The 144,179-nt window shown below is 41.7% G+C and overlaps 1 protein-coding gene and 1 non-coding gene across 3 annotated transcripts; one reads left to right on the forward strand and one right to left on the reverse strand.

Moving 5' to 3' along the window:
- The first annotated feature begins 12,752 nt into the window (after positions 1–12,752).
- On the forward strand, positions 12,753–12,886 carry LOC115838497. Its single transcript, XR_004033516.1, has one exon. It is a non-coding gene; the product is annotated as a small nucleolar RNA U109 (small nucleolar RNA).
- A 2,769-nt stretch (positions 12,887–15,655) lies between these two features.
- On the reverse strand, positions 15,656–90,453 carry EVA1A (eva-1 homolog A, regulator of programmed cell death). Of its 2 annotated transcripts, none has more exons than XM_003268717.4 (4): positions 81,105–81,364; positions 44,488–44,610; positions 40,142–40,294; positions 15,656–16,795 (listed from the first exon to the last, which is right to left on the reverse strand). In XM_003268717.4, the coding sequence occupies exons 3-4, from the start codon at positions 40,224–40,226 to the stop codon at positions 16,422–16,424; spliced, it is 459 nt and encodes a 152-aa protein (XP_003268765.1). In that variant the 5' UTR covers positions 40,227–40,294; positions 44,488–44,610; positions 81,105–81,364; the 3' UTR covers positions 15,656–16,421. The 2 variants fall into 2 exon arrangements, with proteins under 2 accessions (XP_003268765.1, XP_004090474.1); XM_004090426.2 differs by lacking the exon at positions 81,105–81,364 and adding an exon at positions 90,207–90,453 and having other exon boundaries at positions 15,678–16,795.
- Between the last annotated feature and the right edge of the window lie 53,726 nt (positions 90,454–144,179).

The raw sequence follows: 144,179 nt of genomic DNA on the forward strand, positions 1-144,179 counted from the left end.
CTTCCCCAGTCCCCAGCTCTGTGGGTGGTCCTGCGATTTAGTTCCAAATATAGCCTCTGAGAAAGGGAAAGCATGCTTGTTTGTCTGCTCTTAAAACTTAATTTTCAGTGGAAGTCAGTACTGGTAAAAGATAGTTTAAAATTTTTGAGGGGAGTACAGCTGTTTGTGTTCCACACTATCTGAGTTCTACAGATTTGGCTCTGTGTCCCCACCCAAATCTCACCTTGAATTATAATCCTCATAATCCCCGCATGTCAAGGGAGGGACGTGTGGAAGGTGATTGTGTTATGGGGGCTGTTTCCTCCATGCTGTTCTTGTAACAGTGAGTGAGTTATCACAAGATCTGATGGTTTTATATGGGTTTGACTGTTCCTCCTTCTCTCTTTCTCTCTCTCCCTCTCTCAATCTCTCTCTCCTCTCTCTCTCTCTTTATCAAAGAGTTAGAAGATGCTTGCTACCCCCTCACATTTCATTATGATTGTAAGTTACCTGAGTCTTCCCCAGCCATACAGAACTGTGAGTCAATTAAACCTCTTTCCTTTATAAATCACCCAGTCTTTATTAGCAGTGGGAAAATGGGCTAATACACATAGTCTTAAAGATGAACTTTAGCTTTGCCCAATTTGGCTAATACAGAGGATGAATATCATTCATTCATTCAACAAATGTTGGGCAGGCTGTGACATGCTTTGGCTGCATCCCCACCCAAATCTCATCTTGAATTCCCACCCAGTGGGAGCTAATTGAATCATGGGGGTGAGTCTTTCTCACGCTGTTCTGGTGATAGTAAGTCTCAAGAGATGTGATAGATTTAAAACAGGGAGTTTCCCTGCACAAGCTCTCTCTTTGCCTGCTGCCATTCATGTAAGACGTGACTTGCTCCTCCTTGCCTTCCACCATGATTGTGAGACCTCCCCAGCCACGTGGAACTGTAAGTCCTTTAAACCCCTTTTCCTGTATAAATTACCCAGTCTTGGGTATGTCTTTATCAGCAGCATGAATACAGACTAATATAGGCTCTGTTTTAGGAGCTGGGGATACAGCAGTGAACTTTTGGTGGAGCTTGTATTCCAGTGAAGAGAAGACAGACATCAAAGCATACATAAGTGATGTAATATTGGATTATGTTAAGTGTTATGAATAAAAACAATTTGGGGTAAAATGACCAGGAAAGGCCCCTTTGATGAGGTGTTATTTGGGCAGAGACCTAAATGAAATGAGAGATCCTTTCCACTTCCCTTGACCATGGCAGACATCAGTAATCAACCAGAGCCATCATTTCTTTTTCATGGAGCTGTACAATCCTCCACTCAGTACTCCAGGCCATCACAGCCATTTGGTTGGTATTGACATGCATGACTGGACCTATTTTCCATTCTATTCCAAAAAATGCATTTCTTTTCTAAAATAAGGAGGAAAATTTAAAATAGAGAATGGATCTAGAGACAAGATTTTACCCATCATTATTTAAGAGCTTAATGATGTAGGATTGTCTCCTGTATGAGTCTGTTTTCACACTGCTGATGACATACCCAAGACTGCATAATTTATAAAGAAAAAGGTTTCATGGACTCACACTTCCATGTGGCTGGGGAGGCCTCGTAATCATGGTGAAAGGTGAAAGGCACTTCTTACATGGTGGCAGCAAGAGAGAATGAGAGCCAGGTGAAAGGAGAAAGCCCTTATAAAATTATCAGATCTCGTGATACTTATTCACTACCATGAGAACAGTATGCGGGGGAAACTGCCCCCATGATTCGATTATCTCCCACCGGGTCCCTCCCACAACATGTGGGAATTATGGGAGCTAGAATTCCAGATGAGATTTGGGTGGGGAGACAGCCAAACCATATCATCTCCTCTTCGCTTGTCAAAAAGAAGGTGTTTTTGTCCTTTTGTGATGATTACTTTGTATGTCTGAGTATATAACTCACCTCTTTAGTGGTTTGTGGCCCTCTCACAGTCATGGGGCTGTGCAGCTACCTAGCTTTATTAGTCCTAACTACCAGCTTTAAATTGTGGATGCTGTCATGCCATAGGCATATTCTTAGATTTCAACCTGAAGCGTGCTGTAAGTAGCATGTTTTCCTTAACAAAATCCATTTTCATAAATAAAAACACTCTACACATACATCTCCCAATTTTCTTTTTATCCTTTCATTTATTGAGTACCTGTTGGGTGTCAGACACAGAGTATTAAAGATGACTAAGACATAGTGTCTTAGTCTTGTATAAATGCTAATGGAGAATAAAATAAAATATTATATACAGGGGAAACTCTTATCCTCTTATAATTATTTTTAAGATGCCTGACTCTACAAATCACAACCTCAGTGATTACCAATGACCTACAGTTGCCAATCCAGTGGCAATCTTTATTCTACTTGATTTCTACTTAGCCCTGAGGACCATTTCCTGCTTTCCTGCAGTTGCCTTTCTCAGTTCCTGTTGTTATGTATTATCTTGCTCTTCATTCTCTTCCGTCTTTCTCTGCATTCTTTCTCTTGTGGATCTTAGTCACTCTCAGATATGTAATATTACTTTCATGCAGTTGAGTCTCAAATATGTATTCCTGCTTACAACTTCTCTTCTGAGTTATAGTCCACTGGAATATTATTCTGGGACCTGAAATTCTATATGTTCAAGTCAAACATATGATCACTGTATTTACTAGCGTCCTTCTGATTGCAAATGATGGAAATGCAACTTAAACTGGCTTATATGGGAAAAAAGAGGAATAAATTTTCCTGTGCAGCCAAAAGACTCCTGAGCTACATCCAGGAACTCAAACAGTATTATCAGAAATTAAGTCTGCTCTCCTCACCTCTTCTCTCACTCCCTCCCACCATCCTCTCTCTTTCTCTCTCACGTGTGTGTGTGTGTGTGTGTGTGTGTGCTCACTGACTTTCTAGGTCAGGGTCTCCATGTTATAGCTCCCATAAGCACCAGGCTTTCCTTCACTGGCTTAGTAAACCTACAGAAAGGGAGAACTTGTCTTCCCCAATAGTTTCATCAAAAATCCTACAGTTGAATTTCACTGGGCTAACCCAGGACACTGGCCATCCTGTAACCAAATGACTCAAATGTGGAAATATGCTATATTAAAGTATAAGATTTGGGGAGTTATCGATAAGCTTCAATCACATAAACTCAGAGCAGGAAGGCTTAGTTATCTATAGAAAAAAAATGAGTAAAAGGGAAAAGTATGCTAAGTAGGCAAAAGCAACAGATGTCAACTATAACCCACTGCCCCCCAAAAAACCCCATCAACTCAATTATTTCTATTAAACAAGATAATGCATGTAAAACATTATGTAAATGTAACAGTATTCCTCATATGTTATTAATTCTACTGGTATAATTTTTTTTTTCACTCTTATTGCCCTGGCTGGAGTGCAATGGTGCGATCTCAGCTCACTGCAACCTCTGCTCCCAGGTTCAAGCGTTTCTCCTGCCTCAGCCTCCTGAGTGGCTGGGATTACAGGTGCCTGCCACCACGCCCAGCTAATTTTTTTGTATTTTTAGTAGAGACAGGGTTTCACCATGTTGGCCAGGCTGGGCTTCAACTCCTGACCTCAGGTGACCCACCTACCTTGGCCTCCCAAAGTTCTGGGATTACAGGCATGAGCCACCATGCCTGGCCTCTACTGGTATGATTTTAATAATATTGAAAGTTTAAATAATGCAGGCGTGAACTCTTGGAGCCATCTTTGGCTGCACCCTCCTCTCTCATCGACATTTAATCAGTTGTCAGAGCTTCTTGATTCTGCAACCAAACTATTTCAGTATTGGTAAATCCCTTATGACCAGACTCTACCCTCTCCAATCCAGATGAACTGTTTTTGAAGCACAGTGCTGATCATATTTTGGCTCATAAACCTTCCATACTCTCCATTGCCTAAGGACAAATAGCCAATCACATCAGCCAGTTAGTTCTCAAAGTCCAGGAACTAGATCCAACTTAGCTTGCCAGATGTAATCTCCACCATTCCCCTTAACATGCCCTCTGCCTGTAGCCAACAGGAACTACTCACTGTCTGTAAATTACTCCATCTCTGAAACTTTCTCTGGCTGTTTCCTAGAGATGAAATGCATCAGTCCCCACTTTTCTGTCAGCGTTCTTATCACATTTTGGGCCCACCTTTAGGATCCCTGTGGATATTTCAGAAAGGTATGGTGACATAGTAATTTAAGATGATTTCAAATGGACCAAAATCCTGGATCAGACAGACATTTTCTGTTAATCTAGGATGGTAGATTCTGGTCTTGGAAGATTCTTATATACATGAGAATATGTTATTTACCCACAAAGGGCTTTGGTAAACAATAAATAATCTAGTGCGCTGGTAACTCGACTGTATTGATAAGGCCGCCTTTCCGAGAAAAGAAGGCAAATACGGTGAGTACCTGCTCTTCGCCATCTGCTGTTTGCCAACTGACACAGGAAGTATGTGTTCAGCTTTGAGGAAAGATGGCTAATGGATACATGTTTACTTTTAATGTGTATTTATTTGGCTTTCTTTGTGTGCTGAGTCTTCATTCTCACTAAAACTGAATACTTCAGGGAAATGGAGGCAGCTCCATGGCTGTGTTCTCCAGCTGCCAGTTTTGTCTTTATTCTCGGAAGTCCTAACACTTCGTATCTTTCAGTCTCATTCGTACCACATTATGCTTTGCTGAATAGCCATTATGCACTTTTTTATCTTCTCTGGCTGACTGAGGCAGGGGACATAATCCTTTTGATGTTCTGAACATAGTAATTATTCAGTAAACACTTCTTGAAGTGCCAGTAGAAACTCCAGAATCTACATCAAGGGATCTTGGTGGATTAAAAAAAAAAAAGTGTGCTTTACAAACATTCTACCCTTTCACAAATTTTTTTCATATTAAATAATAGAAATTTTCAGACATAACCAAGAGTTAATTGTATTTATTTGTTCATTTTTCACCAAAAGAAGGCATTTTATTCTCTTTTGGCAACTTCAATTAGCTTTGCAGAAAAGAACTCAAAATAATACAATTAGTATTACCACCTTGTACAGCAATTGCAACAACACCTAAATTTCCTCTGCATTTCAAAAAAAGCTTTTGGATGTGAAAACTTAACATTCCTTCATTCATGTAGCACGTTTACTGAGCACATGCTAAGATATGGCATTGTGCTAGGAATATCAAGACAAAATTTATTGACCTCATAAAACTTAGAATCTAGTTGTGACGACAGACTAATAAGAAATTACCTGACTAAATATCCTTTAAGTATTGGGTCCATTAACAGCAGTGAAATTCAATTAATAAACTGCCTGCCTCTTTCATTTGCAGGCTATCAAGATTGATTCAGGTTGATTCCCAGGATTCTGTTTTATTTCCACCCAGGAAACACCAGCATTCTTGAATCCTTTCAGCGTTAGGCAAAGGAGCATATGTGGGCATTCTGCATGTCAAGGAGGTCTTTAGCAGCATCTGCTGCCTTGCTGGTCCCTAAAGAAATCTTGTCTGTGGTCCCCATCACCTAAAGGGAGCTGGTGATTGTGGTTGAAGACATCCTGGGTAAAGGAACATTGTGGATCATTGCACATACATGTAAGTTGGTTCAGAAAGTTCAGAAACTACTCAGGGATTTGGAGAGAACTTCCAAAGCTAGCTTTGGATTTTCACATTTTTATGTTCATATTGTTCACAAATAATTTTTAACTGTGAGCACTGTACCATTATGGACTCAAATTTCTGAGAAAGCCTCAGGAATTCTATGTACTGGTGTCTCTTTTAAGGCTAGGAACACAAGCAGAAACTCACTCCAAATTTGAATTTTAATATGTGCTCTGCACTCAATTTAAATGCCTTAAGGAGGCACTTCCTGAAGTTTACTCTATAGCTCCTTAGTTCCAAGGGGTGGTCACTGGTGAACATAATTTGAGAAATGTCTTAAGAGATACTGGTTTGTTTAATGAATCGTTTCTGGAAAAAGGACATAATTTTGAACTCTAAATGTTGTATCTGCCATAAATAACTGGTTGCCAAGAATGCCACTGTGTGTAAATTACAGAAATTATAATAAGCAGATGGATTCTTGGTTCGGGGGAGGAAAATTCTTCTGAATTTGAGAGGTAAGTGGAGCTAAGGATTCTAATTGGACAGAAAGTCACATGGTTTATATGGCTGACATAAAAACACACCCTGATAACTTTTAGGGCTCTCTTCTTTCTGCTTTTCTGCCAATGTGGATATCATTTAGTTTCAGCTAGACACCTGGGCAGAGGCCACACAGAACCTGAGGCTAGCTAATGCAACCATATCTGATCTCCCACATCTTGCAATCATCTTCGTCCCCTTGACTTTTAGCCATATTCTACTTTGCAGTTCTTCTCTTTACAACTGACCTTACAACTGAGCTCTTCCTTTTCAAAGTGCTCTCTAAAACTAGAATTCTATGATTGTCTGCATGTTCTACACTCTGAACTTCCTCTTACAACTGTACCTCTCCTCTTACCCAGCTGGCCTATGGGAATTCATTATACATCGTGAGACTCTATGGTGAACCCTGTGATTCTTCTACAACCCTGGGAGTGTAGGGCTGAAAAAGTTGTTTATTATCTATTGCTGCTGCAACAAATTACCATAAATTTAGTGGCCCAAACAACATCAACGTGTTATCTTACAGTTCTAGAGGCCGGGGTTTGAAATGAATCTTATGGGGCTTAAAGAAAGATGTCCTCAGGGCTGTGTTACGTCTGGAAACACTATGGGAGAATCCTATTTCTTGCCTTTTTCAGAGGCTGCTTGTATTCCTTGGCTCATGGCTGCATTACTCCAACCTCCACTTCTGCCGTCACACCTCCTTTTCTGACTGTGACCCTGACCCTCCCAACTCTTATAAGGACTCTTGTGATTATATCAGGCCTAACCAGATAACTCAGGATCATCTTCGCATCTCAAGATACTTAACTCAATTATATTTGTAAAGTCCTTTTTCCCATATAAGGTAACACATTCACAAGCTCCAGAGGTTAGGATGTGGACAGATGTGGGGGGATTATTCAGCCGACTCTACCACAGTTGGGGAGGAGGAGATTAGGTTCTGCGTTGGTCTTTTTCCCTATTGATATCTCCAGATCATTTCTCTACAATAGGCATCAGCGAACTTTTTCCATAAAGGGTCATATGGTAAATAATTTTAGGCTTTGCGGTCCAAGAGACAAATTCTAGGGTATAATATAGGTGCTTACATAACTATTTAAAATGTAACTATTTAAAAATAGAAAAGCCATTCTTGGCTTGCAAGTGGTACACAAATATGTGGTGGTGGGATTTGGCCCATGGCTATAGTTTGCCAAGTTCTGCTCTGCAATCTTTTGTAAACTACTTCCTTAGAAGCTCATGCCATTCAGTTAAATCTCTTATGTTTTATCTTGCCTTTGTCACTTATGTATATCCTGGTCCCCCTTCAATACACATTAAGGATGAATTACCTACTGGAAAACGTATCCAAGAAGGTAGAAACAGTCTCTTGAATTCCAGATATGCAAAAGTCTAACCCTACAGAGTAACAGTAACATCATAAAGAGAAAATGTATTTTGTTTATGTATCACCTTTCTATAAAAAATTCCTGATTCAGAAATACACTTTTCTCATTTGAGAAATTCACTTGGAAATACCCAGATATTGCCCTAAATGGCCACAGTTTTTCTATTCCAAAGTTTCTGCCAGATTTAGTGTTGTAACAGAGTATAAGGCATCAGAAACTTTCCACAAAAAGACTAGAGACTGACTAAAAACAAATTTTCAGGGCTACAGAGGAAAATTTTTAGTTAATCATCTCGTCTTTTTTGATGATGTGGAGCTAGTTGCATGATTCTGGTTCTGAATGGAGTCCCTAATATGGGCCCTGGACTCAGGCCCAGGTAAACCTCTCTTCTGAGAGCCTCAGATGTTCCTTGTGTTCCTCAAATGACAGTTGGAAGTGAAGGTTATTTTTATTTTCACTGTCACCACCAGTAGGCTCATCTCTACCTACCAATGAAAGAAAGAAAACGAAAAGGTAATAAGTGGCTAGGAAAAGAGACTTTACTTTTTTTCTTCTTTTATTTTATTTTTTAAATTAAATTAAATTTTTTTTTTTTTTGAGACAGCATCTTGCTCTGTTGCATACGCTGGAGTACAGTGGTGTGATCATAACTTACTGCAGCCTCAAACTCCTGGGCTCAAGTAATCCTCCCACCTCAGCCTCCTGAGCCGCTAGGACTACAAGCATGTGTCACAACACCTGGCAAATTTTATGACTTTTTTTGTAGAGACAGGGTCTTGCTATGTTTCCCAGACTCATCTCCTGGCCGCAAGTGAGTCTCCCTAAGTGCTGAGTAACAAGCATGAGCCACCTTAGCCAAGACATTTGGTATATTAGTCCCTATCTCAGTAACTAAATGATGGTTTTTCCTATAGACAGGAGATAAATTGTGTCTGAGGGTCAAGTGTCTAGACCATATGAGTGAGACTGAGATGGTCTTGAAAGCAGAAATAATGGAATATATGATGTGACTATTTTGCAGACACAAGAGGCATACTTCCCATGTTTAAGTTTTAGAAGTTTATCTTTATTTGTTCAACCCTTGAGGGACTGAGAACCTGTATTTTGTGAAGTTAAGAACAGCCACTGCAGTTCGGGAACAAACGCCCATGCCTTCAAAACCTGTAAGAATTTTGTAACATTCTGAGTGCTAAATCGAACTTGAAAAAATGCACTGCAAGCTCTATCACACAGCCACATCTAAGTTAATGTAGGAGAGATGGGAGAGACTCTAAAATTGAAAGAGACAAGGAAATGATTAATGGTAGAGGAAAGAATAAATGAAATCAGATAAAAGAGACCTTCACACACTTAAGAAAATTATCTTCATCACAAACAATCAATGCCTTAGGGATCTGTGAAACAGCATGCTTCAACGGGCTGTATTTCAAATTCTCTGAGACTTTATGCATTACTTTGTTAACTCAAAAAACATTTGAGGAGACACTACTATGAAACAGGTCCTGCATGCACACTGAGAAATCAGAGGTGAGTAAGATACAGTATAGCTGTCAGGGGCTCAGAGATTAGGGGACAAAGACAGGTACAGAAAAATCACATACAGTGTGAGTGTGCAAGGAGCAGTGGGGACACAAAGGAAGAATTGACTCTATCTGGAAAAAAAAAGAAGGATATTCTTATTCCAGGGTGAAAAAGAAATTCATATCTTTAAAATTTACAAAAAAGCCATGAATTTTCAAATTTGCTGTTGAGATGGGAAGACTATCACTTTGAAGATTGATACTTTTGGTGCTATTTTTAATGTTAAATTTAATATTTATGACGAGGAATGTATCCTGATATATACTGATTTGGGCTGTGATATGGTATGGCTCTGTGTCCCCACTCAAATCTCATCTTGAATTGTAATCCCTACCTGTCAAGGGAGGGACCTGTAATCCCCATGTGTCGAGGGAGAGAAGTGATTAGATTATGGGGGCAGTTCCCCACATGCTGTTCTCAAGATAGTGAGCTAATTCTCACCAGATCTGATGGCTTTATAAATGGTAGTTTTTCCTGTGCTGACACATGCTGTCTCTCATCTGCCACCGTCTAAGACGTGCCTGCTTCCCCTTCTGCCATGATTGTAAGTTTCCTCCCCAGCCATACAGAACTATGAGACAATTAAGCCTGTTTCCTTCATAAATTACCCAATCTTGGGTATCTCTTTATAGCAGTGTGAAAGTGGACTAATACAGTAAATTGGTACTGGGAGTGGGGCACTGCTATAAAGATACTCAAAAATATGGAAGTGTCTTTGGAACTGGGTAATGGGCAGAGGTTGGAAGAGTTTGGAGAGCTCAGAAGAATATAGGAAGATGTAGGAAAGTTTGGCCCTTCCTAAAGATTTGTTGAATGGTTTTGGCCAAAATGCTGATAGTCATGTGGATAATGAAATCCAGGCTGAGATGGGCTCCCATGGAGATGAGGAATTTATTGCAAACTGCAGCAAAGGTCACAATCACTCTCTCACCTGCTGTCATGTAAGATGTGCCTGCTTCCCCTTCTACCATGATTGTAAGTTTTCTGAAGCTTCTCCAGCCATGTGGAACTATAAGTCACTTAAACCTCTTTCCTGCTGGGTGCGGTGGCTCACGCTTGTAATCCCAGCACTTTGGGAGGCCGAGGTGGGTGGATCACAAGATCAGGAGATCGAGACCACGGTGAAACCCCGTCTCTACTAAAAATACAAAAAATTAGCTGGGCATGGTGGCGGGCGCCTGTAGTCCCAGCTACTCGGAGAGGCTGAGGCAGGAGAATGGCATGAACCCGGGAGGCTGAGCTTGCAGTGAGCCGAGATTGCACCACTGCACCCCAGCCTGGGCGACAGAGCGAGACTCCGTCTCAAAAAAAAAAACAAAAACATAAAAATAAATAAACCTCTTTCCTTTATAAATTATCCAATCTCGGGTATTTCTTTTTAGGAGTGTGAAAACAGAATAATACAGGTTGTCAAGCAATTAAAAGATTGACACCACATATCTGATCACAATTTTTCAGATGATTTCATTTTGCAATTTGTGCAATCTCAACATTGGTCGAGAAGATAAGGAAAGACATGGGAAATGAGGCTAATTTTGCTCTGCTCAAAGCTGATTAGAATAATGAGTTTAGCTGCCTTTATGAGAACTGTCACTGATAAGCATGATATTGAAGCTTTTTGTGACAGTTATGATAATAGGTGGAAGGTATTGCCTGACTGAGTTTACTTCAACCAAGTAGAATATATGTATATATGTAAATAAAATATTAGAATAAAAGGGGAGAAGTACCATGAAAAGCATATCAATAAATTAGAAACTATTCAGCACAAGGAGCAAAAAGGCAAGAAACATGTTAACTTTGAATATTCATTATTGTGAATTATTATAAGGGGAGATGAATGAATATCCTTTCTGAACATAAGGTAACTCCAATTGAAGCATAAGAAGTTAAAAGTAGTAAAGGGAAATGGTTACCTAAAGAGGGTTACTCTGCTCTATAAAATTCCCTTTGAAGTTTTAGGATCAATTTTACTCATGAAGAATGAGTTAGGAATAAGCCTATCTGAAGACAGAGTTGGAAGCAGAGACTTCAAGAGCCCTTCCAGCCCTCAATTCAGGGTTGTATTTCATCAGCCTCTCTCTCCTAACACAAAATACAATGTGGATGTTCCTGGACAGTGAGTGGCCCAGGCTTCTTCCATTTTGTGGCTCCACCATCCCCTACAGCCTCAGAATTCTTTGCTGAATCTTCTGCATCCAGCCAGCAGAGAGGATAGAAGATCATATAAGCCAACCAACATTGAAATGGCAAATGTCAATTAGGTAGGCCTACCATCTTCCATTGGCAAAACTCTGTCACACAGCCACATTTACCCAAAATAGTGTCTTGGAAATATAGTCCATCTATGTGTCCAGAAGGCAGAGATAACAGGGTTTGGCGAATACAATATAGTCTTTACCACAGTTCAACAAATAGTTGCTGAAAGCATGTGATGTGTGCATCCTGCTGGGACCCAATAACAAGGCAGACTCCCTGCCTTTGAGGCACAAGTGAACAATTTCACAACAGTATGGTAGGAACAAGGGGCATAACAAGCACAGGATATGTGGAAACTTAGAGGACAATACTTAGCCGAGTCTGGAGAAGCCTTGGAAGGCTTCCTGGTAGAGGAAACACTTGTGCTGAGTCTTGAGGATAGGTAGAAAAGTGGGAGAAAAAGGAAAAGGTATTTTAGACAGAAGCAACAATTGGGATAAAAAGTGTAGAAGAGAACTATAAGCAATTCGATATTATCAGAATGTAAAGGAATGAGCAAGGAGGGGCAGGTGATGGAGCTGCAGGAGCCTTCTATGGAGAGCCCAGTATGTCATCTAGAAGTATTTGGATATTTTAAATAGGCAATGGGGAAAAAATGGGAGATTTAAAAGAGAGACTGGTATATGAGCAGCCATGCCTTTAATAGAGGTCACCTTGGTAGCTGTACTCAGTATGGCTTTGATGGTGGCAAGACTTAGATATTTGGAGGCTTTTCCAATTGTTTAGGCAGGAGATGATAAGGGCTTAAACTAAGCTGTAAAGGAAGAATCAATGCAAGAAATATTAATGACTTAAAATTGGGAAGATTGTTAATTGTTATATGTGAAGCTTCAAGGAAAAGAAGGAAACTGGAATGGTCCTAGGCTTCTGATTTGGGTAACCTTGTAACTTGCCTTGTCATTAACTATATTAGTCCATTCTCACATTGCTATGAGAACTACCTGAGACTGGGTAATTTATAAAGAAAAGAGGAATAATTGGCTCATCATCCCACAGGCTATATAGGAAGCATGGTTGGGAGGCCTCTGGAAACATACAATGATAGCAGAAGGCAAAGGAGAAGCAGGCACATCCTACATGGTGGGAGCAGGAGGAAGAGAGAGAAGAGGTGGGTGCTACAGACTTTTAAACAGCAAGATCTCATAAGAACTCACTCACTATCATAAGAACAGAAAGAGGGAAACCTGCTTCCATGATACAATCACCTCCCACCAGGCCCGTCCTCCAACGTTAGAGATTACAATTCGACATGAGATTTGGGCAGGGACACAGATCCAAACTGTATCATTAACTGACAGAAAATATAGGTAGAGACATAGGTCTGGGGGGAAGGTGAGTACAGTTTTGGGAAGTTGTCCAGCTATCTATTGTAAACTTAGGGTCATACTGCATGTAGAAATGTTTGTTCCTCTATCCTTGGGAACAGTAATACATTCATAACAAGCTACATGTAAAAAGGACTCCCCAGGGCAGCCAATCTTATGGTAGAGGTTGTATGGTAATATATTTCTCCTTCATAAAAGTGGGAAAATAAACTTAGAGGCATAAAAATACCATCAATTTACTGTGTTCATGGATTCTCTGAACTAAGAAGTTGGACAGGGCTCAACAGGGGTGATTTATCTCTATTTGTCAATGTCTAAGGCTTTGGTTGGAAAGAGTCATATGCCTGGGGGCTGGAATAACTTGGAGATTTCTTCACTCACTGCTGGGGCGTTGGTGGAGAGGACTGAAAGGCTGGCTTTGGCACTATCAAGTGTCTAGCAGCATTCCTAGCCTCTAGCCACTGGATACAAATAGCATCCCACCCACCCAGCAGTAACAACCAAAATGTCTCCCTGACACTGCCAAATTTATCCTGTGGGACAACTGTCTCCTGTGGTTGAGGTCAGTGGGCTATACATGTCTGAAACTTCGTCAGGACTGGAAAGAGATTTTTCAAGTCATCAATGTGTAGGTGATCTTTAGAGTCACTGCAATATATAAGATATCACAGGATGTAGGGTGAGAAGATCAGCTCTTCAAGGTTAAAAGGATGGACCCATATTGAAGGGGTTAAGGAAAAGAAGATAAAGCATTAAGAAAATGAAAAAAGAAAAACCGAGAGAGAGAGTAGGAAAACCAAGAAAGACAGAAAAGAGTGGTGCAGTGGCTACTGCGAGTGCCTGGCTAGCATCTTATCTCCACTTTCTTCTTAGAGAAGCTCAGTCTCTTGCCCACAATGACTGGTGATTTCATCCATGGACCTACACAAGCCAGACCACAGAGTCCTTCCTGTGATTTTATATTTTAAGCCACAGAGCAAGGTGTTTCTTTTTCTCTTCTGTCCTTATTTGAAACTACGTAAATCCCGAAGTCCCTTTGGTGTGCTCCCTGCCACATGGCAAAGGTTCAGCTGAGTGCGTTTAGAGATGCCATGAATTGAAAATGACCACCTGTCCCTTGCAGCTCAGGAAGAGGCTCTTAAGGGAAGTTGGTGGGAGCACTAATGCCTGAAGAGGATTTCTTGGGCTCCTAAGTCATCTTTACTTCATAAAGTTATCTCAGAATTTTGTCAGCTAGTGCTTCTCTGTGAAACTTCCAAAGACCAGAAAACCTGCACCAAAAGCTTCCATTCCATGTTGTGTCTTGCTTCTGACTTCTGAGCTAAACAAGCCATGAACCTGTGCCAAATATGCACATACAGTCTGTGAGCTGTGTGGGGGCTTGATCAGAAGCAAGCACCCCAACACACTATATTGTACAAGTTTGTTACAGTTTCATCTGCAGTAGAAGACAATGAAACCAGCAGCAGAAGGAAGCAAAGTGGAGAGCTGAGAAAGACCAACTTTTTGGTAGCATTTAAGATCCTGGATCCAGTCATCTCTGAATCCTCAGATCCAGCCATGACCTTCCAGTTGTGTGAATCAATAAATGCTCTTAAGTGGAATATCTTTCTGTTGCAAATGCAAATGTTCTAATACAGAAACTAAAACCAGGTGTGAAGTGATAAACCTAAAATGTGGAATTGGTTGAATCAAGATAGGGAAGGTTGAAAAGCTGTATTCCTTGTTATATGAAAGTGAAGCAGCTGCTACCTAGTGTATTTTATGCCTCAGGCAATGTCCCCACCACCATAATTACAAGAACATTATGGACTTGGTCAAAAGGATATGGGAGCGAAAACTGAGACAGGCATCTGCCCCGGAGCCCTCCCAAACACCTCTGCTACTGCAGTCCCTGCCCAGTAAGGCTCATAATCCCACCCCATAATCAGCTTTGATGCTCCCTGGTGATGGAAATCAGCTCCCAATTGTTTCATTTTTCTAAGAGGTGGAAACAAGGATAGATGACGTTAATCTAAAGCCCAGGGGAATCAGATGATTCCTGCAATTGTTGCTAAGGGACTGAAACCACAAGGGCAAGGATCTAGATTCAGCAATGCTGACTCAGCAAGATTTTTGGCACTTGTAACTAGCCAGCCAATGTTGCTAGCCACCCAAAATTATATAATCAGGCCAGCGACTGAGTGTTGCAAGTGAACTTTATTGCCCCCTTGGCAAGCAAAGATTATGATAATGATTGTTCAGTTCTTAAGAGAGCCCTCCAAGAGTCCTTACAACAAAAAGTGGGTTGCTAAAGCAGTAGAGACCTCACCAATCCTGACCAATCCTCTTAAGCACAATTCCTGACCATCCTCTTAAGCATGGGGACAAAGTTAATGAACAGGGGAGATCCTCCCAGCAGGAAGGCCCTGGAGCACCCAGATAGACTGAGTAGGAATCTACTCCATGGCAAGAGAAGGGAGTCAACAGAGAGACAGGTCTCACTCTTCCTGTTTACCAGCTTAGGGGATGTTTTGTCCTCTGTAACCTATTTCTAAATTGGCAGAGGCTGGCTTCTCCTCCTTCCCTACCAACTTCTTTTCATATAAGGGCTACCATCTTATTTCTAGCTTTAGGTAAGTCTTCTATTCCTCTATCTGCTTAACAACTCAACTATAGCAATCATACATATAACCTACAGAAAGTGAAAAGCCCATTATCACACAGGAACCATCTCCCCACTCTAATCCTTGAGGGGCCTGGCAAAAGCCCATACCCACGTATATAAAAGGGTTGTCATTTAAGGTAAGGGTAACCACAGAGACAGACAGGCAACCAAAAAGATTTTATGTAATGTTTATTTTTTTTATTCCCATCCTAACTTTGGCTTTAATCCTTACCTCTCATTTCCATTCTTTTCTTTGAAATCCAAATTTTTTTTTAAAAAAGTGTTTAAAATCACAATTATCTAGAGTCATAATAAAATTTTCTTGTCTCCAAAGAGGGGGAAGACACACCACTTTTATTTTTATGCAGCATTTTCAAATATGCATGTCAATATATATTTTATAAACTATGTAAAATAAAAACCCTTCATCCTTTGAGGTTATTGACATTTTCTAGTTCACTGACACATCTCCCATAATACAATAGTTCTATTCATTTTCATGAATGAGGTGGGAACTACACTAAAAAATAGGATTTTAATCCCTGAGGTGCCAGTTAAAATGGACGAGGTTGCCCTTGCAACACAAGATTTTAAAAATCAGCCTTAAATAATAAGCATGGATCATGCTATTTGAATCAGAATCACCTCCATAGCATGAAGTCATTTAGGAAATTGCATTTATTGGGTTAAGTTCACCCTGCTATTCCCAGCCCTCATGCTATAGTGATCTTTCCTTTTGCAAAGGAATAACACAGAGCAAGGAAGTCTGCTGAAACTTCTGAGATCCTCAGAAATCAAGAGAAACCACAGTCGCGTTTCTCCAATCTCCATCCACAGTGTTGGAGAGGGTTTTTCAGCACCATTCCAAGACCAGGAAAGGTTGATGAACTGCTTTGATTTTTCTACTTCTCCATACATTTGGCCAAAAAGGAGCAATCCTCCTGGCTAGAAAAGGGGCATGTCCTGCTTTTTCTCTGAAATCACAATATTAGCAGAGCTGGGTTCAGTTCCTTGTGCCCATTGTCCCTGCAGATGCTCTCCTTTCCAGGCGGCCTCCAGTGGTTTCCGGGGTCCTGCTGCTCCCTAATAGTAGCGGTTCAGGCTCCTGTTCCCGGGCACCTCAGGCTGGCCATTCATCCAGATCTCCCTGATGATGCGCTCGCGCTCCTCCAGCCGCTGGGCGCGCTCCAGCTCCTCCGCGGAGGTGAACACGTTCTTGTTCAAAGTCCTCTCAAAGCGGCGGTGTCTCCGCACGGAGAGATCGGACGCGGTGTCCTCACTGCCGTCCTCGCTGTCGCTGCTGTCGCTGCTGCTCTCTCTGTCTTGCAGGAACTTCTTCCCGGGACGCCGCCTGCAGTCTGTGTGGCAAGAGATCCTTATCACCAAAGCAGCCAGGGTCAGCACCAGCCCAATGCACACGCCAGAAACAAAGTACAGAGCTGCTCGCTCAGGATTTTCTGGAGGAACAAGAGGAAGAAGCAAGCATTTGAGAGATGACAACTCCATATGCAGAGATCCGATATGGCTCCAGCCTACACCTCTCACCAGGCCCCAAAGTTTTGATGGTTACAAATATTGTCCTCCCATGTGACATATTTTATAATGTATTCAAAATATAATTATTGACAAACGGTGAATCTGTAAAAGGTATATGAAATTCTTTCACTCTTCTTGCAACTTTAACTTAGAGATTATTCCCAAATGAAAAGGTAAAAGAAAGAAAAACAGTAATTATTTGCACCTACTGTATGCAAGCAGCTGTGCTTAGGTGTCATTTGTTTAAGAGATATATCTATCTAAAACCTCTTTTCACCTAGACCAAAACATCTTTACTTGTGAATTTGCTCATGCACCCCCACTGAATTACCCTTTCATCACAGTGGTAGACAGCTTCTGAGATGAACCCCATCTCCTAGTATTCACATCCTTGTGCAATCCTCTCCCCTCAAGTGGTGGACCTAGTGACTTACTTCTAAGAAATACAATTGACCCTTGAACAACATGGGTTTGAACAGCACAGGACACCTATACATGGATTTTTTTCAAACAAAAGTGTAGATTGAAAATACATTATTTGCGAGATGAGAAATCCACATATAAGGAGTGTCAGCTTTTCAAATATGTGGCTTCTGCAGGGTCAACTGCAGAACTGAAGTATGCATGCACGGATTGGGGTAAACACAGGGATGCTGGAACCAATCCCCTGTGTATACCGAGGGACAACTGCAATGGGTGATTCTAAGATTAGGTTACATAAGACTGATTTTGTCTCGTTCTCTTACTCTCTCCCTCTCTGGGGCTCTTCTTACTTGCTGGTTCTGATGAAGCCAGCTGCCATGTGTGAGCTGCCTTATGGGGAAGTCCAAGTGGCAAGGAACTAAGGGTGGCCTCTGGCCAACACCCTTTAAGGAACTGAATGGTGCCAACAGCCATGTGAATGAGCTTGGTTGTGACTCAATCCTCCATCTAGTCTTGAGGGGACCACAGTCCTGGCCTTGCAGCAGCCTGTGAGAAACCTTGAACCAAGGAACCCAGCTAAGCCACACCCAGATTTTTGACCTGTAGAAACTGGGAGATAATAAATGTGTGTTTTCAGCCACTAAGTTTTGGGGTAGTTTTGTAAAAAGCAATAGTTGCAATCAGTCACACATTGAAAGCCAGTATAGGTATTTAGGAGTGCCCTCAGCAGGTTAACTGAAAGGGGAGGAGAAATTTGAGCTCTTTCCTTGGTGAGAGAAGATAACAGTAATTCTGTTAATGATCAGTATGTTTAGTGGGCCTAGTTGTGACCCCTGTAAGATGTGCTTAACAGAATGGGAGTCTTTGAGTGAACAGTTTTCATTCTAGGTACCTACGAGAACAAAGGAACAGGCCTAGCCTTGAGTACACTGTACCCAATGTGTAGTCTTTCATCCCTCACCCCCCTCCCACCAATTTCCCCTGAGTCACCACAGTCTATTATATCATTCTTATGCCTTTGCCTATATTTGGACAATTTTTGTAGGTTCTGGAAATTCAAAGACTTAAATAAGATGCAGTTCTTGCTCTCGGAATGCACCTAGTCTACTGGGGAGACAGATGAAAGCAATGGACAGAAAATAAAACAATGGGCTGTTAATGATGGGAGCACATTGTGGGGGCAACCAGCCCTAGGAGACAGGGAGTTATGGGGCATTTTGTGAGCATGAGGATGAGATGGAGACACTTGGACCAAATGCTAGGACGATTAGGTAAATTCAAGCCTACTGAAGACCACTGTGTTCCCCCTTATATGGCAAGTCAACACTAACCTACATGCTGGTCTAGTGGCTTGTTCCAGGTCACGCTCACAAAGGTAATGGCATTAAGTTGTGTTTTCTATTTCTGTGTGCTACTTATTAGGATTCTTTTCAATTCAAATACAAAAACTTCATTTTGTTTCACCCTGGTTCCGGATTGTTAAAATTTTTTATAATCTTGATGTTGTCATCCAAATTAATCTCTCTGACTACACGTTGGGTAAAGTGTACACTGCTCTGGTGATGGGTGCACTAAAATATCAGAAATCACCACTGAAGAACTTATCCATGTAACCACAAACCACCTGTACCCCCAAAACTATTGAAATAAAAAGAAAAGAAAAAAATATTGTCCAAATATGTTCCTAAAATTTCATGAACTCCATTACATCATCAGCCTCAATCTTTAAAATAGCCCACTTATTTCCTTTTCTTCTACTCCTTTCCTCCTTTGTTGGTTGTCTTTTACGAAATAAAAGGCAGAAGCAAAAAGAGGTACTGTTACATCCCTAGGCCACACGACAAGGTAGAAAGGCCCAAGCAAACAAACACAAGTCTATCCAGTTTCAAAGCCTATTCCCTTCTCATCATTTCCTGGTGCTTCTATGGCATCAGTGTCAATGCTGAGGTGCCATATATTTCACAAGACAGTTGGGAGGATCAGTGCAGATAATGCATGTGAAAGTGCTTGGTAAACGTTCCTTTCTGGGTAAATAAAGGTGGTCTTGTAAGATCTAGCTAGAGCAATTAGGCAAGAGAAAAAAAATAAAAGGCATCCAGATAGCAAGAGAGGAAGTCAAACTATCACTCCTTGCAGACAATATGATTCTATACCCAGAAAACCCTAAAGACTCTGCCAAAAGGCTCCTCAAACAGATAATTGACTTCAGTAAAGTTTCAGGATGCAAAATCAATACAAAAATCAGTAGCATTTCTATGCACCAACAATGTCCAAGCTGAGAGCCAAATCAAAAGGTAATTTCATTTACAATTGCCACAAAAATAATAAAATACCTAAAAAACAGCTACCCAAGGAGGTGAAGGATCTCTACAACAAGAATTACAAAACACTGCTGAAAGAAATTAGAAATGTCACAAACAAATAGAAAAATACTCCATGCTCATGGATTGGAAGAATCAACATTGTTAAAATGGCCATACTGCCCAAAGCAATTTACAGATTCAGTGCTATTCCTATCAAAGTACCAACATCATTTTTCACAGAATTAGAAAAAGATTCTAAAATTCACATGGAACCAAAAGAGGGTTCAAATAGCCAAAGCAATCCTAAGGGGGGAAAAAAAGAAAAGCCAGAGGCATCACATTACTCAACTTCAAGCTATATTATAAGGCTACAGTAAGCAAACAGTATGGTAGTGGTACAAAAACCAACACATAGACCAATGGAACAGGATGAAGAACCCAGAAATAAAGCTGCACGCCTACAGCCATCTGATCGTTGACAAAGTCAACAATAACAGCAAAGGGGAAAAGATTCTCTATTTAATAAATGGTTCTAGGATAACTGGCTAGCTATATGCAGAAGATTGAACCTGGACTCCTTCTTTTTACCATATACAAAAATTAACTCAAGAGGGATTAAAGACTTTAGTGTAAGACCTAAAACTATAAAATCTCTAGAAGAAAACCTAGGAAATACCATTCTGGACACTGGCTTTGGCAAAGAATTTGTGACCAAGTCTCCAAATGCAATTGTGACAAAAAGAAAAATGGACATGGAGGATCTAATTAAACTAAAGAGCCTCTTCACAGCAAAATAAACTATCAACAGAGTAAACAGACAACCTACAGAATGGGAGAAAATATTCCTAAACTAGGCATCTGACAAAGTCCTAATATCTAGAATCTATTTAAAAAAAATTGAGTAAGCAAAAAATAACTCCATTACAAATGAGCACAGGACATGAAAAGACACTTTGCAAAGAAGACATACATTCAGCCAACAAATATGTGAAAAAATGCTCAATATCACTAATCATCAGAGAAATCATGATCAAAATCAAAACCACAACAAGATACCATCTCGTACCAGTCAGAATGGCTATTATTAAAAGTAAAAAAATACCATGTTGACAAAGTTGTGCATAAAAGGAACACTAGGCTGGGCATGGTAGCTCACACCTATAATCTCAACACTTTGGGAGGCTGAGGCAGGCAGATCACTTGAGTTCAGGGAGCTTCAGACCAGCCTGGGCAACATGGTGGAAAACCCATTATTACAAAAAACACAAAAATTAGCCAGGTGTGCTGGTGCACACCTGTAGTCTCAGCTGCTTCTGGGGCTGAGGCAGGAGGATCACTTGAGCCAGGGAAGTAGAGGCTGCAGTGAGCCGAGATTGTACCACTGTACTCCAGTCTGGGTGACAAAGTGAGATCCTGTCTCAAAAAAAAAAAAAAGTAGGAATATAAATTAGTTCAGCCCCTGTGGGAAGCAGCATGGAGATTTCTCAAAGAACTTAAAACAGAACTATGATTTCACCCAGCAATCCCACTACTGGGTGTATATCTAAAGGAAAAATAAATCTTTCTACAAAAAAGATACCTGCACTTGTATGTTTATTGCAGCACTAGCACTATTCACAATAGCAAAAACATGGAATCAATCTAGATGCCCATCAACAGAGGATTGGATAAAGGAAATGTGGTACATATACACCATGGAATACTAAGCAGCCATAAAAGGAATAAAATCATGTCTTTTGCAGCAACATGGATGCAGCTGAAGGCCATTATCTTAAGCAAATTAACACAGGAATAGAAAATCAAATACTGCATGTTGTCACTTATAAGTGGGAGCTAAAAGCTGGGTAAACATGGACAGAAAGAAGGGAACAATAGACATTAGGGACTATTAGAGGGGGAGGGTGGGGTGGGGAAATGGGTTGGAAAACTACCTATCAGGTACTATGCTCACCACCTAAGTGATGGGATCATTCGTACACCAAACCTCAGCGACATGCAATATACCCATGTAACAAAACTGCACAGTTACCCCCAAACCTAAAATAAAAGTTAAAAAAAAGCCAAAAACAGAAACAAAAAAACTAATAAGGAAGGGATATGAGAACCTTCTGTACTACCTCTTCAATTTTTATGTTGATTCAAAACAGCTGTATATAATGTGTATCTTTTTTAAATCTAGCAACACTGTTTCAGGAAAAGATCTGTTTTAGATATTATTTAACAATTAGCTTAATGTCTCACCATTAGCTTGAGATGCTGTTTACTTTTAAAAGTGAACCAAATGTTAAGTTGTCAATGTATCTGTACATCTCTAGTTGTAGCACTACTGAGTGACTTAATAAATTTAAATTTGCACCACACACACTTTGTTTTTTTTTTTAAAGATGGTCTTCTCAGAACTCATTTGCTTACAAATAGCATATTCCTATGCCAGGTGCTATGGGATCACATCAAAGGCCCCACCTTTATCTTTAGATTTATATTTTCCTGGAGGAAATAATGACCAGAACAGCCCATGAACTCCACACCAATCTGCATTTATTTGTGATCTGCTGATTATAATTAACATGCACAATGTGTATAAAAACATGCTATCTGATGACAGGCTGGAACGGGCTTGAGTCTTATCCAGATTCTAAGAGCAACTTAGAAAATTCTTAAGCCCTCAGATAGACAGAACATGTCTTGGGGCAAATAAAAGCCCTGGACTTGGCCTCCCTGGATTGGGTTAAATCCAATAATTTGCCTTTCTTTTGTAAAGTGGGAGGAAGGCACTCTCATTTATTAGTTAAATGACCTTGAGCCAGTCACAACCTCACTGGACCTTCAAGCCTGATAAGAGAAAAGGACATGCAATAAACATAATTGGAATTGAGCACAACTGAGTGAAATAATGGAAGTGGGCAGGAGGCACCATTGGGGCAATCTCAGAGAATGCAGAATTGGAGAAAAGTCAGTGGGCACAGGAAATGGAAAACCAAAAAGCCATAAAGGGTCAGTCCAGAGTGGTCTTCACAAAACCTAGTTCTAATGATAATAAAAAAGTCAAAATCACTGGGATAAAGCAAAACGAAGCCCATTTGCTGGACAAATGGGTTCTGCTGTTTATCAAGATAAAATATCTCCCAAGGGTCAGGTCTGAACTTTGTCCAGAGTTCCCTAGGAGTCCTTTTCCTCTGAAAGAGCCTTGACTCTGCCTCAGAAATCTGCTCCTAATTGCTAACAGAATTGATTTTCTGCCACTAGTTGCATCAGGAAGGAATAAGGTCATTCTACTCAGGGTGACGACTGGTCAGGGAGCCCAGATTGCTGCCTCGGCCCACAAACTCATCAGGCCACTGACTACACCTAAGTCCCTGTTGGTCTAAAAGGGCCTGAGTTTCATCTCACTGCTCGGCCTTAGTCGAGATAAGCAGTCTTCACAGTGGGAACATGTGCCTAAGAGGTGAACAGGCATAGCTTGTTTTAAGGAAATCTATTTCTAGACCTTACACAGCCATTTTCTTTGTTCTTTCCTGTATTGGATCTGCCTGAGAAGATGCCTGTGGTGGAAGGCACAGGCTTACCTGTTCTACACCACCCACTGCTTCCCCCATTTCGCTAAAGTCAGACCCTTCCCCCACCCCACATCCCATCTTACTATAGTGCACTGCCCAGAGTGCAAAAATGGCCACCAAGCAAAATAACAGTTCCAAATATTGAAATATTGATGTCAATGACAGGAGGCAAAAGCCCCTAATAACTGGTAACACATTCTTTTCCAAATCAGTTTCCAATTCTTGGTTTTCAACAATACTGAAGGAAGGCCTAATCAGGTTGTCAGCTGATAAATCAAAATAACTTTTGATGACAGATCACTCTGATTTTTGGCATACGATGAAAACTTAATTCAAAGACTGGAGTGACTTAATTATAACAAAACTTCTTTTGTTTTTGTCTACATGTTTATGTGAACAAAGTTTCTTAACACCCATAGCTATACAAATAAAAATCAGAAATAGAACTGTCACTGAATCATGCTTCCTTCTGGCAAAAGTGATATTTATTAATGAATACATAAATACATAAACAAATTGAGGGGAAAGGAGGAAATTCATCCATCTCTTTAAGAGATACATTTCCTGTAAATTTTAATTTTTATGTTTAAAAACTCCCATGTACCTTCCAATTTCATACAGAATGTACCTCACATTGGTGTCATCCTCTTTTATCTCAAACAGCAAGTTCTCTCTCTTACCTCTCTCTCTATCCCTTTCTTTCCCTCTCTCCCTTCCTCCCTCCCTCCCCTTTTCAACCTTCCCCTTTTTGCCTGAGGTTCTCTTCAGTCATTGTGCCCAATGCCCAGAGTCATTTTTTGACCACTCTTTGGCTTCTAGACATAAATTAATTAATATCAGCCATTCTCATGTCTCTTCCATCTCTTTCCTACTCACTGCCATTTCCCCACACCTGCAGCTTTCTAACTCTGGATTCCACTTCCTTCCACCTTGAATTCATTTTGCACATGGCTGTCAAAGCAACATTTTAAAATCTGACTTCTATTATTTGCCTTATTACTTTTACAAAAAAAAAAAAGAGGGTACTCAAGGCTGTCAAAAATCTGGTTCCAATCTCCCTTTCAATCATATCCCCCCAGACTCTTCCACAGGAGCCTCTAGTCCAGACAGCCAAAGACTTCATTGTCCACTCTTGACCCACAAACACACCCTCCTCTTCATGTTCATCTTCTGCTGGAATGCCAGAGTGTGGGCCCCTTAGTGAATTTTTTCCAATAGATAATTAACCTTCAATAAAACTGAGTCTTTCTTACATTGATGTAGTGCTCAAGTGACATGCTTTGAACTTCACAAACGTTTAATTCCTTCTTTTGTTAGTATGAAACATTCTAAAGGAGTTTTCTTAGAGTTCTATTAAAGATCACTTTATTATGAGTGTGAAATAAAAATTCTACGTAAGGTTATTGTGAAAATTCTCCCCTTAGGAAAAGAAGAATTTAAAGTAATCCTTCATATACTTTGGTTTAGGAGGTATGGCTTTGAGTATATAAATTAGAAATGGGTTTATACTGCTTAGTATGCCCTGGCAACAAAAAAGGTTTTGATTTCTAGCCTTACTTTGGCTTTGCCTCCTTAATCAAGCGAAAGAAATTGAGCCAATTATAGTTACGCCACAGCTTTTCTGAGCTAGAATGAAATGAGCCAAAGAGAGGGACTGGCCCACTTCTGCTATAATGCCCTTGAAGGAGCCACATAATGGGAAGCTGGCTCTACTCTCATGGGTAGAGGAAGGGACCCTGTAGGCAGAGTAAGTGGGAATCAGCAGCCGAGCTCCTGTCATTGGCACTGTACATCCATTTTCTGTGGATGATCTTTCAGACCAAAGTCTTGTCCTCTGTCTCCTACACCATGAAGCCTTGAAGAGAACCTGCCTAGGTAAGCCATGCTTCAGAAGGAGATACCAATACTGCATCTTCCCTCAGTCCCCTCAACCCAAGGAAGACAATTCCCCAACCAAGAGAAAACCTGCCTGGATCCCAGAGTGAGAGAAAGAGGACATGACAGAGAAAGAGTACATCAGTTACACTTGCTTTATTGCCCAACTCATGCAATAACTCAACCTCTCTTGTGTTAGTATAAGTGTGCAGCATTAAAAGAACTTAATTTAACCAATCCATGTTGGTAGGTTACAAATAAATTTGGGATAGGCTGTCTTTTAAAGCCTCTAGATAGCTCATGTATCCTTCCACTAAGGCAGCAAACATAACCCTGTCCTCCCTGGAGTATGAATCTGGAGCTCCATAAATCTATCTCCATTTCTTGAGTCTCCTATATTCCCTACAAGGGTTTTCAGACCATGAAGGTATCTAACATAATAACAATGGCCACATAATCCAGTGAAATAAAAGTCAAAACCTATAAATGCTGAACAGACATAGCAGAGCTTGAGCTATACTCCTTCTACTTCCCAGGCCCTCCACAAGTGGCATCTCTGCATGCACCCTTTTACCTATTCTGGAATCTAAGAATGCTTAAAAATATTAGGGTATATGCAGATATACATATTGCATACACGCATGCACAAAGAGACATAGATATGCACTCATGGGGAAGAAAGGGAGGGATGAGAACAGGAAGGAAGGCAAGAAGGAAAAGAGGGAAAGAAGGAGAAAGACATTAGATAGATGATACATACATACATACATACATACATAGAGTGAGTGAAAGAGCTGTCATTCACTGAATGCTTCTCTTTGCCAAGACCTGGAATAATTCCTTTATGCTGATCATCTGTAATACCTTCAGCCATTACCACTGTTCAGCAGAGTAAGTAGTGCTACTCTTGTTTAAAAGTGGAGGCCAAGATGAGGGTGTCAAATGTAATTCTGCCTGATACTCAAAAGTTCATGCTTTGACCAAAATAGAAAATGATATTAAAGGCAGAAAAACAAGTCATTTTAGCTTTCACATACTGCCTTCACCCCACCTATTACATAGGCCTAACTTCAAAGATAGTTTCTGAACTCCATCTTGGAAACCACTGTTCTCCCTCTGTAGCTTAATGAGTCCACCTTGTCCTGCCTCCCAGATCAGAAAACATCCCCTTTTGTCTCTAGCATCCAGATGTGGATTCCTGGACAAATCCAGTAAGAGCAACCAGACTGGGTAATGGAATTCACTGGATCCCAAGCTGGTGACTCAGGCCTGATTTTCACAGCTGATACAATTTATGTCATGCTTCTTCATCCTTTTCCCACAAAATTCAAAACTGGAGCTCCAAGGTGATTGTTTTTTCTCTCCTCTAATACTTTCTGCTCCAGGTCACTTCCTCTTGGCCAATGATCCACCCTGGTCTTGACCAGATCCAGACAGCTGTTAACTACCCAGGAAGCAGAGTGGGGAGGGCCATTGTCAGTTGTTTTCCCTTAATAAATAAAAATAACTGTATTGCTGTATCTTGTTTCCTGCAGGGTCATTGTTTTCGCGGGCAGGAAGAGGCCCTATGTAGAGGTCCTGAAGCTAATTTCATTTGCACCCTCAGAGGTCAGATCATGCCCAACAGACTCCTTGTAGGAGAGGGTAGCAGCAGCCAGCCCAGACCAGGCCAGCTGGTCTCCATGCAAGTGCAACCTTCTCTCTGCCTGGGCTTTCTTCTTGGCTCTGAAGCTTCCAATTCCTTTAGTGAAAAGGAAAAGGCTTTTAAAAATTGGTTTTGACAAATATTGCATGTTTTCACTTAAATGTGAGAGTTAAAAAATTTGATCATATGCAGATAGAAAGTGGAAAGACAGACAGCAGGCTGGGAAAGGTGAGTGGAGGGTAGGAGGGAGGATGAAGAGAAGTGGGTTACATGGTACAAATGTACAGTTAGATAGAAGGAATAAATTCAATGTTTGATAACAGAGCAGGGTGACTACAGTTAATAAAAATGTATTGTACTTGGGCAATAGACACCCTAAATGCCCTGACTAGATCACACTATATACATGTAAGAAAATTTCTCATGTGCCCCATAAATTTGTACTAATAAAAAACAATCTTAACCTCCCAAAATAATAAAATAAAAAAGTGGGCATTAAAGAGAATCATGAGGTTTGTGTGTAGTCAGGGAGTGCTCAGCAAAATCTCTTCTCCAAACTCTTTAGGCGCTGTAAGAACATCTCTTGCCGGGCGCGGTGGCTCACACCTGTAAATCCAAGCACTTTGGGAGGTCGAGGCGGGCAGATCATGAGGTCAGGAGTTCGAGACCAGCCTGGCCAACATGGTGAAACCCCGTCTCTACTAAAAATATAAAAATTAGCTAGGCCTGGTGGCAGGTGCCTGTAATCCCAGCTACTTGGGAGGCTGAGGCAGGAGAATCGTTTGAACCCAGGAGGCAGAGGTTGCAGTGAGCCAAGATCATGCCATTATACTCCAGTCTGGGCAACCAGGTGAGACTCTGCCAAAAGAAAAAAAAAAAAAAAAAGAACATCTCTTTATGGCATTCTGCCCCACCCCATAGCAAAGGGAAGACCTCCACTAACACTATTGCCCTCTCTAAAATGCTGGAGGAAGCTTCCTTCCTTTTCCTTTCGTCTCTGACTTGTTCTTCCCCAGGAAGGAGTATTGAGAAATCTCTGTTCCTACCTGGCTGGCTCTGACGTGTGCTCCTTTAAATTCACTCATTTCAGTTCATGTCCTTTGCAGGGACATAGATGAAGCTGGAAGCCATCATTCTCAGCAAACTAACACAGGAACAGAAAACCAAACACCACATGTTCTCACTCATAAGTGGGAGTGGAACAATGAGAACACATGGACACAGGGAGGGGAACATCACACAGGGCCTGTCAGGGGGTAGGGGGCAAGGGGAGGAAGAGCATTAGGACAAATACCTAATGCATGAGGGACGTGAAACCTAGATGACAGGTCGCTAGGTGCAGCAAATCGCCATGGCACATGTATACCTATGTAACAAACCTGCACGTTCTGCACACGTATCCCAGAACTTAGAGTAAAATAAAGAAAAAATTCACTCATTTCATCCCCTTGCACAGGCAATAGGCACCCCACAAGGAAGCATCCATTGCCCTGCCCCTCCTCCCAATCCACTGGCTCACTTTTCTTCCCCTGCAAGGGAAAGACCTACAATCCCATAGCTGCCCTAGAACTCAACGGACTAGGTAGAAGGCCCTGACACATTATTCCATCCAGCATTACCACTGCTGAAATTGACACTGATGAGGTCAACTTCAAAATTCGAATGCTTTTTCTGGGTCCTTGAGTTTGGAAGAAGGGTGTGATTAATTAGCCCCTCCAGTCTAGGCAGCACTTTATGTGGTTGCGCTATAATTAGTTATATAACCATTATCTTTCCCACATGACAGTGAGGAATCTGAAGGCAGAATCCATATGATTGATTCACTTTCGATTCTCTGGGCATTCAGCACAGTGTGTTGCTCATGGTGCATATCTCACAATATTCATTGAACTAAATTATGAAGACACCATTTCCAAAAGTTCAGCTAATAAATTTGTTATATGTAGATATATATGTATGCGTATGTATGTGGGCATGTGTATAAATATGTGCCAGTATAACATTAAAAGAGTAGGGAAATTTGGGGAGGCTGAGGCAGGCAGACCACGAGGTCAGGAGTTCAATACCAGCCTGGCCAACATGGTGAAACCCCATCTCTACTAAAAATATGAAAAAAATTAGCTGGGCATGGTGGCACGCATCTGTAATCCCAGCTATTCGGGAGGCTGAGGCAGGAGAATCACTTCAACCTGGAAGGCAGAGGTTGCAGTGAGTCGAGATTGCACCACTGCACTCCAGCCTGGGCGACAGAGTGAGACCGTCTCAAAAAAAAAAAGAGGAGGGAATTTTTTAAATTATAAAATCACCATAATTTCACAACCTGAATATAACTATACAGTGTGTAGTACAGTAAATTTTCCTTTGCTCTTTCTCTATCATATAAACATGCACATATTTATTCACATTTACCTGCTTATAGTCAGAGTATATATATAGACATGTATATATAATTCATATCTTTTCCTCTGCATATACTGTACATGTATACTTCACATGTACACAGCATATAACACTGTTCAATATTGCTTCATGGTCTCCCTCCATCATGCCTAATAATGGCTCCATAGTATTCTTCCCAGTGCAAGTGCCACAGTTTACAAAAACTGCCTCCTGCCTTGGATATTTAGGTCGTTATGAGGAAATATTTTTGAAAAATAGTATTAGAAGAAATATTTTTGTGCTTAATGCTACTTCCTTTTTTGCTTGTTGTTTATTGCCTTGACTCAGGAAAGGAATCTCTGTGTCAAACAGGATACATATTATTATAGCTCTTGATACACACTGCCAAGTGGGTTTTGAAAAGTGGTACACTAATTTATGTTGCCATCATCTGTGTTCAAAAGTACTACTTTCACCAAACCCTCTCTAGTGGAGGATATCCCAACTGTTAAAAAATGTTACAAATTGTGAGCCTCTCCTTAGGGGTGGTACTGGAGGCCTGGGGTCCTGGCATTTCTCAGCCCATGCAGGAATCTCCCTGATGAGTGTCTGAAACCTTTTTCAGATTAACTTTAAGTACTCCAATGCATGCTTCTGAAACCAGAGTAGGCACAGCCTCAATTCTATGCAGGGAGGATGCACAAAAGCAGAATATCCATGATACATCTTTCTGGAGCAGCAATTTTACTGTGAGATTTGGAAAAAACAAATTTAATTCATTTCCAAGAGAATGTGTAAGAACTATCAAGTCTTAGGACACATGGCCAGGACCAAAAGGTGCCCAGTGAAGTGCTGGGGTGGGGCCCTGTCCCACAACCCTTGGGCCAAATAAGAGGAAAAGTAGAACCTGGGACTGAGGAAGCCCCAGCAACTCCAGACTCCATAGCCGTTTACCAAGACTCACAGGAAGAATGAACGCAAAGGCAAGGGAAGAACTGCAGAGGAAGAACCTACCACAGAAGTTTCCTAGGAGACTTCAAGTGAAGCATCAGCAAAACTGAAAGGCTAATGCCTGTCCACACATCCAAAAGTAGGTCTGTCCTGGATCTGTTTTCAACAAGTCAGCCAGCTGTCAAGAAACCTGAGATGTGATTCTTCCACCTGGCAGAGCCTCCCATCAAGACATAAACTGGGCTCTCTCTTACCTTATGGACAGCTGATGTGTGGAGGTGGATCTATGGATTGGCCTCATGCTGCATTCAAAAACTTTGCCTAGGACCCAACAATCATTGCCAAGATGAAAGTCAACAGGCCTGAAGCTCGCTTTCACGGTGTTCTCCAGCCTGTAACCAAGACACTAGTCCTGGCCACTTCTTCAAACCCGACACAAGGTTGTGCTGATATAAATGCAAACCCAGCTCTATGCCTACCAACCATCTATGTGACTAGGACTGCAAATTGAGTATTCAGGCACCAGGCAAGAGGTCTTCCCAGGTTTCCAACTAGACTTTCTAGAATTTCCAAAGATAATTACTTTGCCCCTTTCAGTGCCCATCCTCCAAAGATATTCAGAGGGGGCCTCTGGAAGCCATTTAGACTCTCCAGCCTCCTCCCTAGTGAAAATGGACTTGGATACAAAGAGGCAACCTACTGACCTCAAAGGCACCAGCCCAGATACTGAGTATAGGGGCCCCCTATGACACACCTCATCTGAGCCACATCAAAGCCCAAACTGTTCCTCAACCTCCACCATCCAGACAGCCCAAAACAGCCCTTCAGAATTGTCTTGAGATGGGACAAGAGACAGTAGAGCTGCAGGTTCAGAATGGCTGACTCATCCCTCCCTCCTGAAAAGTCTATACCTGCTAATCAGAGCCTCACACCTTAGGGGGCTCAGCCCTCCCAGTAAGTGTCCCCTAAGAGTACCTTCTGGTCCTTTCCTCCTCTGAGGGGAGGAATGATACCCTCTGTGCCAAAAAATATATAACCTCTACTCTCGCATGACTTGATTGACTGATGAACTGATGCCCTGAGAAGGAAAGAGATGCAGAGGACAGCCTGTGTCTTGTGTCTTGTGAATTCCTGTTTCCCTAGCTGTGATGCCTGTGCAAATGGAGGAACCTCAAATAATACTGGGTGGTGGACACACAGACACTGCCTAATAAAATTCAGTAAATTTAAATTGAATTTAAGGGGAACTTATCATATGTCATATAAAAATTTAAGTTGGGGAATTTTATAAGAAAACTGAGTTAAAATGTATAAGGGTATTAAAATATAATTTTAATAGGAAGCTACGAAAATTATCTGCACTTGCTGTGTAAATGATTGAATTTTGGGTAACTATGTAAGATCATTGATGGGCTTGAAAAGATACCCGCTACTTAATTTTATCAGACATTTACTTTCAAATATTTGCTGTTAACCAGTTAACCAGTTAACCAATACCCTCTGATGTTACTAAAATTTGTTTATTCTGAGGGAGCACTTCTATGAAAACAATAGTAAGATTGTTGCTAATTTTGGTTATTAAAATAATAAAATTGTTTGGTTAGTTTATGTTATTGTTAACCAAATGCTCCTACACATAGCATATTGTACAGACATTTTGATCCATGCTTTCACCCTAGGTCAAATTTCCTTAATTTTATTCATCAAATTGTATTTACTGTAGATAAAGGAAACATTGTAGTTATCATGTGCTCTGCAGATCTGTACTTTGTTAGAAATACAAATTCTCAGTCAAAACTCTGGATTTTAAATAATACTTTGAGGTAATTTCTATGCACATTAATGATTGTTAAGGGGGGTAATTTGATTCTTAAAAGAGGGGAAGTTTACGTGGGTATACTGATTTGTCAAAAAGGTACAATTAAGATTGTACCTTTCAATGTGTATGCATTTTATCTAAAAAATAATCAAAAACCTAATGAAGTGGGGGGTGGGAAATGGTTTGAAGTATAGATTAAACAAAAACAACATATGACTAGTAGATGTTAAAGCTGGGTGACAGGTCTATTATACTTTTTGGTATTTTGTATATGTTTTTAGTGTTCTGTAATAAAACACATGAAATGACAGAGTTGATCTATACTTAGTTCTTAAGATCTTGGTTACCTTTGGAAGGAGAAGGAGAATGTGATTATCAGGGGCATGAGCAAGTGTGATTCTATTTCTTGGTTACACAAGTGTATTTATTTTGTAGTAATTCATCAAGCTTTCCATAAATGTTTTGTGCATATGTTTCTGTATGCATGTTATATATCAATAAAAAGTTAAATATTAAAAAATTTACAAATTATATATATTAATACGTGGTTACTTATATTCATTCTATAAACATTTACTGCAAGTCTCCAATGCCTTGGGCATAGCTTAAAGGCTAAGGACACAAAGGCCATCGGCCCTCACAGGATTCACAGTATAAAGGGGAATGAGAAAACCCAGAACTACAGTATCTTCTCAAATGCCCAAATTTGTGACTATCATCAATTAAGTTGTGGGGGGTGAGGCTCCCTCACTGCTGAGAGACTGCCTCCCTCATACCAATGTCATGGGAAATGTGATTCGAATTCTGGTTAAATACTAAACAGCATAACTGTACTTGCAGTTACATATTCAACGAATATTGGTTAAACAGGGAAAAATAATCACCCAAAACTTCTGCTCTGAAAAATATTACTACAAGCAAAGTCAAAAGACAAGTGACAAATTAGGAAAAATATCTGTAATATGTAACAGACACAAAGGGCTAATATAGGAAAAGTGCCTAGAAAGAGTATTAAGAAAAAGATCAATAAAAATGAACAAGAGATATGGACAGTTCACAGAAAAAGAAATACAAATGGCTCTTCAACATATGAAAAATGGGGACAGGCACACTACGGCTCACAAGCCAAGTCTGCCCAGCCATACGTTTTTGTAAATAAAATTTTATTGAACACAATTTTGCCCGTTCATTTGTGCATTGTCTATGTCTGCTTTCATGCTACAATGCAAAGTTGAGTTGTTACAGCAGAGAATGGCTCACAAAGCTGAAAATATTTACTGTCTCACCCTTTAAAGAAAAAGCTTCCTGACCTCTGATCTAGAGAAGCAGAAATTAAATAGCACTTAGATATCATTCTTCATCTATCAGATTGTCAAAGTTCAAAAGTTTGAAAACACTGCTGCAGGGGCTTCTCATATGTCTTTTAAGAGTAAATTGGTAAAATTATTTAAATGATAATTTATTAATATTTTTCTCAGTTGATAATTTACCCATACTTTGTTCCCACAGTTCTTCTTTGGGGCACTTATTCTACAAGAGCACTTGAACATACATGTCATAGTTATTTATTGCAGCTCTGTTTGTTGCTCAGTTTGGAAAGATTTAAACCATTTTCACTGGACATAAGTAGAGAACTGGTTAAACTATGGATGTCTATCTATATAATGGAATAATATGTAGTTGTCTAAAAGAATGAGAAAGGTCTCCACATGCTGATCTAAAATATCTCCATAATATATTATTCAGTGAAAAATGTGAAGGGCAAAACAGCATGCATGGTGTGCTACTTGTGCATGGAATGGAGGAGGAGAAACTATATCCTTGTATTTTCTTAATATCTGCATAAAGAACCCTGGAAGGATGCATAAGAGCCTGATGATGGGTCAAGCTTGGGAACTGGATGGAGGAAGCAGCTCTTGGGTAAGACTCCTTGCTACATGTCTTTTTATAATTATTTGGTTATTGAGTCATATTCATTCACTGATTAACTGAGCATCTGATGGGTGCCAGGCACTATTCTACATGCACAGGATATAGTAGTCAACAAAAGAAACAAAAATCTCTCTTCTCCTAGGAGTTCCAGCAGGGGAGATGATACTAAACAAATAAATAAAATATATAGTATGGTGGATGATGGTAAGGTGATAAGAAGGAAAAAATGGGAAAAATAGGAAGAAGGATATGAAGTGCTGAATGTGTGTTTTGGGGAGAAGTGGATAGTGATGAGCAAAATTTACTGAGAAGGTGATTTATTTATTTGTTTATTTTAAAATTTTATGGGTACAAAGCAGCTATACATATTTATGGGGTACCAAAAGGTGACTTTTGAGAAAAAAAAAAACTTAAAGGAAATAGAATGGTGAGCCAGGCAAATATACTAAATATTCAAATCATTAAATTAAAATGAGTAATCATTCCATTTACTCTTTCTAACAACCTTGTTATGAGTTATTAATGAGTTCAGTACTATTAATGAGATTATCTTCATTATCAACTATCATATTCTGGTCCCAATGAGTTCCTTACAAACAATTAAAAAAGAAATGTTAAGTCCTCCAATCCAAGTGCTAATATAGAGGGAAATAAAACATGTGTGGGAGAGTGTGGGTGGGTGCCTAAGCCCATTGATTTGAGGTGGGGTAGGTTGAGGAGAGATGACCCTAAGAGAGTTCTGCAGACTGGGAGGGAGTCAGCCAGTCCAGGACTAAAAGGGAGAATTCTTGGTAAAGGAAAAGACTGTGCAAAAGCAATGAGGTAAGAAAACACCTGGCAAGTGGTTTAGAATAACTGGAGCAGAGGTCTTGGTCAGGGAGGGTAGTGACTAAATAAAAGCATGCAGTAGTAAAGGTCAGACATTAAAAGCTCTGGTAAGCCACAGAAGGACCTTCAGAGTAGGATGCCTCAAACCATCATCAAGTCCTTTCTTCCTTGCCTGCCTCTGCTCTAGGGCATGCTTTCTCAACTTCAGAACTATTGATGTCTTGGCCCCAATAATTCTTTGTTGCAGGAGATTGTCCTGTGCATTGTAGGATGTTTATCCACCCATTAGATGCCAGTAGCAGCCTGCACTTCTAAGCTGTAACACCCCAAAATACCTCCAGACATTGCCAGAAGTCCCCTTGCAGAGCAAAATCACACCTGATATGAACCACTGATCTAAAGATTGAAAAAGCTAAAATTCTCATTTTTCCAGCTTCCCTTGCAGCTAGAAATGACCATGTGACACAGTCCTGGCCAATGAAATCTGAGAGGAGATCTACTGGAATCTCCTTCCATTTTCTGCCTTTTTTGATCTTGAATCAGCCTGAACAACAGCAGCCATTTGGCAGCCATGAGATGACAAACATAGAAAAACGGCTTTGAGAATCACAGAGATATTGGCCCCTACATTTTTTCTTGTATATATTTAAGGTGTACAACCTGATGTTTTTCTACACATACACTTTGTTAAATGATTACTCCAGTCAAGTGAACAAACATATTCATCACCTTCTTTTTATTTTTGTGTGTGGTAAAAGCACCTAAAATCTACTCTCTTGGCAAATTTTCAGTATACAATAAAATATTTTTAACTGTCATCCTCATGCTATACATTAGAACTCTAGACTTATTCATCCCACAAAACTGCAAGTTTCTATCTTTGGACATAACTTCTCATATCCTCCTCTTTGCCCCTGATAACTACTATTCTACTGTCTGTTTCTATGTATTCAACATTTTTTTTTAGGTTTTATGTGTAAGTGAGATCATACAGTATTTTTATTTCTGTCTCTGACTGGGTATATACCCAAAGGAAGTGAAATCAGCATCTTTAAAGATATCTGCACTCCCATACTCATTGTAGCTCTATTCACAATAGTCAAGATATGCAGACAACCAAAGTGTCCATCAATGGATGAATAGATTTTAAAAACTGTGGCATATTTACAAAATGAAATATTATTTAGCCTTAACAAAGAAGGAGATACTGCCACTTGTGACAACATGGATAAAGCTGGAATATATTACACTGAGTAAAATAAGCCAGACAGAGAGAGAAAAACACAGGCCTCTACATGTTTGTGCTAATGAGCCAATGTTAGCAACCACCTACCTCCAGACTTCTTATTATGTGGGTAAGATAACGTCTATGTGTTTAGGCCACCAAGTTGAGGTTTTCATTTTTTGCAGTTGAAAACAATCCTGACTCTTAAATCACACAAAATTGTTTGGATTTTATCCCAGAGATAATGAGAATCCACTGAGGGATGCTAAAAAATAAAAAGAATTGCATCATCACATCTGAATTTTGGAAACATCATTTTGCTACAAAATACAGACTGTGAAACAAGATTGTGGAGGCAAGACCACGGCAAATACCATTATGATAAGGCAGGCAAAAACATGATGGGGCTTGGAGCCAGTCAATCAATGATGGTGGAACTAAAGTGGATGCCATACATTTTAAGAGGCAAAATCAATCGACCCAAACCAGTTGGATATGGGCAGTGAAGAAGATGCATCAAAGGTTAAAAATCCTATTTCTGGATTAGGTGATGCCCTAGATGGATATATAAAAGAAAGAGCATATTTAAAGAGAAGGACAATATTCTATTCTAGGCTGGAGTGAATTTGAAATGCTTGTAGCATAACCAAATAGTTATTTTCAGGACACTTAGATAAGAAGCTCAGGAAGTTAGAAAAGACAGAGGCATGATAATTGTCTAATATATGTATGGTATAATTCAAAATTTAATATTTTAATAAAATAACATTTCTTACTATGAAGTAATATCAATGAATTGTTATTAAAAATACAGCTAAGCAAAAGAAAATTAAAAATACATATACCTTCACCCACAAAAATGTGGTTACCTATACATATGAATATACATACATAAATGGGATTATAATGTATATGATGTGTGGCAACAGGCTTTATTTACCTAGTAGAATGTCATAAACATCTTTCTGTTTCAATTAATACTCACAAATTTTCCCTAATATTTTTGCTACATGTATTATAAATAATTCTGTGATGAATCATCCTCATAGTAAAATTTCTGCCTGTATCCCTAATTCTTTCCTTAGGAGACATTTCCAGAAGTGGGATTTCTGGCTAGCATATGTGTTTTTAAGGGCTTTGATGGATATTGTCAAATTATTTTTTAGAGAGGTTGTAGCAATTCACAATTCCATCAGCACGATGTGTAAGTACTCATCTCCCCAGACTTTCTCCAAGACTAAAATTATGTACTTAATCAGTCAAGTCTTTGAGAAATGTATAAAATAAAAATGTTAATCTCATTGCAGTTTCCATTTTGCATTTTTCTGCCAGAATTTGAGCTGTTTATGTTTTATTGATAATTTGTATTTCTTCTTTTGCAAACTGTTGATTCTTGTTTTTTGTCCACTTTCCTTTTGGGACACTTTTATTGATTTGTAAGAGCTCTTTATTTGTTACAGACTTTAACTCTTCTTCATTAATGTTTCATTTTCCCCTAGTTTGACACTTGTCATTTACTTGTAGGGCCCATTATGGCAAGCAGATATTTACAATTATTGGAATGGTCAAGGTTTGAAATGTTTGTTGTGAAGAATGGGCACAAGATGTGTCCAGAAATAAATAGGGAGATTAAAGTATGATGTGAAAAGCTCAGCTGAGATTGGAGACTATGAATTTCTAGTAGCTTCAAATGGCAAATTATACTGGTGTTTGATAATTTGTACAGAGTGAGAAAGGGTCACTTTTCTTAAGTCATCTAATATGAACCCTGGCTAGATTAGAACTGGAAAGTAAAACCAGTCCTTGCCCAAAGAGAAATCCAATCAGAACCTCAGTCCCCTTCTTTTTACATAAAATCCGGAGACCATCAGGCAAAACAAAAACAAAATATCAAATATTTTAAAACTCAACCAGCAGGGGAGCAGTTTGGTCATTCAAGCCATTGAGCATTTTCATGTAACTTTAAATGGCTCCTTTTATATAAACCGTATCTGTTTCCAATAAATGATCTTGAGGAGAAAGTCAGCCATCTTCCTAAAGAGTACAACTTTGAACCAAAAAAGGGGTGAATATAAGACTCTCCCAACTCACATGCCTTCTTCTGTCTCCATCTCTCCCACAAGGTTACCAAGCACCTTAGACACCCCCCTAACAAAGAACACACACACACACACACAAGAAAGTGAGCAGGATTTACTCAGAGTTGGGGTTTCACCTACTGGTTTACTCAGAAGCTACACAAAAGAATAAGGCAGTTATGTGTATTAGCAAATGTGTTGCTGAAATAAGGGACCCCGTGGATAGGAGAGGAGGCAACAGATGCACTGGGAGAAAATACGAGGGGCCAGGGGCCCTGCGGGGTTGAAGATCTGATAGAGCAGAATGAGGACATGAGACAGCTATAAGATTAGGACATTTTCCACAATTTTTTTCCATCATACTTTTCATCATTGCTTCCAATCCATTTATTTGATTTTCTTCACTAAAAACAATGGTTATTTGTATCTTGAATATTCAAATACATATTTGAAATTTTCTTTATTAATTTCACTTATAATCAGGGAGTGTTCCCCATTTCAGAATAGATTTTCAGTCATTGAGTCTACACACTGGATCCAAATTTTATTTTAGCCACACTGCTTTTCCATTTCCTTGCGTTTTCGTTTTATCTCACCCATACTTACTTAAAGAAGCATTGTCTTCCTGCATCCCAAGTAGTGTTTAATTCAAGAGTATAGGGCAGGAAGGAGAAAGTTTGGAGGTGAGAGAAAAACAGGGCCATGTACTTTTCAGCCTTGACAAGATCACAAGACACATGGTAAACACAGGACTATTCAATGAGTTACCACTTTCAGTGGTCACAATTCAGGGTCATGTTGACTGAAACGGAAAATTGCCAGGTACCTTCTGTGCTGAGCAGAGGTCCAAAGTGCAGTGCTCTGTCTGCTCTCATGTGAGACATATTTTTGCGACAGCTGATTCACAGGTATCCTTTGGGTCTTTGGAAACTACAGACCCTCTCTGCCAGCCCCACTTCATTTGAGGGATAGCTTCACTACAGAGCTAAGGAAATTATGCTTCAATTGCTTGTGAAAACAATGTCTGGATTTCAAACCTCTCTTCCAGCTCTTGTGTCCCTTCTCTCCAATGTTGCCTTGAAGCAAGAGCAAAGATGAGATTCCTCTAATGGGTGAGTGCCTGGAGAAGGAGGCCCTGGACTTCCTTAAGGGGAAAGAGGAGCTGACTGGTGACCTAGGCCTTCACTGATCTAAGAAGGCAGAGCCCTGGACCTGAGGCACAAGCAGACTACATGCTGCAGCTCGCCCAGCACAAGGCCCTGAGCAGTCCTTTTTTTCTGAAATCAGGTTGCGCGTCATCCAAGATCCTCTCACAAAGAGAAGCCATGAACTTCCTTGGCTCATGGAACTCTCCACTTGGCTGAGAATTGCCACTGTAAATCATAATGTCAGGTTTGCATTTCAACTCTTAGACCACCATGTGGCAACCCTGCCTAGAGAATTAGAAAGTAAAACCAGTCCTCGCCCAAAGGAAATCCAATTGAAACCCTAGTTCCTTCCTTTTTATACAATATATCCAGAGACATCAGGCAAAACAAAACAAAACAAAAACAAAAGCAAAGTATCAAGAAATTAAAAACTCATTCAAGCAACAGAGGAACAGTTTAGTCATTTAAACCAGTGAGCATTTTCATGTATTTTTAAATGACTCCTTTTATATGAGCAACATCTGTTTTCAAGAAATGATCCTGAGGAGAAAATCAGCCATCTTACTGAAGAGTACAACTTTGAACCAACGAAGGGACAAATATCAGACTCTTCCATACTCCACATGCCTTCTGTCTTCATCTCTTCTACAGCTTCATCAAATACCTCAGAAAGGCCCCAAACACAGAACATATAAACATATACTGTCTCTCCCATACACACAGTCTCACACACAGGCAGCCTGTGTGAGGTTAACTGCATAGAATAACCAGGCTGAGGTACTCCATCAGCCCCCTCCTTCGTCAGAGTTAATGCATAGTGACAGAAGCCAACAGTAGCCCCGGGCCACTTCAATCACTCACTTGAGCAGCTAAACATTTTCTGCAAGACAAAGCTCTTAGAACCCTTCATTTTTCAAATTAGAGAATGACAAGCTTAACTCCCAACCTGGAGACCTTTCATCTCAAAGCTCAGCATGGCAGAGCAGTAGCTATGATTATGTAGCATGTCCTTACTGAGAATAAGGCCAGAGATGGCCACTCAGGAGACAACCTTGGACCCAGCCCCAGACCTCAGTCCCGGCACAGTGAAAACCAGGCACCTACCTGAGACAAAGGAATAGGCCGCTAGGATGTTGCTGAGCAAAGCCATCTCCACGTGCTCTGGGCTGTGGCTGAGGGGCAGCCTCATAGGACATCCAGAGGGGACCTCCTGGAGGTGCTTGGCTGAATCAACGTGGCCACTCTCCTTCTTCTCTTCTATTTGGGAACACAAAGTGAGTGATAAGGCACATTCTGCTGTCCTGAGGCCATGTTCCAGGTAGCCTGGACTCCTAAAGACATACTTTTGCAACAGCTGATTTGCAGGTGTCCCTTGGGGCTTTGGAAACTACAGACCCTCTCTGGCCAGCCCCACTTTATTCTGGGGGATAGCTTCACTGTAGAGCTAAGGAAATTATCCTTCAATTGCTTGTGAAAACTATGCTTGCAAAAACTAGCCAGGCTCCTAAAGAAAGACCAGCGAGCTCTCCCAGCCAGGGTGGCCACAAAGATTTGGGGTCTTGTGCTCTTTGTTCAAGTGAGCTTCCTGGCTTTCAAGGAAGTAGAAACTCCTTACATCCCTGATTTTCCTGACCTTTCTCCTTTCTCTTCCCCGTATCTTCCTAATTCCCACTAAACAATTCCCTCTTACCTCTTCTGGAACTCTTTACTTGATTCTCCCTGGTTCATCTTTGAGGCACAGCCCATCAGGTTCAAATCATCATGACATTCATCACTGCATTTGAACTACAAGCCACAGCCCTCTCCTCTCCTGCTGTGCTTTCCCAGGAGCCTGCACTGATGATACTTGTGTACCTTGATCAGTTTGCCTCATCCCTCAGGTCACTAAATGTGTGCCTTTGGCAGTGGTTCAGAGCTGGCTCTCCCAGAACTGCCAAAGCGGTTCCCATTCTAAAATATCTACAGGAATTTGAGAGCTCGAGCTGCTCCCTGCCTCTAGCTCCATGACTCCACCTGTGACTGTGATGGGCCAGTAGAACACACACATGGCCCAGACTGCCCATCCATAGAACCAACCCTCCAGGGATCAGAACAGAGACTTGGGATCTCAGCGCTCCAGTCTCTGGCTGGAAGAGCACATCCTCTCCCCAGCTGCTGCAGCGCAAGCCTGGCATTAGCATTACCCAGTTACTCAGCAAAGGCTTTACAGAGAGCTCCTGAGCACGAAGTGGGAGAGAGGTGGCAAAGACCCAATTCGATGCTGCTATGAACTGCTCATGAACAGCTCATTCGATGCTGCTATGAACTGCTCATGAACAGCTCATTCGATGCTGCTATGAACTGAAGGCAGGCAATTGAGTCACAGAGTGTAGAGGGGTGTCAAAGCTTGGAGAATGAACCTGGGCTCTCAGTGGGTCACAGATATGAGTAACATGGGCCACAATTAGAAGGCCTGGAGAGTGGCAGTTCCATGAGGTAAACAGAATGGGCTACAACAGAACACTCTCAGGCTGGTAGATTTCAGCAGGCTTCAGGAAAGACCAAAACAAGAAAACACCAACCAACTCACAGGCACAAAGAAATAACCATAAAATCCTTGGAGCAGCCGGAGGCTCTGAGAGTGACAGGAGAAGGAGTGGGAGCTCCAGGGGCTTTGAAAAGAGACTGGCTGTTGTTAAGAGACCCTTGAGCTGCTGAGCCAGAACACAGCGCCTCTTTCAACCGTCATTTGTGTTCCTAAAAGGTGGCAACTGGATGATACAGGTGAATGGTTAGAACCATCACACTGAGTTCAGAGGCTGTTCTACAGATCTGAGGACTTCAAGACCCAGGAAAAGAGTGAAGCTACTGGAATATGTCTGAGTGTGTAGTGAGCCATGTCTATTTTAAAACCATTCCCTCCTTCCTGTCTCCACTAATGTTACCAGAGTGCAAGTCTTATCATTTTATTTCTGGGAGTTTTGCAACAATCTCCTACCTGGTCTTTCTGCTGATACCTCCTTCCTTCTCAATATCGCACCCATTCTTATTAACAGGGTCATTTTTCTGTAGTACAAATATGATCACATCACTCCACAACCCAACTCTAATGAATTTCCATTGACCTCTTAACACAATACACATCCACTTTCACAATATCTGACCTCTGCCTTACCTCCTAATGTATCTCCTATCCAAGCTGACAGTCACACACATATATACACACAGATAATAAGCATGTTTAGAGCTTCAACAATACTAGATTACTTTTAGTTCCCCCAAGTAGAGCAAGCTCTTTCACCTCTTCATGCTTTTGGTCACACTCTTCCTTTTGCCTAAATGCCCCCCTTCTCTTCATCTGTCTGGCAAATGTTTCCTATAAGAAAGAATTCAGAAGTTTTATGGCAGTCCCAAAATCTCAATGACGTTTTTTGCAGAAATAAAAAAATCCATACTGAAATTCATATGGAATCTCAGGGGACCCCAAATAGTCGAAACAATCTTGAAAATTAACAAAGTTAGACATCTCACTCTTCCTGATTTCAAAACTTATTATAAATCTATAGTAATCAAAACAGTGTAGGCCTAGCATATAAAAACAGACATGTAGCTTAATGGAATAGAATAGAACATCCAAAAATAAACCCTTACATATATGTTCAAATTATTTTTGCAAGGGTGCCAAGACCATTCAATGGGAAAAGACTGCCTTTTCAGCAAACAGTGTTGGAAAAACTGGATGTCCATGTGCAAAAGGATGAAGTTGGACCCTTACCTTATACTATATAAAAAATTAACTCAAAATGTGTCAAAGACCTAAATATAACAGCTAAAAATTTTAGAAGATTGTTAGAAGAAAACATAGGGGTAAACATTCATGACACTGGATTTGACAATGATTTCTTGGATATGACACCAAAAGCACAGGCAACAAAAGTAAAAAAAGGACTCTATTAAAATTAAAAACTTCTGTGCATCACAGGGTACAACAGAGTAAAAAGGCAACCCACAAAATGGGAGAAAATATTTGCAAATAATGTATCTGATAAAGGGTTAATATCCAGACTGCTACGTATCCTAATTCCTAATATCAGAACTCCTACAACTCAACAACTAAAAACAAAGAGCTCAATTTAAAAATGGGCAACAGACTTAGAGCAATATTTCTCCAAAGATACACAAGTAGTCAACAGGCACATGAAAAGATGCTCCACATAACCAAGCATTAATGAAATCAAAATCAAAACCACAATGAAATATCATCTCATACCTGTTAGGATGACTACTATCAAAAATCAGAAAATAAGTATTGGAACCCTTGTGCACTGTTGTTGGGAAGGTAAAATTGTGCAGCCACTATGGAAAATGGGATGACTATTCCTTAAAAAATATTTAAATGGAATTATCCTATGACCCAGCAATTCCACCTCTGGGTATATACTCAAAGGATTTTAAAGCAGAGACTTGGAACAGAATTTGTACACCAATGTTCAGAGCTGCATTATTCACAATAGCCAAAAGGTGGAAGTAACCCAAATGTCCATCCACAGATGGATGAATAAATAAAATGTTGTCTACAAATACAATGCAATATTACACACAGCCTTAAAAAGGAAGGCATAAACATGGATTAAACTTGAGGACATTAGCCTAAGTGAAATAAGCCAGTCAAAAAGGACAGGTATTATATGATTCCACATGTATGAAGCACCAACAGTGGTCATATTCATAGAGACAGAAAGTAGAGTAGTGGTTGTCAGGAGCAGGGGCAGGGAAAAGATAATTATTGAACAGGGTACAGGGTACAAAGTTTCTGTTTTGCAAGATGAAAAGAGTTCTGGGGAAGGATGATGGTGATGGTTGCACAATAATGTAAATATACTTAATGCCACTCAACTATACACTTAAAAGTAATTTAAGATGATGAATTTTGTTATATGTATTTTACCACAATTTAAAAACTGTGTTGGTGAGGTAAAACAGTGAATTTTGAAGGTTACTTTATTTAAAGAATCTTGCAATCAAATTTTGGTTTTAAGTTAACAAGGATGATGGCAGAGTTATCTTTTAGCAGTATTAAATTTGAAGTCAATAAAATTCGAATTCATATCACATTATGAATATGGCTTAATTTTAAGTAAGAGATGTTATTGCACTTGTTTTTAAAAATTGGATTGTAAATAAGTGTAATCTATCATATTTATAGATTAACAGGAAAAAGATAGTATGAATAGATGAAAAAATGTATTTGTGTAAAATTTAATAAAAAATTCATGATTTAAGCAAAGGAAAGACCTATTGCGGTGAAGCCCCGTGTGAGTCTTCCAAATGCCTTTCTTTGGCTATCAAAGTGTCCAAATATTCTTCTAATATTGTGCCTATGATATTGCAATTGGAACTGAGTGTCCCCTGGTATGTCAACCCCATACATAGTGTTCAGGGGGTGATAATCTCATTATCCCTTTAGCTACCTGGGGAGAGGTGTGCTGTCAGGAGCAGAGAAGTTTCTGGTAAGAACAATTCATCTCTGATGATGTTGGCATCAGCCAGTAGAGGTTCTAAAACTTGCTTGGCCCCAGTTGGCTTCTCAGACTCTGAAAGAAAAAAGCAGCACAAAAACCATCACATACCCAGGAGATCACCTCATACCTTAGACCTGGTATGGGTGTGAACATAGCAGAGAAGCTTTGGTGGCTAGTGTCTGGATCCTTGGAAGGATGAATGACATCCCCAGAGAGGAGAAAGCCCATTGACAGAGTGTAATCTGGAATTTGAACTAGACAGCCAGATAAACCAATCTCCCAAGGTCATACCAGAAAGGATACAAGAGGTAAAAGATCAAAGAAACATGCTTCCTCTCCGCTCCTGTCAGCCAAAATCCACAAAACAGCTAGTGTGGGATGTCCCAATCTGGCCCCTCATCAGTGAAGCTTGCAGGCCAGCCTCTCTGTAACAGGAAGGGAGGGAATTCTGTTTCCTTCTAGCAATGCCCAGATGGGCCATGAAATGAAGTCTCACACAGCTCTGTAGGAACTAGAATCCTGGAAATGCTGATATGTAGATTCCTACACCCTGTGCCTTCCATGCTGAAGCGTCAAGGCCTCTGCTCAGCCCAGCTAGGAAATCTCTTCTCTGTGTCTAGCTTCACTTAGAAGCTTACAGGAAGAAAGAAATCAGTCACGGAGCTCTGAGCATTGAGCTGTCCCCACTTCACGTGTGCACACTCATTCATTCGTCATCATCACACCCTGCCAACTACTGTGGCTTCCAACTTCTGCTTATTGATTACTTTACAGAGACACGTCTCATCTGCTTCTTCCCCAAAATGGACTGGTGGTGCCATCCTATGTTAATTTTACAGGTCAAGAAAATAAGGGCAAGAAAGAAAAGGAAACTGGAAGCACGGGATGGGTAACTGTCTACAGACTCATGTACCAAAGTGCAGAAGTAGGTCTTTGAGGCCCATTGACCTTCCACTCTAAACTGGTGAAAACCATCAGACACTGACCCTAGGACGGTCACATGGAGTCTGAAGAGCAAAAGCTCAAATGGAAAAACAGTCCTTATATCACTGGCTGGGGAGAGGATACACATGGCCCCGGAGAAATAACTGAGCCGAGAGAAACCCCAATTTTCTCTGTAGCGCTGATAAGCACCTGGGGATGATACATCTAACATGCCAGCCTGCCAGCCACTTGGCTTCCACTGCCCCATCAACCTTCCCCTCCCAACCATCACAGCGAATCATTTCCAGAGATGAATCCTGGACCTTGTCATCACCTGGAAAGGTTTCACCTCTGCATACTGGGCTGTGAACTCCTTAAGGGCAGGGACCATGCCTTAATTCTTATCTTTGTTCTCAGAGTTTCCCACAATAAGTGCACAGAGCTAATGCTCAGGGACTGTTTGCTGGATGAATGACTCACACTGAGAAATCTCACTCTCCAATCAGAACCTCTATCCTACCTCTCTGATATGGTTTGGCTGTGTCCCCACTGAAATCTCATCTTGTAATATAGTTCCTACAATCCCCAAGTGTTGTAGGAGGGACCCAGTTGGGGGGTAATTGAATCATGGGGCAGTTACCCCCATGCTTCTGTTCTCCTAATAGTGAGTGAGTTCTCATGAGATCTGATGGTTTTATAAGGGGCATTTCCCCCTTTTGCTCAGTACTTCTCCTTGATGCTGCCATGTGAAGAAGGACATGTTTGCTTCCCCTTCCACCATGATCCTAAGGCCTCCCCAGCCATACAGAACTGTGAGTCAATTAAACTTCTTTCCTTTATAAATTACTCAGTCACGGGTATATCTTTATTAGCAGTGTGAGAATACTGCTATGCACTCTCCATACCTGAATCAAAGTAAATGTGCTCCCCAAGCTCTCTGAGGCTTCTATCTTCTCATCCCCTCCCTGCTCACTCCGTTTATCACTGTCATCCTAGAGTCATCTTTTCTCTGCACAGCCTGGCTACTACAACTATACTACATGCTTCTCTCACCAGGACCCTTCTGCTGCCCTCTCCTCAACCTCAGGCCTAACTCCCAAAGCACTCCAACCCTCACCTGCCTGCTCTCCTCCCTACAGGCTAGTGGTTCTGAAAAAGTATAATCATTCATAAAGACTTCATAGAGAGGTAACATTCAAATTGAATGTTGAGCAACTGCATATTAATTTAACTGCTGAGTATTAATTTAATAATGAATTATACTAATAGCCCACATTTATTGAGACCTTTCTCTTCAACCAGATAATTTGCTAAGTGCTATTTAAGTTTCATAAAAGTCCCATGAGGTAGATTCTGTTATCCTTGCTCTTCAGATGGGAAAACTGAGCTATGGAGAGGTAAAATTGCCCAAGATCACCTAGCTAGAAAATGATAAAGTTGGAATTTAAACTGAGTCAGTCCAACTCCAGTGCTCTTAACTTTGAAACTATACTTTGCTAGGGTAAAGGAAAGCACTGGAGACAGAAGGAAGAGCAGGAGCTAAAGTACATGGCACATCTTTAGCACAGGAGCAAAGGGATAGGCAGAGAAACTGAACAGAAGTCAAAGCTGCAAAGGCAAAGTTGGAACTGCATTTTGGTGGATCTGCAGTGCCTCACAGAGGTTGAGCTTTATTTTATGGACAGTAAATAATATTAACAGGAGAGTGACATGGTCAGTTCTGCTTTGTAGGAAGAAAACACTGGCAGAAGTGTGGAGGATGTGTTGGAGAAGCCAGAGATGGTCTGAAAGACTTATTGGGGGTTCAACTCAGTAGTCCAGGTAAAGGATAATGCACACCAAGAACCAAGGAGATGAGGTAGCTGAAGAAGCCAGCAATCCAGAAACCCAACACAACTGGTGCAGACAAACAGACTCCCAACAAATGCCTGCTCTCTCTAGCCAGAGGACCAGGAAAGGAGTGTTCTAGCAAGACAGAAAACTCTTAGACAATAGACACTCTACTTCAGCCAAACATCATTTTAAAAAACAAAAATCCCATGGCCTCATCCACACCCACACCCACACCCACACCCACACCGGCAAAGCCTGAGTAGATAGCCTAGACTTTCACCCTTAAGAGACTATAGCAAGAAACTCCAACACCCTTGCCAGAGTGATGTCAGAGAAGGCCCAAGGGGAGAGATGAGACTTTCATCTGAGATTGCTAGTAATGAGCTACCTTCCGTGGCAATATCAGTAAGGACTACATGGGAAGCCTGGACATCCACCCCCTCCTAGAAATAACTAGATACTCCTCCCACTCCCCCTCTCCACTGGGGTATCAGAGGCAGCCTAGTCAGGACTCTCATCACTACCAGTGGTTACAAGCCCCACATCAGTGGAGACCACATGGGATCCAGAACTCCCGTCCCCATCCAGCAGTAATGAGGAGTCAATCAATTGATGTGAACACTAAGATGATAGGGATAATAGAATTACCTGGCAAAGATTTTTAAACACCATGATTTTAAAAATACTTCAACAAGCAATTATGCACATGCTCAAAACAAATAAAGAAATTAAAAGCCTCAGCAGAGAAATAAAAAGTCTCTGCAAATAAAGAGAAGACATAAGGAAAAAATAGAATTTTATGATTAAAAAAATACAATAATGAGCAGCGTTTGGAAACTCACATTGTGAACTTTTGCTCCAAGAACCACCACAGGAACATACCAGGGCAACTGAAAGAATTCACCGACCCTTTGAAAGAAGTGGCTTGCCACTGCAAACTCCATGAAACAGCCAAACACACAGTCAGTGCCCGAAGTGTGAGGGGAGGAAAGTCTGCCTCTGAACATACATCCTCACTGGGGAACCTGGAAATCTAGATCATGGAAGAAGGATTTAACTTTACCTAGAGCTGAAATGAAATTTAGAGAGCTGAGCAAAATATAAAAGTAGAAGAAGCAGTGGGAAGTGCCCTGTAGGCACTCCTGATCCCCAGGGAAGCCCAGCAAAGCCATTTCTCACTTTATCTCACAGGGTTCCTAGGGGAAGGCAGCCAGTGGAATTGGGGAAGGGCCACAGGGAGGAGACTTCCAGCTGAACTTTGTAATAATTTTGATCAAGTATGAATTTTCCTAGGCAGAATCTGATGGGTGGGGGCGAATAGGAAGTGCAGATATGAGCACAGAAGCTGCAGCAGTCAGGGAGGGGTGAGGCCTGAAAGCCCTGCTTGCTTTCTCAGCAGGGAGGCTTGTAGCCTGGGGCAACATCTCAGCCCTGTGCACCAGAGGCCTGTAAATAAATTCGGCTCTGTTGGCTGTTGGCAGGAGTGAGACTGGCCTTCCTGGCTGTGTGGGAGCTGGGTGAGGTCTGTCACTGCGGGCTTTCCCCGACTTCCCTGGCAATCTGTACGAAGCATCGGAAGCAGCTATAATCCCCTTTGGAACATAACTCCATTGGCCTGAGAACCACTGCCCCGTCCTCCCAAGTGGTCTCCGCAGGCACCACCCAAGAAGAGTCTGAACTCAGACACACCTAGCCCTACTCCCACCTGATGGTCTTTTTCTACCCACTTGGGTAGCCGAAGACAAAAGACATAAACTTGCAGGAGCTCTATAGCACCCCCCATTGCCTGAGAAACCCGAAGTTATTCAGGTGACCTTAGGGCAAGCTTGCATCCCCCAATATAACCACAGCTGATGTCTCTTGAAAGCATCACCTCCTGGCTGGAGGGCAACCAACTCAAGCCATTACAGCAACTCATGACAGAACAACCCTGCTCCAAGAAAGGAGAAAACAACAGCTAATTTCACTATCTGTAACATCCTGGCTAACCAGAGGTACTGAATCTGTCTATGTGACAACTTCCCTATAAGCATAACCAGCATTTAAGAAAACCAATGCACTAAACAAAACTACAACCAAGGACTCTCACAGAATCCACTTCACTCTCCTGCTACCTCCACCAGAACAGGTGCTGGTATCCATGGCTGAGAGATCTGAAGATAGATCGCATCAAAGGACTATCTGCAGACACTCCCCAGTACCAGCCTGGAGCACGGTAGTTCAGCAAACCCTAACCCTAACACTAACCTTGAATATATATGCACCTAACACTGGAGATCCCAAATTTATAAGATAATTACCACTTGACCTAAGAAATGAGGTAGACAGCAACACAATAATATTGGGGAATTTTAATACCCCACAGACAGCACTAGACAGGTCATCAAGACAGAATGTCAACAAAGAAACAATGGGCTTAAACTATACCCTAGAACAAAGGAACTTAACAGATATTTACAGAATATTCTGCCCAACAACAGCAGAATATACATTCTATTCATCAGCACACAGAACATTATTCAAGATAGACCATATGATAGACCACAAAACAAGTCTCAATTAATTTAAGAAAATCAAAATTATATTGACTACTCTCTCAGAACACAGTGGAATAAAATTGGAAATCAACTCCAAAAGGAACCTCAAAACCATGCAAATATATGGAAATTAAGTAATCAGCTCCTGAATGATCTTTGGGTCAACGATGAAATAAAGATGGAAATTTAAAAATCATCTGAACGGAATAATAATGAAACAATCTATCACGACCCCTGGGATACAGCAAAAGTGGTGCTAAGAGGAAATTTCACAGCATTAAATGCCTAAATCAAAAAATCTGAAAGAGCTCAAATAGACAATCTAAGGTCACACCTTAAGGAACTAGAGAAACAAGAACAAACCAAACCCAAAACATAGGAGATGAAAAAAAATAACAAGAATCGCAACAGAACTAAATGAAATTGAAATAAACAAAAAACAATACAAAAGAAATGAAACAAAAAGCTGGTTATTTGAAAAGATAAACAAAATTGTTAGACCATTCATGAGATTAACCAAGAAGAGAGACGATCCAAATAAATTCAACTGGAAAAGAAACAGGAGATATTACAACTGATACAATAGAAATACAAAGGATGATTCAAGGCTACTATGAACACCTTTATGCACACAGACTAGAAAATCTAGAGGGGATGAATAAATTCCTAGAAATACACAGCCTTCCTGGATTAAACCAGGAAGAAATAGGAACTCTGAATAGATCAATAACAAGTAGCAAGATCGAAACAGTAACAAAAAATTGCCAATAAAAAAAAAAATCCAGGACCAGATGGATTGGCAGCTGAATTCTATCAGGCATTCAAAGAAGAATTGGTACCAATATTGCTAAAACTATTCCAAAAGATAGAGAAAGAGAGAATCCTTCTGAAATCATTCTATGAAGCCAGTATCAGCCTAATACCAAAACCAGGAAAAGGCATAACAAAATAGAAAACTACAGACCAATATGCCTGATGAACATAGATGCAAAAACCCTCAACAAAATACTAGCTAACTGAATCCAACAGTATATCAAAAAAAAATAGTCCACCATGATCAAGTGGGTTTTATACCAGGGATACAGGGATGGTTTAACACACGCAAGTCAATAAATGTGATACACCACATAAACAGAATTAAAAACAGAAATTATATGATCATCTCAATAGACGCAGAAAAAAAATTTGACAAAATCTAGCATCTCTTTATGATTAAAACCCTTAGCAAAATCAGCATGGTAGGGACATACCTTAAGGTAATAAAAGCCATCTATGACAAACTCACAGCCAACATTATACTGAATGTGGAAAAGTTGAAAGCATTCCCCCTGAGAACTGAAACAAGACAAAAATGCCCACTTTCACCACTTCAATTAAACATAGTACTGGAAGTCCCAGCCAGAGCAATCAGAAAGAGAAAGAAATAAAAGCCATTCAAATTGGTAAAGAGGAAGTCAAATGGTCACTGTTTGATGATGATGTTATCATATATCTGGAAAACCCTCAAGACTCATCCAAAAAGCTCCTAGAACTGATAAATGAATTCAGTAAGGGTTCAGGATACAAAATCAATGTATACAAATCAATAGCACTGCTATACACCAACAGTGACTAAGCTGAGAATCAAATCAAGAACTCAGTCACCTTTACAATAGCTGCAAAAACAAAAATATTTAGGAATATACCTAACCAAGGAGTACTCACCTTACTCCTGCAAGAATAGCCATAATTTAAAAATCAAAAACTAATAGATGTTGGCATGGATGTGGTGAAAAGAGAATATTTTTACACTGCTGGTGGGAATGTAAACCAGTACAACCACTATACGACAGTACAGAGCTTCCTTAAAGAATGAAAAGCAGATCTGCCATTTGATCCAGCAACCTCACTACTGAGTGTCTACCCAGAGGAAAATAAGTCATTAAATGGAAAAGACGCTTGCACATGAATGTTTGTAGCAGCACAATTAGTAACTGCAAAAATATGGAACCAGCCCAAATGCCCATCAATCAATGAGTGGATAAAGAATATGTGGTAATATATATATATTATATTCTATATGTGATGGAATACTACTCAGCCATAAAAAGGAAAGAAATAATGGCATTCTTAGCAACCTGGATGGAGTTGGAGACCATTATTCTAAGTGAAGTAACTCAGGAATAGAAAACCATACATTGTATGTTCTCACCTTTAAATGGGAGCTAAGCTATGAGGACGAAAAGGCATAAGAATAATACAATGCAGTTTGGGGACTTCGGGGAAGGCTGGGAGGAGGGTAAGGGGTAAAAGACTATACATTGGGTACAGTGTACACTGCTTGGGTGATACTTGCACCAAAATCTCAGAAATCACCATTAAAGAACTTATCCATGTAATGGCCAAGCACAGTGGCTCACGCCTGTTATCCCAGCACTTTGGGAGGCCAAGGCGGGTGGATCATGAGGTCACAAGATCGCGACCATCCTGGCTAACACGGTGAAACCCCGCCTCTACTAAAAATACAAAAAAATTAGCCGGGTGTGGTGGCGGGTGCCTGTAGTCCCAGCTACTCAGGAGGCTGAGGCAGGAGAATGGCGTGAACCCAGGAGGCGGAGCTTGCAGTGGGCCGAGATCAGGCCCCTGCTCTCCAGCCTGGGCGAGAGAGTGAGACTCCGTCTCAAAAAAAAAAAAAAAGCTTATTCATGTAATTAAACAGCACCTGTTCCCCAAAAACTATTGAAATAAAAAAAATTTTTAAATAAAGAAAGGACAGGACACTTGCCATATGAAAAGAACTAAAGGAATAAAGGAATTGAATAAGGAAATACTTGTAACACAGCCAGTGTTTATGTCAGTGAAACTTGGTATTGTAGGTCTGGTAATTAAAAGAAAAGGTTATGTTTATTTTTATTAACAACAATAACAAAAGCCAACATTTATTAAGTACATTCCACACAGTAAAAAAATACAATAACCAAAATAAAAAGCTCAAAATAAATAGATGGGCTCAATGGTAAATGGAGGAGGCAGAGGAAACAATGAGTGATCTGAAAGACAGAATGATAGAAATTACTTAGTTGAGCTATAGAGAGAAAATAGGCTGGAAAAAAAATGAACAGAGTCTTAGGGACCTGTGAGATTATTACAAAAGACCTAACATTTCTGTCACTGGAGCTCCAGAATGAAAGAAGGAAGAAGAGGAATGGAGAAAGTAATCAAAGAAATAATGGCTTTAAAAAATCCAAATTTGTCAAGAAACATAAACTTATAGATTCAAGAAGCTGAGCAAATCTTAAATGGAATAAATCCAAAGAAATCCATGTGAAGACACACTGTAATTAAACTTTTGAAAACTAAAGACTAAATAGGCTGGGTGTGGTGGCTCATGCCTGTAATCCCAGCACTTTGGGAAGCCGAGGTGGGCAGGTTACTTGAGCTCAGGTGTTTGAGACCAGCCTAGGTAATATGGCAAAATCCCATCTTTACTAAAAATACAAAAATTAGCTGGGTATGGTGGCATGCACCTGTGGGTCCCAGCTACTCAGGAGGCTGAGGTGGGAGGATCACTTCAGCCTAGGAGGTGGAGACTGCAGTGAACCGAGATTGCCCCACTGCGCTGCACTCCAGCCTGAGTGACAGAGTGAGACCCTGTCTTTAAAAAAAGAAAAAAAACCAAAGATAAAAAAATTGAAAGCTGCCTGAGAAAAACGGCGTCTTAGCTATAGGGAAAAAACAATTCAGAACACAGAAGCTTTCTCATTGGAAACCATGGAAGTCAAAAGGCAGTAAGTAGCACAATGTATATTTCAGGGGCTGAAAGAAATGAACTGTGAATCCAGAATCCATATCCAGCAAAACTGCCCTTCAAGATGTAGGGGAAAGCAGACATTCTCCACTGAAGGAAAACTAAGAGAAATTGTCACCAGCATACCTACCCAAAAAGAATTACTAAAGTCCTCTAAACAGAAAGAAAAGAATTTTAAAAAGATATCATGAAATATCAAGAAAGAAGAAAGCACAAATATAGGTAAATACAATAGGCTTTCCTTTTCCTCATGAGTTTTCGTATCTAACAGTTGAAGCAAAAATGTTAACACTTTCTGATGTGGTTCTGAATGTATATAAAGGAGATCAGGCGCAGTTGCTCACACCTGTAATCCCAGCGATTTGGGAGGTGGAGGCAGGAGGGTCACTTGAAACCAGGAGTTTTGACCAGCCTGGGCAACATGGTGAGACGCCAATCTCTAAAAAATAATAATTATTATTTTATTTTATATTTATTTATTTTTGAGACCGGAGTCTCGCTCTGTCGCCCAGGCTGGAGTGCAGTGGCGCGATCTCGGCTCACTGCAAGCTCCACCTCCCAGGTTCACGCCATTCTCCTGCCTCAGCCTCCAGAGTAGCTGGGACTACAGACGCCCGCCACCACGCCCGGCTAATTTTCTTGTATTTTTAGTAGAGACAGGGTTTCACCGTGTTAGCCAGAATGGTCTCCATCTCCTGATCTCCTGATCCGTCCGCCTCGGCCTCCCAATAATTTAAAAAAACACTTAGCAGGGCATGGTGACAATTGCCTACAGTCTCAGCTACTCAGGATGCTGAGGCAGTAAGATTGCTTAAGTCCAGGAATTCGAGCCTGCAGTGAGCTATGATTGTGCCACTGCACTCCAGCTTGGGCAACAGAGAGAGACCTTGTCTCAAAAGTAAAATGAAATTAAGTTAAAATGAAAAATTAATGTATGTAAAGGAAATATTTAAGACACACTTTGGAGTAGGGCAAAGGGAAGCAAAGCATGGTAAGGTTTTTATATTTCACTCAAACTGGTGAAATGGCACCAGCAGACGGTAAATAGCTATATATATATATACACACACACACACACACACACACACACACACACATATCTGCAGTAATACCTGGAGCAACCACTAGAAAAACTATATGAAGAAATACACTTAAAAACACTACAAACAAATCAAAATGGAATTCTATAATAATGTTCAAGTAACTAAAAAAAAAAAAACAGAGAAACAAACAAAAAACAGAAGACAAAAGACAAAATGGCAAACGTCAGCCCTAACATCTCAATAATGACATTAAGTGTAAATAATCTAAATACACCAATTAAAGATAGCTATTGGCAAAGTGGATTTTAAAAATGACCTGTTGTTGGATGCATAGTTTGCAAATATTTTCTCTCATTCTGTAGGTTGTTACTCTGTTAATATTTCTTTTGCTCTGCAGAAGCCTTTTAGTTTAATTGGGTCCCATTTCTTTCTTTTGTTTCTGTTGCATCTGCTTTTGGGGTATTAGTCACAAATTCTTTGCCTCGGTCAATGTCTAAAAGAGTTTTTCTAGGTTTTCTTCTAGAATTCTTATGGTTTCAGATATTATATTTAAGTCTTTAATCCATCTTGACTTAATTTTTGTACATGGTGAGAGATAGGGATCCAGTTTAATTCTTCTACATGTTACTATCCAATTTTCCCAGCACCATCCACTGAATAGGGTATCCTTTCCCTAGTTTATATGTTTGTGTGCCTTGTCAAAGATCAGCCCAGAATCTCCAAGGAAGTCAAACAAATCAGTAAGAAAAAAAAATCCCTTTAAAAAGTGGGCAAATGATATAAATAGAAATTTCTCGAAAGAGGATATACAAATGGCCAACAAATATATGAAAAATGCTCAACATCACTTATCATCAGGGAAATGGAAGTTAAACTCACAATGAGATATCACTTATCCTCACTGGAATGGCCATTATTAAAAAGTAAAAAAGCAATAGATGGCATAGATATGGCAAAAAAAAAAAAGGAAACTCTTGTTTATACACTGCTGATGGGAAGGTAAATTAGAACAACCTCTATGGAAAACCATATGGAGATTTCTCAAATAACTAAAAGTAGATCTACCATTTGATGAAGCAATCCCACTACTGGGTATCTACCCAAAGGAAAAGAGATCATTATATAAAAAGACATTTGCACACATATGTTTACTGCAGCACAATTCACAATTGCAAGATATGGAATCAACTTAAGTACCCTCAACCAATGAATAAAGAAAATGTGATGTGTATGTAATTCATTCATCAGTTGAATGCCATAAAAAAATAACATAATGTCTTTTGCAGCAACTTGGATAGAACTGGAGGCCATTATCCTAAGTGAAATAACTCAAGAATGGAAAACCAAATACCATGTATTCTCACTTACAAGTAGGAGCTAAGCTATGGGTACACAAAGGCATACAGTGGTATAATAGATATTGGAGACTCAGAATGGGGAAGGGTAGAGGGAGTGAGAGATGAAAACCTACCCACTGGGTACAACACACACTATTCAGGTGATGGGTACACTAAAGTCCTAGACTTTACCACTGTATGATTCATCCATGTAACCAAAAGATACTTGTACCTCTAAAGCTATTGAAATAAAATGTTTTAAAAAAAACCATGTCCTAACTATACACTATAAGAAACTATAAAAATCCTTTCTTTGATTATTTTCTCAGTGCTGGGATTACAGGCATGGGCCACTGCACCCAGCCACTGCCAGTATTGTTATATATGAAGTTAGTTTCTTATAGTGTATAGTTGGTATGTGGTTTTTTATAGCCAAGGCGGGCAGATTGCTTGAGCCCAGGAGTTAGAGACCAGCCTGGGCAACATGGCAAAACCCTGTCTCTACAAAAAATACAAAAATTAGCCAGGCATTGTGGTGCACATCTGTAATCCCAGCTACTCAGGGGGCTGAGGGCGGAGGATGGCTTGAGCCCAGGTGGCAGAAGTTGCAATGAGCTGGGAGCACACCACTGCACTCCAGCCTGGCGACAGAGCAAGACCCTGTCTTAAAAACAAAACAAAGCAAAAACACCCTCCCCCCAAATAAAACAAAACACAAAAACAATATTGTCAGGTTTAAAGAAAAAGGATAAAATTTTTATATTATGCAACCATTAACCAAAAGAAAACGAGTCTAAATTGATATCTATTAAGTCTATAAAGTAGACTTTAGAGCAAAGAAAATTACCAGAGGGTCTTTGAAAAAAAATCTATAAAATTGGCAAACCTATAGCAAGACTGACCAAAAAAGAAAGAAGTTACAAATTACCAATATCAGAAACAAAACAGTAGATATCACTAACAGACCATGCAGATGACAAAAAATAGTAAGGAAATACTAGGAACAACTCCTGCACACATAAGTTTGACAATTCAGACAAAATGAACCAGTTCCTTGAAAAACACAAAGTACCACAACTCATCCAATATGACAGAGATAATTTGAATAGCCCTATAGCTATTAAAGAATTGAATTCGTAATTTTAACCCCCCCACCAAAAACAAAACAACTTCAGGCCTAGATGGTTTCACTAGAAAATTCTACCAAATGTTTAAAGAAGAATTAACACCACTTCTACACCATCTCTTCCAGAAAATCAGAGAACAAGGGATACTTCCCAATTCATTTTATGAAGCTAGTGTTACACGGACACCAACCCCAGACAAAGATAGTGCAAAAAAAGAAAACTCAAAGCCGTCGGGCACATAGACATAATAAAAAAAAATCCTTAGCACAATATTAGCAAGTAGAATTCAGGAACGTATAAAAAGGATTTTTTTCGTAATGACTTTTTATGACATGACTATATGGGGCTTATTTCAAGAATGCAAGGCTTATTCAAAAATCAATTGATGTAAACTGCCATTAGTAATAGGCTAAAGAAAAAAAGTCATGTTAATTGATGCAGAAAAATTTTTTCAAAAATTCAACACCCATTCATGATTTTTAAAAATTCTCAGAAAAATGTGAATAGAGGGGAATTGCCTCAACTTGATAAAGAGCATCTACAAAAGACCTATAGCTAACATTATACTTCATCATGAAATACTCAATGTTTACTCTTTAAGATCAGAAACTAGGTAAAGATGCCCACCCTCCCCACTCTTAAATCAACATAACACTGTAAGTTCTAACCATTACATTGAGGCAAGAAAAGGTACTAAAAGACACACAGATGAGAAAGGAAGAAATAAAACTGTCCCTATTTGCAGGTGATATGGCTGTCAATAGATCCCAAGGAATCTACCCAAAAAACCTCCAGGTATGCCCTGGACACTTGTCCTTCCAAATCTCATGTGTTCTCCAATGTTGCAGGTGGGACCTGGTGGGAGGTGTTTGGGTCATGGAGATGAATCCCTCATGAATGGCTTGGTGTTGCCCTTGTGGTAGTGAGTGAGTTCTCATTCTATTAATTTATGCAAGAGCTGACTGTTTAAAAGAGTCTAGCATCTCTCTTGCTCCTTCTTACTATATAACATGCCTGCTGTCCCTTAGTCTTCCGCTATGAGTAAAAGCTTCCTGAGGCCTCACCAGAAGCCAAGCAGATGCTGATGCTATGCTTGTACAGTCTGCAGAATGATGAGCCAAATAAACATCTTTTCTTTATATTACCCAGCCTCAGATGTTCCTTCTGCAAAACAGACTAATACATCTCTTAAAACTAGTGAGTTTAGCTGGGTGCAGTGGCTCACACCTGTAATCCCAGCACTTCAGGAGACTGAGGCAGGTGGATCACCTAAGGTCAGGAGTTCGAGACCAGCCTGACAAATATGGTGAAACCCTGTCTCTACTAAAAATATGAAAGTTAGCTGGGCATGGTGGCATGCGCCTGTAGTCCCAGCTTCTCAGGAGGCTGAGACAGGAGAATTGCTTGAACCCGGGAGGCGGAGGTTGCACCAGTGGGAGCCGAGATCGCACCACTGCACTCCAGCCTGGGTGACAGAGCGAGACTCCATTCCCCCCCACAAAAAATAAAATAAAACTAGTGAGTTCAGCAAGGTTGCAGGCAACATAAACTTACAAAAATCAACTGTATTTCCATATACTAAGAGTGAACACTAAAGTTAAAAAATACAACACCATTTACTGTTGCCTAAAGAATGAAATACAGTCCTGCACCACATTAATGAAGTTTTGGTCAATGATAGCATGTTGTATAAATGAGATCACAATATGCAACCTTTTGGGATTGGGTACATGAATATTTATAGCAGCTGTATTTGCAATAGCCCAAAACTGGAAACAATCCATATGTCCTTCAAAGAGTAAATGTTTAAACAAACTGTAGCACATCTATACCATGTAATACTACTCAGCAGCAAAAAAAGAACAAACCGTTGATACAAAAGGCAACCTGGATGAATTCCAGAGGATTATTCTGGATTTAAAAACGCAATCCCAAAAGGTTGCATATTGTATGATTTCATTTATACAACATTCTTGAAATGACAAAATTACAGAAATAGGGAATAAATTGGTAGTTTTCAGAAGTCAAGGAAGGATTGGGGTGAGAAAGAAAGTTATTGTCGCAAAAAAACGGCAACATGAGAAATCCTTGTGATGATGCAAGTGTTCGGTATCTTGACTGTATCAATGTCAACATCCCGGTTGTGATATTGTACCACAGTTTTGCATGATGTCATCATTGGGGAAACTAGCTAAATGGAACATGGGAGCTCTGCATTATTTCTTGCAACTGCATATACATTTAAAATTATCTCCAAAAAAAGTCTAATTAAAAATACGTTTTAATGCATAATCTTTAGAGTCCTCCTGAACCATAATCTGCACATTAAATCTTGAGAAATAGTGATCTAAAAGTTCAACCAGGATATTAGGGGAAATATCCTCTTTCTCATGAGGAACAGCTGAAGGGATAGAAAATGTTTTATCTTGGGAAATCCTGAAGAAAACTATGAGAGTTTTCTTTTTCCAGAATATGAAGTGATTATACACAAGAAATTAAACTTGGTGTGGTGCCAGTAAACAGAACACAGGCTGATGTACAAGAAAGTACACAAGCTTCAGGATTAACCAAGCATGGGTTTAAACCCAAGCTCTACTATGCCCTATCTTTAAGACTAGACAAGTTAGTTAACCTCCCTGACCTCCCATTTCCTCATCTTTAAAACGAGGCTAATGATTCCCACCTCAATCCATCAATCAGCATCTAAGTAAAGAAATAGACACTGCTTCAGTATTTGCAGCAGAAGGAATGTAATGCAGGGAATTGTTGGCAGCGTTGAAGATAGAAATATAGGTTACAGGTGATAGAAAAGCTGAGATTTGAAGACTATTGCAATAGATAACAAAGTCAAGAGTATAAAGATCTTCTTTAGTTCATATAACCTTGCATACTTACTAAGGATCAGGCAAAATGGGAAAACTAAAAAATTAAATAATTTTTTAAAATGAAAAATGAAAAAATTAAGTTTGTATGACTTTAAAAAGACAAAATTAGTTGGAGTAAGGTCTTGGGATGTGGTCATGAAGTAATCAGATATTAGCAATAGTAGGTAGTGGGTAATTGAAGGCATAAAGGTAGGAGGCAATGTTGCCAGAGCCCAGGAGCCAGAGTCACCAGGAAGAATCAGGAACCATGGAGGACACAAATAGTGGAAGCTGGAGCCATGGAGGAGATGCAGACATTGCTGGCAGAGATGATTTAAGAAGGGAGAGAGGGAAGAAATACTCTGGTTTCCTCTTTTCACTACCTTGCAACCTTCCACAGGTGCAGCAACCTTCCTCTAGCAGGAAGCCATAGATATGGAGCCTGGGGAAGGCAGCCTTCCAGGTCAGCCCCTGCTATCAAGGGCAGAGCAGGAATCAGAAGATAGACACACCTAGGTGTGGCACACTTACAGGGTGTTTGTGAGGATACAGGGCTTGTAAGATACCTGGCACAGAGTAATAGGTGCTCAAGAAATGGCAATTATTATTTTTCAGTGCCAATGTTGCATGATGACATTTAGAGCCACATTTTCTCATCATTTCCTATCTGAATAGACGGAAGCACAAGCTGGGGCTCATGCCATGTAGACTTTGCCAAGAGTACTTATTTTTTTCCAAATGAGCAGCACATCTGAGAAATGTGAAAAGCAGCCCTGTCCTAAAGTTTCACTGTATAAAGCAAATGTTGAGTTTCCACAGCTGCTGGCTTCAGCCTACCCAGAGGAATAGTTTTCATGAAATATTAATCTCGGAAAAAGCCACACTGGAGTAAGCTTGCACAGTAATTCAAGCAGCATGTGCAAAATTTATTTAGCATTTGGCTGGGCATGGTTTTAATTATGTGAAGTCTTCAGAATGAGAAGAAAGTGATTGAAGATGTTTAACTAAGTCAGTCATGGAGGCTGTGGATGCTCCAAGACTCTCTCCAACTTTGGTTTATTTCTGCAGTCCCCAAACTATAAACACAAAGGAAGCTCCCATGGAATTGGACGATGGCACTGTACGAATCAAGATGCAGCTAGCAATAAAAACAGAAGACACCAACACCAGCAGTCCAGAGATCTCCAGTATAACATAAAGGCAGGTGTCTATTCATGGTTCCCTACAACCAAGGTAGGGACAGAAGGGTGAGAATCCACAGGATTGTCCAAAACCTGGGAAGCAGCATGCAAGATGCTTTCATCAAAGGTCCCAAGTGAGTACAAGATGCAGAGTGTGTTGTGTACCTGCTGGACATCTCATACTTCCTGGGAGTCACTCGCATGGTGTGATGTTGAATGTGAAGTAGGATCTGGAAGTGCAGAGAGGGCCAGGGCCCCTCCCTGAGGACAACACAGGCATGGGGATGGACTGGGCCTTGCATACAATAGGGCTGAGCCAACCTGCAGAGCTTTAAAACTGTCAACAACCGGCAGCCACAAGATGTCCCCTTGGCTGACGGAACAGATAGAAAACTCAGAAGTTATCTTTAAAAACCAGTTTTCAGACTCTAGGTTCTGTCCATAAATATTAGGGCCCTAGCACCAGCCTGGGGGCAGAGGTTTCTGTCCCAAGAGGGACTATACGAGTTGGAACCTCAGAAAGGGACCATTAATTTTCAGAGACAATCAAAAGCTAGTCCTGTGAGGTAAGACACAGGAGATGGAGATAGGCAGGAAGGTTCTCACGATCAGTCCATCAGAATTGATGCCCTAATCTCTATGCCCTCACAGGGTCAGGAGACCTGCTGATTTATTTACTGCCTCAAGTCAGATAAGTCTGGGCATCAAGGTGGGCTGGTCCTAACTAGGAGGAGCAGAGGAGGAAGCTAGACTGTGGTGACCTGGAGTCCAGAACACTGAGGTTATTGGGGGAGGAGTCTCCACTTGCGCTTCCCAGAGATCCCTCCAGCTCAACATGTTCTAAGTTCATTCCCCCAGCTCACCTGCCTCCTCTTTTCTCTACAGTGTTCATAGTATCCTGAGGATTCCAGTCACGCAGGCTCAAACCTGAGGATCACCCTGGACCCTTCCTCTCCCTTGCCCAGAAAATCCTACCTCCTATCCTTTCTAGCCCTCCATCCCCACTGTCACTCCTGTAATTCAGATATTTCTCTCCTTTCTTCCCCCCTGCACCCCAATCTCATATAGTGGTGTGATATGATTTGGCTCTGTGTCCCCAACCAAATCTCATCTTGTAGTTCCCATAATCCCCATGTGTTATGGGAGGGACCTGGTGGGAGATGATTGAATCATGGGGGTGGGTCTTTCCTATGCTGTTCTCATGATAGTGAATGGGTCTCACAAGATCTCACAGTTTTAAAAATGGGAGTTTCTCTGCACAAGCCCTCTCTTTGCCTGCTGCCATCCACGTAAGATGTGGCTTGCTCCTCCTTGCCTTCTGCCATGATTGTGAGGCCTCCCCAGCCATGTGGAACTGTAAGTCCAATGAACCTCTTTCTTTCGTAAATTGCCCAGTCTCTAGTATGTCTTTATCAACAGTGTGAAAACGGACTAATACATGGTGCCAGGCTGAGCATTTGGAAACAGTGTTCTAACAATGCCACTCATCTGTTCTAAAATTGCCAAAGGATCCACACTGCCTAGAGTGAAATTCAAACGTGAGCCTGTAAATCAAAGCGCTTCATGAGTTCTTCCCAACCTACCTTTCCATCACAGCCCAACATCAGGCAAACAGAACCACTCTCTTCTCTGTTCATTTCCCACTTGGTTCTACTTCTGGGTTTTGCTCTGTTTGGCATGTGTTTTCCTGCATCACTGCATTTCTGAGTCTTACCCATCCTTCAAAGTTCATGTCACATCACCTCCTGCAAGAACATTCTCTGATCCTCTCCTGCGTGCATAATCACTCCCTCTTTTGGACTCCTGCAACCCTGTGTGCCACTCTTTCGCATTGAGTAAAAGTATGTGCTTTTCATATGCTTCCATTGGTGATAAGGTCTTTGAAAATAAGGCCCTTACAGATTCACCCTTCATGGAGAAGACGTAGGGAGACCCAAGAACTTGGAGTTTGGCTGGCTTGTAGGAAATGTAACAAAGTTTGGGGGAATAATTTTGGAAAGGTAGATTGGAATCATATTTTGACTCCAGGGTAATAGTTAAAAGTGCGTAGGAGTCATCTGCAGACGTATGAAGCTAGATGAGGCAATCCTGAGAAAAAATATCGAATGTGAAGGGAAAGTGCCCACCCCTGGAACCACAGGGAACACTAGCCTGCAAGTGTCCACTGGAAAATAAAAAATCATGGAGACTGGCAGGAAATGGCTGTATAGAATGGAAGTCAGTCAAAACATCCATACCACACTGGGCATAAAAAGAATTTGATCCCTGTTGGTCAGCCACAATACACACGCTTGAATATTTCTGACCGAATCCTGTATGGCTTTTTTTTTCTCTAGAATTGCCATTAGGGAAGACCATGCTGACAGACTTGTGGATCCTTAATTCAGGACATTTTAAAAAGGCAATCACTTGCCCACGTTCTATTCCTAATCAGTGGGGCCTCCCAAGCCCAGTACACTGGAGACATCTACAAACATGTAGAACTCGCAGAAGTAACGCCTGACCAAGGAACACACAAATGGGAACAAGGAGCATTCTTGGTCATCTGATTTGTTTCTGTGTTGGCTTCCCAGTCCCAAAAGTGACTTCTAAGGTCCTTAGAATTATTAAAACCAGAGAACAATCACACGGACCCTGAGGAAGTCAGCAGGAGGTGAGTGGGTAAAAAAAGAAAAAAAACAAAAAACCCTTGACCTGGAAGTCTAGAAGCCCAGAGCAGCACCCCCACCCCACCCTGCAAGGAGCTGGGGGGAGAGAAGTTCTGGGTGGGGATTGTGCCAGCCTCCCTGGGTGGGACCTGTGTGGCTTCTTGGGGAGGTGGGTGGCTTCTACCTGAGACCTTCCTAAATATTCCTCACCAGGGGGAACTAGTCCTACAACCACATAGGACCTGCCTTGTGTCAATTCAATTGAATTCAGCACAGACAAACTGCTGAGCTCCCCGGAGGTGAAAGCCCTGACCTGGGCAGATGTTTACCTGATCAAAACAGGGAGGTCTTCCCAAGCCAGCCCTGCTAAAGATCCCACCTGAGACCACAATTTTCTTACACCTTATTCTAATACAATGGAGGTCAACTTACTCATTTCAAGGGTTCTAGAAATGTTTGATTCAAATTACATTTAAAAATATTTTTAAAATGGTAAACACAGACAAGTGTGTGATACCAAATGTGAACAATCATAGACCCCAGTGGTTTACATGAGCCACAGGTTATAATATACTCATGCCCGCCTCAGAATAAAGGTTCTCCTGCCAAAACCATGAACATGTTTGAACATATGTAGATGTGTCATTAATTGGGAAAGCTGTAGTTCCAAAAAGATCTTTCAACAGTTCAGATCCATGCAAATATTCTTATGCTGTAAAACTGTATGAGCAAGTACACTACCATCACCCTGGCCTCCTAGCGCCATGCTCAGTTAAAGGCCAGGAAGGGACTTCCCTGGAATGTATGCTCTTATAAAGACACAATACTAAACTATACAGTAATATGTGACCACATAACATGTTGTACCATGGTAAGTATTACCAGTAGCATTATTATTAGTATTATTAGTATTACCAGTAGCATGCTTATTTTGATCTTAGACTGATCAAGACCAACAGCAATGCAGGGCCATTCTATTACTGCTTTTCTTGTGGCCGATAGTGTCAATGATGAAACTGACAACTGAAGTTTGAGCTCAAAATGCCAGATTAAACACGTTTTGCTGTGTTAAAGGCTTTAAGTGATTACTACAGAGAAACAAACACTGGGGTTTCTGAAAAAAAATTAATAACATAATTAACCTCTCATGATGATACAACATAATTTTGGGAAGAATTTTCTGCCAAAGATATAAATTGGTGAATCTAAGTGAAAGAATCTGTTCCTTCCCATTAGACCTCTTATAATTAAACAATTGTTACATAGTGTTAGTGAGTCAACATTAAAACCAATTCTTCCTATATTTATCTTTCATGTTTCTAGATCATTGAAATCAGAATAGCCTGAATCTGTAAGGTATCCTGTCTAAAAGTGCTATAATTTCCAATATCTAGTTGTTGCATGTTGTCCGGTCAATATAAAATACAGGGGTGCACTTGATAGTGAGAAAGTCATGAGGCTGCAATATTCATCCCAAACCCTGAATTTCAAATTTTCGTAACGTTCTCATTGTTTTCATTAACTGTATGTTAAAAACTAAATTTATCAAACTAATATATGTAACAAAATGTTGGTTTGCCCTGTTATAGTCATTGATATTCCACATAAGATTTCATTGAAGAGTTTTAATGCTGAAAAGTTTCCAAAAATCACTGTAACATTTAATATATAGGAAAAACCCAAAATATGAAGCAGGAAAAGATGTAAGAAACAGATCTTTTTGGTTAGAAAGGCAGAAGTAGAAAAGGGTGAGAGTAATTCAACTGCAACTCCAGATACAAGCTTGAGAATAAAAAAAAAATGCTTTTTGAATCAATCAATGAAGCAGAAATAGTGTGTCCCTTGCTCCTGGAATTGGGAGAGGGGAAACTTTGGGACTGGAGAAACAGAGAAGGCCATAGAGGAAGTTTTGCTTTCCCGATGAGAATCATCTTCCCATAGGCAAATAAGAAGGCTTCTCTGTGGGAAGCAGGGCAGACCAAAGAGATGATGGTCAGTGGGTAGCCAAGTGTAGCCACTGATCATTAGGGTCAGCGTGACTGAGGTGTCAGCACAACAGAAAGGAGGCCTTGAGCAGTGAGGTTTCTGGACTTGTGGTAGAGAAAAAGTGGTGACCAGACATGTGATTCCGGGGAAGGAGGCTAAAGGGAAAGTTCCAGCCTGGAGGGCAGGAGCAAAGCACAGGACACAGAAATCATTCATTCACTCGTTAATTGATGAAGCTCCTATTAATACACGCATTTGATTGGGCACTGCAGTTACAAAGGTAAATAAGCCTCAGTCAGCGTCTCCTAGGGGGAGGAGAGGTTGTTACCAAGGGGAAGCCCAAGCAGCTACAAGGATGGCAGAGGAAGGCGCCATAGCTTCCTGGAAGAGGTACCCCCAGAGGTCAGTCTCAAAGAAGAAGTAGGAGTTAATCAAGCAGATAATAGCTGAGAATGGGGGAGGAGGGGCACCTCTCAACTCAAAGAGCGTTCCTGGAGAAAGACACAATTTGAGAGAGAATTGTACAGCTGGGAAAGAGCAAGCGGATGAAAATAAGTGAGGCACAAAGTGAAAGGAAGGGAAAGTGAGAGAAGAAACTGTTGAGGGGGCTGGGGCCAGGTCGTGGGAGGCCTGGTGTGTTCTGCAAGGGAGCTCAGACTCTCTCCTACCAGCAGTAGGGAGCCACTGAGGATGCTAAGCTGGGAAGCTGCACTCACACTTCCCTATTCAATTTCTCCACACTATTTGCTTGTGTGGCCTCCCATAAGCATTCGCCAAGAACAGGAACTATTTTTTTCATCTTTTCACCTTTATACCCTTGGAGCTTAGCATAGTCCCCAGAATGCATCAGGAACTTAGCACTTATTGTTATATGAACTAATGAATGAATGAGCAAAGTGCCAAGTAGGGAAAGAGGAGGCTGGGGGGAAAATGCAGTGAGTGAAGATGAGAGACCACTGTTAAATGCAAAGGCTAAGGAGTTAGAACAGAAATCTATCTGAAATGTAGTAATAAAAGTACATGCAAATGTAGACAAAATCTTCATGTCCCAAGCAGTGTATATAGGAAGTGGATGGAAAAACTGACCACAGATGAAGATACTTTGGAGAAGGAACTGGATTGAGATCCACTCAGGGACCTTGGTCAGAGGAAGCTCCTGAATTCTTCTTGCGAAAGGGTCACATTAATGGTTTAATTGTGTCTTTCCCCCTAAAAACATGGGAACTCCTAATTTCCAACACCTCAAAATTGTCCTTATTTGGAAATAGGGTCTTTACAGATTTAATCAAATTAAGACAAAGGCATTAGGGCAGGCCTCAACCCAATATAACTGGTGTTCTTATAAAAAGGAAATTTGGACACAGACACACACACAGCGAAGATGATGTGAAAAGACACAGAAGACAGCCATTAATAGGCCAAAAAACACCTAAGGCTACCAGAAGCCATGGGAGAACCCTGGGACAGATCTTTCCCTAGAGCCTTCAGAGAGGGCATGGCCCTGCTGACATCTTGATTTTGGCCTTCTGGCCTCCAGAATCATGAGACGACACATTTCTATTATTCTAAGCCACCCATTTTGTGATATTTTATTATAGGAACCCGAGGAAATGCATACAGGCTGGTAGTTAAAACAGATTAACACTTGCAGCCGACTTTGGTATTTGTCTCCCCTACGTGCATTCCCTTGTCCTCCTTGCTGGATGGGTCTTAGAAGAAACAGAGGGGAAAGAAGGGAGCTGCACAGGCTCATGGATGGGGCTTCGTGCCACCCACTGGGTGAGGGGAAAAGATTCTGCATCTCAGGAATGGTACAGGCTTTGACACCAGACCCGGGTTAAATCTTAGCTCCATTTACCAGCTATATGGCTTTAGGCAAATGACTTGCAATTTTCAAACTTCAATTTGAAATAGGAAATACAGCTTAACATTCTAAAGAATTCTTAAGAATTATGCTTAACAAGGAGATAATCTATGTAATACACCAAGCACGATGTCTAGAGACCAGCAGGTGACCTCCCAGATGTGCGCATGATTGTGAGTCACACACCAAGAATACCCAAGATTTTTTTTTCCTTCTCTGGAATAATCAGTCCACTGAGCATTAAAAAAACAACTAGACATGTTCTCATTAAATTGGTCTGCAGTCCTGTCATTTTTACTTTGGAGCACACCACAAACCATTTCTCCCCATCATCCCTTCCTTAAGTTCCCTGAATTAAAGCAATAGCTCCTAACTGGCTCCCTCCTTCCATTCTCTCCCCATCCTCCAATTCAGCATTCACAGAGTCACCCACCAGAATTATCACTCTAGAGCAGGGGCTGGTAAACTACTGCTCATGGGTAAATCCAGCCCACTGCCTGTTTTTGTTTATAAAGTTTTATTATCACATAGCTACACTCACTCATTTGCATATTGTCTGTGGCTGCTTTTGTACTATAGTGGCAGAGCTGAATAGCTATGACAGACTGTAGGTCCACAAAGCTTAGAATACTTACTATCTGATCCTTTACAGAAAAAGTCTGCCAGGCCCTTGGTAAGTTGCCATTCCCTTCAGTGACTTGCCTCTCATACAAAACCTACATTGAGTAGTTGGCCCTTGCCTGTCTTTCCTGGCTCATTTTTCTTTTATTTATTTATTTTTGAGACAGGGTCTCATTCTGTCACTCAGGCTATAAGGCAGAAGCATGATCTTGGCTCACCGCCAGCTCCACTTCCTGTGCTCAAGGGATTCTCCCACTTCAGCCTCCCAAACAGCTAGAATTACAGGCTCATACCACCATGCCTGGCTAATTTTTTTGTATTTTTGGTAGAGATGAGGTTTTGCCATGTTGGCCTGGCTGGTGTTGAACTCCTGGGCTCAAGCAATCTGCCTGACTTGACCTCCCATAGTGCTGAGATTACAGGTGTGAGCCACCCTGCCTGGCCTCCTTGCTCATTTCTTGCCACTCCCCTATGTCCCACTCTTGCTGATTGAGTCCCCCCAAACACCACGTGTTGCCTCCACCTGTAACATCTCTACTCCCTTTCTGCATGAAAAAATTTCACATATTCTTCAAGATTATTTTTAAATGTCCCTTCCCTCCGAAGCCTTCCAGCCCTATTCAAGGGTCAGGCACTCCTTCCTTAGAGCTCCCTTAGCACCCTGTGACATCCCTTCAATAGACAGCATGTAGTAGAGAGTGAATATGCATCTACAGATCTTTCTCCTTTACTGGACATCCCCAACCTAAACCTCTCTCATTCCCTCCTAGAGCACCCTGTTCTTGTCCAGGATAGCAGTTACCAGTTTGTAATCATCATGTATTTTATTTGTGTATTTACTTCTTGAATGCCCATCCCCTAATAACTGTGAGCCCCGAGAAGGCAGGAACTAAGACTACCAGAATCACCATCACTTTACCATCACCTAGCCTTGAGCCAGCCACATAGTTGTTCAAATTATTAAATGAACTGATGACTGGCTAAATGAAAACTATATATATATATATATAACTAATAAATCAAATACAAGTGAAAGAGAATCTAAGGTATCACAGCTGTTGCTTTATGGGCACACAGGGTACTGCCTCCCAAACCCTTTTGCACCCTGCCACAATCCAGAAAGTTGGATGGGCAGAAGCACCAGTGATAGCTTAGATGTGGCCATCTGACACATGTATACAGCCCTGTGCACTCATTTGTGGGAATCAGTGTGGAATATGTACATAGGCCTTTCTCATGACAGAAAATTCAGACCCTGTGGAATAGGAATAAAGCCATGTATGGGATTATGTAACTTCACTGAACCACATTTGTGTGGAGCCACACAGCATCCCAGCCACACCTTCCTGGGGAAGCACTTCCACCACTCCTTGTCTACTGAGGAAAAGTGGGGCAAAACACCTGCAGCTTCTTCCCTCTGATGGAAGAAAGAGTCCCTAAGGAGAGTGCCCTGTCTGTCCATCACACCCACACCCAGCCAAAGGGACTCTGCACATGCCCACATCCAGGTGAGAGATCTGGCTGGGAGGAGAGTGGGGAGGGGTCCGGCAGGGATGATCCTTCCTTGCCTCCTACAGTGTCCTCCAGTACCTTCAAGCTGTCCTCCAGGGAACCTTCAAGCTGGAAATGTGACTCTTGAATGATGCACTGTTTACTTTTCCTGATACCTGAAGGCTCAAGATCAAACAAATAATTCAGCTGAGCTGCTGCTTTGTGTGGGGAAAGAAAAATACCCCAAGGCCATTTCCTGTGTGGCCTTTTGGATTCAGGATGGTGCCCTTTGGGAGAGCCCTTTCCATAAAGGCCCTCTGTGAAGGTGTGTGCATTTCACTGAGATGTTTCCAAAAAGAGCAAAAATGCCATTTCAACCAACGCAAATATATGAAGTTGGCAGCCAAACTCTAATTCCAGCCCTGAGCCTCAGGGATGTCGGCACCATGAACATGAACCAAGGCAAAGCTGAATTTCTTGTTTAAGTCAAGCTTTTAACCCTCTATGGTATCTGCCTCTGGTCTGAACAAAAGAATCTTAAGTATGAAAACAGAGATTGTCTTTGCCCCTAGATAAAAACATCTTCTGGGATGGCTTCTGGGAGGCTCTGGGATGCAGCCTCTAAGCCTGGTAACAAAGAATTCATAGGAAATGCCCCTATTTTTCCATTATTAAGAACTTAAATGGCAGTGGTCAAATCCTCTAGGGTCATTCCAAGCAGAGGGTTGTCACTCCAGCAAATCTTATAATGGACCTTTCATTTCCTACAAGATCTAAACAACTCTCTATCTCCTCTCATATATTTGCCTTCATCTCCAACTACCTTTCCCTTTGCTCAGAGAAGCAGGTGTCTCTTCTCCAGTCCAAAGCTGGTGTCTCCTCCCCACAACCCCACTATGCTCTAGGTCCTCTTCCTTCCTCCTAAAACCTTGGTGCTGCTGCCATCCTTACCTCCAGGTATCTACATAGCAGATGCCAATTCCCCATGCCTGAAGTGGAGCTTCAGCACATCATGCTCTATTGAAGAATACTTTGAAGGCAAATTGAGTGGATGATATACTGAATGCACCTGAATTTGACATGGTCTGGACTTAACAACAAGTGATAAGTCACCACTGGGCATTGTGAAAGAAATTTTCTCTGCTCCACCTAATAAAAGCTGAAGACCTGAAACACCTATCCAGAATTTCTTTAATGATGTCCAACTACCAACATGGAAGCCATCCAGAATATGAAGAGAAATATTAGAAATCTGTGTGGAAAAGAGAAGCGAACATGGAGACACCTCTCCCAGCATGCATAGTCCATTTGTGGCCACACTATAATAATATGTGCTGGTCGGGTAGGCACGGTGGCTCACGCCTGTAATCCCAGCATTTGGGAGGCCAAGGAGGGCAGATCACAAAGTCAGGAGTTCGAGACAAGCCTAGCCAGCATGGTGAAATGCTGTCTTTACTAAAAATACAAAAAATTAGCCGGGCATAGCAGCATATGTCTGTAATCCCAGCTACTTGGGATGCTGAGGCAGGAGAGTCACTTGAACCCAGGAGGCAAAGGTTGCAGTGAGCCAAGATCATGCCACGCATTCTAGCCAGGGTGACAGAGCAAGACTTTGTCTCAAAAAAAAAAAAAAAAAATGTGCTGGTCTTTTCCATCTTTAAAACACTGTCTCTACCTAATACCTCTAGCTGCTGTCTTTTCTCGCATGTTACTTTCATAGACAGGCTTCTAAAAACAATTGCTAAAGTTTGGTATGTCCACTTCCTCACCTCACATTTGTTCATTAGCTCCCGTCATCTGTTAGACTCCCCTCATCTGTTAGACTCCTCTCACCAAGTTGTCAATAGCTTTGGAATTTCCAAATCCATGGACATTTCAGATCTCTCATTCTTCCATATCATTTGAAGCTGTTGATCCCCCTCTCCTGGAAACTGTCCTCTTCCACATCCCAGTCTCCCATTTCCTCCTGCCTTTCTGCACATCCCCTTTCCTGTTGACTTCACTGGGTCCTCTCCTTCCTTCCCTGAGGTCAGTGTTGTGCCCTAGTACCGCCACTCTCGGAAGCAATCTGGCACAGGCCTGGCATCCTGATAGCTGACTTAAAATCCTAGGTCCATGACTTATAGCTGTGTGACCTTGGGCAAATTACTTACCATCTCTGTGCCTAGGTTTACTCAGCTGTAAAATAGGTAAAACAATAGTAGTCCTTCCTAACAATGGTTATTGAGAGGATTAATACACATAAAATGTTTAGAACACATAGTACACACTCAATAAACATTAGCTATTATAATTCCTCTTCCCATACTCCATAACCCTCCGTAACCAACTGATCCATGCCATGACTTCACTACCTTTGGTTAAGGTTTGTTTGTGGGCCGGGCACAGTAGCTCATGCCTGTTAATTCTGGCACTTTGGGGGACTGAGGCAAGAGGATCGCTTGAGGCCAGGAGTTCAAAACCAGCCTGGTCAACATAGTGAGACCCTGCTCTACAAAAAGTTTTACAAATTAGCTGGACATAGTGGCATATGACTGTAGTCCCAGCTACTCAGGAGGCTGAATCAGGAGGATCGCCTGAGCCCAGGGGTTCAAGTTCAAGACTGCAGTGAGCTATGATTGTTCTGCTGCATGCCAGCCTGGTTACAAAGTGAGACTCTGTCTCTTAAAAAAAAAAAAAAAAAATGTTAGCTTTCTTGTAAATCTTGAAGACTTTTCTCCTGAATGTCAAACCTAGAAAACATCTGCCCACTAGCCATCTCTCCCTGACTATCTTAATATTCAAACTCAGCATATCTGAAACTGAGTTCATCGTCCTTCCTATAAATGCTGCTCCCTCCTCCCCGTCCCTTCTCTCTCCTAATGAATAGCCCGACTATCCTTCCCACTGGCTGCCAGGCCAAAATGTCAGAATCATCCTAGACTCCTGCCCCTCCCTTACTCCCCCGTTCAGTCAGTCACCAAATCATGCCAACTTTATTGCCAAAGGCTTTCTTGACTCTGACCAATTCTCCACCCTAATTACCAGTGTCTTATTAGAACCTCATTATTTCTCACCTAGATGATAGTAAGTCACAACAATATTAAAAATAATACTGGCCACTAGTATGACTTGCCAATTACAAATAAACCACTGTAGTAGACATTTCACATACTTCATTGTATGTAACCCTGACTACCATGCATACCATCCATAAGGGAGGAAGTAGAGTCCACTGTTTTCAGATAAGACAGAGGCTCAGAGACATTTGCTAAACAGCCCAAGTTACAGGGAGTGTGGCTGGGAAGGAGGCTGAGATGTATCTGACTCCAAATCCCAGGCTTTTTCATCCCCTAAACTGCGGTAACATGCTAACTGGTCTTCTTGCCACCTATCTTATTCTTCTCCAATATTTACTCTATTGCCAGAACAGTATTAGAACAAAATGTTGACCCAGTCTCTCCTCTGTGTGAAATCCTGCAGTAGCTCCCCACTATCTTCAAAGTAAAATTCCAATTCTCTAGCAAATCCAGGTGTGATTACCTTGCTCCTTCACAGACTGACTTCCTTTGTCCCCAGCCATGCCTATCTGCCTTCCCTTCTTGAAGCAGCCCTGGCCTACTCACCTGGACATGCTGGACTTCTCACTGGCCCATCTGCCTAGGCTCCACTTCTCCTCTCATCAGCCTGGATGCTCAATCTCAGCCTCTTTGATGCATGCTGTCTTGGACTCACCTGCTCTCCGAGCTGAGTTTAGGTGACCCTCCTGTGGGTGCACATAGCACCCTGTGATTGCCTCTAGTGTGGCACTTTAGGGTAGTACGACATTCATTGATTGAGTATCTACCATAGGCCAGTTTACAGTAGGCTCTGGTGATTTGGGAATCAACAAGACATATGTCCTGATTTCAGAGAACTTACTGTAATGAGAGATGGACAGCAAAACATTGCATTACTATCTCTGATTTCCCCGTCTGTCTCCACACTGGATTGCTGAGCTCCTTGGGCACAAAGAGTATCTTGTTCATCCCTGTTTCCAGAGCCTGGAACTGTGCCTGGCACATGAGGGTGTCAGTAAGTGTTGGCAGCTTGAGCTGAGCAGACACACCAAGGCCACCAAGCTGTCTCTGTGAGCACATTAGCACACCCACAGGAACACTTTTACTTTCATGTGTGTCTTTTTCAGTCTACATGTCCAAGACATTGTCTTCTGAAGTTCCACGAGATCCTACAGTGCACCCTGCTTTCGACATGCAGTAGGGTCTAACACTGGAGAATGTCCAGGCCAACCATTCCTGCCCTGTGTGACTGACCCACTAGGAGATTAAAGGACCGAGGCCTCATAACAAGTAAATGGCATTGCTGACTCTCTTCCAGTGCTCATTCTGCCCACCCTCAGGTTCATAGCGACATCTCAGTGCAGCAAAGAAGGATGCCACTGTCAGAGATTGCTTGGCCAAGTGGCACTCAGGATGGGGGAACTCAGGAAAGAAATGCATGCTTCTTCCAGTAACAGGCCCTACCCGCCTCCTCCCATGGGCTGCCATGGCCTGTCTTGTCTTGACAAGATGAGCATGTTTGTGGAGATGCCCAGAGAAAGACAGCTTTAGGCAGCCCTTTTGATCGAAGTTCCCTTGCAGACACAAGATCCCCTGAAGTCTGTTCCCTGCAGCTACCAGCCCCATCTGAATGACAAGGGCAGGAGGGGGCAAGGCAAAAGGGGAGAGGCTTAAATTACAGCAGGTGTTTTGTAAAAAGTCTTCTTTTCCTTGCAAGTTTATGGTTGCTTCTCTACTAAGCAGCATTTCCCCCTCCTCTCACCACAGAGGGCAAAGTGCAGGCTGCCTTGGTGATCAAACAGGGGGCAAGAGGAGGAAGAGAGTTTTTGAACCCCAGAACAAAGAGAGTCTCACTGCCCCCAGGCATAGCCTCAGACGCCAGGCTGGGGAGAAGGAAAGGGGGAAAAGCGGGGAGGAAATGGCCATTCCTATCCCAACCACAGCGGCCCACACTCTTTCACCTTCTTTTTCGAAAACAGATTTTCTAAAATTATCTTTGATGATAACAGCTCTCTGGAGACTATCTGGAGCGGGATAAAGGGCTCAGAGTTTGGTGCCCTGGACCTGATTCTGGCTCTGCCTTTTAGTTGTGGGTATGACCCTGATTCCTCCTCTAATACAGACCTCAGAGGGTGTTTGTCAGGATCCATGCAATAAAGGCAGCTAAAGACCCTAGCACAGTGCCTGGCACTCACCCCAGGTTATAACTGATCTCTAGGAACCACTCCTGGGACCACTTCCCTGGAGGAAGGATGGTCCCCAGAAGAGAGGATTCTTCTCCCTGTCTCCATTTCCTGATCCCTGGCTAGATTGAGTCTTCTCTACTCATATCTTCTCTGTCATGGCACTAATCCACCATACTGTGTTGTCTGTTTTCTTGTCTATCTCTTCCTTTAGACCATGAGCATCTTGAGGTCCAGGAATGGGACTTCCATGCTAGAGCATTCATTCACTCATCTATCACTAAGTGCCTCCTATGTGCCAGGGGGTCACTAAGTGGTGAATAAATGAGTAAAGCCTGGGGATGACCTATAGAAGGACCTACATCAATTGTCTATTCAATAAGCATATGCACCCATCCTCTGTGGGGAGCTCAATGCAATCAGCACATGCAAACAGCTTTGGGCTCAAAGAAAGACTGCAAATGGGAATGTAATTCCCAGGAAATGTGGCAATCCTAATAGCTGTTGATCTGCTGGATCACAGGCTGGATTGTATGTGAAACAGACTTTAGCATCAAAATTCAATCTCTCTCTCTCTTTCTCTCTCTCTCTCTTTCTCTCCCACCTCCCCATCCTTCCCTCTGTTTCTCCATCCCTTTCTAAGTCTGGAGAAATTTAGCAATTGCTTAGCAATTCATATAGAATTTTGGACGCTCTAAAGGTAAAACCCAGACTCCAGAGGGGCCACTCACATAGCTCATCAGCTAGGACTTTGAAAAGAAAACGAAACAACTACCCACAACCTCCCAGCTCAGCTTTGTTTTTGATTGTGATTTTTTTTTTCTTTTTCAGTTTTTTATTTTATTTTATTGTTATACTTTAAGTTTTAGGGCACATGTGCACAATGTGCAGGTTTGTTACATATGTATACATGTGCCATGTTGGTGTGCAGTACCCATCAACTTGTCATTTAGCATTAGGTATAACTCCTCATGCCATCCCTCCCCCCTCCCCCCGATTGTGATTTCTTTGCTTACTAGAGACAGCGTCCCTCCCTGACCCGTGGGCTCTGGTTCCACTGCCTCAGGAGGAAACAAGGCCAGCATAGATAAGAGCAGAGCCACTATTCAAAGAGCTCAGCACACCTGAGCTTTAAATGCCCACTCCATTGTCTCAAAACAGTACAGAGACAGACTCCTGGACTGGTAAAATGTCAAAGTCACCTCCCCAGGCCCATCTCCACCCTCCAGTTCCCACCATATGCCTACATGTCTTCCAGGCCCTTTCTTGATTCTTACACATGCTGTTTCCTATCTGTAATGCTCTTTAATCACCAGTCCCTTCAAACCCGCCAAGCTCCCGCTTACACGTTAAGGCCAAGCTCAAACATCCTCTTCTCTCTGATGCCTTTCCTAACTCTTCTAGCAGAGATGGTACTGGTTCCTTTGAGCTCCCAGTTCTCTGCTCAGATCTCTTATTCCATTTAACACACTCCGATGATCTATTCACATGTCCATCATATGTCATGGACTGCAATCTTGATGGTACAAACCAGGTCTTCATCTTTGTGTCTCTGGCACCTGCACAGAGCTACTTATTGCACATGTATTCCAAGTCCACACTAATACCTCAAGGTTCTGCCACCACTCTAGTCTGAGACCAAATGCCCTTTACAGCACTAAACAGGGTTTCACACAGAGTCAAACAACAGAGTGCATTTCACAGAGAATACAGCTCAAGACGTAAACAGGGCAAAGTATATCTCCCTAGAACTAGACACACAAAGCAGGGGCCAGCTTCATTAGAAAGTCTGCTGCAGGTCAGTTAAGAGGTGCTACCCAAAGTGGCAGCCAACAAAGTGTGACATCAGAGGCCTCAAGACCTGGCACCAAGCCTGACATCCCCCTGACCTTTCTACCCTGGGCTAGTTTATCTTCTGTGCCAAGCTATAAAAGCCTCAGTATAAATACAAGTGATGCCCAAAGATCTTGGGTCTAACTTCTACTCAAGTCATTAATATCCTACAGGAATTTGTTTCTCAGGTCAGCCAGCTAGTGAACTAGGAGAGGGGATAATGCCAGGAGACAGTACGAGTCTGATGTGGGAAGGGGAAGGCAGTGCTATAGGGCAGTGGTTCCCAACCTTTTTGGTTCCAGGGACCAGTTTCCTAGAAGACAATTTTTCCACGGATAGGGGGAGATGGTTTCAGGATGAAACTGTTCCACCTCAGATCATCAAACATTAGATTCTCATAAGGAGTGCACAACCTAGATCCTTCGCACATGCGGTTTGCAATAGGGTTCATGCTCCTATGAGAATCTAATGCAGCCGCTGATCTGATAGGAGGCGGAGCTCAGGCGATGGCCCTGTTCCTAACAGGCCAGGGACCAGCCAAGGGGTTTGAGGACCCCACCATGGGGATCTGAAGAGCCTTGGATGTCAATGGACAGGAAAGTTCTTACCCTACTCCACCCTCAAAAGCAGCACTTACTAGAATGTTTCCCTGGCCCCTAAAAAACCCACAAGGCTTTACACATGCCAGGTGACCTCATCCCACTGAAGTTTTGGAGACAACCTGCCAAAACAAGCAAACTCAGGGGGATTACAGCTGTGCAGGACAGCTGTGGAGGAAGCCAGAGTACACAAATGTGCAGGTATTTGTGTAAGGCGGTCTAGCCCACAAAGCAAGTGGCCCAGGGACTAGCAAGGAGTGGGCTTGGTTTTCAAAGCCAAGGCTGCATTAGAAGCCATAGAAGATTCCAAGTTAGTTTAGTGATCAGTTGTAACCAAGTATCCAGTGTCAAACACAACTTACCCAGAGGGTCAGTGAGTGGCTCCAAATCTGCTTCTTTAACACCCCATATGGGTCATTAAATTGCCTTAGCCAGTTTTAACTTCAATAGATAAATGAGCCTACAATACGTGGAGAGAAGGTGTGCTTTGCATCTGATCAAGTATAATGTGGGAGACTCAGCTGGTGGCATTTATTTGTCCATCCCTCATTCATCAATTGGTTTCACCAATATTTATATGCTAGGTGCACACTGCAAAGGGCACATGCTCGGTAAGGACAAAGCTGGGGTCACAGAGTTTTCGACCCCAAGTCTGCACCTCTCTCCTCCAGGCAGGTGTGTGTTGACTCCATCCCCCCATCCCAAAAAAGTTAATCCTCTTCTAGCCCTGGCTATGTACATAGGCTCAATTTAGCATCAAGATCAGTGGTACTTGGAACTAACCCCAATGTCTTGCCCCTCTGTGGCTGGGGGCAGGGCAAGGAGGCAAGGAAAGGAGCAAGAGTTGTAAAAACAATGGCATAGTCTTAAATCACAAGCATGATGCAGGTGGAAAACCCAATGGACTTAGGCTCTCATTAATGCACTTAACAAACCTTATCTCACATTAACTGGGCACTTGTTATGTGCCAAGCACTGGGCTAAGCCCTTTACCTGCACAGTGTAAAGAGTATGTGTTTTGAAATCCAGATGTCTGTGTGAATCTTGGCCCTACCACTCATTAGCTCCATGACTCTGGGCAAACTGCTTAGCCTCTCTGTGCCTCTGTTTCTTTGTCTGGAAAATAGGGCAATACCATTAGTAACTATAAAGGACATTATAGGGTTTAAATGAGTAAAAACGCATAAAATGCTAAACTTGAACCATGTCCTGGAATTAGGTAGGCACTCAGTATTAAGATGAATGGTTATTATTCCATTAGTTAGTCATACTAGTCTGCAGAGAAGGTACGCTATTTCTTCTTACCAAGAAGGCTTTGAGAGACTGAGTCAATTTGACCAAGGTCAAGTAATTAACTTTTAACAGAGTTAATAAGTGGCAGAACTGAGATTTGAACGCAAGAAGCCTGACGCCTAAGCCTGAAACCATCACTGTGAGCATCGACGGCACTGAGCTAGATTCTAAGTATGTAAGACCGGGGGAGAGATAAAATACTGTAAGAGAGATATATTTATTTTAAAAAAAAAAGGTGGGGAGAGGGGAGGCTGAGGCTGAGGCTTTCCCCCAACCTGGGGCAGGGCAGGGATCAACAAAACGGTCTGTAGGAACTGAAGAATGATGCTTCACCCAAAAGGAGACTTAACTTCTAGTCTCAAAGATTGATTGCCAGCCAAGGAGGAAGAAGGGCATTCAAAAAGTCAGGACCTAGAATACCAAAAGAATAGCGGGTTGGGGGAATGTCAGGAACATTGAGGAAGTGGCATAAGGTGAGGCCAGTTGTGAAGAGCCATGTGTACAAGGCCGGGGGTTACATTTTATTCTGTAAAAACAGTGATTTTCAAACTTTAACATGCAGAGGAATTACCTTTAGTGCTTGTAAAACACCTGCAGATTCCCAATTCCCATCCCTTCTGTTAGCAATAGGGGACCAACAAGGGTGCTAAGGCAATATAGCAGCATGACCTGCTGTGGATTTGGCAACAGAATTCTGGCACTGGAATGGAGGGAAAGACTGGGACAGAGACTGGTATAATCAGCCAAACTAGAGCAGATAAAAGGATGAGAGCTGGAAATAATGGCACTCTTCATGAAGTGATACATTAAACCTGGGCTTCTCAACCTCAGCACTATTAACATTTTAGGCTAGATAATTCTTAAATCTTGGAAGTGGAGTGGGGGAGGGGGGAGATGTCTTGTGCAATACAGGATATTTGGCAGCATCCCTGGCCTCCACCCACCAGATGAATAAGCTCCTCTTCTACTTACATGATGACAGCCAAATATGTCTCCAGACATTGCTAGATGTCACTTGGGAAGTAAAATCAAAATTCTAGTTGAAAACCATTACTTTAAGCCTGCTTTACAGATGAGGAAATCCAGCTACAGAAAGGTACAGAAAGGCCCCAGCCAGGATTCAAGCTGGTGGTCTCACTCCAGGGCCTGGGCTCTTAGCCACTGTGCTTGACTGCCTTTATGGAAAGGAGATTCAAGTCAGCCTTCTGAACAATATTACACATTTTGTGACAGACTGGATGACAAGAAGGGGATGAATTAATAAGGTTCAAAGGTGAAACCTCAGTGCTTGCCGCTGAACTCAGAGGACAGTAGATAATAAGTAGTTTGGGTCTGAATAGAATCAAGGTGTATTAGGTCAAAAGAGAAAAAGCCTGGTCCCTTGTACTATGAGAAAGGAGGTGGCGGCGGGGGGAGTTGGGGGAACGGTTCTTGCTCACTAAAAAGAAGAATCTTCTGTAGGGCTGGACTTGAAGTGTGTGTGTGGTATAGACCAGCTAGGACCCAAATCCTGGCTGGGCCCTTTCCTAGCTAGCTGTGTGGCCCCATCTCATTTTGCCCGTTTGTAAAACAAGGGGTAAGAGTCCTTACACATAGGCTTGTTATGAGAACTCAGGCAGTTAATAAGAACAACATGGCAAGCCAGGACGATGTGGTTGGCACTCCTCTCCTTCCAGGACATCCTCATTTCCTCCATGCCCCAACGCCCTCCGTATTGCGTGCCAACACCTCCCCTTACCCCTCAAGAGTAGGGGTGGGGACCCCTACGCAGACCTCCCAGATAGAGCAGCGTGGACTGTCTGGGCGCCCCTCTCCAAAAGCAAAGCGTCCCACTGGGACTTTAGGGGGCGCCAACAGCCTTTCACTCCCTGATCCACTCGGCTTTCGGGGTCCTGGGGGTCGCCAAATGCGCGCGGCGAGTTGTCTGCCTCCGAAACAAACCAGGTAAATAGTCCACGGTGCAGCACGTACATTTCTGGCAGGTCCGCCCCCCGCAGGCTTGGGATCGAAGCCAGTCAGGCTCAGCCCAGCTCCCAGAGGCACAGGAGAGAGGCGCCAGATTTGGGAACGACCTGCTTTCCGAAGCTGGGCTGCAGAGGGAGGGAGTTGAGAGTTGTTCTATCCAGAAAGAAGCAGGGGGGCGAGAGAAGAAACAGGGAAGTGGGAGGAAGAGGAGGCAAAAAAGAAAGCGCTGGGAAGCAGAGTTCCCTGGGGGACCCAGCCTACAACACCTGGGCAGGGGCTTGGGAACAAAGCAGCGGCTTCAGGTCAGAAGTGCTCTGGGTGTTTCCGAAAAGAGGGCGCTCCGGAGAAGCTGGAGCCCGCTGGGGATGCCGGGTGCCCCAGAGTTCAGGGAGCGCTCTCAGGCGCCTCTTACCTTTGCTGGGGCCCCGGCGCGCACTTCCGGGGACTGCGCTTGGGGCGCGCGGGGCCGAGCAGGGGGACCCGGAGCTGATCACTGAGGGGCGGACGCAACGAAGCGCTGCCCGGAGCTTGGGCCAGCACCAGCACCTCGGAAAGGAATCCCGGCGGAGGGGCCGCCGGGGTCAGGGCTGGCCTGGGGACGTGGGGTCCCGGCCTGGGTGCTCACGGGCGGCGGCGCCAAGCCCCGCAGAAGCTGGAGGAGCCCGAGTCAGTGGGAGGAAAAGGTTGTCTCATTTCCTTCGATCTCCCCCCTCCTCCACCCGCTTGGCTCCGGACCTGCCCTCCCTCTCCCCCCGCCCCCTTCTGCAAGCCAGCGGCCCATGTGGGCGCCCACAAGACGCGAAACCTGAACGGCTCCCTCCGCGCCAGTTAGTTCACGCTCCCAACTCCTGCCTGCCTCCCTGCGCTGCTGACTGTCTGCAGGACCGGCGAGGTTCCCTATCGGTAGTCCGCAACCTATCCCGGTCCTCCAGCCTTTCCCCATGCTGGGACTAGCCCAGATTTGAAAGCAGACCTCCAAGCCCCTGCCAGCATCCATCCTCTCATTCCTGTCCCGTCGCCTGCTTTGAGCCTGTATTCAGCTACTCAACTCAGACAGGAAATAACCACTTACTTTGTTAAATGTGATCAATTTTTTTTTTCTGAGTGGGAAGTTAAAGCCTGATGGATAATCTCGAAGGAATGTTCATTTTTATCGGAAGAAATGCAGCTGAGGCCTCCGTTTGGCCTTTCTCTTTCAGGGTTGGGGTTTTGTTTGTTAAAATCAACAAGTATTTATTGAGAGTGATGGGCGCTCAACTGGGCGCTGGAAACGCAGAAACAACCAGAGGGACACCCTGTTCGTAGGCAATCATCATAGGGGATGAGTGCAGGGAGAGAACAGGTCCCGGGATGCAGTGGTCTCTGAAGAGATGGGTCACGGAGTGAAAGAGCCTTCTACAGAATCAAAATAAAAGCTTGGACAGAGGGAAGACGGAATAAGAAAGCCTTCAGGAAGTGGTCTAGCAAAGAACACAGCCAGGGCAGTGAGTGATGATGGGGAACAGGGAGGAAAATGTTATGCCAGTCCGTTAGGAAAGGAGAGGAGCTCCTAGAAGCAGTGGGATGGAACTGACAAGATCTGATGACCAAGGGCTTGAAAGGGAGAAGACGAGGAGAGGATGAAGGAGAGAGGTAACTCCCAGGCCTCTGGCTAGAGTAGCCAGTGACCAAGTGGATGACTAGAATCTCAGAGTACCTTCTGGAGCTGCTACTCCAAGTGTGGTCCAGAGACTGGCAGTACTAACACCACATGGAAGCTTGATGGAAATGAAGACCCTCGGGCCGCACTTGAACCACTGGATTAGTATCTGCAGCTTAACAAGATCCCTAGATGATTCAAATGTGTATTAGAATTTGGAAGCACTGCCCGCTAGACCACTGACTGTGTATTATACTGTATATTGGACTGACTGTATATTAGACTATGGAGCCCTGGGTGTAAAGGCCAAACACCTGGGGAGCTTTAAAAACCAATAGGAGGCCCCAGCTCCACCCTCACAAATATTTCTTTAATTGTGTGGGGTGGAGCTCCCACATCAGTTTTTTTTCAGATGCTCTCAAGATGATCTCATACAGCCAGAGATAAGAGCCACTGTTTCAGACTTACTCAAGAGCTACTTCATTTTACCTTGAAATGCTGCTTTTCAGAAAGGAAAACAACACCTATCTGTAGATGAAAATGTAAAGACAGGTTATCCCACTGTCATGCAGAGACAACTGGTCTGGTAGAAAGGGCCCTTGTTTCCTAAACTAATCAGGGAACAAGGCTGTAGCCTCAGACAGCACTAAATTACTCTCTGAACTGGAGAAAGTAATCCTCTCTCCGACCTCTGTTTCCTTATCTGTAAAAAGAATACACACTTGCCTGACTCCAAATTCCACACTCTGGCATGCAAGGTGCCATCATCAGAGCTCCCCCTAACTCTCCAGCTTTCCAGCAGGCATATGGAGAGGCTGTGTTGAGAAGCGGGGTTTCCTGATATAATACTACGTGTGTTAGCCAAGGGCACAGCCCTGTACGAATATCAGAGATCAGAGGTTTGTGTGCCGAGCACAGGAGCACACATACAATCAGTGCTCAGTAAATGTGTGTTGAATGAACTAATTAGTAAAGAAATAAATAAATAGGGCACAGGTGCCAATAGGTGAGCATAGACTTTCTATAGATGGGCCCTAATCTTGAGCCTATTTATTTGCCCCCCAGGCTGGAGAAAGGACACCTGGAAGCACTCTGACCCAATCTAGCTTTGGATTTAAAAATACTACCACTACTAAGAACTGCTAATATGTGTTGGCACTTAGTACGTGCCAGTCACTGGGCTATGTCTCACTTATAAACATTGCCTCATTTTATTAAACTGAAGCAGATACTGTTGAACCCCCTACACTTCAACAGATTTCAGGAATCACAGGTATGGAGAGACTAGAGCTGCCATCTAGATTATCTCCTGCTTCTGGTTGTGCAGAAGGACAGAAGTGCATCCATTGCTAGCCTGAGAGCCCCTCTTGGGGTTCCGGTGGGTCATTCTCCAGAACATGCATCCCTGCATGAAGGCCAACATTGAGATAAATGGCTACTTAAGGATCCTACAGAGGTAGATTCTACCAGGAGCTATGTCAGGGGACCTATGGGTTATGGCTGCACCTTGGAAAGGAACCCCTCAAAGCTACTGACTTCATGCTTGCATGCACACATGTGTTCATGTGTGTGTGTATGCTTTTAATGAGAGCCTCTTAGATACCAAACTCTATGCCAGACCTTTTCACATACATTTCTTTTAATCAACACAGCATCTTGATTGGCTAAGTACTCTTGTTCTGTTATTTTATAAATAAGCAAACTGTAACAATATGAAGATCTGTTCGTCTCTGTAGCCCAAGTTTCTTAAGTATACATTCTATTGCATCATTGTTCCTGTCCACCACCTCTGCCCACCCCCATTCTATGGAGGCGAGAATCTTCATTTCAAGTCCCATTTGCTTGTTATGGTTATAAGTTATCGAAACTCTCCGTGCCTCACTTTCCTACCCACAAAATAAGTTGTCTTTGATTGCTCTTTTTTGAAGGTACTGTGTGTGGCTTGACACTCTAGGCTGAGAGGAGATGAGGGGAGATAACTCATAGACTGTTAAGAGAAACTGAAAACACTGGGGTGATTTATTCCAAGATGAGAGGGCTCATTGCTTCATTAATGGCAAAATTATTATAAAAGAGAGAAATAGCTATTTTCCATTTCCAGGGAGACATATTTATGGAACAGTGCCAGATATCAATTAAGACTTTAGGTCAGATGTGAGAAATAGGCATTAAGCCTCTGCTAGACCAGGGCCAATTCTCAATGGCTACCTTTTGAAGCTGCCTATCCTGGTCTCATAGGGTCTGCTGGATAGGCCTTCAGGGTAGAGTTGGTCAGGTAACACAGGAGAGGTTGGAATGCACAGGCTGATACAGGAAGGGCAGAGGAGTAGGGAGTCCATGTGCACAGGCACAGCGTACAGCTCCAGTTCTAACCAGAGGTGAAGAATTAGAGGAAGAAAAGGGTTCATCTCAGGAAACCAGGATCTGCAGCTCAGGATCTCAAGTAACCACTTCATGCCTGGTTCTCGGCTCAAGGCTGAGAGCTGGGGCTCTCAGTGTGAGCAGCCTTGCAGATGTGGGCAGGTAATGCCAGCGGAGTGCATAAGGCTCCCACGGCACTGGTGGTCAGAGCAGGGAACCACGATCCCCCCACACTGATGTGGCCAACAGCACATCCAGCTCATGGAAAAAGTCTAGTAGCCAGGGCCCCTTCAGCTAATACAAAGATGTGTCGTTTTAATGCTCAGTGAGTGGAGGCTGTGGCATTCCCTCAGTGGCACAAATATTGTGATGACAAGATTTGATAGGAGGATCGTGTTCCACCCATGTCACCACTGAGCCCCGTCGATCAGCTACTGTTAGACAAGACTCTAGCCACATTCCTGTTGCTTCTGCTTCCAAAACTGCATCTGCATTTGCATTAGCAGTAATTTGATGATTTTACACAAAGCTCATTGTGGCAAATATTTACTAGTTTTTTTTTTTTTTTTTTTTTTTGAGACGGAGTCTCGCTCTGTCGCCCGGGCTGGAGTGCAGTGGCGCGATCTCGGCTCACTGCAAGCTCCGCCTCCCGGGTTCACGCCATTCTCCTGCCTCAGCCTCTCCGAGTAGCTGGGACTACAGGCGCCCGCCACCACGCCCGGCTAATTTTTTGTATTTTTTTTAGTAGAGACGGGGTTTCACCGTGGTCTCGATCTCCTGACCTCGTGATCCGCCCGCCTCGGCCTCCCAAAGTGCTGGGATTACAAGCGTGAGCCACCGCGCCCGGCCATATTTACTAGTTTTTGCTTCAAACAGAAATGCAACCTCAGACTTTTATTACCCCCATTTTACTGATGAACAAACTAAGGCACAACACCCAAAGGCAGCCAAAAACAAAAACAAAAACAAACTAAGTCACCACCTGAGCGAAGGTGAAACCCTTAGACTCCTATGGTTTACCCAAAAATGATGAGCTGCCAAAGGCACCACAAGATGCTTGCAGTGAGAATATGTCCAGATATGTCCTCACCCAAAATCACCTGGCACTGTGTAACCCATGTGTCTATCAATGCAGTTCAGCTTAACTGTCATTTCCTGGAGACTGCCCGCCCTTCACAGAGAACTGTCCTAGACACCATAGGCAACCTTGCTGCACGATATACTCAGCTCTCACCTGGTGCATGTTCTGAAATCACAAGCTGGGCTCCAGACCAGACCAATTGAATCAGAATCTCTAGGAGTAGGGCTTTTTTTTAAACCTTTCCAGATAATTACAATGTGCCGTTAGGATTGAAAGCCACTTCTGTAGGAAATGCAGAGACAAATTCCAGGTCCTCACAGATGAGAAGTTTATAAAACAGTAAGGAGATCAGTCTAGTAGTGGATGATCTTCAAAAGTCACCAGAAAAAGAACATCAAAACTACTCTCTTGTTTGTGGAGTATTAAGACAATGCCATACAATGTGAAAGACAAAAATCCCTGGACTTTTCTCTGCCGTAAGTGACTGAAATCATCCCCATGTGGTAGGATGTGGGGATTTTCCTACCCTACAAGGTAGGAAATCTGGTTTTGTCCCAAGAAAGTACAAATGATTGAAACCAGAATCCTTGCCTGCTTCCATTATGGCACTGCTATTTACAAGAAACCTTCAAACTTCCAGCTCTTATTAATTCCAGAAGTAGTAAATGATCTCCAGGAGTGATGGAGCAAGGCAGGCATGTAAAGCGAATAATGAAAGACAAAGGAAATTGCCTCATGGCCTGATGAGAGGCTAATGGATGTGCAGACAGAGACACCAATGTGTCACAATTAATGATGTCACTTTAGGAAAATCAGGAGGCCGAAAATTTTTTTTCATGCTTTGCCCTACAGTCATTTCCTATCTATTCATCTTATCAAAAGTGAACTTGAAAAGAAAATGTATACTTGTTTAAAATGTTAGTTTGGAGAAATGAGGACAACCTTTCTCTTTCTCTCTTTCTCTCTCTATCTCTCTCTTTCTCCTGTTGTCTCACTTTTGCTATTGCATTTCCTGGCAAAGTAATGGGGCTTCTGTTAAGGTCCATGGATAGTCATTAACCAAGTGGCATTTACATTCATTCATTCCACAATAGCCTGCTGAAATGAAACTAGTCATTTGACAGTATTAGCTACTAACATCGCCTAGACACCAAAGGTCAAAGAATGCAGTATGCCTTATTTATAGTCCAACCTTTCGCCAACTTTTTATAAGGTCTAATGGATGCATTTAATTGCCAAATAAATCAATGTTGACAGTTATACCCCCTCTGCAATTCTAGATTCCAGATGTAGACAACCAAATTATAAAAACCCACATTCTCCAGGCCTTGTCTTTTTTTTCAGAAAGCAAAGTTTTACCTGTACAAAGGAATATGAGAGGATGCCAGGAGCACAAGTCAGTTGTTCAAAAGAACTTTTCATGGAACTAAGACCTCCAGGGAATATAAGCCACACAGCTAAGTTTCCACATGTTCTCATCACGTCTCTCACCTTTTTAAATGTGTAATGTGCCCGAAAAGGATGAAATATTGAGTAAAAAGCATCAATTAAGTATCCTCTTTATCTGTTCTATTGTGGAGTTGGGGTTTATCTTGTTGAATTATTTCCTCACAGGCCCTAGTCAGAAGAATAGAGATTTAAATACTCCTGGATCAAACACTTTGTCTTGCTTGGGGTAATAGAGTAGAAATCAAAATATTTCTCTAGCCAGTTGCTGCTGCCCAATACAACATTTCTTCTGATTAATGATAGGTTTTTAATCAAAACATATTCACCATTTAAACCATAAACATAGCTTAGTATAAATTTTGCTTCTTTATTTTTTTTTCTATTTTCTATAGGGGAATTCTCATGCCCAGGCTGACACCTCTTCTTCATTTTTCATCTTGGCTAACAAGGTTAAATAAGCATAAACAGAACTTAAACAAATCATCCATACACAACACTCTCTTTCTAACCAACAGGAAGCCACTGTAAAATTGAGAGATTTCAATTATAAAAAATGAGACAATGAAACTATGAAAGATTCCTAGAGAAAATGCTAATAGTTGTGCTTTAAGAAAATTCAAGTTAGATCCCAAGTCACAATATACATGGGCTGCAAAAAGTTGTCAATAAGATAAATATTTTTAAAATAAGATAAATCTATTTTTTTATTGAAAATACCATTGACTCTCATTATAAAATTGAGATATCCCACTACATTTTAATCTCATGACCTGTTTGAAAAATTATCCTGCATGTCTAGAAAACTGTACATTTTTAGAGAAAAAGGATACATAAGAGTTTGGAATAAAGTATAACTTTTGAGTTAAACTAGCTTACCCTCATAGCATACCTGAACTGGACACTGAGCCCTATGTTAGGGTTCCATTATGAGACTGCCTGCAACTCTTCCAAATTCCTCAAAGACTTATTTTCTGTAACTCAGTGAAAGATGTCAACCTGAGAAATTAAGAGTGATTTGGTTTGAAAGATAAATGGGCAAAACACAGGACAGATGACAAATCATACCGAGCTCTTAATCTCCCTGAAGAGTGTACACTAACCAGAACAGATTATTGAGGGGGCCCCAAATTTCTGAAACCCACATAGTTCATGCTTTTAATCCATTCTTCAATTCATATATTTCATGGTTGCAAATTCTGGAACACGGTATCCTTATGCACAGGTATGCTAGATCTAATCAAACCAACTGGATGGCAATGTGTTCATGTCCCCGGTGCCCAAATCGGAGTGATTTCCATTGCTTAAACCAGTGTCTGCGACCAGCAACCAGTTGGTCTCCTGTGTCTGAAGACATCTGATGGAGTTTGGGATCTACTGTAGATGTAAATGAAGAATCTAAAATTTTGATCCTAACAGAAGAAGAGCTAATAAATGAAAGGCTGATTCACTTGCTTCATTTTTAGTCCACACTGGGAATCTGTTAAATTAGCAGATTTGATTAATATATGAACAATACAATACTCTTGATTTATTTTAAATGGCTTGCTATACTTCCCAGAAGCATAAGGTTTACTTGTAATGAGATGTGCAGGGCAACAGAGCTTCCTATGACTTCAAACTCCCTGGGCACATGGGAAGTTTGGTCTGGGGGGCTTTTCTCTGTGCAAAAGCCCCTGCTTGCAAGGCCTTTCCTCCTCATCCTTATTTCCTCTCTCCTTCTCTTTAATCTTCCCACTGTCTCCTTCCCCTTCCTCGAACATACCTGAAGCTCCCCCATGTTTATGTTAATAATGTATTATTGTTAGATAATCAATAATAAATCATTGTTACTAAATAATCAATTATCATTAATTAAGTAAAATTTAATAATTAAAGGATATTATTTAATATTAAATAATAATTGTTAGCTAATAATAAATAAATAATTATTAAATAAACCTTCAAGATTCTGGACCCATTTCTAGATATTGTTCTTTTTTTAATTTTTATTTTATTTTATTATTTTGGGGGTACAGGTGATTTTTGGTTACATAGATAAATTCTTCAGTGGTGATTTCTGAGATGTTAGTGCACCTGTCACCCGGGCAGTATACACTGTACCCAATGTGTAGTCTTTTCTCCCTCACCTGCCTTCCAACCTTCCCCCCTCAAGTCCCCAAAATTTATTATATTGTTCTATGCCTTTGCATCCTCATAGTTTGGCTCTCATTCGTAAGTGAGAGCATACAATATTTGCTTTTCCATTCCTGAGCTACTTCGCTTAGAATAATGGCCTCCAGCTCCATTCAAATTGCTGCAAAAGACATTATTCTGTTCCTCTTTATGGCTGAGTAGTATTCCATGATGTACATACACTACATTTTCTTTATCCTCTGGTTGGTTGATGAGCACTTAAATATGCAAAGATATGGAACTATGCTTTCATATCTTTGCAATTGCAAATTCTGCTGCTATAAACATGTGTTACATGTGTCTTTTTCACATGACTTCTTTTCCTTACCCAATAGTAGGATTGGTGGATCAAATGGTAGTTCTACTTTTAGAACTTTAAAGAATCTCCGTACTGTTTTCCATATTTACATTCCCACCAGCAGTGTAAAAGTGTTCCCTTTTCATCACATCCATGCCAACATATATTGTTTTTTGGCTCTTTAATTATTTAATTTTAATTTAATAAATATTCTAATAATTTTTAATTATTTCCAGATATTTTTATTTATACTTCATTCTTTTCATAACCAAACTTCTCAAACAAATGGTATTCACTCGCCTCACTTTCTTAATCCCCTTCAATCCTCAGCTCACGGTAGTCTGGTTTTTGTCCCCAACACGCCACTGAAACTGCCCTCATTAAAGTCCCCCGTGGCTGCCTCCTGCTAATGCTCCTCATCTCCCTGCAGTACTTGCTGCTGTAGCCACGTCCTTCTTCACACCCGCTCCTCCTTTCACTTCTGTGCTTCTCCATTTCCTAGATCCCCTCCTACCTTTGTGATCATTCCTCCTCTGTGACCTTCTTTAACTGGCTTTGCTTGGTAACAGACACATCTGTTTGCGTCACTAAAATGCTTCAGGGGTTGCCCACCTCTTACAAGATAAAATCAGGTCTCCTTAGTATGGGATGCAACGTCCTTCAGGGTCAGCCCCTACATGTCTCTCCCAACCATTCAGTACCAACCCATCTTCTGCTTCAGCCATGTCAACCTTTTTGCAGTTTCACAAACAGGTTATGCTATTTCACGCTTCTGTACCTTTGTACAGAATGTTCTTGACTCCACCCCTGTTCTCCACTAAGGAATTCCAGCTTATCTTTTAAGACAGAGGACAAAGGTGAGCAATTTGGGGAAGCTTTGTCTGCCCTCAAACAGAGGCAGCAACCCCACCTGAGTCCTGGGCATCTGTGACACATTTTCACTGTAGAGCTCTGCACCCTGTTATGTCTCCCACATCCGAGTCCTGTGAGGGCAATAGGTTCTTGTTCATCTCTCTGTCTCAAGTTTGCACACTGCACCTACCACATGATTAGGGTGCAAGAAATGCATGCTTCTTTTACTTCTCTAATTTAATATAATTTGCCCTGAGCTTTCTATTCATTTCATAGAAAATTTTAATTTCAGTTATTACTGGGGCATGTCCCCTCCCCAGAGTCAGATTGAAGCCCAGGGTCAGGTAGAGGTGCATGACGCGGAGCATGCAAAGAGACTCTGTCTACCTGGTCACCACATCCAGGCTTGTTTTCCAAAATAGCATGGAGCCCTGAGGCAAGTTCTTCTAAGGCTTGGGCCTGGGGATTCTTTTCACAGAGGTTCTCAAGGTCACAGACCTTAATGTTTAATTATTTCTACCCCAGTGCCACCTTCAGCCCCTCAGCTGCCCTCATTGTTGGTGCTGTTGGAAAGCAAGGTCTGGATGATCATACTTCAAGGGCACCCCAGTGACTCTGTTCTTTCTCTCATTTTCAGAGACTCCCTTAGTCTCCAGTCAGGGTGCACACCTTCAGAAATACAAAGCTCCCACTCCTGCCCATCACAGAGCAGCATGATTGTCCTCAAGGTGCATAGGGAGCTGAAACAAAAACAGAAATAGGGATGTCTCCTACTGGAAAATCTGTTTTCAGCCCCGCAACGAAACAGCTCTCAAAGACAAGGGCATGACAGGGTCTTGCTACCTTTCTGAGGCAAAGAGTACCCTCAGTGAAGAAACCAAGACACAGGTAAATATCTCGATAAATTACTCTGCCATATAACCACCCATGAATTTCTTTAATTATTTAATTAAAAGCATAAATGTTCATGAAAAACACAAGTGGAATTGCTCTCCCAAAGAAAGACACGTCTACCTGGCAGCCTTCACCACTCAGCCTAATCCTCCTTCTCGTTCCTTCCCTAAGGAGGAAGCCCTAAAAGGCCTGGGATTCCCTGTCTGTGGCCCAGGAACACTACTCACATGGCCAAGTTTATGTGAGCTGCTGACTTGGGCTGCTGACGCAGGGCATTTGCAGCAGCTGCACTAACCCACTTTTTCTCATGGATGATTTTAATCTCTTTAATTTTTGCCCAGCCTGTGAGAAAACTGAAAGCGTGGTTGGGAGGGGGCGGGAGATAGAAGTTACAGGTCATGAGCTGAGTGGCAGCTAAATCCTGTGGGAGGAAGCGAATGCAAGTGTAATCCTTTCAGGAAAACAAGTATTACTGGAGAGGAGAAAGCTGCCAATGTAACTTTGTTCCAAGAATAAATAGCACATTTTCCCTCAGTGTTTGCTTTTCTCTCTTTGATCCCCCTGAAGCCCTCTGGAAATGCCTTGCCAGCAATTTTTCTCCCCTCTGAGGCTGGGGAGAAGGAGCCACAAGCACTCACTTGAGATTCCTCAAATGAAGGCATACAGAGGGGCTCCCAGGCAATGCTGGAGCCATGAGGCCTGTGGAAGCCCTGGATCCAGACGTCGGTGTGAAGTTTAATTACCACAAATATGCCACGGTGTTTGCAAGCATGCAGTCATCATGCCCAGAAGCAGTTTAAAAGGGAATAATAATAGATAGGGTATACATGACTAAAGCCACTGGGAGCCATGGGAGTTTGAAAATGGGAAAGGAAAGGCAAAGCTCAAGTGGGTTAATGTTTAGCTTTGGTCCCAAGCAAAATAAATGCCTGCACACAGTGAGGCTTACAAGAGCATGCCCTCACCACGGGGAGTTTATGGCTCAAGTGCCCTAGAAACCACAGTCCTTAGTTACTCACATAGTTTCCCCTTCTTTTCCCAGATAGTTTTATTCTAAGGGAGTTGCAGGCAGGGCAATGCCAATGAAAGATGAAAGTCGTGCCATCAGATAGACTTGCATTCAGTCTTGGTTCTCCCACTTCCCACTTACTAGTTGTACTAAATATGACAAGTTAACTACTCAGCGTCCTCATCTGTCACATGGGAATAATAATACTTCTCTTACAGGATGGTCATGAAGAATGTATGAGATGATGGATGTAAACATTTAGGATCATGCTTGACTCTGAGTGTTCAAATGTCAATTCCCTTCCACCACTGCCTCCCCATAGCATCGTTCAAACCAGAAAACAATTACTAAGCACTGATTCATGGAAAGACTGACTTATAGCAGGCTTACGTAGGAAGCCGAGTATAAAACCCACTCAATAAGAAATGACATTTGAAATGAAGATTCAAGCCTGAAAAGTGCCAAATAACAGGCAAATGTGATGTCATAAAACTGCACATGAGACACTGATCAATGGCCAGTCCTGACAGTCTGTCTTAGGAATCCCCCAGAGAATTGAGATAGCTAAGTAAAGCTTTGTGGAGAGGGCTGGGCTTGCTCTGGACAGAGCAGCAAGGAACAGCTAGGAAAAGGCAATACACTTATTTGACTTATGTAGGTACACCTTAAGGGATTTGGGGGAGATATCTGGAAAGGAAATTGGGAAGTTTGGTGAGTTAAAGATGATGAAAAATTCTCCATTACTCTCCCCATTGACAGATAGAGTCTATGTCTCTTCTTGAATCTGGGCAGATTCAGTGGCTGCTTAACAAATAGGATATGGCAGGAGGGATGTTGTGCCAGTTTCAGATCTAGCCTTGGAGAGAATCAGTAGCTTTTGCTTCCTGCTTCTGGCTACTTCTGCTCTATAGACACTGCCTTTTAGAATCTAGCCACCATGCTGTGAAAAACCCAAGCCAAATGGAAAAGCTATGTGTAACTCTTCAATCAAAAGCCCAGCTGAGCTCCCAGCCAACAGACAGTAATAAGAACAATCACGTGAGTGATCCATCTTGTATATTCCAACCCAATCAAGCCCCCAGATGACTGAAGTCCCATTTGGAGCAGAAGAACCACCCAACTGATCCCAGTAAACCCACAGAATTTTGAGAGATAATAAAATGTCACCTGCTGTTAGATACAAATTTGGCGGTGGTATATTATACAACACTAGATAACTGACACAGGAAGGGATTCGTGAGAGGCATTGAACATCAAACACCATAGTCTAAATTCATCACCATCATCATAGAAACTATTAGCAAATGATCACTAAATGCCAGACACTATGAGGTAAGTTTTTATAACTTTTAAAATTTAACCTGCTTATAAACCAGGTAAGCAGGTACTATTATTCATATTTAATAGTCAAGTAAACTAAAATTTAGAAAGGTTTAGAAATTTGCTCAAGATTTTACAGCCAGAAAATAGTAGAGATGGGATTCAAACAAGTTATATTCTGAACACTCTCAAATCTGCCATCTTGTTTCTACAAGGTGAATAAGCAATGGGCGTACTGATAATCTTGACAGATACAAACAACTCTCCAGCTGCAAATTGTCAACCAGTTTGAAAAACCACAAACTGCCTGGGCTTGTCAAATAATTCCACGCAAAACAACGGCAATAGGTTTAACTCTCATTGTTCAGTGACTATATAGGTATATAAGACAATTTGGGATGAATAAAAATGGTGAGTTTATTGAGGAAAATAGAAGCCACTTGTAGTAGTTACCTATTTCTGTATAATCACCCCACAAAAACAAAAACAGTAGCTTATAAAAACAATGATCACTTATTATGTCTCATAGTTTTGATGGATCAGGAATTTAGGAGTCGCTCAACTGGGAAGTTCTTAGCTTGGGGTCTCTCAGGAAGTTGTAGTCAGTTCTTGGCTGGGGTTTAAGTCATCTGATGACTTGCCTGGAACTGGTCCACCTCAAGGCAGCTCACGCCTTCATCTGGCAAGTTGGTGCCTGTTGTTGGTGGGAGGCCCCAGTTCTTCATCAGGTGGGCCTCTCCAGAGGGTTATTTGAGTGTCTTCATGGCTTGACAACTGGCTTCCCCCAGAGCAAGTTTTCCAAAAGGCAGAAGCCACAGTGCCTTTTAGAATGTAACCTCAGAAGTCACACATCAAGCCTTCCACCTTATTCTATGGATTACCTAGAGTCATCTCTGATTCAGTGTGGGAGGGGACTCCACAAAATCATGAATACAAGGAGAAAGCAATCATTAGGGGCCATCTTAGTGACTGGCAACCATACTTCTCTATCTATTCCAAGTACTTTGGCTTTGAAGCTTTAAAGCAGGACATTTGAGGTTTTTATAGGTGTCTGTAGGGCTAAGGAACAAAGGTTAAAGAAGTCATTTGGGATGACCCCAGCCTGCATTACCAACATAAGAAATTCTGAAGCAATCATTTGAAAGCTGTTTCAAATATCAGAACATTTTAGGAAACTCCTACCATCTATCTCAGCCAGCAACTCCAAAGTGAGAGATTCTCTAGAGGGCAATGCTGGGCTATCTCAGGTTCCCACAGCACCAAACAGGGTCATTCACAAGAGAGTATCCTGAGTCAGCTGCTAAGAACCTTATATCTGCCTTCTGCCTCTGCCTATAAGTACTTCCAGAGAGTGTGGCCTTTCTCACTTCTCTGCCTTCCCCTCTCAGGCAAATACCTCCCATTGACTGACATCAACTTAGGGTCACAAGAAGCAAAAGATTCCAGGAAATGTCATTCCTAGCCTCTTATTTGTGATGAAGGGAGTCTATGCAAGTAGGTGGTGGTGATGCTAAGCTGAGCACAGGTAATCTAGCACAGACTTGGGGGAGTTTCCAGCCAATGAACCATGTATGTGCTACGCATTTTGGCTTGAAATTCTCCGTCTGCTCCAAAATAGTAATAAACTGTAAATATATAAATGTATATGAAAAAATGGAAAAAAGCATTTCCATGAACAAGTCAGTAATGAACAGGAGATGAAGCTATGAAGCTATAGATCCAAAAATTGGAAGATACGCTTGGAATTCTACCCCTTTAAGTGGTTCAAGTCCTGAAGGATGATGGGATTTAAAAGCACCCTGTGCCTGAGAAATGATCAGAGTGGAGTTCCGTCCTGAAAAGGTTACTAAAAGATGAGGCCACCGACTAAGGCTATGGCTTGTTCAAATGGCATACTTATGGCCTCATTCCAAGTGATTGTCACCCATCCCTAGTCTGAAAAAGAGAAAGGCCTTATGTGTATCATTTCCTCACTGAAATCTACCACTTCCTTATATTAGCTTCATCTTTTTGACCCTCTCCTCAAATTATTTTATTAGACTTATCCACATATTTTACTGACATTTTTGCTCCTTGTTTTTTACATCCCATTTCTTCCCTGTGAATTTACATCTCCTCTTGCTAAAGTACATCTTTTAGTAACTCCTTCAAGGGTTTATAAAAGGTAAATGCTAATAATTTTTATGTTTCTGAAAATATATTTTTTCCCCTCTTGTAAAATAATTTGGGTATAAGATTCTAGGTTGACAGTGATATTCCTTCTTAACTTTGAAGATATTGTTCTGTATCTCCTGGCATCTAATGAAATGGATACTAATGAAATGTCTTTTGTTAGTCTAATTGTTCTTCCCTTTTTCTCTATTAACTTTTAAGAATTTCTCTTTATCCTTCTTGTTCTATTAATTAATATTTCTGATTGTGAGTTTATTTCATTCTGCCCAGCACCCTATGTGATATTATACTCATAAAGCTCATGTTTTACTTTAGTTCTAACATGTTGTTATGATTTCTTATAGTATCAATTTTCTGCCATGTGTCATTTCTTTTATTTTGTACTTTTTAATTCCCTATTTGTGTTGAAAACTTTTACTTGCCTTCCAGGTCACCTTATTCATTTTTTAAACAACTTTTTAGCTCTCTAGAGAGTTCTGTGTGATCCTAACATACTATATCCCAGCTGACCAGTTATCTCTAAAGAGTTTCCAATCTAGAGTTTATCCCATGTGTCGATTTATATTTTAAATTTCAGATGATATATTGGTATTTCCAAGATTGATGATTCTGTTTATTTTCTATGCCAAGATTTTTCATGTCCAGGATTCACATCTAAATTGTTTTTGTTTCACAATTCCTTGTACTTTTTCATAGATATTGTTCTGTCCTTTAACTTTTGAGATATTGTATTCATTAATTTAATAGCCTATTTTGTAGTGTTTACTATGTGCTAGGCATATTAATTCCTGGTATCAATTCTATAGTAGTACTTTTATTATCCACACATTATAGATCAGGAAACTGCACAGAAAAATAATTAAGTAAAAGCCAGTCTTCTAGAAAAGAGATTAAGATAGAGAAGTGTGAATCTGAAGGAGGACATAGAAGCTATTTGACACAATATCATTATCAAATTAATTTATATATTCTATGCAATTCTGACCAAAATATCAATAGGTATTTTCATTGAAATGAGCAAATTGATTATAAATTGTTTATAGGGCCAAGATCTAGCCAAGATAATTCTGAAAAAGAAGAACAGAAACAAAGAACTTTACCTATAAGTGATACAGGCTTACTATGAAGTACAGTAATAAGACAGTAAGCAAGTAAGACAGCAACAGACCAGCAACAGACACATGGCTCAATGGAACCAAATTAAAAACCCAGAAACAACTCCAAGTATAAAAAAGTCTTTGGCATAAAGTAGATGAGGCAGTGTAAATCACTGGGGAAAAGACAGAGTGTTTAATATGTGGAATTGGGAGAACTTTATTTCCATATGGAAATTTCCATAGCTGGAAAATACCATTAGATCTTCACTTTATACCATTACAAGAATAATTGTACCTATATGACCTTGGAAAGAAGAACTTATAAACAAGATACAAAAAAGCAGAAATTGTAAAGGTTTAATTAATCTCTCTATATCAACACTAAAACTTCAGTACAATAAAGACCACTATTTTAAAAGTTTGTGTTTTTAAAAAGAGAAATTAACAAAATAGAAGACAATTTCAACATATTTAATTACTAAAGTGAAGCAATAAAGTTAAGTAAACTCTACTTTTTATTCAGAAAGACTTGCTTCTACAAAATAAGAAAAAGACAAACAATGCAATAAAAAAGAGGGGTAAGTAAGTGTTCCTTATGTTCACAGAAGAACATAAATGGATGATTAGCATATGAAAATATAAGTAACAGGAAAATGAAATGTAAAACAACACTGAGCTTGCATTTAACATTTCTCAATAGGACAAAAGCTGAAAGTCTGACATATTCCTGTTGGCCAAGATAAAAAAAACCAAACAGACAAGAATTGTCAAACACTGCAAATAGAAGTATTATTTGGTTCAGTCACCTTGGATACCTGTTTCATAATAACTGGAACCCAGAATTTGGCAATCCAGTAATTTCAGTTAATATATTCAGATAGGTTAATATATCAGATAAAGTCCTGTACCTGTACTCTAGAAGACAGAGTAGTATTTATTTCAACTCTGTTTAGAGTCACAAAATATTTGAAATATCCCAAATGTCCATCAGAAGGAAACCAGATAAGTAAGCAGATAAGTATTGGTGTATTACCTATGACAGAATAACATAAGACAATTAAGATGACTGAACTATAATTTGCATATAGCAATGAAAATAAATTCCAACAAAGTACGTTGTGTAGAAAAAGTTGCCTAACACTGTGTACTATATGATACCATTTAAGTATATTTTACAAAAAATAACTTTATATTCTTCGTGGCTACTATATGTTTTTATACTTTTATATAACAAATGCATGATACTGCTGCTACTGGGGAAGGTAGAAGGTGAATGATGTTGGAGAGGTAAGCAAAAGAGAATTCAACTTATTGTAATGTTTTATTTATTTAAAAATAAGCAAATATGATAAAATGCTGGCATTTATTTATTTTTGGAGTTGATGTTATAGTCTGAATGTTTGTGTTTTCACAGAATTCATATGTTGAAACCTAATCCCTAATGTGAGAGTATTTGGAGATAGGGACCTTGGAAGGTGATTAGGTCATGAGGGCAGAACTTTCATGAGTGGGATTAGTATCCTTATAAGAGAAACCCTAGGATAGCTAAAGGTTAGTTAATGGAAACAAAAGTACAGCTAGACACAAAGTTTTAGTGTTCTATAGCACTATAGGGTGATTATAATTCACAATTGTAACTCCTATTCAGAGAGTTAGAAGAGAGGATTTTGAATTCTCCCAAAACAAAGAAATAAACATTTGAAGTGATGGATTTGTTAATTACCCTGATTTATCAATACATATCGTGTATTAAAATATCATACCATATCTCATAAATATGTACAATTATTATGTTATTTAAAAATAATAAAAAAGAAAAAAGAGACCACAGAGAGCTCCCTTGGCCCTTCTGTCTTGTGAGGACACAGTGAAAACTAGAAAATGGGCCTTCACCAGGCCTGAATCTACTGGCACCATAATCTTGACCTTCCCAGCCTCCAGAACTGTGAGAAATAGATTTCTGTTCTTTATAAGCCACCCAGTATATGGTATTTTGTTATAGCAACCCAAACTAGGATAGTTGAGTATATTGATTTTTATTATTTGTAATTATTTTACATTTTTCTCCTATTAAAAAATCAAAGGGAGGGAGGCAGAACAAGATGACCAAATAGAACCCTCCAGTGATCACACCCTCCACAGGAACACCAAATGGAATAGCTATCCACACAAGAGAGTACCTTGGTAAAAAACAAAAATCAGGCTAGCAATCACGGTACCTAGTTTTAAAATCATAGTAAGCTGAGAGGCACTGAAGAGGGCAGGAAAGACAATCTTGAATTGCCAACCCCATTCCCCAGCAGCGGCTGCATGGTGCAGAGAGAGTATCTATGTGCTTGGGGGAGAGAAAGTGCAGTGATTGTGGGACTTTGCATTGGAACTCAGTGCTGACTTGTCACAGCAGAAAACAACACAGGCCAGAATTCAGCTAGAATCCATGGAGGCAGCACTTAGACCAAGCCTAGCCAGAGGGAAGTTGTCCATTCCAGCAGTTGGAGCCTGAGTCCTGCACCACAGGTTAAAGCACTCTGGGGTTCTAAATAAACCTGAAAGGGAGTCTAGGCCACAGGGACTATAATTGCTGGGCTATGCTGGGCCCAGAGCCAGTGGATGTGAGATGCATGTAACCTAGTCAGACACTAGCCTGAGTAGCCAAGGGAGTGCTTGTGTCACCTCTCCCCAAACCCCTAGAAGCACAGCTCACAGCTCCAGGAAAGACTCCTCCTTTCCACTAGAGGAGAGGAGAGGGGAGAGTAAAGAGGACTTTGTCTTGCAACTTGGATTCCAGCTCAGCCACAGTAGAATAGAATATCAGGCAGAGTCCTGAGGTTCCTATTCAAGTCCAAGCTCCTGGACATTTCTGGACACACTCTTGGCCACAAAGGAATCTGCTGCCTTGAAGGGAAGGACCCAGTCCTGACAGGGTTCATCAACTCCTGACTAAAGAGCCCTTGGGCCTTCAATAAACATCAGTGGCACCTAGGTAGTACTCACTGCAGGCCATAGGTAAGATTCAGAGATGTGCTGGCTTCAGGAGTGACCCAGAACATTCCCAGCTGTGGTGGATAAGGGGAGAGGCTCCTTCTACTTGAGGAAAAAAGAGGGAAGAGTAAAGGGAACTTTGTCTTGAAGCTTGGGCACCAGTGCAGCCACCGTGGTGTAGAGCACCATGCATGCTCTGGAGTCCCCAGTTTCAGACCTTGGCTCCTGGATACCATTTCCGGACCCACCCTGAGCCACAGAGGAGCCTCCTGCCCTGAGGGGAGAGACCTAGGCTGGCAGCATTTACCACAAGCTGACTGAAGAGCCTTTGGGCCTTGAGTGAACATTGGCAGTAGTCTGGCAGTACTCATGGTGGGCCTAGAACACTGATGGTCATGGAGAAAGATGCCTCCTACATAGGGAAATGATATGAAAGAGTAGGAAGGACTTTGTCTTGTGGCTTGGGTATCAGCTCAGCCACAGCAGAATAGAGAACCGAGTAGGTTACTACAGTTCCCAACTCTAGGCCTGGTTTCTGGATTTCTGGACCTGCCCTGGGACAGGGGGGATCTCACTGCCTTGAAGAGGAGGACATAGGCCTGGCTGGATTTACCACCTTATGACTGAAGAGCCCTTGGGCCTCAAGAGAACATCAGTGATAGCTAGGCAGTTGTCACCACAGGCCTTGGGCAAGACCCAGTGTTGTAATGGCTTCAGATAGGACCTAGCACAGTCCCAGTAGTGGTGGCTATAAAAGTGCTTGTGTCACCCCTCCCCAAGCTCCTGGCAGCTCATCATAGAGGCAGAGACTGTTTGGGAGAAAGTAAGAGAAGTAAATAAGAGTCTCTGTCTGGTAATCCAGGGAGTTCTCACAGATCTTACCCAAGACCACCAAAGTGGTACCTCTGTGAATCTGTAAGAGTCAAAGCATTACTGGACTTGGGGTGCTCCCCAGTGCAGATATAGCTGCAGTGACCAAAGATTTAGATCACAACACTTTGAATACTTGGAAAGCCTTCACAAAGAGGAAGGGTACAAAGAAGCTCAGACTGAAAACTACAATAAATACCTAACTCTTGAATGCCCAGACATTGATGACATCCACAAACATCAAGACCATCCAGAAAGACATGACCTCACCAAGCAAACTCAGTGAGGCAACGGTAACCAATCCCAGAGTGACAGAGCTATGTGACTATGTGACCTTTCAGACAGATAATTCAAAGTGGTTGTTTCAAGGAAGCTCGATGAAATTCAAGATAACAGACAGAAGAAATGCATAATTCTATCAGATAAATTTAACAAATAAACAAATATTTTTTAAAAAAAGTTAAGCAGAAATTCTAAAGCTGAAAAATTCAATTGACATACTAAAGAATGCCTCACGGCTGGGCGCAGTGGCTCACGCCTGTAATCCCAGCACTTTGGGAGGCCGAGGCGGGCGGATCACAAGGTCAGATCAAGACCTTCCTGGCTAACGTGCTGAAACCCCGTCTCTACTAAAAATACAAAAAATTAGCCGGGCGTGGTGGCACGTGTCTGTAGTCCCAGCTGCATGGGAGGCTGAGGCAGGAGAATCACTTGAACCCAGGAGGCGGAGGTTGCAGTGAGCCAAGATTGCACTGCTGCACTCCAGTCTGTCAACAGAGTGAGACCCCGTCTCAAAAAAAAAAAAAAATTGCATCAAAGTCTCAACAACAGAATTGATCAAGTTGAGGAAGGAATTAGTGAGCTTGAAGACAGGCTAATTGAAAATACACAGTCAGAGAAAACAAAAGAAAAAGAATATAAAAGAATAAAGCATGCTTACAATATCTAGAAAACAGCCTCTAAGGGGCAAATCTAAGACTTATTGGTCTTTTTTTTTTTTTTTTTTTTTTTGAGACGGAGTCTCGCTCTGTCACCCAGGCTGGAGTGCAGTGGCGCGATCTCAGCTCACTGCAAGCTCCGCCTCCCGGGTTCACGCCATTCTCCTGCCTCAGCCTTCCAAGTAGCTGGGACTACAGGCGCCCACCACCACGCCCAGCTAATTTTTTGTATTTTTAGTAGAGACGGGGTTTCACCATGGTCTCGATCTCCCGACCTCGTGATCCGCCCGCCTCGGCCTCCCAAAGTGCTGGGATTACAAGCGTGAGCCTCCGCGCCCAGCCAAGACTTATTGGTCTTAAAGAGGAGGTAAAGAGAGAGATGGGGGTAGAAAGTTTATTCAAAGGGATGATAACAGACAACTTTCCAAACCTAGAGAAAAATATCAGCATTCAAATACAAGAAGGTTATAGAACACCTAACAGACTTAATCCAAATAAGACTACCTCAAGATATTTAATAATCAAACTCCCAAATGTCGAGGATAAATAAAGGATTCTAAAATCAGCAAAAGAAACAAACAACATACAGTGGAGCTCCAATAAGTCTGGCAGGAGACTTTTCAGAGGAAACTTTACAGGCCAGGAGAGAGAATTATGATATATATAAAGTGCTGAAGGGGAAAAAAAAACTTTTATCCTGGCCGGGCGCGGTGGCTCAAGCCTGTAATCCCAGCACTTTGGGAGGCCGAGGCGGGCGGATCACGAGGTCAGGAGATCGAGACCATCCTGGCTAACACGGTGAAACCCCGTCTCTACTAAAAGTACAAAAAGTTAGCCGGGCGTGGTGGTGGGCACCTGTAGTCCCAGCTACTCGGAGAGGCCGAGGCAGGAGAATGGTGTGAACCTGGGAGGCGGAGCTTGCAGTGAGCCGAGATCGCGCCACTGCACTCCAGCCTGGGGGACAGAGAAAGACTCCGTCTCGGAAAAAAAAAAACAAAAAAAAACAAAAAAACTTTTATCCTAAAATAGTATATCCAGAGAAAATATTTTTCAAACGTGAAGGTGAAATAAAGACTTCCCCAGACAAACAAAAGCTAAGGGATTTCATCAGCACCAGATCTGTCCTACAAGAAGTGCTAAAGGGAGTTCTTCAATCAGAAGGAAAGGTACATTAATGAGCAATAAGAAATCATCTGAAGGTATAACACTCACTGGTAATAGTAAGTACACAGACAAACACCAAATATTATAACATTGTAATTGTGGTGTGTAAGCTACTCATATCTTGAGTAGAAAGACTAAAAGATTAACTTCAAAAATAATAGCTACAACAACTTTTCAAGTCATAGACAGTATAATAAGATATAAATAGAAACAAAAAGTTTAAAAGTGGGGGGATAAAGTTAATGTGTAGAGTTTTTTTTATTAGTTTTCTCTTTGCTTTTTAGTTTGTATTTCAATCTTTGTTAAATTGTCATCAGTTTAAAATAATGGGCTATAAAATGTGATTTTCAAGCCCCATGATAACCTGAAATAAAAAAAAACCTACAATAGATATCCCAAAAAAATAAAAAGGCAGAAATTAGAACATACCACCAGAGAAAATTGCCTTCACAAAAAGGGAGACAGGAAGGAAGAAATATGGATGGAAAGAAAAGACAACAAAACAACCAAAAATCAAATAACAAACTGGCATGAGTAAGTCCCTACTTATCAATAATAATATTGAATGCAAATGGACTAAACTCTTCAATCAAAAATCATAGAGTGGCTGAAAGGATATAAAAATAATACCCAACAATGTGTTTCCTAGAACAAACACACTTTACTGATAAAGACACACATAGACTGAAAATAAAGGAATAGAAAAAGGCATTCTATGCAAATAGAAACCAAAAAAAGCAGGAATAGGTATACGTACATTATACAAAATAGATTTCAAGAAAAAAAAGCTATAAAAAGAGACAAGGGGTCATTATATAATAATAAAGGGGTCAATTTAGCAAAAGAATATAACAATTGTAAATATATATGCATTCAACATTGGACCACACAGATGTATGAAGCAAATATTAGAGCTAAAGAGAGACACACACCCCAATACACTAATAGTTGTACACTTCAACACCCTAGTTTCAGCACTGGACAGATCATCCGGACAGAAAATCAACAAAGAAACATCAGATTTTACCTGCACTATAGACCAAACGAACTTAACAGATATTTACAGAACATGTCATCCAGTGACTACAGAACACACATTCTTCTCCTCAGCACATGAATCATTCTCAAGAACAGTCCATATGTTAGGCCACAAAACAAGTCTTAAAACATTCAAAAAATTGAAGTCATATATGACCATAATGAAATAAAATTAGAAATCAATAACAAGAAGAACTTTGGAAACTACACGAAGTTTGGAAACTACACATGGAAATTACACAATGTGCTACTGAATAACCCAGGGGTCAATGAAGAAATTAAGAAGGAAATTTAAAAATTTATTGAAACAAATGAAAATGGAAGCACAACATGCCAAAACCTACATGATACAATGAAAGCAGTACTAAGGAGAAAGTTTATAGCAATAAGCATCTACATCAGAAAAAGTAGAAAAACTTCAAATAAACAACATAATGGATGCATCCTAAAGAAGTAGAAATGCAAGAGCAAACCAAACTCCAAATTAGTAGATAAAAAGAAATAATAAAGATCAGAGCATAAGTGAAATTGAAATAAAAAAATACAAAAGAGCAACAAGACAAAAAGTTAGTTTCTTCAAAACATAAACAAAATCAACAAACCTTTAACCAGACTAAGAAGACCCAAATAAAAAAAATCAGAGATGAAAAAGGAGACATTGCAACTGATACCACAGAAATTAAAAGGATCATTAAAGGCTACTATGAGCAACTATATGCCAATAAATTGGAAAGACTAGAAGAAATGGATAAATTCCTGGATACATACAACCTACCAAGCTTGAACCATGAAGAAGTCAAAAACCTGAATAGACTCATAGCAAGTAATGAAATCAAAGCCATAATAAAAAGTTTCCCAGCAAAGAAAAGACTAGGATTCAATTACTTCACTGCTCAATTTTATTAAACATTTAAAGAAGAATTAATCAATTTGACTCAAACTATTCTGAGGAATAGAGGAAGAGGGAATACTTACAAACTCATTCTATGAGGCTAGTATTACCCTGATATCAAAACAGACAAAGACACATAAAAAAATACAGGCCAATATCCCTAATAAACATAAATGCAAAAATCCTTAACAAAATACTAGCAAACTGAATTCAATAACACATTAAAAAGATCATTCATCATGACCAAGTTGGATTTATCACTGGGATGCAAGGAAGTTTCAACATATGTGAATCAATCAGTGTCATCATATCAACAGAATGAAGGACAAAAATCATATGATCATTTCAATTGATGCTGAAAAGGTATTTGATAAAATTCAACATTCCCTTATGATAAAAACCCAACCCTCAAAAAATAGGTAGGGAAGGAACATACCTCAACACAAGACAAGATGTATATGACAGACCCATAGCTAGTATCATACTGAATGGGAAAAAACTGAAAGCCTTTCCTCTAAGACCTGGAACAAGACAAGGATGCTCACTTTCACCACTGTTATTCAACATAATACCGGAAGTCCTAGCTAGAGCAATCAGACAAGAGAAAGAAATAAAGGGCATCCAAATTTAAAAGAAATAAATCAAATTATCCTTATTTGCAGGTGATATAATGTTATATTTGGAAAAACCTAAAGACTCCACCAAAAAACTGTTAGAACTGATGAACAAAATTTGGTAAAATTGCAGGATACAAAATCAACATACAAAAATCAGTAGCATTTCTATATGCCAACAGCAAACAATCTGAAAAAGAAGTCAAGAAAGTAATCCCATTTAAAATAGCTGCAAATAAAATAAGATACCTAGAAATAAACTTAGCCAAAGAAATAAAATATTTCTACAATGAAAACTATGAAACAGTGATGCAAGAAGTTGAAGAGGACACAAAAAATGGAAATATATTAATATCCATTGATTGGAAGAATCAATATTCCTTAAATATCCATACTACCCACAGCAATCTACAGATTCAGTGCAATCCCTGTCAAAATACCAAAGACATTATTCATAGAAATAGGAAAAGTAACCCTAAAATTTTTATATGGAACCATGAAAGACCCAGAATAGCCAAAGCCTTCCTGAGCAAAAAGAACAAACTGAAGAAATAGCATTACCGGACTTCAAATTATGCTACAGAGTTATGTAACAGAAACAGCATAATGCTGGCATAAAAACAGACACATAGACCAATGGAACAGGACAGAAAACCCAGAAATAAATCCATACATCTGCAGTGAATTCATTTTTGACAAAGGTTTCAAGACCATATATTGGGAAAAAGATAATCTCTTCAATAAATGGTGCTAGAAAACCAGATATCCCATGCAGAAGAATAAAACTAGACCCCTATTTTGTCATATACAAAAATTAAATTAAAATGAATTAAAGACTTAAATATAAGAGCTCAAACAATAAAACTGCTAAAAGAAAACATTGAGACAATGCTCCAGGACATTGGTCTGGGCAACGGTTTCTTGAGTAACACCCATAAGCACAGGCAAGCAAATCAAAAATGAATGAGTGGGATCACATAAGTCTAAACACTTCCACACAGCAAAGAAAACAACAAATTGAAGAAATAACCCACAGCATGGGAGAAAATATTTGCAAACCACCCGTCTGACAAGGGTTTAATAACCAAAATATATAAGGAGTTAAACAACTCTATAGAAAAATGTTTAATAATCCAATTAAAAATGGGCAAAAGATCTGAATAGACATTTCTCAAAAGAAGACATACAAATGGCAAACAGATATATGAAAATGTGCTCAACATCATTGATTATCAGAGGAATGCGAATCAAAACTACAATGAAATATCATTTCATCCCAGTCAAAATGGTTTTTATCCAAAAAGCCAATGGCAAAAACTGGCAATAACAATTGCTGTTGAGAATGTGGATAAAGGAACACTCATAGACTGCTGGTGGGAAGGTAATTGGTACAGCCACTATGGAGAACATTAGGGAGCTTACTCAAAAATAGAACTACCATATGGGTCAGCAATCCCAGTGCTAGGTATATACTCAAAGGAAAGAAAGTTATTATATCAAAGAGCTATCTGCACTACCATGGTTATTGCAATACTATTCACAATAGCCAAGATTTGGAATCAAGCTAAACCTCCATCAACAGATGAATGGATAAAGAAAATGTGGTATGCATACACAATGGTGTGCTATTTAGCCATAATAAATATCAGATCTTGTCATTTGCAACAGCGTGGATGGAACGGGAGGACATTAAGTGAAATAAGCCAGGAACAGAAAGACAAATTTCACATGTTCTCACTCCTTTGTGGGAGCTAAAAACTAAAACAATTGAACTCCTGGAGATAGAGAGTATAATGATGGTTATCAGAGGCTGGGAAAGGTAGTGGGGGTTGGGGAGGAAGTATGGATAGTTAATCTGTGCAAAAATATAGTTAGAATTGATAAGATCTAGTATTTGATAGCTCAACAGGGTGATTATAGTCAACAATAATGTATTGTACATTTAAAAATAACCAAAAGAGTATAATTGGAATGTTTGTAACACAAAGAAATAGATGTTTGAGGTAATGGATACCTCATTTATCCTGATGTGATTATTATGCATTGTATACCTGTATTAAAATATCTCATGTACCCCTAAATATATACACCTTGTATATACCCATAGAAATTAAAAAGAAAAAGAAAAAAAAGAAAGAAATGAAAGGGCTATTTCCCTTTCTATCAAAGCATGTGAAACCATAAAAATGTTTTAATGTTTTCTTATGTCTCGGATGTGCTAAGCATCAAAGAGAATAGCACCAAACACTGAGGCTGAGCTCATCTAGAAGCCCCAAAGTTTCAGAAAACAGCCATGATGGAATTAGTGGCCTTGAGTTGGTTAGAAGACCCCCACTCTGGAAGAGCAATGTCAAATGCTGCCAACCTGCCTTCATCAGCTGCCTTACAGGAGTCTTCTTTCCTTTAGATTCTTCCTAACTCATGTGCTAACCATGTTCAGGTCAACCCATGGGCAAAATTTAGGCAAATCTGGCCAGGGATGCATACAGGAAATAGCCCAGTGGTGCATAAAATTTGCAGCCATCCTAATTGCTAAACTAGAGCATGCATCCACCTGGCTGAATTCCCTCAGAGTCAAGATTAGTAAGGAGGTGTTTATTTCTCCAGTAAATGCTCAGTCTCCCAAGGGATTTAATTACCTAATCTGATTGGTTCCCAAACTCTTTCTATACTAAGTTCTAGCTATAATTGTGCTGGCAGTGGTAAGCTGATATCAATTAAGTGAAGTTAATTCTCCAGGCCCAAATCTATACCATGCCAGTTTGCTGAAGGAACTTGCAGAATGTGATTAAGGAAGTAGGCAGTAATTCCCTAGAAAAGGTAGAGATTGATAAAATGACCAAATTTTCAAATAGGAAAAAGTGAATCCCAGTAATTATATGCCAATTAGATGGAGCCTAGAATGTATTAGTGAATGTGGGAATAGAAATATGAATGAGAGATACTATTCAAGTGGTTAAGTGTGTGAATTTTCAAATTAAGCAGACCTTAGCTGATCATTATATCACATTTTTATACTCAGAATGATATTGTTGTTTATGAGGAGGAATCTTTCAGTCTGTGAATAATCATACAAAGCCACTACCACTATGTCAGTCTTAAGGGTGGCCAAGGTGTTTATAACCAAGGTGCTGCTTTGTTTATTTTTTATTGATGGTTTAGATCAATTCATAATAAAGATACATAAACATTTAAGCCTCCGTAGAATTAAAATTATACTGTCAGATCAAGGTAACCTGTATTCTGTGGAAGACAGTAACTGTATAACTTTCATTATCACCTCCCCTAAAGAGAACATTTTAATTTAATTTACTCTCTCCCTGAGAGAAATTAAATACCAAGGAATAAGATTTGGTTGAGTAAGACTGAGCTTTGGAGAGCCACAAACCATTGTAAAGTCTAAGGTTTCTTCACTAATCAGTGTGAGTCAATAGAGAAATACAGCTGCTAAGGAAGTACTATAGTCATGAGTTGTGTCAAAAATCCAAGTGTTGATGACAGAAGCCAAGTATTGAATAGGTAGCGGGAATTCTCATGTACTCTGTATTAGTGAGACTTCTGGAGTGTAGAGTCCAGGTCTCGGCAACAAACAACCAGTGAGGTTCCACCAGGCACAAGCAGATTTGTGAAGGTTTCAAATATCACAGGAGGAGCCAGATTATATGAGGAACTGAATCATAAAGAAAAAATCCAAGGGACTCAGAATGATTAGACTGAATAAAAAGAAATGTTTAAGGAACATGATCATGATGTTAAAATATTTAAAAATGTAACACAGAGGGAAAATTGTGACTCAAGAATCCACCCACAAAATGGCTGCCATTTACAAGGTATGAGAAAGACATTGTTAGCTATGCAAAAGCCCAGAAAATGTACAACTCAGCAGCCTTTCTGAATAAACTATTTGTCACCAGGCTCTAAAAGTTGAATCTTAAATTCAATATGGTATCCTGGATTGCATCCTGGAAAAGAAGAAAATGATGTGAAGGAAAAATGGGAAGTCTGAAAAAAGTCTATACTTTAGTCAGTGTGTGGTACCATGTCAATTTCTTAGTTTTGATAAATGTGCCATGATTATGTAATATATTTATTCAGATTTTTCTGTTTTTATCTTTTAAATATTTGAACTTTATGTTGATGATACTTCTGAAGTTTCTAGTCAAGTTCTAGTCAACAAATCACCAACTTAGGAAACTAATTTTTAAAACATTTTAAAAAGCCATACATACAAAGATGTTGTACACTAGTTAAAATTTGGAAGCAAAATGTTAAATATATGAGTAGTTGTATCATGGTACATCTCTATAATTAAATGTCTTAAAGCCATTACAGATGTTTATGAAGTTGGTAGTAACATGAGGAAATTCTTATGATATAATATGAAATTTAAAAGCAGAATACAAATCTGAACGTAGCCCAAATTGCTGTACTACTTAAATCATGAGGTCAAGAGATCGAGACCATCCTGGCCAACATGGTGAAACCCCATCTCTACTAAAAATACAAAAATTAGTGGCACACGCCTGTAGTCCCAACTACTCGGGAGTCTGAGGCAGGAGAATCTCTGGAACCCAGGAGGCGGAGGTTGCAGTGAGCTGAGATGGTGCCACTGCACTCCAGCCTGGTCACAGAGCGAGACTCCGCCTCAAAAAAAAAAAAAAAAAAAAGATACTCAAAAACAACATGTATTTTCTCTGGATTTTGTTTTGTTTCTCTTTTTTCTTTTTCTCTATTTTATAGTTTTTTCTAACAAGCATATATTACTTTGATAATCAAAAAAAAACCCATAAAAGGATTTGAGCTAGTTTCATCGTGTAAATAGTTAGAGGTCAAAATCTATCCTGTCTCCCCCAGACTTTGACTAACTATACGATGTTAAAAGGCTGAGAATGAAAGCCATAAGATTGCACAACACAAAATAACTCAGAAGGATTTTTTTTAAGAACAGAGGATATAGCTAAATCTATTAGTCCTGGAAAGAAACTCTTGGTGCTTCTAAGCAGTCACAATGACTTAAGAGACAAGATAGAGGAGCATGCCAAAGATATCTCAACGAGAGATAAGTGTACTATACACAAAGATGGAAAACAAACCAGAGGGAGAAGGATTAGAATCTGTTCCAGACTTTGGACAATAAACCAAAATTATATCTTAGTGCAGGCAAATATTCTAAAAGAAGTGTGGCAGTAATCCAACCTGAAAAGTATATAGTGGCAGATGGCATTTATCCAGCATAAAGATTTGTCTCATTAGCAAAAATGCTTCATGTAATGGTCAAATACAGAGCAGAGAAAATTCAAGTCAGAGAGCTGTAATGTCACAGGCAAAACAGAACACAAAGTATGCAAGGATTGCAACTGGATCCAGAAGAGACTTTACTTGAATGAGCCAGTCATTCCCTCCCCATGAGGGTTCCTTAGAGAATGCTGATGAAAACAGAACCTCATGCACAGATGAAAGAGCATTATCTTATTTAGATAGGGAAAAGGTGGTATGGCCAAATGATACCAGGACCTGTGCCTATCTTCCATAATGGTCCTGGGTATTTAGAAATCCTAGTATGGCTGCAGAGATTAGCCATGAGTCACAAACCTTTCAAAGACACCATATCCAGCTGGGCATTTCATTTTTCCAGTGATGGGCCATATGTGTGTGTACTGTTCATAAGTTTTTCTGAGGGTCTGTGTGCTGGCTAGAAACATAAATTTGTTAGCTCCAATACCAAAGCAGATCAAAGCACATTTTAATAAATGTTGCTTCTACAAAACATTCATAGGCCTAGTACCAGTCTCAATTCACCTTCGGCGTTGTTAATTATAGAACTGGTATCAACAAGCTAAGTCATTATCAAAACTATGGAATATATTCACAATTTAGTCTAGTATGTATATCCTTGTCCCAAAACTTCAGCCATGTGAGCTCTTGGTGCATACAAAGTACATATATATATATATATGCTCTTGCTGAATACAAAGTACATATATATATAAATACACACACACACACACACAGAGAGATATATAGGTATATATCTATATATACTGTAAGTTCTGGGATACGTGTGCAGAACGTGCAGGTTTGTGACACAGGTATACACGTGCCATGGTGGTTTGCTGCACCCATCAACCCATCATCTACATTAGGCATTTCTTCTAATGCTATCCCTCCCCTAGCTCCCCACACCCTGACAGGCCCCAGTGTGTAATGTTCCCCTCCCTGTGTCCATGTGTTCTCATTGTTCAGCTCCACTTGTGAGTGAGAACATGGAGTGTTTGGTTTTCTGTTCCTGTGTTAGTTTGCTGAGAATGAAGGTTTCCAACTTTATCCATGTACCTGCAAAGGACATGAACTCATCCTTTTTTATGGCTTCATAGTATTCCATGGTGTATATGTGCCACATTTTCTTTATCCAGTCTACCATTCATGGGCATATGGGTTGGTTCCAACTCTTTGCTATTGTGAACAGTGCTGCAATAAACGTATATGTGCATGTGTCTTTATAGTAGAGTACATACGAAGTACTTACAATGCAAACATCCACACTGCTCAAGCTAATGTTTAGCAGTTCTGAATATCCTGAGGTTTCCATTCCAAAAGCAGCTACACAAAATTAAAGAATGATTCGTATACATCTTTTAAAAAATTCTGGGATGCTCTTTTACAATGACTTCATTTCCAGGAAATATCTACAATTTCCACAAATGTATATTTCCAATGAACTCAGGGCAGTTTGATAAAGAAAAATATGCCCAGTTTGAATCTAAATACTTAACTTCCTTCAGTAAATTAGAGGTCTTTCTACTCTGTCTTGGTGCTGAAAAAAAAAATTACAGATCTTTTTTACTTTTCCCTCATAATTTCAAGGTTAATGTGTTCAGATGTTTTTTCACATCATTAAAGATATACAATTCTTTGAGTCATTGGGAGCCTGATGGATGAGGTCTCTCAGGGCATATTCATTTTCCAAAATCATTGATCTGAGAACAAAGTTAAGTAAACCTCCTCTGACTACATTAAATAAAATAAACTTCTATTTTCTGCTTCAAGTTATTGAAGTATTCCTTAAGCTAGCACTGATGAAAGTATAGTCCTGAAAAAAATTCAGTCTTGCTTACCTTATCTAACCATGTGAGAAAACAGATATAAACATTCACAGGAGAAAATTCGTGAATAGAAGATCAATGGAATTTGGGGTTGCTCATATTCTTTGTTGATATAAATGTAGATGCCAGTTCTTTTAATTGGTGTGGCTCACCTGTGGCACACAGTTTTTCCAAGGTATTGTATATATTATCAGGGAGAAGGGGAGCCCACTAGAAATTACCCCAGGATCAAATAACACATTGACTGAGATATAGAGTAAATATTTTTGATCCTTTCCCATTCTCATAGGCAGGATCAGAAAATAGAGATCTTGGACCCCCTCATAGTAAGTAAAAGACAAAGGAGAAATTAACGACTGCTCGCCAAGGCCCACAGCCATGAGCAGGATTTACCCTACCTCCATGCAGCAAGGTCTGGTCAAGGAGAAGTTGCAAGGGCACATATTTGTCACGGCCATGAGCAACTTACAAAAATACTGCCCCTGAGCCATAAGCCACAAGCCAAACCTGCTCTGTGTGATTTATGACTTGTTTGTTTCCACTGAACAGCCAGGTTTGTTAAAGGACAGTTTTGTTCCCAGAGGAATCATTAGTGAATGAAGGCTGTAGAAGTGTTGCAACTTGAAAATTGACTCAGACATGAATATGCAAATTATATTCAGACACAATAGATAAATGCAGCTTATAAGCAAGCCAGGCTGGAGGCCTTAGGGAAATTCCAGTAGACAATACAGTCAGAGATAAATTTGAAGATGGATTTTTTTTTTTACTTTGTCTGGTTTTCCTCCTTTTATTTACCCTCTTTAGCTTAAGTAAATAATCAGTCCAGTCTAGATGGACTGATGAGAACTAGGCCTGGATGAGAATATTTACATTAATGAGGCAAACCCTCCAATCTCCTTCTGTTCTTTCTTGTCCAAGAGAAGTGTTTAATATTTCAGAAGTATCTGACTGAATAGTGTAATATAAATCAGGTAGGATGACTTCTGAGCTTCTGGTTCAAGATGGCTGACAGATCACATGTGACAACCTCTTTCTTCACCCCAACTTCTTAGAAAGGATAACTTACTCTGGAAAATAAGATATACCCTCAGTGGACCAAAAATCAGGAAAAAAAAAAATCACTGAAACATACAACATATATAGAATTAGACTGAAGAAGAAAACCACAAGCAACATGCACACAGGAGAGGGCAAATACAAAAGGTGAGATAACTCTACTGGGCATACCCTACCAGGAAGGAGCAGTTACTCACAGGACGAGGGTATACTGGAATCACTAACAGGCTTATTATTTAAGGTCCCAAAGAAAGATCCACCAAGTATATGGAATCCTCCTCTCCTTCCAACTTCCCACCTTCCCACCTTTCCTTCTCATACTTGCAGGGTTGTCAGTTGCCCAAGGCAATTAGGCAACAGAGCTGCTTGCCCTTAGAGATGAGCAATGAGTATGTGCATTTGGACAGAGAAGCAGTCTAACTATCAAAGTAACATAGCTGGCAGTCATTGGCCCTTCCCTAGGCTCACTACACATATGAAGTATAAGTGCAGCATCAAGAAATCCCTCTGTCTCCTGCCTCTCACTCTATCCTATGTACACTTGTGAGTACATAATGAATGAATAGCAATTAACAGGAAAAAACAAATAAAAGAATCACTTGCAATCACAAATCATTAAACATTTGAGAAAAGCTAGCACCATTAAAAAGAGGCACTCTCAAACTCAATGAATAGATGAATCTGACTAATGGAAAACAGAGGTAATAAGCCAAGTAGAAAAAACAACCACGAGACAAAGTTAAAGGAGACATATTCAGAGAAAATATTTGCAACAAATATGAAAGGAATAGTATGCAGGATATAAAAAGAATTCCAATAAGTCAAAAAGTAAAAGCTGTCCCCACCATGTTAGAATACAGTGAGAGGACAGCCATCTGCAAGTCAGGAAGACAGCCCTCATCAGAACCCAACCATGCAGGCACTCTAATCTCAAACTTCCCAGCCTCCAGAACAGTGAGAAATAAATGTCTGTTATTTAAGTTAAGAAGAAGGAGACGAAGAAGGAGACAGAGGAGGAGAATGAGTAGGAGACAAACAATGCAATAGGAAAATAGACAAATGTTCTAAAGAAATAATAGAAATAAAAATATAGAAACAGTTTAACCTCTCTACTAATTGAAGAAATGAAAATTGAAATATTTTTACCTTTGAGTTAAATGTTTCTTAATATAAAGTGATGGCAAAAATAAGGGGAAATAGTTGTTACATAATGATTCAGACAATTTGGAGGGAGACTGGGAAATATCTGCTAAAATTAAAGTTTTAGATTCTTTGACAAAGCCATTTCATTGCTCTGTATCAATTCTAGAGAAACATTCACATATGTACAGAGTCATGTGTATAAAAATATGTGTGGCCACATTATTGTAATAATAAAACCTTAGAAATAACCTTAGTGTCTGTTAGTAGGGTAATTATTAAATAGTATGGCACATGCATATTATAGAAAATAAACAGAAAAAATGAGTTTTCTCCATTTATACCAATATGGAAAACTCTCTAAGATATGTTATTAAGTGAATAAAGTCATTTTAGAAGAGTACATACAATAAATTCCATTTGTGTGAAAAATTAAAACATAAAAATGTTATAATTTCACAAGTACACATGTGCATGTAAACATGTATGTAAAAATTTGAAGGGATACACATATACAATTCACCCTGGAGAGGAAAATGAGAAGTGGCAAACAGAGATTTCAGCATTATTTGCAGTATTTGAATTATTTATAAACAATGTATACACATAGTACTTGTACAAAAGGTAAAAACTTCTAAATGTAGAAATAAAATTAAATGATTGATCTAATAGGGAGATAATTACCTACAAACTGAATAAAGAAAACTCATCACCCGGGATACCAACACAAGAAGCATTGGTGGCTATTTTTGCATAAAAGATGAAAGAAAGCAGCCATAAAAAAGTTTATATTCTTCCCCTCAAGGAAAAGAATGGTAATCAATGACAAGTCGCAGCTGCATAGATGCAGCCCCATCTATGTGCTGACTCAGGAGGTAACACAGTACTTCCTCTCTTTGATTACCAGGGGTCTTGACTTCTGTACTAAAATGAGAGAAAAATAATCTCTAAAAAACAGTTTTAGTAGATATCACCTTTGCTGAGTGTAGGAAAACGACACTAATTTCACTGACAGAGAGATCATCTCACTCCACCGGCTTTTCAGAAAAATTGTGAAGCATGTCTATAAGACAGCCCTTTGAAAAGACAATATTCCATGAAGTATTTTAAACATTGTTAACTAGAATTTTCTTTGTTAGTTTATGTCCCGGCATTCATAATTTTGAGTTGCACATGATAAGCAAACAAAAGTCACTACCATTCAACTGATAGCATCATTTTCTCAACAGTTACTGGTTGTTCTGAGAATACTGACAGGCCCCTGACAAGTTTACTGGGGGTAAGAATGCTAATTCCTGCATTAATAAGGAGAGACTTTTGTTATTAATAAGTCTTTGAAGTAGAAAAAGAAAAAAAAAAACCCAATTTGGTTAAGAGGCATGATCCTAATCCCAAAGCCACAAAAGAATGAGAAAGCTTCAGAGAGATAAGCCTACAATCTCTGCCTAGATCAATCAGGCTAGACTAGACTATGCTGCCATAACAAACATCCCCCAAATCTCTGTGGCTTCAAACAATAAAAATCTCTTTATTGCTAATACTACATGTCCATCGTAAGTCAACAAGGAGGTCCTGTACATCACAGTCACTCAGGAACTCATACTAACAGAGCAACTGCCATTCAGAAAGTTGCCACTCCCATCACGCAGATAGAAAGACAGAGAATTCTGGAGGATCTTGCACTGGTAATAAAATGTTCTGGCCCAGAAGTGACACACATCACTTCTAATCATTGGCCAGAGCTAGGTATATGGGCCTACTTAATCACAGGATGCAAGAAAGTGCAATTCTGCCATCTGCCCAGAAGAGGGAAGAGCTATAAACAGTTGGCAAACAACATTAATAACTCACATTAGTCTGGCCCAGGGGCATCAGAGACATCTATATTGAGGATCCCAGGCCAACATCAAGTTGAAGCGCAGGTCTGGAGAGAACCTGGAGGCCTCAGATTGGCTTAACCAAGAAGTAGAAAAAACTCATCTTGCCCAAGAATCTTAACATAAGTGGAAAAATCCAGTAATGTCTAGTTTAGAATAATCTGTGCATGTAGATGATGCTGGGATATTTCTCCAAATTCCTCACGAATGATTCATGATCGGTAGTTTTCAAAGCTAGCTGGTCATCAGAATCACTGGGGATGCTTTAGAAACTGGAAATGTCCAAGATCAACAAACCAGCAGGAAAAAAAAAAAAAGAAAAAAAGAGATGTCTGAGTCTTACTCCTAAGAATTTTAATTCAATATACAATTGGAATAGGTCCCAAGAATCTACATAGTTAATCCTCTGTAGTAAAATAAAAAGGCTTATTTGGTCCTTGTCCCCCATTTCTGGCACTGAGCTTCTAATACACTTGGAATTTTCTGACTGATAGAAGTGTTAGGGATGTCTCATTATTCATACAAGCTATTTTCAAACATATCTGAGTCTATACTAATGAGGTGACTCAGGGTGGGCCTGAGATAGCTTCTCATGAGTTCCAGGGGGATCAGCCATGTGAGTGGAGGGTTGAAACTTTCAGCTACACAGTTCCACTCTTGAACCTCTCGGGAGGGGAAAGGAGCTGGAAATTGAGTCAAATTACAAATGGCCAATAATTTAATCAATTATGCCCTTGTAACAGAACCTCCATTAAAAAAAAAAAAAAACCTAAAAGATGGGGCTCAGAGAGCTTCCAAAATGGCAAACACATCCCCAAAGGCTCTTGCACTTGGGACCCTCCCAAACCTTGCGCTATGTACCTCTTCATCTAGCTGTTCATTTGTATCCTTTATAATCAACTTCAGTAGTAAGTATAGCATTTTTCTGAGTTCCGTGAATTGTTCTAACAAATTATCAAAACTTGGGCCAGGAGAGGCTATGAGAACCCCCAAGTTTGTGGCCAATTTGGTAACTTTGGGGGCTTGATACTTGTGACTGGCACCTGAAGTGAGAGCAGTCTTGTGGGACTGAGACCTTAACCCTGGGTTGCCTGACACTCACTCCAGGCAGTTAGTGTCAAAATTGAATTAAATTGTAGGTGAGTCAGAGAATTGGTTGAGTAGAGGACATCTCTTACTTCACACCCCAGGGATTCTCATGGTCATTAGGTTTGGTGACTTCTGCTGAAGACATTGAGTCATCCAGCCATCCTTATGCAGGGTGATTTACCAGCATGTCTAACCTCACAGAGCGCTGAGACTACTGAGTGACCAGGAGACTCACAGGGAACCACTGAGCTCCAGCAAAATAGAGTGACAGAAACACTGGTTGAGAGTCAGAATGCCCACAACTCGGTCCTTGTTCTGGTTACCTAGTGTTGTGCAGAAAACCATCCCGGCCGGGTGTGGTGGCTCATGCCTGTAATCCCAGCACTTTGGGAGGCCGAGGCGGGCCGATCACGAGGTCAGGAGATCGAGACCATGCTGGCTAACACTGTGAAACCCCGTCTCTACTAAAAATACAAAAAATTAGCCGGGCGTGGTGGCGGGCGCCTGTAGTCCCAGCTACTCGGGAGGCTGAGGCAGGAGAATGGCGTGAACCCTGGAGGCGGAGGTTGCAGTGAGCCGAGGTCGCGCCACTGCACTCCAGCCTGGGCGACAGAGTGAGACTCCGTCTCAAAAAAAAAGAAAGAAAGAAAGAAAGAAAATCGTCCCAAAACTCAGTGGCTTCACATAGCAACAAACATCTAGTTTGCTCATTAATCTGCACTTTGGGGAGAACTCTGAGCAGACGGCTGTTCTTGTTCCATGTATTTCCAACAAGGACATCTTGAATGGAGCTGGAGGATTCACTTTCTAGTTGACTCCAAAATGCTGACTGTCGGCAGAGGCTGCTGACCAGGGACCGTAACTCCTTACCATGTGTGTCTCTGGGGCTGCTGAAGCTTCCTCGCAATATGGCATTTGGGTTCCGAGAGTCCAGGTTCCCAGAGCAGGAAGTGGAAGCCGCTGGTCCCGTAAGGCCTGAGACCAGAAACTGGCACAGTGTCACTTAGGCAGGCCAAGCAATTACAGAGCCTGTCCAGAATCGGGGTGGGGTGGGGTGGGGCAAAGTGGTGCGGGAGGGATGTAGTTCCCACCACTAAGTGGGAGAAATGTCAAGGCATTTTCAGTCGCCTCGTTTGTTTTCCAGTCACCTTTCCTAGCCTCCCCGCTCCTTCCCCCAGTTATTATCTTTTACTTTTCCCCTTCCCACCCCTGCCCTTTGCATCCAGCAGGGGGCGGCGGCGGCGGTGAGGAAGACAGGGGTCCCAGGGGGTCCCAGGAGCGCGCAGTGGGTGGAGCTGGGCAGCGAGTTCCACTTCCACGCCGCCTGCGCGGGCCTCGCGCCTGCAGATGGCCAACCTGCTGTACCACAGCCAGCACCACATCAAGATTTGGTTCCAGAACCGGCCATGAAGTACAAGTAGGACTATGGACCAGGGGGATGGCCTCGTCGTGGGAGGCCCCTCTCCCTGGCAGTGCAAGCCGTCCAGGCCGGCTTCACAAACGCCCTGCACTCCATAACCCCCGCCCTCCTTCCGCAAAGCCCACCAGAATGCCTACTCTCTGCCCTCCAACTACCAGCCACCTCTCCAAGGCTGCGGCGCCCCGCAGAAGCAGCCACCCCCAACCCTGGCGCCCAATTATAAGCCCCAGGTCCTCCAAGCCAACTGAGACGTCTACAGGACGCCCACCATGTAGGGCAGCCCTGTGTACCTGGGCCAATTCGCTGTCATCTTTAATCCACCATAATCCCTGCTCTGACCTGTGGGCCTCAGGCTTCTCACCTGTGAAATCAGAGTCAAACTGGATTATCTTTGAGGTCCCCACCAATCTTCAAAGACTGTGAATCACTAGTTCTGATGTATAATTTGCTGACTGACAAGCCCAGTCTGTGAGTCCACATCCTTTGTAGGCTTGTACATGGTGACAGCTTATCTCAGCCAGCCAGACACACAGAGCTCCCAGGCAGCAACGACGCTACGCACCCAGGCTGCTCTGCATTTCCCTCCATACTCACTGCTGTTTTTCTTCACGAAGCCAAAGTCGTCTTCTAATTCCTGGAACCTGACAACACCTGCCCTAAGGGTTTCCTAACCTTCCACATCATTCTTGCCCTTTCTCACGGGCAATAACTCACAAGCAAAACGTGTAACCAGTGGAGGAGATTTCAAAAAGAGATCAACACAGCTCGCAAGTGGAATGAAACGGTTAAATGAGTGGGCTCTAGGTCCAGACAATCTGGGTCCAAACACCTGCACCATCACATTCTGGCTGTGAAACCTGGTGTAGAGTGACTTCACCTTTTTAAATTTCATTTTTTCCATTTTTAAAATGGTAATAGAAGGCTGGGCACAGGGACTCATGCCTGTAATCCCAGGACTTTGGGAGGCCCAGGTGGGCAGATCACTTGAGGTCAGGAGCTCGAGATCCTAGCCAGCATGGTGAAACCCTGTTTCTACTAAAAATACAAAAATTAGCTGGGCGTGGTTGTGCACGCCTGTAATCCCAGCTACTCAGGAGGCTGAGGCAAGGGAATTGCTTGAACCTGGGAGGCGGAGGTTGCAGTGAGCCGAGATGGCGCCACTGCACTCCAGCCTGGGCGAAAGAGCAAGACTCCTTCTCAAGAATAAAAATAGCTGGGCACGGTGGTTTACGCCTGTAATCCCAGCACTTTGGGAGGCTGAGGCTGGCAGATCACCTGAGGTCACGAGTTCAAGACCAGTCTAACATGATGAAACCCAGTCTCTACTAAAAATACAAAAATTAGCCACGTGTGGTGGCACGTGCTTATAGTCCCAGCTACTTGGGAGGCTGAGGCAGGAGAATTACTTGAACCTGAGAGATGGATGCTGTAGTGAGCTGATATTGTGCCACTGCACTCCAGCCTGGGCAACAGAGCAAGACTCTGTCTCAAAAAAATAAAATAAAATAAAATAAAATAAAAAATGGTGATAGAAATAGAATTTACCTCATAGAGTTGTACCAAGGGTTACCTGAGATATGCATATAAGACACATAGAGCCTACTCCCTAACAGACACTTGATAAATATTAGCCATTGTTTTCACTAAGTCGTAATGCAACATTCACCCTGACCATTGTTTGCTCTTCACTTCCTGGAGGCAGAGAGAGTGGGCCTTGTGGGAGCAAGCAGTAGGAGACTCAGAACTGCCGTACTGCAGTAGGCTTGGCCACTGACCACTGCCCCCTCCACACCCCCAGAAAAAAGAAAAGATGACAGAGTTAGCATCTCACTTCTGCTCTCCAAGCATCAGAGTGGGAATCCCACATTAGCCAGGCATCACTGGTCAGTCATTTTCTGATCCCAGTGTGGACAAACATCTCATATCCTAGGCCACCCAGAGCCTGGACAGATTTGTTGAGTGTCTACCATGAGCCCACCAGATGCTGAATGTGCTGAGGCCACAGTAGCGAGCTAGCCAGCCAAGTGTCCTGCCCTCACAGAGAACATGTTCCATTGCTCTACCCTACTTGAAAGGCACCCCTTTCAGAGGCATGGGTATAGAGGCTTTTTTTGGCTGACTCATTCTGGTCTGCTCTGACCTCCCATTTCACCTTCTAGATAGAATCTGCGGCTTTCTCTGATACTTGAAAGCTGGCTTCTCTGATACTTGAAAGACTGTCTTGGGGTTGAGGGTATAGGATAGGACGGGGAAAATGTGTACTCTGTGGACAACACTTGTGTGGACATGCAGGAATAGTTCAGTGATGCACTAAAGTGTAATTCCTCAATGTTATTACAAAACTGCCAGCTCATTTCTGAAGAAATACAAAGTACAAACAAGCTTGCCTTGTTTGCTTTATCAATGCTGTACTGTAGTGCTGAGTTTAAGGAGGCGGCTGGCCCCAACATCTTGTAATAGCCCTGCTGACTCTGAGAGGTGGCTGCAGGTCTCCAGTGTTTGCTGAACAAGGAAGAGAAGCAGTGTCAAATATTAAGGGAGGAATTCACATGTGGAAGAACCAGAAAACACAGCGTCTGGGGCTCTAAGGGCCAAAGGTCAGCTCTCAGGACAGGAGAGATGCAGGCCGGCTCAGTGACAGCCAGGCACACAGGGTTCTCGGCAGACACACATGCTCTGGTCCTTCCTTCACAGTCACTCCCTGTGTGGGATTCTTAACCATGACCTTCCTCAAGGCTTCTCTTCTCAGGTCACTCACCTACTTGCTGTGAGTACCCCATGCTGTGTCTCCTTGCTTGTAGATCCTAAAGCTATGCAGCCCAGACCTGTCCCTTGAGCCCTCTCCCCCATCTATCCAAGGCCTCCTATACATCTTCCCCCCAAGATCCCATGTCCCTTCAAACTTGAACTTTAAACTGTTATTAGGTGTTGAACTGGTCCCCCCTCCCCAAAAGATGTGTTGGAGCCTAACCTGTACCTGTAAATGTGACCTCATTTGAAAATAGGGTCTTTGCAGATGTAATCAAGAAGTCATTAGGGTGGGTCCTAATCCAATACATGCCCAGTATCCTTATAAGAAGAAGAAAATGTCATATGACATTTTGCAAAAATGCAGAGATGCATAGGGAGGCTGTGTGATGACAGAGGCAGAAGCTGGGGTGGTGCAGCTGCAAGCCAAGAACACCAAGGACTGTCGGCCACTGCCAGAAGCCAGGGAGGAGGCCAGGAAGGAAGGCTTCTCCCCGTCAGGTTTCAGAGGGATCGTGGCCCTGCTGGCACCTTTATTTTGAACTTCCAGCCTCCAGAACTGTGAGAAAAGAGAAGATTTATTTTGTTTAAGCCACACAGTTTGTGTCACCTTGTTATGTCAGCCCTATGAAATGAGTGGCCTAAGCTGAGTTCATTTTTATTTTTCTCAAAGTACCTTCTTTTCCAGTGTTTCTTATAATAAATGAAACGAGTTGCCAAATCAGAAATGTAAGGGTCATTTTTATTCCCCATCCCCACCACAGCCCATCAAGCACCCAGTCATGCCAACTTGATCTCCTTTGTACTTTGCTAATCTTTCCTTGATTGAGACTTCTGTCTCTGCCCTGGTTCAGACTGATAACTTCATCAGGAGTTCGTAGAAAACTCCTTTTTTTTGTGCCCCTGGCCAATTTCCCTTTATCTGACATCATCTCCTATACCCACTCTAACCCATTTTTATTTTGTCAGTGTGATCCAAAGCCCTTCATGTCACACCCTTGCTTAAGTCTTTTTCAATAGTTCCCTGTGTCTACCTTCAATATAAACTCTAAACCCATGGGCATTACCTACAGGACCCGACGTGAATGATTTGGTTTCAGTATGATTGCTTCCATTTATTATCCTTCATATACTGCTTTCCTCAACCTTGAACTTCATGCTCAAGCCAGACTAAATTTCTTGAGACTTTCAGAATATGTTCTCTTTGCTCTTGCAGGAGCTTGCGTTATGCCAGAAACATCACTCTATCCTCTTATTTTCCTAGTAAATAGCTATTCATCCTTCAGGTCTTTGATTAAGTGCTTTCTCAGTGGTGATTGCTTCCAGACTTGCCCCAGGCTATTTTGGGTAGGTTATATTCCCTCTGTTCTATGACCGTAATTATCTTCTTATACTCTAACTAGGCTGTTTACATGCTTGTTGCTCTACTACACCATTTTAAGGGAATAGACTGCGGGGTTTCTTTTTTTGTATCTCTAATGTTTGGCATTCATTTCTTTCTTCTTTCATTTATTCATTCAACAAATATTTGTTGCATTTGGCACCTACAATTACCTAAACACGTCTTTGGGAACACCATGAGGAACACTACGCCTGCCCTCCTGGAACATACAGTCTAATCTGGAATAAGACTAAAGTAAACAGGTGATCACAAGGAAGCCAACAATACCACCAAGGAGATAGGTACAAGGTGCTATAGGAATAGGTAGGGAGTACCTTGCTGAGCCTCAGAGATTCCCAAGGCGGATGAGGTCAAGGTGTATGAGAGGGCAGCCTTGTGTCAAGAATGCTGCTGGTCCTGTACAGCTGGAGAACAGAGAGAAATGGCAGAACAAGGGAATGGCTGGTGCCGTATGCATGGACCAGATCCCAAGGGCCTTGTAAGTCAGCTAAAGAGAGCAGACTTTATCCTGAGGGCCCAGTGAGTCATAGGAGTGTTTTAAGCACTTTGTCCTTTTTTTCCCTTTTAAATTGCCTGTATCCAATAGCTTTTAATTAAAAAAAAAATAAAATCCTTGTAATAGGGAAAACAGCCAAACATAGAGAAACAGGAAGTTTAAAATCGCTTCTTATTTCTATGTCCTGAGGCAACTTACACCATTAAACTGTGCTTATCCAAATTGGTATAAATACATGCAAACACAGAACAGACATGTGTGTTGAGTTTTGTTTTGCTTGTTCAACATTTTTATAACGATTGAGTCATAGTATACACATTTTCTCATAACTTGCTTTTTTCATTTAATATAAGACTAGCATGTCTCTCCATGCATAAACATATATATGTAATATATAACATATAGATTCACATGTTGAGAATATGTATGTGTGTGTGTGTGTATATATATATATATATATATATTTTTTTTTTTTTAAATAGGATCTTGCTATTTTTCCCAGGTTGATCTTGAATTCTTGGACTCAAGCAATCCTTCCACTTCAGCTACCCAAGTGAGAGGGATCACAAGCACCCACCACTGCAGCTGGCTTATGTGAATATACTGATAGATCTAACTCATTCATTTTTCTTTGTGATAAATACAGGATAGCCCACAGCATGGAAGTACCATGCTTATTTGGCCATTTTATTATTGGTGAATAATTGTGCATTGCCCAATATTTTGCCACAGTGAACAATGCTACTGTAAACATCCTTGTCAACATATTCTTGGGTACCGATGACTTTATATCTACTGGAATGACTGCCTGCAATAGGGTTCCTGATTTAATGGGTGTGCATTTTGAGCTTTTTAATCGGCATTGCTAGATTATTTTTCCCTGGAGGCTTGAGTAGTTCACATTGCCACTGGCAAGATATAAACGTGCTCATTCATAGGATGTTTCTGGTCTTTTTCATTTTTGCCAATATGCAGAAGAAATAACTAAACTTTATTTTCTCTGACTTCTCTATCCCATCTAAATCTTTATTTCCTCTTTTGTGAATTGCCCTGGTCTTTTTAATTTTTGCCAATATGCCGAAGAAATAACTAAATTTTATTTTCTCTGACTTCTCTATCCCATCTAAATCTTTATTTCCTCTTTTGTGAATTGCTTGTTCATATTTTTTCCTGTTGCTTTTGGCCATTTCATTACCAATTTTTATGAGCTTTGGGTAAGTTAAGGATATATCCTTTCATATATGCTGCAAATGTTTATCTGAGACTATAGCTTGTCTTTTGACTTTGCTTATAATGTTTTGTTCTTGTAATTTGAAAAAAAAAGTGAGAAAATATGTCATTTGTTTTCTCCTTGTTGGATTTTGGAATTCTGGTTACCATTAAATTTATCCCTTCTATGCCAAAGTTATAGAAACTTTCTACTAGATTTTCTTCAAATCCTTTGTGTTTACTTATTTACATTTATATCTTTAACCAAAACCCATCTCACTTTTTTTCCCCAGATGAAGAGCCAATTAGGTCAGCACTATTTCTTGAATCAATCCTAACTTTCCTGCTGAATTGAAATGTTGTCTTTATCAAATACTAATTTTGCAAACATAACGGTACCCATTCCTGGATTCTAGCCTGTTCCAGTGGACCACTTGTTCATGTGCCAAAACATATTATTTTGATGAAAATCACTTTATCTTAAATGTCAACATTTGGTAAGGCAAATGTACCCTATTTTCTTTTTCAGAATTATCTGCCAAAGTCTACAAGGCTATATGACAATAACCCACCACAATTATGCTTTTTAATTAAATTAATCTTGTGTTTCAAAGAGGAAGTAGCTAGGAGTCTTAGCTAATCCTGGATGGCTATGAATGAATACCCAGTCATTCATGCAAGCAGAGTCACCCCAGGTGCCCTCGCTCACAGTCTCACATTCTCATTCCTGCACACTAAATGACTCAAAAGTCCTCCGGAGCTCTGGACCCTGATAGCTATTCTGCCCTTTTTTTCAAGTCCCAGGGTCTTCTCACCCAGATCCCAGGGGCCTTTCTGCCCCCTGCCATCCTCTGACAACTCTGTCCCAGGCTAAAAATAGCTGCCTGCTTGGGGCTTTCTTCTCCTTTAGGCTCCTGCTATCTCCAAGCACAATGGGGTAGAGGACCAAATCTGTGCACCCTAATAACTGCTCTTCTACGTTTCTGCAGCTGCTTATGAGATATCCATGTGCCAGACTCCTCTCTAGCCCAAACTCTCCTTCTAGTAGTTGTTTCCCTGCTTGTAGACTACACTTTGGTTCTCCCTAGGACACCACTTCTGATCCTCCTTGAGATGGACTCAGCCCTGACCTCCTCCTCATAGGTACTGCTGATGGCTGGAGGAGAAGGATAACATCAGAATCATGGTGCTGTGGGTTGAATTGTATACCCCTAAAATTCATACATTGAAATCTAACTCCCAGTGCTGCAGAATATGATCTTATTTGGAAATAGAGTCATTTCAGATCAAATTAGTTAAGATGAAGTCGTGGTGGGGGGTGGTTAACCAATATGACTGGTATTCTTATATAAAAGTGAAATTTGAACATGGAGACATCCACACAGGGGGAACACCATATGAAGATTGGGGTGACACTTCTAAAAGCCAAAGAATGCCAAAGATAGCTAACAAACCACCAGAAGCTAAGGGAGAGGCAGGGAACAGCTTCTCTTGCATAGCGCTGAAAAGGAACCAACCTTACTGCTACCTTGATCTTGGACTTTGAGCCTCCAGAACTGTGAGAAAATAAATTTCTGTTGTTTAAGCCACAGTCTGTAGTACTTCGTTGCAGCAGCTCTAGGGAGCCAATACACACAGCAACCCAATGCAGATGAAGGTGGGCTGCCTTCCCCCACCTGACCCCTTCTCTCTGTTTTTTGCTGGGGTCAGGTAGGGAGTCAGATCACAACAAGCTTCAAAATATGTTTTTGGCTAATAACACTGGCCCCAGACTCTTGCCTGGTATGAAGGTTTAGCAGAGAAACTCAGGCTCCCATTGCCACCTACAGCCTGGTCCCCCAGGCAGAAGCAAGCCGTGGGCTCTGCCTTCCCAGTTGGGAGCATTGTATCCAAGCTTTGGTGCTTCAGCAGTAAACAAGTAGTTAGCAACTGCTCTGCAAGCTATCCAAGCGTGACTTGCTGAGGTTTCTATGACTTATCCTCTGGTGCCTCCCCCACTGTCTGTCATTCCCACCACACAGGAATCCTGACTCTTCTGACCTGTGGGCATTCATTAGGACTGTGGCCAGTTGTTCCTCCTGATGTCCTAGTGCCTAGCTCAGTGTCTGACCCACAGTAAATGCTCAATCTTTATTTACTGGATGGGTGGATGGATGAACAAAGGTACAGGAGACTCTTTGGACTAAGCTTTCTCCAGTATATGATTCAACCTAGCAGCAGAGAAGGCGTTACCAAGAGGAGCTTCTAGGAACTGAGTCAGTCATTGAGTTGCCGCAGGCATGCAATCTCACCATGTGGACCCTGGATTCTTTCTCATTCTCTCTGGGCTGAAGGTTGGCTTCCAAGTTCCTTTCCACTAGTGCGCCCTCCTGGCGGCTCTTTACAGCCAACTTCACACAAAGGAGGTTTAAACAGAGTCTGGCAAGTTTCCCTGGAATTCACAACCAGCTTGCCCCACCCCAAAAATCTACCAAATGCTTCAGACAGAACTCAGAGTGGAGGCCCTGCATTTAAAAATGGATCTCTTTGCCTGAGGCATCCACACCTCCTTCTTTTTAGAAAGCACAAGCTCATATTGAAACAGCTATCCCAGAAAAATGTGTGGAGGGAAAAAACAAAACAAAGCAGAACAAACAACAAAACAACAACCACAAAAATATTTGGAGGTCTCCCTCTCCTTATGTTCCAGAAAGTTCCATATACAGGGATTGCAGTGGGAAGGGCAGTTGCCAGCATTGTGGAGAGACTTCCAGAGACACTGGGGACTTAAGAGTGGGAAATGGCAAGAAAAGTGCGCTGAGCACCGGCCAAACTTGGCTCTTAAAGAGAACCCCACCACTCATTAACTGGCCCTAAAACCCGCTAAGTGAAAAAGTAAAATAAATGAGCTCATTAAATCCGGAAGGAGGGAAGACCTGGAGGCTTAACCAAGGAAATTCCCAACACCCACTTAGAAAAACAAGGGGGTTTTAGGCTCAGTTAGATTCATGGCCAGGAGTGGGGGCTGGCCCCCAAACAAGGAGGTTGAGTCATGCTGTACCACCATGTAGGGCTCGGCCATTTCCAGCTCTGCAAACAGGAGCCTGGATAGGGAGCTGCTGCTGCTGCTTGTAGTGTGGCCGGGATGGTCAGTGTGGTTTACCCACTCGAGTGGTCCACATCCTTAGTCAAACTCATGGGGAAATCAGTTGAGAAATATAGTGGGAAGTTCCAGGAGCATGACAAATTCTTGAGAGAATTATGACTTTAACCCAGACTGTGGTAACTGCCTGTAACAACTACAGCCTGAGATTCGGCTTAATAAAGACTGTTCATCATGTACCATCCATTCCTCCCCGATTTGTCACTCACTTCCTGAGGACCATCTATGTGCTGGCGCCATGCTAGATGCTGCCCCTTCAGGCCTAACTTGTTAGTATTGCGCCCATCAACCTGTCCAGGTGCCTATTCATGGTCCCTGCTTCACCCATGACCATAGCCCTCTTTGGTTGTGGGGTTCTGCAGATTCCCTTCAGATCTCCTTGTTCTTGAATGAGTGGAGCTCTGATGATTCCTGGCATCTGCTCTTGTCTTGGATAAAAGATTCCCCTCCAGGTGTGGCAGCCCCAGGCCTACACAAACAATGACTGTACCTAGAATAATACCTGCTATACTGATGCACAGGCAAGAACAATGGGAATGCCAAGGAGAGAGTGCCTAACCCCATGTGTGTGTTTGCTGGGAGGCATCAGGGGAAAAAAGCCTTGTCCAGAAAAGGTGGCTTGTCAGACATTCTGCAGGGGGATCAGGGTGGGAGGATGAAGGCATGGACATGTGACGAGGACAGCCAGATGAACAAGAAACCCACCCACTGCCAAGGAAAACATGTGGTCAGGTTTATTCTGTGCCCTTTGCTCCTACCCACTGATTCTCTTTCCCCAGGGACTGCATGTCAGATCCATTTTCATGACTGACTTATATTCAAAGTTATCATTTGTCGAAACTTGAAATCTCACAAGGAAATCTACTATCTGGTGAGATCCATTCCCAACTACCTTCTCTTTGCCTTCCTCTTCTAACATGGACACCATTCTCAGAGGCAACATTTAATTGTGAGAAGAGAATGAGTTTTAGAGTCTCAAGATCTTGAATCCCAGCTCAGCTAATAACTAGATGTGTGACATTGGACTAGTTACTTAACCTCTCTGAGCCACGCTTTCCTCGTGTATAAAATAGGTATAATAATACTTTCCAAATGGTGTGGTCATGAGGATTAGAAATAACAGATATAAAGTGCTCCTCAAAATGCTTTGCATATAGCTTATGTCCAAGGATGGCAGCTCATGTTATCTGATTGTGAGCTGGATTATCTCACCCTAAGAGCCCTCTGCTCCCTTCAGTGACTGGCTCCTACTCAGCGAAGGGGGGATGTGGCTTAGTGCCTGGTGTGACAGCCAGGACTCTCTGTGACTTCCATCTCTGATGCCAAAACCCCGGGGTCCCCACTCTGCATCTCCATGGAGTTTACCCTTTGCTCTTAGAAGCTTTAAAAACTAATTGTCATGCATGAACAAGCTCTTGGAATCCAAAGTCACTTCCTTAACAGTCAGAAGGGTCAGCGTTCTACACGGTTTTCAAATGTGCTCCCAGAGGTCTACTCTGAAGGTCAGGGCTACCGACTGTTCTAGATTTCAAAGCATGTTAGACACATTGTTACTCTCTCTAAGGCAAGTGACTTACAAGAGGGGTGCTTGCAAAAGATTTAAAAATTAAATATGTAGTCCCCTTTCCTGGTGAGAATAGCGCCAGCTTCTTTGGCTTGTAGACCAGGAGGGAAAACTAGCCTGGCTTCCATGAGGGGTGCTAACCTGGGGGAGAGGAGAAGGGGCGGAGAGGAGGTCAAGCACCCTGGGATCCCCTAAGAGGTCACTGACGGTATTTTTCTCAGACATCTAGATGGATGGCAAGTAGCTCTGTTGTCCAGGAAGGGGAGGGGGTAACAGGACCCTTTATGTTTTGAGTTGAAAACAAAGGATCCCTGGGACTCATGGGAGCCTGTGCTGCCCTGGGGCTCCTGGGACGAGCTGGCACCTGGAAGGCGGCTGTGAAAGGAAACTGGCGGCAGAACTCACTCAGCTGAGCTGCAACCTCGTGAGCTCAAGTGGGGGTCACCCCTGGCTGAGGTTAGCACTGAGGGAATGGGGTCATCCTCCCTAGAGAACCTCGGCGGCTGTGCGGGGATACGGACAAAAGCCGCTTTGTGGAAGACTGAGGGACTGTCCAGTGACGCCACCGTGTGGCAGCGCCGGGCAGCGGCAGACAGGGCATCCCGGTTGTCACACACCTGGACCTTCTAGGACAGGTGAGTCTCGAGGAGATGCTGGTTTTCTGATAACGGGGTAACGGGACAGTACTTGCCATGCAATTTGGAAAAATGAGAGAAGTTTGCTCACATTTTCACTCCAAGTGTGTGGAGCAGATGAATTTAGTCCCAGGCAGTAGTAGCCCCACCCTAAAAATTGATGACTTAAAGACAATTCAAATAGAATGAAATAAAGACTGCTTGAACATTAGGGATGTCCAGGCCCTGGGATGTTTCCAGGCTCCTGATTCAAAGAAGAAGCGTCGTGTGAGCAAATGAGTGAACAAGGAAAGGAGTGAGTGAGTTGAGACTTTCTGATTTGCCATCGGGAACCCTGTCAGGGTTTTCATCCCCACTGCAGATCTGTTAGACAGGACTTTCTCTGCCTCCATCGAGGCACAGGTATGTTCGAGTGTGAGACAGCTCAAAATATGTACAATTCACAAAAAAAAAATTTCCAGGAACAGCTTAAACAATACTTGAACACTGTCCCCTACTTGAGAACATAGAAAGATCTGTATAAGCATCCATAGAGGAGGGAAGGGAGGGGAGCTGTGAAAGGTTCTTTGCAGTACACTGTTGCCAAGTCCCCACTTCCCTTTGGAGGAGGGTGGAGGGAATGCCTCCTTCACTCAAGCCTAGTGAGGGGGCTTCCTTGGGAGCAGTAAGCGGCCTTGCACTGTGTTCCCACAGGCTGGGGACACAGAAAATGCGTGTCTGACTCACACTGAGCTGACTGAGAAAGTCTGTGCAATAGGATAGACAATACTTCTCTGGAACTGGGCTGCACTCCCAGAATTCTTCAGAACAGGGATGTGTGTTTCCCAGACCACGAAGAGGTGGGAAAGCCAGATGGTGCAGTTGCGAGACCTGCCTAAGAGCACAGCCTGGGGAGTTGAGGGGCCCCCAACAGTTAGATTCAGTGCTGAATGGGCCATCATTGAATCAGGGGTTTAGGAGTAGAGGAAGAAGACATCCAGAAGGCTGAACGCACTGCCCACCTCACAGAGCTGTGGTCAGAGGCACCGGCAGAGAGCCTCTAAAGAGCCCAGGAATGCACCACTGGAGAAGAAGTCAGCTTCAGATATCAGCCTTGCAAGCAGGCTCCATCAGACACAGGTCCTAGCTGCAGGAGACCCTGTTCTTGTTCCCTAATGACCTTATCTCCAGCCTCATTGCCAACCTTCTTTAGCAAGTTTGGGGAACATGAGCTGAGAACGAGATAAGCTGACCATTGTGTCTTCACAGAAAGCAGGGTTTTCCATGCCTTCTCTCCAGCTAGAAGGAGGGGACAAGATTGAATGGTAATTTAGGTTCCCAAATAAGAGACAGGGTCCCGTTCTGTCACCCAGTGGTGTAATCATAGCTCACTGCAGCCTTGAACTCTTGGACTCAAAGGATTCTTCCACGTCAGCCTCTCTAGTAGCTAGCACTACAAGTGCATGCCACTGCACCTGACTAAATTATTATTATTACTTTGCAGAAAGGGGTTTCATCATCTTGCCCAGGCTGCTCTCAAACTCCTGGACTCAAGCAATCCTCCCACGTTGACCTCCCAAAATGCTGGAATTACAGGTTCAGCCAGGTTCTGAGTTCTTACTATTACACAAACTAGCCTTTTATAGACTATTTGCAACTAAGTAACTGCAATATTGTTACTACCTGATTGTGAGCAGAAAAGTCAAGAGTCTAGGGCAAATACATTTTGAAAGGATGGTAGGAGGCCAAAACTAAAGATGGGTTTTGATTAGGACACACTTGCATCTGTTCAACATCCAGGTTGTGGTATGTACAACAAATCTTTATCTGGAATTTTGTCTGTGCTGAGGCTTTGAAGGATAGAAGAGGAGAAGGAGAAGATAGAGCCCCCACCTTACCACCACTATCCTCCAACCATCTCCTACCACCATCCTCCAACCATCTCCTACCACCATCCTCCAACCGTCTCCCAGCACCATCCTCCATCATCTCCCACCATCACCCTCCAACCATCCCCCACCACCATCCTCCAACCATCTCCCACCACCATCCTCCATCATCTCCCACCATCACCCTCCAACCATCCCCCACCACCATCCTCCATCATCTCCCACCATCACCCTCCAACCATCCCCCACCACCATCCTCCAACCATCTCCCACCACCATCCTCCATCATCTCCCACCACAATCCTCCATCATCTTCCACCATCACCCTCCAATCATCTCCCACCATCACCCTCCAACCATCTCCATCACCATCCTCCGACCATCTCCCACCACATCCTCCAACCATCTCCCACCACCACCCTCTAATAATCTCCCACCACCATCCTCCATCATGTCCCACCATCACCCTCCTACCATCTCCCACCACCATCCTCCATCATCTCCCACCATCATCCTCCAACCATCTCCCACACCATCCTCCAACCACCTCCTACCACCATCCTCCATCATGTCCCACCATCACCCTCCAATCATCTCCCACCACCATCCTCCATCATCTCCCACCATCATCCTCCAACCATCTCCCACCACCATCCTCCAACCACCTCCTACCACCATCCTCCATCATGTCCCACCATCACCCTCCCACCATCTCCCACCACCATCCTCCATCATCTCCCACCACCAACCTCCAACCATCTCCCACCACCATCCCTCAACCACCTCCCACCACCATCCCCCAACCACCTCCCACCACCATCTTCCAACCATCTCCCACCACCATCCTCCAGCCATCTTCATGGTACCAGCCCCTCTCCAGTGCCCTTGTCTCCCCTCTGCTCACATCCCACCCCTGCCTCTGTAGCCTCTCCAGCATCCATTCCTCTCTGACTTAGCTCCTTCATCCTCCCTGCTGCTGCTGGGACAGATCAATCAGTAATCACCATTATCTAAAGTCCATCTTCCCTCCCACCTCTCATCCTGTCCCTGCATAGAGGTGGGACCCTGCCATTATCTTCATGTTACAGGTGAGGGAGACTAGATCTTCTGCCCAGGGTGGGCAATGACTTATGAATGCTGATTAGTGGTGTCAGAACTACAAATGGTGTCTCTGGCTTGGGGTATATTCACTTAACAGAACACATTCCATTATTAAATCTTCTCCATCAATTGTTCTACTTCTCAACTGTCCACAATTCTTCAGTTATCAACCATAGCCCCCACATTTCTAACTCAGCACAGTGGGCTGGGGTCCTACCCTGCACAGCTGAGGCATGACTTGCAGTTTAGAGATGAGGCCGCGGAGAAGGGGAGAGAATGAAGTGCCTTTCTGAAGCTCCTCCAGACCTGCAAAGGCTTTTCTGCTCCTGTGTTCCATGTCCTAGTGAATGGTCACACTCTTACACCCAAGGGCCCAAGCCAGAACCCTGAGAGCTGTCATAGCTGCTGCTTCTGTATCTTACCCCTCACATCATCAGTGTCCTGGGATTCTCTCCCTTCCTCTTAGTTTCTGCTGCTTCTGCCTCAGTTCAGACCTCACCACTTTAACAAATAGAGTAGCTCCCAAATGTTCCCCCTACATCAAATCTGCTCCCCTCATTCATCTGGCTCCTCATTCCAAGGAGTGTCCCCACTAAGCATTCACTCAATATGCATTGACTGAGCAATCCTATCTGTTGGGCACTACGTGTATCAATGTCTAGTCAAGATGCAGAGGCCATGCCAGGGAGTTCAACAGAGGAAACTGAATACAAAGAACTAGTTACAATGGTGTAGGGAGAGCTGAAAAGCCAAGCAGGGGACAACTAACATTTCCAATGCTAAAGGGACAAAAGGAGGAAGATGGTGTTGTCAGAGCTGGAAGCAGTGGCCACTTGGCAGGAGCTTGAGCCTTGGAGACAGGGGTTGTCCAGTAGGAACTGGAGCCATAGAGGAGATGCCAGAATTGTCAGTGGTGCCTCTTGAAGCAGAGCGAAGGGGAGAGAAATACTCTGACCTTTCCCTTCCTCCCACCAGCACCTCCCATTGGCCAAACCCAGCAGGAAGCCAACCCACAAGTGATCCTGGGAAATGTAGCTTGTAAGGGTGAGCCTCTGTGACGCAGAGCAGAGAAGCTGCGGGGATCTGAAAGCAAACATGGTCTTTCCAGGACAGGCTCTGTGCTGGGAACTGGGGCGGAAAAAATCAAACTGGACAATCACAGCCCAGAGACACCCATCAGCTATACCAATAGTTCCAGCGTAGTGTGGTAAGGGATTAGGGATCTATGTGGTGCTGGGAAGGGCCTGCAGGGGGGGCAGATAAGTAAAGATTCTTGGAGGAGGTGACATCTGAGCTGAAACGCAAAGGATGAATCCGTTAACCAGATGAAAATGAGAGTGGGTTTGGGAAGGCCATTTTAGGGTAGAGGATGCTTGAAGACAAGGGATAGAGAAAGATCATGACTTCTCCACAAGGAATCCTTTGGTGGTTCCTCATCGTATATAGGAGAAAATCTAAGACCCTCTCCAGGTAGTAGAAGGCCCTGCTGTCTCCAGCCTCAGCTCCACCTCCAGTCTACCCCTGAGACTCTAGGCACCCTATACTTCTGCCTGTGCACATAGTGCTCACTATTTTTTGTCAGTGCCTTTGCACAAGCATTTCTCACTTATTCCCTGGTAAGGCTCAGCTCAAATGTCAACTACTCTGTGAACTTTTCTGATGTCCCTAAGTGAAGTTATGATCCTCTGGGACCTTTATACATTGCACTTACACATGTCTTTATGGATTTGTTTCTACAGCTGACTGCTCCCAAGGACCTATAAATAAGGTCCTTGAGGGAATGCCTGCATGTTTACCCTATGTATCCTTCGTGACTGCAAAGCACACGGCACAAAGTAGGCACTCAGAAAATTGGAAGAAGGTGGAGAAAGGAGGAAGATAGGCAAGAAGCAGCCAAGGTATGCTGATTTCAAGGTCATACCACTGCAACTTTTGAAAATATTCATGTTTATGTTGGAACGCAGAGAACTTTTCAAAGCCGTGTTAAGATGTAAGCACATCACTTTTGTGAATATAAATTTCATCTTCAATGTAAATATTCGATGGTTTCTTTCAAGGTTATATTGCATTTCACAATCTACCTGCATGACATGACGAACTCGCCCTCAGGGAGATGATGTTTCCCTGGCATTTTCCTATCTCCGCCTGCTCCTAGAGGCCACTTCAGCAAGCTCTGAGATTTCACTGTGCGCAACCAATTTCTACCTTGCCAGGCTCCAGAAAGTACTTCTGCTTATCTTTTTTTCTTGCAAAACACTCAGATTAGCTTTCAAAATTGCAGCTAAATCTAAAGCAAATAGCTTATAAGAAAGGCAGAGGTGGGTGACAAATAATTATACCTGATTTGTTCCCAGCTGCCTCTACTCGCCACATTCTCCACTGCAGCTTGGCATAGCTTCAGAGTTGTTCATTCTCTGGCCTAAATGTCCACCAATAGGGCCTCGGCCAAATGAAGTGTGGTGCAACCACATGATTTAACACTGGGCAAATATTAACAACGGTGTCGAAGGTGCATGATTACTGACACAGGAGAATGTTCATGATAGCCTCTTAAGTTACATATGCATGACTTTTTATTTATTTGAGACAAGATCTCCCTCTGTCACTCAGAATTGAGTTCAGTGGTACCATGATGGCTCACTGCAGCCTCAACCTCCTGGACTTAAGCGATCCTCCCACCCCAGCCTCTTGAGTAGCTGGAATAGGTGTGCACGCCATCACACCTGGCTAATTTTTTTTTTTTTTTTTTTGTAAAGACAGGATTTCGCCATGTTGCCCAGGCTGGTCTCAAGGTCCTGAGCTCCAGAGATCCTCTTGCCTCAGCCTCCTAAAGTGCTGGGATTACAGGTATGAGCCACCGTACCCGGCCACACATGACTTTCTGTGCAGAAAAAAGAGCTAAAATATGTACACCAAAATGTTTGTTTTTCTTTATTCTGTACTTTTCGAAATTTTTAATAATAAGCAAATTATATGTGAAAAAGTAGTAATTTAAAATTAAACATATATATTTTAGTTAGTGAGTCATGGGTCACCTTTACATATATTACAATTTGAGTCTGGAGGCCTAAATTCCTCACTTTTATCACCTGTCAAAGTGCCTCTTCTATTTTAAGACTTAGCACAGGCCGGGCGCGGTGGCCCACACCTGTAATCCCAGCACTTTGGGAGGCCGAGGCGGGTGGATCACGAGGTCAGGAGATCGAGACCATCCTGGCTAACACGGTGAAACCCCGTCTCTACTAAAAATACAAAAAATTAGCCGGGCGAAGTGGCAGGCGCCTGTAGTCCCAGCTACGCGGGAGGCTGAGGCAGGAGAATGGCGTGAACCCCGGGGGGCGGAGCCTGCAGTGAGCCGAGATCGCGCCACTGCACTCCAGCCTGGGTGAAAGAGCGAGACTCCTTCTCAAAAAAAAAAAAAAAGACTTAGCACAATTGCTCCACTTCTGGGGACCTTTATTGCCCAAGTAAAATTTTATTTGTGAGCATTCTCCCAGCCCACTGACAGCCCCTACACTCCAGCAACCACTATAGGGTTTGTGATGGTTTCCTCATAGCACAGTATGAGCCCTTTTGAGGGAGTTATTCAGCTCCTTGTCCCCAGGTCTACTTGACACATTGAATAAATGAATGACCCAACACTTTGATGTGTGGCATTGGACACATCATCACCCCTCTATAAATCTCACTGGCCTTATCATTAAAAAGGGCATAAATGTGCCCATTCCAGGAGCAACTGTAAGGATTAAACAAATGTTTTGTGCAGTGAAGAACACTGTAGAGACACAGTGGTCCTCACAGGAAGGGCAGATGTGAACATCAAGCCTGGAGTCCACACCACAGGTTTCTTCTTCCTGCCCCTGCTCTGGGCTATTTGCTAATAAGACAGAAAGTTCACTTTAAAAATGACTTTATATAAGCAGTAAAGAGGACTTGTGTGTATGTGTTTTTATCTTGTGTTAAATAAGCTTATGAGCTGGGCGCAGTGGCTCATGTCTGCAATCCCAGCACTTTGGGAGGCTTGAGCCCAGGAGTTAAAGACCAACCTGGGCAATATTGTGAGACCTTGTCTCCATAAAAACTAAAAATAAATTGTCAGCTGTGGTGGCACATGCTGGTAGTCCCAGCTACTCAGGATGCTGAGGTGGGAGGATCACTTGAGCCAAGGAGCTTGAGGCTGTAGTGAGCTATCCAGCCTAGGTGAGAGAGGGAGACCCTGTCTAAAAAAAATTATAGTTATCCTTAAGCCACCAGCTCTCCTGAGAGATCCCCACTGGAGGCAGCCCGAAGGGTCAAACCTTGGCCTTTCTGAGCCCCCACATGGTTTGGAGAACTGGGTTTTCCCAAATACTGCAGGGTGCTGTTTTGAGCAACAAAATTGTTTTAATTATTTTGAATGGAAAGCTTTCTAAACTGTGTAAATTTACACAACACTGTAAATGAGTTTTCTAACCATTGTGTGTCAAGTTAGGCTCACTATGTTTTATCTTTTTGGGTATTAACTTCATATACAAATCATAATGTTAGCTAATATTTACTTTGGCCTTGGTATGTTTCAGACACCATTCTGAATATTGTATTACATTGGCTAATTAAGTCTTCATAACATTTATAGAAAATAGGTGCTATTGTTACTCCTGTTTTCCCAATGAGGACACAGGTCCAGAGAAGTTAAATGAGTTGCTCAAGGCCACAAATCACAACATATAAACCCTAGCACCATAGCTCTGGAACCTACATGCTCACACTACAGTTCAGCTGTCTGATCAGCATTATGCAAAGAAAAGTACATGATGGAGTGAAGATCTGGGTGTGGACAGTGCATTCATTTCTTAGAAATAAAGTTTCCATTTTGTAATGAGCATATATATATTTTATATATGTATTATGTATATATATATGTACATATGAACATAATGAAAAACAGGGGGAACCCTGGGTCCACCAACCAGTGTAAAAGTTCTCATTTACTCACAACATCCAGTAAGATAATAATGGAGCAATTATGCTGATCAGTAAAGCCATCAGTTGATGTCTTGATGATGTTGAAGTAAATATGGCAAGAATACTATTGGGGAAAATGTCTAAAGTGTCTGTTTTAGTCCATTTTTTGTTGTTATAACAGAATAACACAGACTGGGTAATTTATAAAGAAGAGAAATTTATTTCTTACAGTTCTGGAGGCTGGGAAGTCCAAGAGCATGGCACTGGCATCTGGCAATCACCTTTTCACTACATCAAAACATGGTGAAGGGCATTGTATAGTGAAAGAGCAAGAGCGTATCCGCTCAAGGCTATCTTCCCCTTCCTATAAAGCCACCAGTCCCATGATGGGGGCCCCACCCTGATGACCTTATCTAATCCTAACTACCTCTCAGGCCTCACCTGCAAATGCCATTAAGACATAAATTTGGGGATTGAGTTTCCAACACATAAAATTTGAGGAACACATTCAAACCATAACGGTGTTTATTAAGAGTTTTGCCAAACTACAGTAAATAAGGATTATGAGTCTCACCTTCCCCTGCTCTCTGAGTGGCGAGATCATCACTGAGGGGTCTTGCCCTACCCCCATATGCACACCTATGATCATCCTTAAAATGCCCTAAAGTTCTTTCTGATTCCTTATCTTCCTATACAGGCTGAGAATTCTTTCACCGAGTTTGCATGAAGCATTTTCTGCTAGGCTGCTATTGCTTCAAAATGCTGTCAAATATGAATGAGGATTTGCAAAACTAATAGAAATATCTGAGAACCAATATACACAGCACAGTGATCACTCTTCACCCTGCACTCCAGACTCCTCACTTTTCCTCAAGGGGCCCTGCATTTGCTTTTGCTCATTCATTCATTCCATGAATGTTTATTGAGTCACTACTGTGTACCAGGCCCTCAGCCCTCAAGGACCTGAGGCCTAATGGAAGAGACCAGCATCAGAATGTGATGACATTTATAATTGTACAGACACAAACTGTAAAATGTTCTGTGAAGGAAGATCACAGGCAGCTGAGGGAAAGACTTGCAGGGAAACAATTTGATGAGAAGGGTAAGACCTCAAGAATTAGGAATGAGATGGGGACAGGGTGGAAGTTATTGCAGATGGAAAGAACAGCCAATAAAAAGGCCTAACACATTTCTCCATCAGAAGACCAACAACATGGCTACTGAAAATGGGAGAACTTGTCAAGAGATGCAGCTGAAACAACAGGGAGGGAAAGGCACTACATTGGGGAGGGTGTAGGGCCATGAACAGACATGGGATTGCCCCCAAATGCAATGAGAAGACAGAGAATTTGAGCAAGAAAGTAATATGAAAAAAAAAATCATCCTTGCCCTCAAGGAATTCACAATGGTATAATTAGATTAGAAGCTCCAAAAATGTGAATTTAGCCTTGGGTAAAATGATGAGAACACAAAAAAGAGATCATACTACTATTTTAAAACAGGGCTTGGGAAGATATAATCAGGGTGACACTAAACACTCAGAGAATTCCGTTTCTGTTCTGGCTATTTCCCTTCTCAGTGAAGATAAGAAAAGAGGAGGTTAGGAAATATTTATGTTTTGGGGGCTACAGGAGCAGAATGAACAGAATAATTGGCCAAATTAGGGAAAAGTCTTCCTTAAGTTTAAGTGGATACAGGCTGTTTCTTATTATTGGTTGAGTATTTTTTATCTGAAATTTCTGGGACAGAAATGTTTCAGATTTGAGGTTTTTCAGATTTTGAAGTATTTACATTTACAGAATGAGATATCTTGGGGGATAAGACCCAAGTCTAAATGCAAAATTCACTTATGTCTCATATACATCTTGTACACCTAGCCTGAAGTTAATTTGATACAATATTTTAGGTAATTTTGTGCATGAAACAAAGTGTTGACTGTGTTTTGACTGGGACCCACCAAATGAGATGAGCTGTGAAATTTTCCACTTGTGGTGTCATGTCAGTGCTCAAAGAATTTAGGCTTTTGGATTTTCAGATTAGAGATGCTTAACGTTTATGATAAATAGCAATTTCTTCAGTATTTACTGGCAAAGATAAGAAGCTTCATGAGATATTCCTAATTTACTCTTAATTTATTTTTTATAACTGCATGTTTGGTATTTGACATTATCTTTCTTCTCTTAGCCCATTTGTTGGCAATCTATAGCCCATGAGCCAAACCCAACCCATCACCTATTTGTATACAGCCCATGTATATTAACCTCATCTTTTCTATATTCTGAGGCTTTGACATCTGGAGCCTTGGTGACACTGAAGATTGCCTCTCCTAGGATTAGCCAATTCCTAAAGATGAACTCACCCATGAGTGTGATTTTCAAATACAAACCAACCAAATCCAGAGCCCACAACCCCAATCACCTCCTTTGTTGAGCTTTCACACTCCAGGCATTTACCCACCTCCCCTAATCACCCCAGGACCAGGTATCAGACAACCAGGCATGGTTTTTATCCCCAAAGCCCACTGTAATTATTCAAACCAGCCAAGCTTAAACCTGCGCATCTAGCTTACCCCATTCCTTTCCACAAAAATCACAATAAAGGCTCTAGCAATCTTTCCCTCTCCCTTTGCCTCCTGACCAGCCCCAGTGCTTCCAACACACAGGCCCTGTGTGGGCCCCCAAGGTGTGACATGCCTCCTTCTCTTGGGAGCTGCGAGTAACAAGTAACAAACTATGTTTCCTTTTTTCTTTTTTGTTTGTTTGTTTTGAGACAGAGTCTCACTCTGTTGCCCAGGCCAGAGTGCAGTGGTGCGATCTTGGCTCACTGTAACCTCCATCTCCCACGTTCAAGTGATTCTCTTAGTTCAGCCTCCTGAGTAACTGGGACTACAGGTGTGCACCACCACACCCAGCTACTTTTGTATTTTTAGTACAGACAGGGTTTCACCATGTTGGCCAGGCTGCTCTGAAACTCCTGACCCCAAATGATCCACCCACCTTGGCCTCCCAAAGGGCTGGGATTACTGGGATGAGCCAGTGCACCTGGTCAACTGTTTTTGAAGGCAATCATCTCTCAATCTGTTGGCCTTACTGGAGTTCAAATTTTCTATTAATACACTATCTTTTAAAACATCATGAGCTAAGAATGGCTTTTACATTCATACATGGTTGAAACAAATCAAAAGTCTGTTTCCTGACACATGAAAATTATGTAAAATTCAAATTTTATTGGAACCCAGCCATTGTCATTCCATTACACATCATCTGTGGCTGCTTTTGTGCTATGATGGTAGAGTTGCAGAGTCGTGACAGGAAACTTATAGTCTATAAAACCTAAAATATTTACTATCTTTACAGAAATAGTTTGCTGATTCCTGCCTTAATGTATAGACATGTTTGCTATTTTATTGGTTTATTTAAGCTATAAACTTGTGTAACCCATTGCTTTCTATGTACAGTACAGATCTGTTTATAATCTGAAAACTTCAGAATCTTTAGGTCTAGGTTTCTTCCTATAGTCTATCCCAAATTACTGAGCCTCCAGTGTTTTATTGATTTTTTAAATGATCCTTAGTAAAAATATTTTACATTGTGACTCAAGACACTCACATAAATAATAGAAACAAATTTCATGAAGCATTACTCATTCTTAATGTGTGAATCACTTTGACAGTTTCCGTTCTCTTTTACTCCAGTTTTTTAAAATACCAGTCAAAAATCTACCAATTTCACACCCCACTTATAGGTCAATGCACACATGTTAATAAACATCATGAATCCAACAGATTCAAATCTAAACAACACAAAATGTTTCTCTCCTACACTGTCTACCAATGAAGACTAGTACAGAAACAGCAATAAAGTTTAGATGATATGAGTTTAAAAGAAGTCTTTAGAAGCAAAGAGGGATAGAGCTAATTTTTTTTTCATGGCATTGTTGGGTAGTTTCATCAAGAAACATCTTGAAAGATGGTCAGGAAATCCTGGTAGAGAAGAAAAAATGGGGTGAGGGCACAACTCACCCCATGTCAGAATGACATGCTCTGTAACAGAAACTCCACAGGTTAAGAACAGGGCTTTTTTTTTTTTTTTTTGAGACGGAGTCTCGCTCTGTCGCCCAGGCTGGAGTGCAGTGGCGCAATCTCGGCTCACTGCAAGCTCCACCTCCCGGGTTCACGCCATTCTCCTGCCTCAGCCTCTCCGAGTAGCTGGGACTACAGGCGCCCGCCACCACGCCCGGCTAATTTTTTTTTGTATTTTTAGTAGAGACGGGGTTTCACCGTGGTCTCGATCTCCTGACCTCGTGATCTGCCCACCTCGGCCTCCCAAAGTGCTGGGATTACAGGCATGAGCCAGCGTGCCCGGCCAAGAACAAGGTCTTAAGAAATTTTTTTATTTCTAGTCCCTAGTGTAATGTTTTACACAAAGTAGTTGCTCAGTAATTGTTTGTTATGCGTCCACTGAGTAATTGCTCCAGGACCTATTTGAGCCCAACTCTACCCACCTCTAAATATGTAAATTTGAGTTCTTATATCCTATTTTTTCCCACTACTTTTCACTCCTATTGGATCATTTTAATTAATGCAACTGACTTTTGTTGAAGGCATACTGTGGTTAATGTTTGAAAGCAAGATCCCAAATTTGTTTCTACTGCTCTGTCTGCCATGTTTGGTTCTTAAGAAATTCATCAGAAGGGACCCACCATTCAAACCCACACTGCGTTGCTGGTAGGCTTCCACTGTGAATCTCTTTGTTTGGTCTATCAGCCTCAAGGATCTTCCGTACGTGAGCTTAAGACCTCGAGAGGCCAGGCCAGGGCTGCCTGCTCTACACTTCCTTTTTCTGAGTGTACCCAGGCCCACTCGCCTGTCCCTCTTACTACAGAGAAGCCAGGATGAAACAAATGGATTTCTACCTCTTTACATTCACATTCCAAAGGTTCTGCTCCTACATGATACCATGTGAAGTCCAGTGCCCCTCCAGGACTCCTGAGGTTCTTCATGGTCCCTTTGGCTCTGAGTCCTAGCTTTTCATGAACTCATGGTATCACTTGTGTTTGTTTCCTGTGATGGGTTGTTTCTTTACCCCATTTCTAGGATTCGTCCTTCACCCCAACCCAAGCCAATCCACAAGGCTTTTCCCCAGAATTTGGGATAATGGAGAAGATGTATGTCACCATAAGTCTAGCTGTTCTTTTCGTCCTAAATATTATCTGCTTCTCTGTTTTCTAGGTCAGGCATGCCTCTCTCTTCCGGTATGCCTTAAAAATCAATAGCTTGCTTTATTAAGCAGAAAATAGCAGAGTTCGCCTTCCTTGCAGTTCTGGGCCTCTCTGCCTGTCCCAAACTCATCCATTCTGGACAAAATAAATTGTTCATAATGGGTTTCTCCATTTCAGCAGTGTACTAAGGGGGTGATGGAGGATGGGAGTGGTCTGCCCTGGGTGCAATAAGGGAGTGCCTGGGTGTAAATAATTTAAAAGCAGTAATAAACTCAACTGAATATTCATCTGCTTTCTATTATCACCATGTACTAGCAATTCTAACAATCTCAGCAATAAAATACTCCTCCCCACTGGAACCACTCCCACTGTTACCCTTGCCCAGTAGGACGCACTCCCACTGGTACCCTTGCCCACTCTGCTCCACCTTGGCAGGCACTGCTTCAGTTAGGAACACAAAACATGCAGGCACCTTGAAATGTCCATTGTTCTCATCTGCTCTGCCAGGGAGATTTCGTTTTCCAAAGATAGAAAACTTCTTTCCTGAAATTCTTTTTTCCATTGGCTTCTATGCCACTACTCTCTCCTGGTTTTTCTCCACTGCCTCTACCTGTATTTCCTTAGTCTC

This window comes from Nomascus leucogenys, chromosome 14 (assembly GCF_006542625.1).
Source record: "Nomascus leucogenys isolate Asia chromosome 14, Asia_NLE_v1, whole genome shotgun sequence".
NCBI lineage: Eukaryota > Metazoa > Chordata > Mammalia > Primates > Hylobatidae > Nomascus > Nomascus leucogenys.

Excerpts from the sequence above, each read along its gene's own strand:
- EVA1A (XM_003268717.4), bottom strand. The coding sequence starts at position 40,226 with ATGAGGCTGCCCCTCAGCCACAGCCCAGAGCACGTGGAGATGGCTTTG. Across the intron at positions 16,796-40,141 it reads GGCCTATTCCTTTGTCTCAG|AAAATCCTGAGCGAGCAGCT; the intron begins GTAGGTGCCTGG and ends TTGTTCCTCCAG.